The 144,179-nt window shown below is 45.2% G+C and overlaps 2 protein-coding genes across 2 annotated transcripts; one reads left to right on the top strand and one right to left on the bottom strand.

The window, feature by feature from the left end:
- The first annotated feature begins 34,342 nt into the window (after positions 1–34,342).
- On the top strand, positions 34,343–79,714 carry APCDD1L (APC down-regulated 1 like). The gene is made up of 4 exons (XM_053394354.1): positions 34,343–34,790; positions 67,712–67,886; positions 70,900–71,458; positions 76,206–79,714. Exons 1-4 carry the CDS (start codon positions 34,754–34,756, stop codon positions 76,974–76,976), a joined length of 1,542 nt encoding a protein of 513 aa, XP_053250329.1. The 5' UTR covers positions 34,343–34,753; the 3' UTR covers positions 76,977–79,714.
- Positions 79,715–84,744: 5,030 nt separating this feature from the next.
- VAPB (VAMP associated protein B and C) lies at positions 84,745–129,593 on the bottom strand. The gene is made up of 6 exons (XM_053394356.1): positions 129,049–129,593; positions 103,709–103,861; positions 91,757–91,860; positions 88,676–88,756; positions 86,888–87,064; positions 84,745–85,280 (listed from the first exon to the last, which is right to left on the bottom strand). Exons 1-6 carry the CDS (start codon positions 129,104–129,106, stop codon positions 85,122–85,124), a joined length of 732 nt encoding a protein of 243 aa, XP_053250331.1. The 5' UTR covers positions 129,107–129,593; the 3' UTR covers positions 84,745–85,121.
- Between the last annotated feature and the right edge of the window lie 14,586 nt (positions 129,594–144,179).

Below are 144,179 nucleotides of genomic sequence, written 5' to 3'. Positions count from 1 at the left end.
TCTTGCTGCTGCTGTAGCGTACATAAAAAAAGTTCTATCCTTCTTTGGCACCAATTGGCCAACTATGCCCAGGAGAAAGGCCCACTCATAACTTCTAATGGAGATAACCAGTGAAAAATGTTTATTAACTTTTATTAAGAAACCAGAAGCTTTTCTTTTAGGAATAATAGGAACGGGGTACCAAAAGAACAGAAAAAAATATTTATGTGTGCAACAACGGCCGCTTGAATGATATATGCCCAGAGATAGAAGAAAATTGGCAGCAAAAACTGTTGGAGTATGCAGAAATGGCGAAACTTACCAGAAGAATAAGAAATCAAGAAGAGAGAATTTTTAATTTAGAATGGGGAGAATTTAAGGACTATTTGAAGAACGATTGCAAACAGCTTAGAACACTAGCAGGATTGAATTAAAAATGAGCAGTGAAACAATTTAAATTGAGTATAAAGGATAAATAACAAATGGATTTAAACTGGATATGCAGTGATAAAAGATATGACATAAGCAACTGCAGAAAGGGGGTCGATATTAATATTTGATAATTCAAACTGGATGCGTAAGTTTGTACTGTTATAAGTTTACAAATGAGAAAATGAAAAATGCTTTAAAAAATAATAATAGGAAGGTGAGATACTCAAATCATATAGAAGAAAAAGAGTTTGGATTTGATATCCCGCTTTATCACTCTACCCAAAGGAGTCTCAAAGCGGCTAACAATCTCCTTTCCCTTCCTCCTCCACAACAAACACCCTGTGAGGTGAGTGAGGCTTAGAGACTTAAGAGAAGTGTGACTAGCCCAAGGTCACCCAGCAGCTGCAGGTGGAGGAGCGGGGAATCGAACCTGGTTCACCAGATTATGAGTCTACTGCTCTTAACCACTACACCACACTGGCTTTCCATCATGGGCTGCCATCCTATATTCATTTACCTATTAAAAGAAGCAGGTGCTTCTTTTTCACTTGGCTATCCTACCTAAGGCCTCCAGCCTTAGCATCCTTTTGCAAGCAGTCAGGGGAGGGAGACAACACTACAGATGGCAGGGGCACACCTATTACTGGGGATAATAGCTTCAACTGGATAGCTCAGTGAATTTATAAAAAAAGAGGCTGGGAGGATATATGGTAGTCATCTTCAAATATCTGAAGGGCTGCCACATGGAAGATGGAGCAAGCTTGTTTTCTCCTGCTCTGGAGTGGAGGACTCTATCTAATGGATTCTAGTTACAAGAAAGGAGATTCCTTTTAAACAGAGGTTGGATGGCTATCTGTCAAGGATGCTTTTTTGAGATTCCTTCATTGAATCTCCTAGGAATGACCCTTGGAGTCCCTTCCTACAATTCTATAATTCTATGAGGGAGGAAAAGTGAGTGGGTGGGTGGGTTGGAGCCATCCTTTAAATGCAGGAGACATGAAAAGACACGTAAATAATTATTTAAGCAAAGAGAGTGTGACACATCTTTTAGGGCAATACTTCACAAAATGAGTGGGATGTTTCTATCACATGGGCACAGCTTGTTTTAGCACGATTTAAGGCTTGCTTCACTTTGTTAATAACAATGGCCTGCCTTATAGGCTTGTTGAAAGGATTGCTGAGATCACGTCTGCAAAGTTCTTTTTAGCGCTCAGAAATCGCTATATAAATTACAGTGGTACCTTGGGTTAAGAACTTAATTCGTTCTGGAGGTCCGTTCTTAACCTGAAACTGAGATACCACTTTAGCTAATGGGGCCTCCTGCTGCCGCCGTGCCACCACTGCACAATTTCTGTTCACATCCTGAAGCAAAGTTCTTAACCCGAGGTACTATTTCTGGATTAGTGGAGTCTGTAACCTGAAGCGTCTGTAACCTGAAGCGTCTGTAACCCGAGGTACTACTGTATAAGAATGCTGCAACCCTAATGCCCACATTCCTGAGAGTGAACTCAGTGGGGCTTATTTTAATTTTGTAAAGGATTGTGCTGTAACTATTTTGAAAAAATAACAATAACAATGAAGTGTAAGTGGGGTCCACGAGGCAAGACCCAGCGATAACAGCAAGAACCTTTATTGAAAACTACATAACCAGGAAACAGGGGCAAAGCAACTGCTTATATACATTCCTGAAAGCCTGGGCTACTCCCACTCCCAATGTGATTGGCTGTCTCAACTTCCAAGCTGCGAATCACGACTCAGAGTTCAAGAGTCAATGGCAGTGGCCCAAATCCTGAAATGTTCTGTGATTAGACATCATGTATCGAATCAGAACACAGGAGCTCAGAATTCTTAGTCCAGACTCAAGCTCAGGCAAATACAGACCACTGAATACATAAGAGAGAATAACAACAATACAATAATATTTATAATTGAGATTTGCTGCAATTCAAGCTTTTGAAGCTGCATTCATTTTTAATCCTTGCCCTCCCCGATTTTCCACTGGATTCTCCTTGCAGACAGAATACTGGCAATTTTTCAGATTAAACAACCGAAATAAATCTGCTTGGCTCACAAGGAACCATTTTTGTGTCAAAATGTAGTGGAGGATGCTATTTTTCCACCTGTTAATGTGAACAGAGACAGTTTCGTTTTATACTTTTCCTGCTCTTGCCAAACCCATCAGCTTTTTTTAAATGATCATACCGAAGTGAGAAAGGCACAGCCAAATTATTTTGGTCATTACAGATGTCTCTGTCTTGTAAGTGCAAGCCTTCTTAGGGGGGAAAAATGCTTACACTTTCCTACAATTATCTCTCTCCTATAAATTTATACAAGATTGTCGTCACAGTATAATTTGCATGGCTGTCAACAGATGGTTCTAGCCTCGCGGACTATGACATGATGACAGTTAGGATCAGGGACTGAAGGAGGAGAGTAGGCAGAGGTAGAGGAGGGAAGACAGTTGATGACAAGATGACAACTAGGACAAGGAGATTGGACAACAACGGAAGGAAGAGAGGCAGTAGAGGTACAGGAGGAAGAGTGGATGACTGAGAAGGCAGAGGCTGAGGGGGAGGCTGAGATGAGGTAAGAATGACTTTGAGGTGGAAAGGAATAATGAGAATAGCTCCCTTCGCTGGTTTCAACTTCCAAAACTGAAGTTGGAAGAAGAAGTTGAGAGCCAGTGTGGTGTAGTGGTTAAGAGCGGTGGACTCGTAATCTGGTGAACCAGGTTCGTGTCCCTGCTCCTCCACCTGCAGCTGCTGGGTGACCTTGAGCTAGTCACACTTCTCTGAAGTCTCTCAGCCCCACTCACCTCACAGAGTGTTTGTTGTGGGGGAGGAAGGAAAAGGAGATTGTTAGCCGCTTTGAGACTCCTTAGGGTAGTGATAAAGCGGGATATCAAATCCAAACTCTTCTTCTTCTTCTTCTGTGTGGCTTGCAAAGGACTAAGTCTGGCTGCCCCTTTTCCTGTCAAGAATGGGTGAGGGTGGGAAAGCTTTGACGTCCCCCTCACAAGCTCACCATGCTGAGGTGGGATTGCAAAGCAGGGTTGACCTCCCTCCTACATTGGCTGAAAACCTTTCTTCCCCCCTATACTTTGGGGATCCTATACCTACTTACCTGGAAGTAAGAGCACTTCCACACTAGGTTTTTTAATGTGGAATTGCCACCCTTCCCCTGTGAAAAGGAAGGGACAGCAGACATAACTGAAGGTTAAGGCATAGCTGTCAACGTTTCCCTTTTTTAAGGGAAATTCCCCTATTCCGAATAGGATTCCTCGCAAAAAAAGGGGGAAAGTTGACAGCTATGGGTTAGGGGGATGCACTTGCCTAAGCATGGAAAGTCATGTTGTTTACAGTAGGAGAACAAGGAGCAGGTAGAGTTAAAACCTCCAGATCTCTTTGAACTTTGTAAGCATTGCACCTGAGTGTATAGCACTGCACTGTCTAAACCTGGTCTCTTAGTAAGGCTGCAAACCTATGCATGGTTTCCACTGAACGCAGTGGGTAAAATCTGACACTGTTTGGACTGCACTGGCTACCAATTAGTTTCCGGGTCTAATTCAAAGTGCTGGTTTGGACCTATAAAGCCTTAAACGGCTCAGGACCGCAGTACCTCAAGGACCTCCTCTTTCCATATGAACCTACCCGGACCCTGAGATAATCTTCTGAGACCCTTCTTCGTGTGCCTCCTCCTTGAGAGGTCCGGAGGGTAGCAACACGAGCACAGGGCCTTCTTTGCAGTGGCTCCCCGTCTGTGGAATGCTCTCCCCAGGGAAGTTCGCCTGGTGCCTTCATTATACACCTTTAGGCGCCAGGCAAAAACGTTCCTTTTTAACCAGGGTAGATTTGATTGACATCCTATGCCCTTTTAAAATGTGGGAGGTTTTCTTTGAGAGGGGGTTATTGGGTTGTTGTTTTTATTTTGATTATATATTTTGTGGTTTTATATTTTGATTTTGTTCTGTGAACCGCCCTGAGACCTCCGGGTATAGGGTGGGATATAAATTAAAATAATAGTAATCCATCCTTATCCTACAAATATCTCAATAATAAATTTCATTGATTGACTTCCAACTTTTCTTCCTTTTTTCTCTTTATTTTTTCTCTTTTCTCCCTTTTTTCTCTTTTGTTCTTTTTTTATATATGTGTGCTTATCTGAAATATATATGTACGTATGTATTTGTAATATTTTGCTTATATTTTGTAATAATTATGTTAAATAAATTAATAAAATATAATAATAATAATAATAATAATAATAATAATGCAAATGGACTTTTCCTCATGCAAGAGGCCTTTACCTTCCTCACCTCCCCCCTACAGCCCCCCCAAATCTGTTCCATAGGATCTCACAAACCTCCCGAGGAGGTTTTGAGAGGGCTTGGAGAGTTGCAGCGGGGCAGAGAGGAAGGTGAAGTCCTTTCATGCAAGAGGGAGTCCATTCTGTTCCCTCACAGACAGCAGTGGATACAGCCCAGTGGGATCTACTTCCAAGTCAAACATTGACTTTCAGTATTAATTTTTCAGGGCACACTAAGAGCCATGAAAACAACCAAACAGCACATATCAATAGTCAACTGTTTGTTGCAGAGTTGATGAAAGCATGCGAATATCACATGAGTAGAGTGAAAACAGATTCGTCTGATGTTTTAAAAGGGCTGGAAAATAAAAGAGGGTCTTCATTCAGTGCCAGAAAAGGGTAAGAGTAGATGCCAGGGAATTAAGAGTCAGGAGCGTCTGAGGACGTTCCCTCAATGACAGGGAACAGACAGGTAACCTCATCCCAAGCCATATCGGGATTTAACATTCAGTCCCAGCAGCGCTTTGAATTGTGCTTGGAAATGGACTGGCAGCCAGAGAAGCTGTTTCAAAGCTGGCAAGATCTGCTCCCTTGTTGGGCCAGACCCATTTAGCAGCCAAGCAGCTGTACTCCGGACTAGATGAACTTTCCAATTTGTTTTTAGAGGCAGCCTCGCATATAATGTATTGCAGCAATCTAACCTTTAGGTTAACATGGCATCGATCAGTGTGGCTAGGCTCTGAGATGTTGCAGCAGGTGCACCAGGGTTTACTGGTGGAAAGGCCTGGGAAAACTTAGTGTTTAAATAAACAAAACCCTGCTCTACAGGGCTTCCGGCACCAGGCCAGTTGGCAGACCAACTCTGCGTTACAACGATGTCTGCAAACATGACAGGAAGCCTGGCAACATCAACCTAGAACCTAGTGCCCAGAGACAGGCAGTCAGGTCATGTATTCATAGCAGTGAGCAGAAGAGGGATGATCGCTGGGTGGGAGGGCAAAGAGAAGAAACGCCATGATGCATGTTATGTACTGACTTGAATAGGATCCAAATCCAGCAGTCTGATTGGTCCTAAAACAATAGGATCCAGAATGCAGCAGTCTGATTGGTCCTAGAACAATACGATCCAGAATGCAGCAGTCTGATTGGTCCTAGAACAATAGGATCCAGAATGCAGCAGTCTGATTGGTCCACAGGAGCCACCCAATCCAGCTCCAAGTGGAAGTGAATCCGCAACCGGATTGGCCTACAGGAGAATCCCAGAATTAGCCAATCACGTGGGACCCTTGGGTAAATAATGTATATAAGGCAGACATTCTGGAGGAACTTCCATTCCTCCTCACCACTATGAGCTGAATAAAGAGCATAAAATCCACTCTCGACTCCAAGTATATTTCAGTGCATCTGCGGCAGCACAACTGGAAGTCTTCATCTGCTGCAACTGCAACAAAACATGTCTCTCCTGCATCGGTTTCTAGAGCAACAGCAGGTGCTGCAAACTTTCAGTAGCTTGGCCTCACCCCGAAAGGCACAATCTTCCATTGTCTCCCGAGACAGATGGATGCCAGCTTATGAGTGGCTTGGATGTAAAGATTTATTGCAAGATGTCTTGCATGGGTAGAAAAGCTCCCCCCCCACCCAAATTCTTCAACTTTCTCTCTTGCTGTGCACACACACACACACACACACACACACACACACACACACACACACTTTACCACCACGTCACATCCCATGCCACTTCAGAAGGACTGGAGCTCAGTGAGAAGGTTTCAGGTTCAATTCCTGCCATGTTCTGGTGGTGGCGGGCAGGACTCCTGTCTGGAACCCTGGACAGCTGCTGCCAGTCAGTGCAGACAGTGCTGAGCCATAGCTGTCAACAGTCCCTTATTTGGCGGGAAAGTCCCTTATCCCAGCGCCGTGTCCCGCTGCTGTCCCTTATTGATGATGTCCCTTAAATTTCGCCGGTTTCAAAGGAAGCAGCTCCTCTCCCTCCCTCCCTGCCGGCCAGGGAGGAGGGAGGCTCCAACTGTATTGCTTGGCTGCGTTGCTCACCCAATGAGGAGTCAAAGAACGACTGGGGGGTGGAGCTTGCATGCCTTGTGCTGATCAAATTGGCTGCGTTGCCTGGGGACTCGCCTTTGCTCAGCACTTCCCAGCGGAGAGGTGACGGTGGTTTTCCTTGCTGCATCCCCTTTGCCGGGTTGCTGTGCTGTGGGAACCACGGCTTGAGGCTTCGTTTGGCTGCTGGCGGGGTTTTCTGCCTTTGGCTCGGAGGGGCTCTGAAGTTGAACATACCTGTGTTTGGAAAATCCCTTATTTTGGCTGCTGATCCCTTATTTTTGAGGCTGCTGGTCCCTTATTTTCAAATCTGTAAGTTGACAGCTATGTGCTGAGCTAGCTGGACCAATGCTCTGATTTGGTATAAGGCAGATTCCAATGTTCTCACAAGGTTGGTCAGTGCTCAAATGTCACTTTTGGGGGCATGCAGGGACCTGTATTTGGGAAAGGAGTCAGGGAATCCCCATTACGGGAGAGGAATTCCACCCAGTCTTCCCTGGAACCCTAACCCATTGTTTCAAGAATCGCAAACAGATTCTTTATAAACAATTCAGGAATCTAGATTGTAGAATATATGCTATTTCTATATGTATTCTTCTTGTCAGAGCCAGAACTAACAGTTTCCAAAACAGCAGATTCAAATTCATTCAGTTTCTACCCTCTGATTGGGAGTGGATTAGTTTAAAACTGCAGTTAAAATATTGCTTGATGAATCTACCAATTAATTCAAAGTTTGCAGCCCTATTTCAAGCACCTTGTAGTATTCCTAGGTAGAATTTGCAATTTTAGCATGCTACATCGTCATACTTTTTTAAAACGGAGTGGATTATTAACTTTAGGGTCGTTTCATTCAAAATGACTTCTCCCCAACTTTAGCCTGAAGTGATACAGTCTACACTTAGAATTCTACCCCCTCACACACAGGCCAGGCCTAGAAGTACTGAACTTTCTGCCGCTCTTCACCGTGATGATTAATGTGCCCTCCATAATTGCATCCTTCCTGCACACCAAAAATGCTTTCCAATTTTGGATGCACTGCTCAAGTGTAAATAATCACTGGCTTCTGAAGAGCTTTCGCTGAGGGTCACATCTAAGGTTACATTTTGAATTGCAGGTCACCCAAGCGGTAGGCATGTTCTTTGGATGAAAACTGAAACACCAGACAGAACTTTCTCTTGTAGGCCATTCTGCTTTCACTATAAGAGGTGCAGGACACAGTAGCTCACATTTGGTATTTGCCATCTTAGTAATTTTAAAAAAGAGAGTAGTTCCTAAAGTATGGTTACCATATGGTTACCATACTTTATACTGGCTTCACTAATACCTATTTATTGTTGTTGTTGTTGTTTAGTCGTTTAGTCGTGTCCGACTCTACGTGACCCCATGGACCAGAGCACGCCAGGCACTCCTGTCTTCCACTGCCTCCCGCAGTTTGGTCCAACTCATGCTGGTAGCTTCAAGAACACTGTCCAATCACCTCGTCCTCTGTCGTCTCCTTCTCCTTGTGCCCTCCATCTTCCCCAACATCAGGGTCTTTTCCAGAGAGTCTTCTCTTCTCATGAGGTGGCCAAAGTCTTGGAGCCTCAGCTTCAGGATCTGTCCTTCCAGTGAGCACTCAGGGCTGATTTCCTTAAGAATGGAGAGGTTGGATCTTCTTGCAGTCCATGGGACTCTCAAGAGTCTCCTCCAGCACCATAATTCAAAAGCATCAATTCTTTGGCGATCAGCCTTCTTTATGGTCCATCTCTCACTTCCATACTAGGTGTGTGTACAAAAGGCAGTGGTCCGACAGTGGTCCATGAGCTTCATTCAGGTGGTCTGCAGTGTAGCAGTGAAATTACTCTTAAAAACCATGCAGCATTGAGCAGAGTGCATTGCAATCGCTACAACAGTCAGAAAAATTATTAACTGGCCTGCCAAGACCCTCAGATGTTTTCAAGTGATCCATAGGGATGGGAAATGCTTGGGAACCACTATCTTAACCGATTAAATCTAAATAAATATATATGTGTACAAGTCCTCAATAAAATTGCATTTTGCTGAAGCAGAAGGAGCTGTAAAAAGGGGAATGCTCAAAAGGGAAAGTTCGTCTTTCAAGATTTTCCTTTTTTTGTATAATAATTTTTATTAGTTTTTAATTACAATAATCCAATAAGAGCCACATTATACCAATACCAAATTACAAAACAATTTTAAAAACCAATTATCCAAATTCCACATTAAACAATTTTGGGTGACTTCCCCTATGCTGAATTTCAGGGTACAAAGTTCTTATTTCTTTCTGCTTCCATAAACTTAGTCCAATTACAACAGTTCTGATCCTGATCCTTTATTTAGCAGCCACTGGTTTCATGACTTTCATTCGTAACTGCATATTTAATAACTTTTGTTTCTACAAGAGGAGTTTATGTCCTGTAAATGTCTGTGTGAGATGCTTATTTTCCATTTGTTTTTTCATTGTTCCTGTTATAATCCAACATATACAGCATCTTGCTCTCACTTTTTCACTGTCCTCTTCTCTGCATTTTTCACTGTGTCACACGCCATTTTGTTTATCAGAGCCTAACTGCAGGAGGCAGTGGAAGACAGGAGTGCCTGGTGTTCTCTGGTCCATGGGGTCACGAAGAGTCAGACACGACTAAACAACTAAACAACAACAACAACAAAAGGTGTGGCGTCCCACCATAGCCCCGGGCAGTTCTCCAACTTATCTTTCTCATCCAACATTCTCAGTGTGGAAGAAAAGTGTACAAGAGCAAACAGACACACAAGCCCTGATAGGTAAAGGAACCACTAGAATATGGACCAAAATGTGTCTGAGAAATTAGTCAGTTGTTTACTCTGGATGGCACTGCACTCCCCCTGAAGGAATAATAGAATCATAGAACCATAGAGTCCAACTCAACCTTGCAATGCAGGAATCCTAACTAAGCATCCATGACAGATGGCAGATTCATGGTTTGAGGGGCTTCTGAATCCAGCTGTGTCACTGGAGGCTGAGGTAGCCTCTGTGGCTAGAAGGGTCCTTTACCAACAGTGACCGGTTCAACAGCTATGGCCATTCCTGGGTCAGAAAAGTCTTGCCACAGCAGTTCATGCATTGGTTGCTTCAAGACTGAGTTATGGCAATGAGCTCTATGTGGGGCTATACCTTGTGCTTGATCTCGAAGAAGCAGCTGGTGCAGAATGCTTCAGCACAATTGCTGACAGGAGTGAGGCCTTTTTCAGCTTATAACTTCTGTGCTCAGAGACTGGCACTGGTTGGGCAATTTGTTTCTAGGCCACGTTTAAGGTGTTACTATGAGCATATAGGGGACACGGGTGGCGCTGTGGGTTAAACCACAGAGCCTAGAGGTTGCTGATCAGAAGGTCGACGGTTTGAATCCCCGCGACGGGGTGAGCTCCCTTTGTTCAGTCCCTGCTCCTGCCAACCTAGCAGTTCAAAAGCACGTCAAAGTGCAAGTAGATAAATAGGTTCCGCTCTGGCGGGAAGGCAAATGGCATTTTTGTGCGCTGCTCTGGTTTCGCCAGAAGCGGCTTAGTCATGCTGGCCACATGACCTGGAAACTGTCTGTGGACAAATGCTGGCTCCCTCGGTCTATAGAGTGAGATGAGCGTGCAACCCCAGAGTCAGTCAGGACTGGACCTAATGGTCAGGGGTCCCTTTACCTTTACCTATGAGCATATAGGGGACACAGGTGTCACTGTGGGTTAAACCACAGAGCCTAGGGCTTGCTGATCAGAAGGTCGGCAGTTTGAATCCCCACGACGGGGTGAGCTCCCGTTGCTCGGTCCCTGCTCCTGCCAACCTAGCAGTTTGAAAGTGCAAGTAGATAAATAGGTACCACTCCAGTGGGAAGGTAAACAGTGTTTCCGTGCGCTGCTCTGGTTCACCAGAAGCGGCTTAGTCATGCTGGCCACATGACCCGGAAGCTGTACGCTGGCTCCCTCTGCCAATAAAATGAGATGAGCGCCGCAACCCCAGAGTCATCCGCGACTGGACCTAATGGTCAGGGGTCCCTTTACCTTTTTATGAGCATATAGAGAGCCCTTGACAACTTGGGACCATTTTAGCTATGAGACTGCCTTCCCCCGCATGTGCCCATTAAAAAAAATGATCAAGTGGTGTATACATTTTATGAAAACAAACAAACACAGTGGAAAAGTCCAGTTCTGTAACTTTCGTTGGGACAAGTGACAGCCAGTTTGAGGTCTTGGCGACAGGGCTGATTATCAGGAGGAGATAAAAGATCCTACCCTGGACTTTTTTCTTTCTAGAAAAAGAAGGTGCCAGTTCTGCCCCCTCAAACCACTTGGCTGTAAATTCGAACCCAGGTTGGCACTTCCTCTCCTTGCAAACAGAGGATAAAGAGAGGAGAGAGGAGGAGAAGCATGAATAGATGACTAGGAAAGGGGAGCAATATGCCACTGAGGCACTCCTATGAATAAAAATTGCTTCTGAATAAAACAAGAAGCAAGAAAGGTCCAAGATGTATTCACATAATCTCTGCTGTTCATCTAATATGCACGCTGGCTCAAATCTGCCATGTATTATCCTCTTGGTTTTGCTTAGTCTTTGCACAGGAAAGCCTCCCACAGAAATAAAAACTGAGCAAGAAACCTCAAAACTGGATGCACTATTAATTTCCCTCAGATTTTCATACAACTTGAAAGATTGTTTTGTTTCAAGCCTGCCCTCTACCCACTTCCCCAACCCAACGGGGCTTAAAAAAAATATTTTTAGCATGTGACAGCTAAGTTGAAATGCATTGATTCTTTAAAAAAAAAGAAAACCTGGGTCAATTTGCTACAATTACATTTATTTTTGTGTAATTGAGCAAATTGTGGTGTCCAAACTGCTGGTTACTGATTAAAGCCTGCAGCTGATCAGATGGCAGAGATCAGAGCAGCTAAGGAAGGATAAATGCTGGTGTTTGATCTTCTATTGCAGTGGTATTTTGAACTTTCGGGGAACCCTTTTTCACAGCTCAGAAATGAAACCCTGTGGAGGATTGTGGGAGAATGTTCCAGATGGGGACCACAGGATTGGCTCAGCCGTTTTTGTTGGTTAGAATTCAGCACCTCAGAATCCTCTTCAATATCTTTAAAAAGTCTGGGATGGACTCAATAAATCATGTAGGCAGTGAGTGTGCCCTTTCACTTTGTTCTTATAGAGAGCTTCTGCACAGGTATCTCCTAATTAACGTTTAGGGATCTTCCTGTCTGTTTCACTTCAGACTGATCACACGGGCACACACTTGTCCTCAGCAGTATCCTGAGAAGCCTCTCTCAGCAGCCATTCTCCTCACAACAGAGAGAAGGAACAGAAAGCAGTTTAAAAAACGAGAGTTACTGGAATAACAATCACAACAGAATGGAATGCCTCTCTCACGTGACTCACAGTCAGCCAATCACAGGAGAGCTACTGCCGAAGGAGAAAACCTCATGTTAAAAATACACAGCAGTTCAACATAAGCAAACATCCCCACTTCTGGAAATTAAACCATTATCCTTAACACGACGCGCTTCCATTGCTGGACTCGGTTGAAAATGGCTTCTCCATGTGAACCAGGAAGTGACCTTGCCAGGCAACAGAATTACTCTTCTTTTCTTATCAGTGCGGCTGTGATCTCCTGGGTGGCATGGACACCATTAGGCAGTTGAATGTACATGTTTACGCCATCCGTTTCCCTCCTTCCCACCCCCACTTTGCGCAGCCCCGGGCTCTGGCAACCCACACTAAGCCACTGAGTTGTAGTCCAACGACTTGTGCATACCTTAGCTGCTTCTGCCTCCAAGGGTAGCCATTAGTATCTCCCAACAGAGAAGGGGCTGATAAGCTTCTATGGAACCCTAACCTCCCACCCACCTCACCAGCCTTCCTTAAAAAGCCCCCTGTCCTTCCCACTGCCTTCCAGGAGAAGCTTCCAACAACGGTGGGTTGTACGACAAGGGAGAAGGAGAGCGGGAGGACAATAAAAAAAGCAAGACGGGCATAAATGCACACGGTAGTTGGGCCAAAATCAGACATGGACATCTGGACCACCCGGGCCCTGCTTAAGAAATGCAGCATCAGTCACGCCTCCCGAGTGGGAAAAATCAATTCCATGTTGTCGCCTGCAGATCTAACATTAACTCGCCCATCCGATGTCTTGGTAAGATAATTCACTCTTCTCCGCCGAAGGTTGCATCGAGCCTTTTCCCTGAAAATTGATATTTTCCACCTGTCAAGGCTGTATTTATGATGAGGATAAAAATAATAATGTCTTCCTGCAGGGAAATAATGAGACGTGGAGCATTCAGAAAACCTGGCAGAGAAGTGTGATTTTGGAATAGTGGCGGGCACTCCCTCATTCACTGTAATACCAGGAGTTGTAGCCCACTTTGCTGAGGTAAGCAACGGTGTTTTGTCTGAACCCAGAGGGTTCAGGCTTCTCATTGTAGAGCCAATGTTGAGTAGTGGTTCGATCTATCAGATTAAGAGCTGAGGAAACTCTACCTGAGCTCTCCATTCAGCTTCAATGCCCATGGGCTAGTTGCTATTTCTTAGCCTAAGCTGCCTCACAGGGTTGTTGTGAAGAAAGCATTGGGGAGAGAACCGTGTAATCCGCCTTGAGCTCCTCTGGGGAAAGGGGGACATATATTAATTGAGGGAACGTGACAGGAAAGTTTTAAGACAGATTCAGTTATGAGTCACACCGAAACAAACAAGTGGATCTTGAAAACAGTAAATTCCACTGAATAACCAGGGTTGGAGAGAAAGGAATGCAAGCCTACCTAATTTACTTTATGCACGAACCAAATGCAAACCAAAACGCAGCTATCTGTCTGAATTTGTGCTTCTCTAAATTTTGCAGTTTTTCTCCAACCAAAAATATGCATTTAAAAACCCCATTTTAGGGGAAAGTGTGCACAAAAATACATAAAGTGTGTGTGTGTGTGTGTGTGTGTGTGTGTGTGTGTGTGAAAATTTGCAACATGCAGTATATCAGATGAAAATGTATGTCAGGAGAAATATACACAAAAAGTACAAATTTGCATGTGGACTTTTTTAAAGGAAATTCATATACTGATGCAGTAATGGGGTGGGGTGGAGAGCTTAAAAAAAACCGAAAAAACTGAAAGAACCCAAAATTGACAGATCTGTCCACCCCTAGAAAGAAAAAGACTTGGCAGCAGCTGAGTTAGCTGACCATGGTCCTTTTATTCTAGTGGACAAACCTTGGGCTTCACAGTGAAAACAATCTCTCCCTTTCTCTTTGTCCCGTTGAGAGTTGCTCGAGGCCCCTATTAATGTGGTCCCCTACTGCTCTTGGCTCAGGCCCATCTCTGTAGGCCAATTCAGCAAAGGAAGGGGGTTGAAAAGAGATCTGGGGAGGAGAAAGCTCAGAAGGCCTGCCAGGGGGAAGGAGGAGAACAGAGGCTTCTCTTCTGCCTTCGGGGGCTGCTACCTGTGTGGGTGTTTTGTGTGTGAGCGTCTGAGTGCATTCGGATGCCAGCACATGCATCTCACTGCAGGGAGGCGATCATATGCATAATGAGAGAGGCTGGCATTGCAAACAGCCGAGTGAGAAAGAAAGGGCATCTGTGGGCACGGCCAGCGCCACTGAAGATCGGAACGCTCTCCGATATAGCAGTGGTTGCCATTTGTTGAAACAGTGAGGGGAATGGATAGGGCATCATATTACAGGACCATACAATGGATCACGAGTTCCATGTGCTGGACTTCCCACAGACTCAGACCGCTGCCGTGCCTGACATTCCGCCAACTCCACTTGTGGATGTTCCACCCACAGCAGCGGATCCAGGGGACCTGGTTTCAACGCCACCTAGGGTCGCGCCACAGCCTCGGCCTCAGCAAGAATCGGGTGCCGCCCCCCCCCCGGACCTGGGTACCGCTCCCCGGCGGTCTAGCAGAGTTTCCAAGTGCCCAACTTATTTAAAGGACTATGTTGTTGGACATGTAATACTGTCAGTCTAATGGAAGTAGGTGAAATGTAACTGATATGCTTTTGTGCCTAATTGAACCATTACGTGTAGTGCTGTATATAAGGAAACCATTACGATTGTAACTAACGCCTTATCTCGGTGGGGAGGGGTGTTATGTACTGAAGTTCTCACCCTGGGCCAGCAGGGGAATACTGTAGATAGTTTTCACTCAGGTCCACATATGCAAATAAGGGATTGAAAGTGACGTTCAGTGATTGGATAGTTACAGAAAATGGTTACTGTTGCGTTCTAGTGGAGCTCTATATAAGCAGGCTGACTGAACCCTTCAGTTCAGTTCTGTTCTGGCCTGTGAATAAACAAGAGCTGTTTGAAGAATCGCTGTGTCGTCTGATATGTTCACCCACAACTTAACACAGGCTGCAACCTTTTCATGGATAAATATGGAACTGGAGAGCAGGAAACTGGTAAACTGGCCACATTCACACCATAGCACTTTGTACAGTCATGGCTTCCACCAAAGGATTCTGGAAGCTGGGGTTTCTAGAGAGTGCTGAAAATTGTTAGGAGATCCCTATTCCCTGCACAAAGCTACAATTCCCAGAGTTCCCTGTGAAGAGGGATTGATTATTAAGCCACTCTGGGAATTGCAGCTCAGTGAGGGGAACAGGGGTCTCCTAGGCACTCACAGCAGCCTTACCAAACTACAGCTCCCAGAATTCTTTTGGGAGAAGCCATGACTGTTTAAAGTGGTATCATAGGGCTTTAAATGTATGGTGTCAATGTGGCCTTGGTCTCCTACAAAGCAATTATCCTACTTAGCAATTGCAGTCTTCTCGGCGACCGGCAAACAAAATTACAACCTTATGCACTATCACCACAAAGCAACTTACCTTTTACAGTGTTTATCGTTCAATGAGTGTACAGTCTATGTGCCTGTTTTCACAGATAGTGGCGCTGTAGAAATAAACACAAACACTTGCACATGTGTAGAGACAGCTTGTACCTGTGTTTAGTGCAACGTGTGAACGAACCTTTACTGCTGTGCTTCGATGTCTGCAGAATTCCCCCTCCCTTCTTTTTGCTGTTGTTAAAAGCTATTAGCCATGACAGTTGATAGAGCTGGCTCAGTTGGTAGAGCAAGAGACCCTTAATCTCAGGGCTGTGGGTTTGAGCCCCACATTGGGCCAAAGAGTCCTGCATTGCAGGGGGTTTTACTAGATGACCCTTGTGGTCCCTTCCAACTCTATAATACTTGTATGATACTTGTATGATATTTCCAGTTTAAATGGAACTTCCAGGCTCTGAGCAGTATACAGTGGTACCTGAGGTTACATATGCTTCAGGTTACATACGCTTCAGGTTACAGACTCCGCTAACTCAGAAATAGTACCTCAGGTTAAGAACTTTGCTTCAGGATGAGAACAGAAATAGTGTGGCGGCAGAACGGCAGCAATGGGAGGCCCCATTAGCTAAAGTGGTGCTTCAGGTTAAGAACAGTTTCAGGTTAAGAACGGACCTCCGGAACGAATTAAGTACTTAACCTGAGGCACCACTGTATGTCAATTGCAAGCGACACACAAGTTGTACTTTGTGTCCTGCTTCTGTCTGATCCACAGGGCCCTTATGTTTTTGAAACTGGAGACTGCACAATTTTGCCTTCAGGGAGAATATGGATGAACTTCATCCACAGCTATCATGTAATTGGACTAAACTCCTGAAACACAAGCAGACCATAATAATGATGAATGAGTTGGGGATATCCTATTTCAAGAGTAGAGAAGCAGATGGTATTGGACTCCAGTTCCCATCAGTCCCTGCCAGCATGGCCAATGGTCAAGGATGATGGAAGCTGTAGTCTAAAAACATCTTGGGGGGGCAGAGTTTCTCCCATTCCTGCCCTAATCGGATCTATTTCACCTGCTTTAACCTGCAATCCTCTATCCACGTACTCAAGCGTAAGCCCTACTTAATGAAATTTACTTCTGACATGTCCAGGATTCCACTGGTAGTTTACAAATGGAGAATCAGCTTTTGCTATTTGCTGCTGCGGCCTATTGTTATGTCTATCAGGAAAAGGACCTGTGTGTTCCTAAACAAGATGGGAAGAGACGTCCCTTCGTCCCAAGCGTCTGTTCAATTATAGAGATGACCTTTGAAAGCCCCGAGCAACCAAGCTGAACGGAAGAGGATGTGAAAGGTTTGGGATTCTGTTTATACAAATTATCACATTTCAGATCCCACTGGTGGCATGAACCAGGAGGAGGAGGGAAATAGATGATGCAAGAGGAGACTGAGAGGAGATGCGATAGCCACCTTCAAATGTCTGACGGGCTGCCCCATGGAAGATGGAGCAAGATGTTTTCTCCTTCTCTGGGAGGTAGGACTTGACCCAATGGCTTCAAGTTACAAGAAAGGAGATTCCGACTAAACTGAACATCCTCTTAGTTCAGTATTGCCTGCACTGACTGGTAGGGGCTGTCCAGGATTTCAGGCAGGAGAAATTCTCACCAAGCTGAAAAACAACAGCATGGCAATAGATCCAGGACCACAGAAAGATTTGGATTTTTAATATATTTGGATCTGTTTTAACAGCTGCTTTATGGTTAAACACGGCCAAGGAGCAAACACGGAGAGTTATTTTACTGTTTCATTATTGATGGCTAGATTGCCTATGAATTCCTTTCTTTAGGCAGACTGGCAATGGCAGCGCCTGGGACCACAGCTCAGCCCAGGCTCTTTCTGGCTAGCCGCACCGCTAAAAAAACCCAAACGTATTTCGCTGGAACGGTATGTCTGCATGATGCCGGCTCGAGCTGGGAAGGAGCAATGGAGTCGACTGATGGTCATCATTTGCAAAACATCCATCAAACTATTAAAAGGGAGCCAAGAAGGTTCCCTTTGTCCATGACACTGCCTTTCTTTGTCCTGTGCCATAGTCCAGAAACAAGGCTGAAGCCCTCCCTCTGAGACTTGTCACCATCTTTCGGTGATATATAATTCTCTGTGAAGCAGCAATTCTCAAGTCAACCTGCCAATGTTGTGTGCATTAAGTATAATTGTTTACTTGACACTGAAATGGGGAATGACTAAACAATCATTGTTGTTTTCTGCTAGCTAAAATGTGAATGTTTAACCTTAGATCAGGTGACAAAGGTATTTGGTTGCAAATTGCCATCTTGGAAGAGTAGTGGCTAAGTCTTTGTTCTCAGGCTCTGTGAGAATAAGATGTGATAATGGAGTTCACTCAGGAGCACGCAGCCTCAGAAAAAATGGAGGATGCAAGGACAGAGATCTTTGATTCTAGGTCTGTCTGGAATGATAGAATCATAGAATTACCTTTTATTTCTAAGAAGATGAACCTGTGCTGGACTGGCGCAAGATATTGTATGGAATTATATGGATGTATCTATCTTTGATGTTTTTGTCCCGTTTTGAAGAAAGTTCTGCAAGTAAATCTTTGAATTCAACTTAAGGGCCTTCACAGTGTTTTATTCCCAAAAGGAGTCAGTTTTTATGCTTACAGTCGCTTCAAGGTGCACAATATTAGTATCTGCAATAGTTTGGAATGAGATTTTGGAGTAGTTGGGGACAGTAGTGGTTAATTATCACCAAATCTGCACAGTTAGATCCAGCACACACAGAAAGAGGGAAATCCCAAATGGGGCAGGCTAATATTTATTATTTGAGAGTCCAGATAAGGGTGCATTTCGAGCAAAAGGATCTCTTCTTCAGGTGAATAAATAAATCCTCTACTCTTATGAATTATGGTGCTGGAGGACACTCTTGAGAGTCGCATGGACTGCAAGAAGATCAAACCTATCCATTCTGAAGGAAATCAGCCCCATCCTGGGACAACTTAATTGTGAGGGAGATCCCTTAGCTAGAGGTGCTTATTATTTATTGCATGTATACTTCCACTGGTGCTGGAGGAGACCCTTGAGAGTACCATGGACTGCAAGAAGATCAAACCTCTCCATTCTTAAAGAAATCAGCCCTGGGCGCTCACTGGAAGGACAGATCCTGAAGCTGAGGCTCCAAGACTTTGGCCACCTCATGAGAAGAGAAGACTCCCTGGAAAAGACCCTGATGCTGGGAAAGATGGAGGGCACAAGGAGAAGGGGACGACAGAGGACGAGATGGTTGGATAGTGTTCTCAAAGCTACCAGCATGAGTTTGACCAAACTGCGGGAGGCAGTGGAAGACAGGAGTGCCTGGCGTGCTCTGCTCCATGGGGTCACGAAGAGTCAGACATGACTAAACGACTAAACAACAACATACTCTTCTACAGTGAAATCTAATAAAAAGAAACATGCAGTTCTCAGTCACAGCCAGCATGGATGTTCAATGCTTTACCTACTGTATTTTCTGCCTCTTGTGCAGAAAGGCACAGCTGTTCAGCTGAAGTGAGGTGAAGTAGCATCTCTGGGTGCCATTTTTGTTTATGCAGCTAAAATATTTTTTATACCCCTTTACTTTAAAAGGTGGCTAATACCACTATCAAAACAACAACACCATTAAGAAGCCAATTACAAAGCTAACAGTGCAATCTTACGCATAGCTACTCAGAAATAAATTGAGTTCAGTGGAGCTTATTCTCAAGTAAATTTATATTAGGATTGAAATCTAAAAAGCACAAAGCAGCAAGCTAAAGCCTATTTAATAAAAATAGCAGCGGGGGGTGGGGTGGGGGAAGGCAATAACATCAATTAACACCATGTGTCAACAACCTTAAGCAATATTGACCAGTCTATCAAAGCAAGATGTAATCAGCAGTGCTGGCTGGTACCCATTGTTAGGCTGGAACACTGGGAGGCAGACAGCAGGTGGCACCACAGCCAACAATTGTTGTTGTTATTTAGTCATTTAGTCGTGTCCGACTCTTCCTGACCCCATGGACCAGACCATGCCAGGCACTCCTGTCTTCCACTGCCTCCCGTAGTTTGGTCAAACTCATGTTCGTAACTTCGAGAACACTGTCCAACCATCTCGTCCTCTGTCGTCCCCTTCTCCTTGTGCCCTCCATCTTTCCCAACATCAGGGTCTTTTCCAGGGAGTCTTCTCTTCTCATGAGGTGGCCAAAGTACTGGAGCCTCAGCTTCAGGATCTGTCCTTCCAGTGAGCACTCAGGGCTGATTTCCTTAAGAATGGATAGGTTTGATCTTCTTGCAGTCCATGGGACTCTCAAGAGTCTCCTCCAGCACCATAATTCAAAAGCATCAATTCTTCGGCGATCAGCCTTCTTTATGGTCCAGCTCTCACTAGGTGGAATCAACTCATTCTAGCTCCCCACCCCAACCTTCCTCCCTGCCGAATTCTACAAAGTGAAAAGGTGGTCACTCTAATCAACCAGCCTGCAGTGGTTCTTGACCACAGACCTTGCTGAAGATCTTCTCCTTAAATGATTTCATAAGGGAGCGAGCAAGGCGAACTACCCTCAGAGACTTTGTGTGGCTAATGAATACGTCTCCCTCCTTGATCACAGACAGATAGACCCTGGAACATCTCAAAGGGCCTCCAGTGGTGATCTTCTAGTTTTGCAGTGGTCAAGCTGCGGTGTAAGAAGCGCTAACTAAGTGATTTGTCTGAATCCACTTCCATGAACTCTAGGGCAAAATCCTTTGCTAAACTGTGGGAAAGCACTTGCGAGAGAGATGTATTACTTGGAGCTATTTTCCCTGTCCCACTCCCGCCCCCCCATGCTTGAAACAGAGGTGGTCTTGGACGTACCTCTGGAATAAACCAACTCGTGATTGTTATTCTTCTCTATGGACGGAGAGTGGGGAGCCGAAAGCAAAGACAAATGAAATTGCTGCCGACCTCAAAAATCCAGCCCAATGCATGAATTGAAATCAGAACTGCTCTTTGGAGTCTTGTAAGGAACTATGCTTTCTCAAAAAATAAAAATAAAAATCATTTCTAATTGCAGTTCTTTAAAAAGTATTTTTTTTTAAAGCACTTCAACTAAAAGCACTTTAGCTGAGTGTTCAGATGGGAACAGTGCAAAGCATTAAAAGAACCAACAGCACCCTTTCATCACTGGCCAAGAAGGGGACTGCATCACCCAGGCAGTTTCCCATTACACTTAGCATATATGTTTAGGCTAAATCCAGATGGCATCCCCTCCCACAAGCTGATTTAGCACAGCAATGCTAAACTGGAAATATGGGATGGGGGGGGGAAATATCTCATATAAGGCTTCTCTTTCTCTCTTTCCTGTATAATGTTTTTGAACAGCACACGATTCAAAAAGAGGAGGAGGGAAAAACCTCATTAGCTTTCGATGGCTGAATTGGAGCAAACAGCAATCTGGGGGAAACCCAAATTGCCATTTGTTCCGATTCAGCGGTAAAGAGCGGGTTTTCCTGGGGAAAGCGCTGGGACAAAAAAACAAACAAAAGGGAAAGAAAGGTAGTCCAATACAGGGCAAAAGGTAAGTGGGAATAAGCCTGGCGTCTGCAGGAGCCCCCACCACTGCAAAGCGCAGCAATCAGTTGGGTATTTCTTGATTTATTAAATTTGCACTTAAGGCATGCACAGCTACAGCCTTTGGCAGTTCAGTTAGAGCTTTAACACATGCAAAATAACCACAGCAAGATAACTGATGAGAACACAATCAGCGGCTACGAGTCAAACCTCTGGCATCAGGGGCAGCGTGTCTTTGAATACCAGTTGCTGCATAACAGGAGTGGGAGAGGGCTATGGCAGCTGTGTCCTGCTTGTGGGCTCCACCTAGGCATCAGGGATTGACACCGTGAGAAGAGAGGGCTGGCCTACTGTGGCAATCACACAGGGTCCCCGGACGCTTCACCGTCTATTGATCCCTGTGCCACCACTTTATTTCTCACTGCCACCACCCAGACCGTACCTGGTACAATACTGAGTCCAGTCAGGGTTAAATTGGAACATAAACTTCTGTTTATTTATTGCAGTTTAACAAGCGTGTGGTTTCATAAACGGTATCGGTCAATTACAATCATGGGGTGCCTATCCAGACCTATAACTTCCGCTACCTGCTCTCACTAAACCACCTCTCAGTTATTTCCTTGTCTTCCTAGCTCCTAACTGTTCCTGACTCAGCTTATTTCGCTACACTAACTCAACCTACCCACAGACGCTATCCCAATTCACTCCCACTCCAACCAACCACCCAACTCCCAACAAACTCCTCCCTTCGCCTCTCCCAGAGCTGGTTTTATAGTCCCTCTGACTCCACCCCCCTGGTTCTGATTGGGTAACCTGTTTAACTATTTCACCTCCAGCACTCTCATATGTTAACGTCACACCTACATGGGCCTTTTGGGCCTGATCCAGCTTAATATACTGGGGGTTGGACTAGACCCTCAGGGACAGGGACACCCACCCAACTCTCTGAGATTCTAAGCACAACTAGAGCTTGAATGTAACCCCACAGAGTGGTTTTGTCTGAACTCAAAATCTGTTGGACGTAACGCAGATTACTTCATTCAGTATGCTAATTTAGTATGGACTTAGGGTACAAAGCTCAAAGCTGAACAGGCTCGCCGAGAATAACCCATGGCAGCTTGATGTTGTCAATGTATCTGCAGCAAAAGTAACAGCCTCTCTGGGGCTTGCGCATAAACAGTGTGCTAGATCTCGCTGGCTGATGATGCGAGGCCAGCGGCATCTCCCAGAAGTTCTGAGCACCTCGCGAGATGTTTGTCCAGCGTGAGCATGGCGCTTAGCCCAAATCTGGACTGACATCTCCTCTGCCTCTCCAGCGCCTTGCTCCCAGCACCAGACCACAAATATCTTTCCCACTCTCCGTTGCAGTGGAGGACGCTTCAGTTTTCGAGCTTGGAGAGATGTGGTGAGCTAAGGGCAGGAAGGATCTGTCATTCAGAATAAAAGCAAGGCTAGAGTTTCCAAATCTATTTTAATTTCAAATTACTTTTCTTAATATTGATTGGGGGGGACAGAAGAAACCCTACTCACTCTCTCTCTCTGCTTGTTGCTTCCAAACCAGGAACGTGCAGTTGAAAATTTTCCCTTGCACAAAATGTACAATTTTAGTCCTTTCGCTAGGCTTGTTTCCTCTCACTTCCCAATAAGATGCATGGAATTAATGCCCATGCCAGGTGAAAGCAGCAGTTTTCAAACAAATCGGGCGGTTTTCATGATGCTCAGCAAAACCTGCAGCGTGTTTTTAAGCACAAAAAAGAGGCGAAGAGAAGAAGAGGAAAATTCGCTCCCTTTTACGTGCTAAGTCAATGCTGCAATTATCCCTGGAGATGCACATGAGTGATGAACTTCAACGGCTAGGAGGCCTTTTTCTTGCAATTATAAAGTGTGCCAGCTCTGGGGAGGGGAGAGCGAGCGAGCAGTTAACCTTTCCTTTGTGTGGTTTCGTTCCCCCTCATTGCATTTACATTGGCCTTGAAGAGCTGGGACATTTTGCAGATGGCTTAGGGTCTATAAATTCTTATTGAAACCAGGACAAGCCAAGTATAACAGGTAGCCATCCAGACTTGTCTAAGACTGGATAAACTCCAGCTAAGCATGTAAATAATATTTCAGGTCCTTTGAAGCATGTAAACACAGTGCGTTGAGCCAGGTCCCCTTCAAGCCCTATTCGCTTTCCCCCTATTGTTATTCTGTAACAGCCTCGCTCACAAATCACAGTAAACCGTAGTTAATGGCTTGCCGTGAAAACATTGATCTGGCCGTTTTGCTCCTCCCTGCTAGCACGAGGGAGAAATAAACCATGATCCCTGGCTTAGTGTTATGTCTGAACTGGGAATCGTGGTTTGTTTCACTCCAAACAAAGTGCAACCTGTAGCCAAAGTTTGTTCTTGGCTTACAGATCATAGTTTGAGTGAAGTACTCCCTGGTTTGGACATAAGGTTAAGCCAGGGATCATGGTTTGTTTCTCCAGTGCGCTAGCAGGGAGGAGCAACTTGGCTCAGATCAGCATGGAAAGCTATTAACTATGGCTTACTGCGATGTGGATTAATGCACAGAATCATAGAGTTGGAAGGGACCCACGGGTCATCTAGTCCAACCCCCAAACCTCCAAGGAAGGAGAGTCCATGAACTAGGGTGGGTTGCTTGAATTTGTTTTTTCCATAATCGTAACAAGACAATGAAGAGGAAGCTCTGACTTAAGAAATTAAGGGATTGATCCACTGGACATTCCCCCTCTGCAGACACTATGCATAAGAGCAGCTGCCATTCATTTCAATAGGATTAGCACGTCAGTTTCTTGATAGATTCCACAGAATAACAAATCCGAGATCAGGATTAGTTTGCTGCTCCTAAATCACAGGTTTGAGGCAAGAAACAGAGTGACTGTGGCATGTGTGTCCAACTAAGATGCAATGGAATGCTTAAATTGTTGGACTAAAGGTAAAGGGCCCTTGACCATTAGGTCCAGTCGTGGCCGACTCTGGGGTTGCGGCGCTCATCTCGCTTTACTGGCCGAGGGAGACGGCGTACAGCTTCCGGGTCATGTGGCCAGCATGACTAAGCTGCATCTGGCGAACCAGAGCAACGCACGGAAACGCCGTTTACCTTCCCGTACTTTGACGTGCTTTTGAACTGCTAGGTTGGCAGGAGCTGGGACCGAGCAACGGGAGCTCACCCCGTCGCGGGGATTCGAACCGCCAACCTTCTGATCAGCAAGTCCTAGGCTCTGTGGTTTAACCCACAGCGCCACCTGCGTCCCTGGCAAAAATTGTTGGACTAGGTCGGCTTAAATCTCTGCTCAGCCATGAAGTTGCCCATTGGGGAGTCACTGCTTCTCATAGCCCAACCTGCATCCTAAGAGTTGTTGTGACGACAGACTTCCCAGACTTCACACTGGTTCACTTAAGTGTATCTGAATACCACCCGCTGGAGAACGCAAGGAGAAGGTTGCTATTGAACTCATGTCTGGCTTCTGGACATCTCAAAGGCATCTAGTTGACCAACAGGAGAACAGAATGCTGGCCTGGGGGCGGGGGGCAGATCCACACCCTGCAACCTGGGAGACCAGGGTCTGAATACCCACTCTGCCATTGGGCTCGTTGCTTGGCCTTGGTCCTCTCAGTGTTACCTACCTCACAGGGATGTTGTAAGGGTGAAACAAGGAGGGTAGGACTCAATCCAATAGATTCAAAAAAGGAGATTCTGACTCACCAGGAACAACTTTCTGACAGGAAGAGCCGTTCGACAGTGGAACGAACTCCCTCAGGAGGTTGTGGACTCTCCTTCCTCAGAGGGTTTAAAGCAGAGGCTGGATGGTCATCTGCCATGGATGTTTTAGCTGAGATTCCTGCATTGCAGGGGGCTGGACTAGATGACCACAGGGACCCCTTCCAACTCTATGGTTCTATAACAAACTGCAGATTCTTTGGGGGAAGCCATGTGCTATAAATTGCATTTTAACTTGTATTTTAAATTGTTTTTTTTCCTTCCCTGCCCCCCCCATTGTGTTTTTACTGTAATTTTATTGGTGTCAGCCACCCTGAGCCCGGCTCTGGCCAGGGAGGGTGGGGTATAAATATTATTATTATTATTATTATTATTATTAATGTGATGTTGGGTGCGCTTTAAAAGTATGGTGTGGATCCATCCCTAAATTCAGCAGGGCTTTTCTTATGTTCCTACATTGACATAGGGGGGGAGGGAAGTGGTGTAGTCTGAAACTTTCTGTGCGTGTGATATCCATAGCTGTCAACGTTTCCCTTTTTTAAAGGGAAATTCCCTTATTCCGAATAGGATTCCTCGCAAGAAAAGGGAAAAGTTGGCAGCTATGGTGATATCTGTAGGGTCAGAAACACAATTGTCCAAATTTGGGGACTTCCACCCGCACGTACAGTAGGGAGCCAACAATTTCACAGATTTCGCGGCCTGCGCTGCTACACCTGCTTGGGTCAGGCAGGTGCCGGATGAAATCCTCCATACATCTGGAAAAGGTTGGACCAGAAGTACAGGAGAAATAGAGAAGTGCAGTCCTCTAAATTAGAGCCACTTGGAAGTAGCCTGAAAGACACACAACTTGCTGCGATTGTGGATTCGGTGGCAATCGGCAAAATGCTGGTGTCCTGGCATGTTTCCAGATGGGAAAGCTATATTCTCCTCAGTTAAATCCCTTCTCCAGTTTTAATTGGATATGGCGTTCTTCTCACCCGTTGGTCTGTTGTGTTATGGGGACAGCTGGCATCCCTCAGTCAGACATATCAGCATTAAATGGCGGGTCGGGGTTTGAGGGAGAGAGAAGGGATGTTTTCCTCCTCATAAAATTCCCATATAGCTTTCTTTTATGTTTGCAAAGTCCTCTGGGGGGATCCCATGCAATGAAAGGACCCATGCAAATTAATTACCTTTTAGGCGTGTGCGTGCTAAGTTTTTGGCTCCACGTAATACAAAGCACACAGGCTGCTTTGCATGTGACTGCAACCATTTCCAAACACCTGCGGTTTTTAAACCACTTTGATTTTTCTCTTTAAGAATAATATAAATAATGGGAAAGGGGAGGGGTGGGATGGTTGCAAGGAAATCTGACGACTGTGAGGCCCAATTAATGGAGGCTCACGGATCATATTGGAAGCATTGTATGGGAAGGATCAGACGCAGAACTTTAAAGTTAAGATTGTTGTTATTATAAAACCATTTACTCTGTAATTTTTCAAGTTGATGTGCTTATTTGCTGCTGCATGGATCCCATTAAAGCCTGGGAACACTCCAAGAGGAGAATGCTGTGCTTTCTTCTGAAAGCGACTCCATTTTCTAGTTTTACTTTGAACGGGTATTTTGAGGGGGACGGGAAAAAGCAGCTAAAAAACCCCAAATTTAGTTGCTTAGGAGAATGACTGCAGGAGCATTTCAGCACAAGGTATTTACTGTTATGCACCGGTGGCGGGACTGATAGGGTGGGAGGCAAGGAGGCAAACAGTAGGTGGCGCCAGAGATATTGGCAGGCAGAGCCAAATAATTCTACTTTTGTCCCCATCCTCCTGCCTGCTGAGGTCTACAAGGGCTTTACTGAGATGGAGGAGGAAGCTGACATGCAGATCCACCTAAAATTGAGACCTGCAATCCACTCTAGCGACTTTGCTGCTAGTGAAGGTCTGTTGAGTGTTGTTCTCAAGCCACACTTGCAAAAAAAGTTGCAAAAATGTGGGGCTTTCAGGTGTTCACTGGGGTCCTCAGTGAGAAGATTGGTGGACAATGGTGGAAAGTTTACCCTGACAGACAGCTTATCCAACGCTAGCTGCTGTCCTCCAAAATTTGCAGCCGCAGGGGCTAGGTATTCTCCAGGGCAGGGCTGGGGGAAGTTTATCTACATACCTTTAGCGATAGCCTTCCAGGGTCTTTGTGCAAGCAGAGGACAGGGCCAAAGCAAACACACACAAACCTATATAGAGGGGGCCACCCCACCCTTAAAGAAGGACACTCCCCACTTTTGCACACATTTATATGCGCAGGCACTCCCCTTCTTGCGACAAGGCAACAGGAAGAACCATCATTTTTGTTGTCGTTCAAACATCACAGGCCCATTGTGCAGTCAAGGAAAGAGTCCCGCAATTCAGATTCAAAACATTTTGCAAGCCACAGGTGGACCGTGCTCTAAATGTTCCCCAATGCTGCTCTAAGGTGCACTCATGGTTCACTCCCAGAGCAATGGTGAGGTCCAACAGACCTCTGAGCGAATGCATGGAACACTTCCCACAGTCCCTTGCAAAACCCAGGGATTCCTTGGCCAACAAGCGAGGGGTTCCTAGGCAGCGGGTGTGGAAAGGCTTCCCTGAAGCGCGGCACTTGAATTTCTTTGCCTCTTGCGCCCTTTAGCCTCATTGGAGGGGGCGAGTCTGTGGCTGGGTGGTGGACCCCATCTGCATCTTACTCCGGATGAAAACATGCTGTAGCTGTTTTCCTAGTATTTTGTAACTAACTAGGGCTGCATATGCATTACTGGCTGAAAGCGCAGTGTGGTTCTCCACACACACATGCACCCCGAAAAACCCAAAACTGCATTTCCAATCACATTTGCACCCTGCTGTACACATCAGTGCGCCTAGGTGTGCTTCCAAGTCACCTGCTGTCTGTCCACACCAGTGGATCACATTTTCAAATCAGATTGAAACTGGTTTGTGGGGGAAATGTATCAAAATACAGAATTATCAAGAAACTGTGGGGTAGATGAGGATTGTGGCTAACTGCTAGCTTTGTGGGTATAAGAGAAGTTTTTAATGTTTGATGTTTTACTGTGTTTGGTGTTTTCATTTGTTGGAAGCCTCCCAGAGTGGCTGGGGCAACGCAGTCAAATGGGAATAATAATAATAATAATAATAATAATAATAATAATAATAATAATAATAGTAGTAGTAGTAGTAGTAGTAGTAGTAGTAGTAATGTTGTGTGTACACTCCAAAACAGCAGCAGGAGTGGCCTAGATTTTGGGTACACAGTTTAAGTAATGGGTTGGAAGATGTATAGTTTATAATCAATCTGACAAACTGGTTAGCAGAATTGACTTTGTTTCAGGGAATGAAAGACCCCTCATTTTGAGGAGTGCTAAATAATTTTCGTGACAGCAGCCACGAAATTAAAAGATGCCTGCTTCTTGGGAGAAAAGCAATGACAAACCTAGACAGCATCTTAAAAAGTAGAGATATCACCTTGCCAACAAAGGTCCGTATAGTAAAAGCTATGGTTTTCCCAGTAGCGATGTATGGAAGTGAAAGCTGGACCATAAAGAAAGCTGATCACCAAAGAATTGATGCTTTTGAATTATGGTGCTGGAGGAGACTCTTGAGAGTCCCATGGACTGCAAGAAGATCAAACCGATCCATTCTGAAGGAAATCAGCCCTGAGTGCTCACTGGAAGGACAGATCGTGAAGCTGAGGCTCCAATACTTTGGCCACCTCATGAGAAGAGAAGACTCCCTGGAAAAGACCCTGATGTTGGGAAAGATGGAGGGCACAAGGAGAAGGGGACGACAGAGGATGTGATGGTTGGGCAGTGTTCTCGAAGCTACCAGCATGAGTTTGACCAAAGTGAGGGAGGCAGTGGAAGATAGGAGTGCCTGGCGTGCTCTGGTCCATGGGGTCACGAAGAGTCAGACACAACTAAATGACTAAACAACAACAACAAAATAATTTTCAGCATTCTTACCAAACTTTCTGTGGCAAAGAAGAGCGTTTGCCACATAGACAGCCCCCCTGAAATAAATATATCTACCTCACTAAGTTTCTGTGAGAGCAAAAGACCAAAAATACAGGTTTTTTCCTCTCCACACAAATTTCCAAGAAGTGCAAAATTATTTTCCACCAAGTGATCCTCAGCATGTTTACCTAGAAGTAAATCCTGCCAAGTCCCACAGGACTTACTTTCTAGTACCTTAGCTTAGGGTTGTAACCTTAAGGTGCTGAATAATTTTTTAATAGCAAATCCAGGATACCCAGTCAAGAGGCGGATAATTTTCAACAAAATGCTTCATTTTATAGCATGTCCAAATCGATTTTTCACATACAGATGTCTGCCTATTTTTCTGCTTCAAAAGCCCCATTAAACTCAGCCTGTAGCTTAGACAGCCGAATGAGTATTAAACTATCAAAGTCATTATATTTTGGCATCCGCCCCTCTTCTCTCCAGCAGAAAACGTCGGGTATGAATTATGACACTAGCTGTTTTCCTTTATTTGAACAGTGGAAAATTGCTCCACATTCACCCTTTTGTCAACATTTTGTTTCTTGCTCATTGCCAATACGAGATATAAATGAGGAAATGCATTTATTCCTCTTTCCCTAGAGATCTTTTCCATTTCTTTTTTTTATGATTAAAAAGCAGCGACACAGGGACCCCTTTAGCGCCGGGCCTCTAGTCGGTGACAGTCAATCTATCAATCAGCTATCTTTTAAACGAGGCTGTCTTGGCAGAGAGGAAAGAAAGGGAGAAAGCAAGCTCTGAATTTCTGTTCAGTTCGATTTGTCCATCAAAAGTGGCGTCAGGTGGTAACAGAGGGTTTTGGAGGCGGCCAACACATCTCCCGTTCAAGCGTCAGCCTCGATTCAGCTCAGTGATAATATGTTGGCACACGAGGTCATGCGAGAGTTGCCTAGAATTGCCTACCCAACGCCAAGGTCAAAGCAGTCCAACTGGAAGTATGAAAACATATAATGCCCAAATACCTCTGGAATGCATTAACTTTCCCCAATACTGTTCATATTTCCAGCCAGCTACCATTGTGGGGCGTACCAAGCTTCTCAGCATGTTTATTTGTTCGCCGTTGTTGCACAACAACGCCCGGTTTGAGATTTGTAAGAGGAGAAACAGAGCCTGGGCTGGATCCTGTCCCAGGTGCAGTGGGCCCAGCCGAGAACACTGTGCATATTTTGTTGAGAATATTGTGAATAAATTTAAGGAGATCTGCTGATGCTGAGTACTCTGTTCCTGCCAGAGTTACAGGGCTGCTGTGTTGCACACCAGGTCCCGACGGAACAGCCGTCACCATTTTTGGAGGTGTTTTGGACTTCAACCCCTTAAAAGGGCAGCCAAAGTGATCAAGGAGACTGAACAACTGCCCTATGAGAAAAGATTACAGCATTTGGGGTTAAGCTGGTCAGAGCTGATGTTAAGATTTTGCTTCTTTTGATGGAAAAAACACTGCCCAGTTATGCAAAAGTGTAATACATCTGTACCTTCCATGCTAGAACTCTAAGGGCTTTTTCGTATAGGCACACAAATTTGTTTGCGCTTACTGCAGATATATGATACAAACATAAAAATCACAAAACGTTGGCTAGAAATGTGCGCATGATTTCTCCTTTGTGGTCTATACCACACTACAGACATTAACCAGGAACGAAGCACAATGAGAGAGCCTAAGAAGTGAATCCTGTCATAACTTTCCTTGAGATTCCTGGATCTAGCTCGTGACAGAATTTAACTAATGCTTAGAGTGTTAAAAATGTGCTAGACCTGTGGGTATTTAAACTGTGTATTAGACACTTCTAATCATCTGGAATCAGCACGTGTCAACAGCTTATTAAGCCAGGACTAGCTTCCTGCATTAGGTGATAGCCTGGGGGTAATGAGGCATTAAGATATCAAAGAATCAAAGGAACTGGTGGTGAGATGCCGAATGAGTAGACCCCCCCCCTTCATCTACAGATAAAGAGAGCTTACAATAGAGAGGGTGGAGGCAATATAAGCAATAAAGGCTGGAAGCTTAGAGTAAGTTACACATACAGTAAAGCAGCAGGCTGAGAAATAGGAAATTGTTTTTGTAGCAGGAACCCCCCACCCCAATCATTCTGTTTGTACAAACTTCACACACACTCACACACTACATACGCCACATTTCTGTTATAAATTCATAGAAAATCAACCATACATCGGATTTGCACTGTTCCATTTTATTTTACTCCATATGACAAGAACTATCAAAGGGGGGTGGCTTGGTCCTGGTCAGCCATAATCCCTTCACCGTCTCAGCACATCCACAGGAGCCCTGCCCAGTTGCTATGCCAACCCTGATGATCCCAGACAGAAGACAATCAAGATCACAAAGAACTTGCATATGGGAGTGGATTCAGCATGGACTGAAACAAAGGACAATGATCAGATCTTCCCTCTGGGGGCAGGAAACTGCAAACTCCCCTTTGTCTCCTGGAAGTGACTCATGGGGAGGGGGGAAAGGAGGAACCAGCCAGGTGACAAGACACTCAGGTTACCACCAACTCCTCCCTCAAACCCTCCTTTCTGTAATGTATGCATGATGTTTCTGGTGGTGGGCTTGACCTAGAGGAGGGGAATTTCAAAAAGTTTTTATAAGACCTTGCACACTATTTTTCTGGGTCTTTCCTCTCACCTGCAAGTGAGGGGAGCACCCTGTCGCGACAGTCTTTCTTCAATAAAGACCAAGCCTACAGGCTGCTGATTTGCTTCAATTTACTCTGGTTGGTGTCTTTACTTTTTGTCCAAAGGAGCCCTCAGATTTTTCCGGTAACATTTTCAATATATGCACATTTGAAATTGTGATGACCATGATCCTAGATCACAGGAGGAGACCAATGTATGGTTTAAAATGCTACATAACGTGTGCTTGCTCACGGGCAGACACATAAATGTGCATAATGTTTGTTATGTACAAAAGGTTTTAGGTTTGTTCATTCCAGTGATGCTTCACTTTTTTAAAAATACAATACTTGTGGCCATAAATTTTGTGTTCTACCTTTGAAGATGCATGTTATTTTATAGAATTGCACACACCCCAACTTAAGTTGTTTTCCCCCATGAAGTTTTTGTTGTGGGTTTGATTTCCTTCATTCCTCCCTCACCCACCCAAAACTAGTAATCTACATTAACTCATCTTGACTAGTGTGCATTTAAAGGGTTGGCTAGCGATAACTACCAATACTGCCTGACAAATAAGTATGCAGCCTGTTATAGAAGCGGTCGTCATGCTACTTGGCTAATAAACAGCATATTTGCCCAAATGTCCCCCAGTCTCCTATAGCTTCAGGAAGCTGTTGCTTTCAGAAAAAAATATTTTTAAGGGGGGAGGGGAACTGGCAGATACCAGGCTCCACTTGCCCCAGTTCCCTGGAAACACAAACAAACCACAACATCTCCTCCAAAACACTAATTAATATATTAAGGAAAACTCTTGTCTAAGGCTTATGTCCCTGGCAGAAAACGCCACTTCTCGCTTATTGTCCTCAGGCCCCAGCTGGCTGCAGAAACGCTCCTTCTGGGAGATACGAAACTATTGAATAGTGGGTCTCTCAAAGCAGCCTTGGTGGGAAAGGCATGCAATGGCAGGAAAGTGAAGCAGGAGGGGAGGAGGTTTTCTTGGCAGTTGAGAGATGGCTGGCTTCCAAGCCCAAAGGGCATGCCACTTGGCTAGGGTGAGGCTCAGCTGAAAAGCCCTTCCCTTGGGCAAACTCACAGCATCGCTTGCCTCAACACTCAGGAGGGCTGATTCACACGACCTTGGAGCCTGCTTGTTTTCAGCCCAGAGGGCGCAAAAACAGTGCCAGCATCTGTATCGGCGGTGGCGGCTCTCCTGCAAATCCTTGCAATATCTGCCCCCGTTTTTAAAGCTGTGCTTGCACGGTCCCCTGGTTAGAAAGATGGTGGTATCAGGGAACACATCGATACGGATGCTGTCCCCCTCAGACCTTATCATCATGTGCAGAATTTGACTCTTATCACACAGAGTGTCTGTGGCACGCCTCCCAATGGATGCTGAAATCATACACATGCCAGGGACTTGCCCCATCAGGCAGAGGGAGGCAGCTGCTAGAGGCAATATATTTTGGGCACTTCTAAAGAGCTACAAAGAACACAAACAGTTCCTCATTATATTTTTGCTTCGGGTACGCACAGGACTGGTTTCTTTGCCTTGGGCACCAAAATACGTATTAGACTGCTTTGCACTTGGCACTGGCAAGAGACCACGAGTTTGCTATGAGGATTGTAAAGGCTTTCCTTGATGGCGAAGCCTGTTCCTTATGTTCCAACAGCCACTGAGTGAGGTCACAGTTGATACCCCTCTTGCCTCATTCAGGTAAGGCAGGTGGGATTCAATCACATACCTGCAAATGCAGGTTGCACCATCAATAGTTGACTGGGAGGTTCTTGCTCAAGAAACCTGAATCTCCAAAAGATCAGACTTTTTACTGTAAGGAAAGTGACAGGGAAATGCACTGGAACACCATCTAACTGTCCTGCAAACAAATCGGGATGAACGCTCAATAAAGAAGTGATCTGGAAGTGAGCGCAGAGGCCTGATTTTGATCTGTGCCCAAAGCTATGGCAGTGAGGAAACTGAATTTGAGTGGCAGCGCGCAAAATAGTAATAATAATGGTGCTGTGGGTTAAACCACAGAGCCTAGGACTTGCCGATCAGAAGGTCGGCGGTTCAAATCCCCGCAGTGGGGTGAGCTCCTGTTGCTCGGTCCCAGCTCCTGCCAACCTAGCAGTTCAAAAGCACGTCAAAGTGCAAGTAGATAAATGGGTACCCCTCCGGTGGGAAGGTAAACAGCGTTTCCGTGCAGTGCTCTGGTTCGCCAGAAGCGGCTTAGTCATGCTGGCCACATGACCCAGAAGCTGGACGCCGGCTCCCTCGGCCAATAAAGCGAGATGAGCGCTGCAACCCCAGAGTCGGCCATGACTGTACCTAATGGTCAGGGGTCCCTTTACCATATTTATATGGATACCATCTGAGAGCAATCGTGCAAAAAAAGGGAATTTTTGTGAAAATAAGAAATATTTAGTGGGGAGGGGCGCCAAATTTTGTCCTTGCTCAGGGCCCCATATTACCAAGCTCACTTATCTTTGAGCTCTTTGGGGGGAAAGCTGAGCTATAAATGAAATTATCAAAAATAAAATAAAACAACCGGCCGCTGACAGTGCGCAAAGCCATCGTGGCCAGCAGCCCTCGCCTTCCACGAATTTCTCCTCTAATCCCCTTTGAAAGCGATTTTGGTCTGTGAATAGTGGCGTGGGGGCAGACCGCAAATAATTTCTGCTGGGGGTGGGGAAGTCGGCGGAGGGACTCGGCCAGGGCTGGGCGTGACCGAAATGTGCGTGGAGGGACGTGGGGACACCCCTCTCCGCCCGTCCCTCCCTCGCCCCCCCCCAACCACCTCCCCTGTCTCCACCTCTTCTGGCCGGCGAACCTGGGATCTGCCGAACTGCCTTAAAACTATCGGCAGCCAGGCGCTGCGGCTCCGAAGAAGCGAACGCGCCGTGCGCTGCAAGGGGAGCAGCAGGAGGAGAGAAGAGCGCGGCGTGTTTCTCTCTCGATCTCTGAAGCAGCCGCTGCCGCTGCCGCCGCCAAACCCAGCCCGTCGGGGCCTCCTTTGCCCGTGGGCTGCCTCTCCTCGCCTGTCCGGGACTTTCGCTTCTCAGCAGCACATGGATCCCCGGGGATTCCCCGGCACAGGCGGTGCGCGCTGAGCAAAACAGCACCGGAGTTGCCTCCTCTCCGCGCGCGCTTTGGTTTTTCCCCTCCCCGGCTGTTTCCCGGGGACAGGTTGTTGCAAAGGCACCGCCGCGTGGGGCTTGGACCTGGCCATGCTCGGCTCCTGGTGGCTCGTGGGGCTCTTCGTAGGTAAGCAGTCGCGCGATGTTTTTATTTTTTAATGGGCGCGTGGGTTTGAGCTTGCATCTGCGCCTGGGGTTCCTGACTGCCGCTTTGGAGCGTGGAGACTCGCGGCTCCCTCGGTTATGCCCTGCTGATGGTCTCCAGGGAGCTGGGTTAGCCGCGGCACCGTTGCACCCGTAGAGCGTCAAGGGGTAAAGCGAATTCCCACGTGTAAAAGGAAAGCGCGGCTGCGGTCGGGAACGTCTGAACGGCTGGGGATGAGGAGTTGCGCGGGCAAGAGGATTTAGCGCGCGCAGAACACCCTTACGGAGGCGACAACGCTTAAAATGGAATCGCAATACCCTTTAATTGTTCTGCTGGCCTCGAAGTCAGAATAATTAGGATAATAATAGTAATAATAATATTAAGGAGTGCAATCCTACACGTGCCTACTCAAACGCAAGCCCCGCAAGTATGTAGCAGTCCCATGCATAAGAGCAAGTTGCATTAAAACCGGCGGAATTTGCTGAAAACCCGTAACAATTGCGCTGTAAGGGTTATTGAGTGTGAATGTCCTGTGATTAATAGGAAGCGGTGGCTACTACAGATTAATGCGGAGTTCACGGTTGTGACGTTTTATGTGTGAGTTTGTGTATTTAAGTACAGTCGGAACTGGAAGAAGTCGAACCCTCCTATGCAGCAATATCGATTCTGATTCGTATTTACACCCTATACACAAATGTGCATGATTGTACTCCGGAATAAGTTCCACCACTTACTCCAGTGTCCCCAACCGCTGACACCCATCAGTATGGATTGAAAAGTGGTTGGTTGGGGGGGGGGTTGAAGTCTTTCTGGACAGGTCAGGGTAGTGAAATTGCATTAATGGGACAGGACAGAACAACCAAGATGAAAGCTTAATCCGCCCAGAACACGAGGGATTGATATTGTGTGCGCATTTTCCAGAGCGGATCTTCTTTTGGGGATTCCCAAAATTTACACTTCCTTGCTCGGTTCTGTCCCCCAGATCCTGGTACTGTGGCTCCCTGTCTTTCAGTGCTCGAGCCTGCTTTGAAAGGATGCAAGTTTGCACCCATGTGGGGAGCCAAAGTTGCAAGTTGCGGAGGCTTTTAATAAATCTGTCTCCTGTGTAGACTCAGGCACCTGGGCTTCCTTCTGTAATGAAAGGATGGGGGAATTAATTAGGGGTTGTGTACAGGCATCCAAACCGCCCCCCCCCCCTACATAAATGTGCTGTGTGTGTAAAAAGACTTGCCCCTTGTGCCAGATGCGCAGTTACTTGAGGAACAGGCACTGCCACACACAAAGGAATCCCTTCTCTCCTTGCTTCCCATGTCCTGGGGATGGACAGCAGGTTCTCTTGCTAAGCCCCTGACTCAGTTTTAAGTCTAAATGGTTCCCCTGAGCTTGGCTGGCTCATCCGGGACAAATTCCAGAGAACTGCTTGCAGCTAACACGGCAAAAGGCTCCTGCAGCAGCTTAGAAGCCAAGCCAATATATTGCGGCCTGATTTTTATTTTATTTTATTTTTGGTAGAGAAGATGTGTGTCTCTCAGCTCACTCAGTTGAGGACGGTGAATATGTGCACATGCTCTTTTGTCAGTTTTGGTGTGGTCCCCGTCCCCACTCCCCCGGATGTCCCAAGTTGCCGATCCGTCAGCTTGCAGATATTTTGCTGCAGCGAGAAAGGGTTACACGCAGACATGTACATGTGTTTGGGATCTGCTTCTGTTTGCCATGGCAGGGAGCTTGCCTGGAGGAGCCAGCGCCAGTCTCCGACAGCTAATAAAAGATCACAGCTAATAATGAGGAAGAGACATTGCTGGCTTCAGCCAAGCACCTGAAGGTGGTGGTGCCAATCTCGATTGCAAAAGGAAGGCGGCTGGGAGGGAAGGGTTTTTCTTGGCTCTGCTAGCCTCCCCCTTGACGCCCCCACTGTCCGATATTGGTCAAGCTTAACTAGCCGGGCAGCAATCTTCAGGAACTGGAAAACTTCCATCCCGTTTGATTTGGAGATTCGTTCCACCTTCTCCCTTTGCTTGAAATGCTTTCCACAGCTATTTGCAGCGTGGTAGCTTTTTTAAAACTATATTTTCTTAATATTCATGTAGCACATATTAAATACAGAGGGAATGGCCGCGATCTGCAAACAGTGGGCCAGACCTGTAAGGCGCGCTTGTTCTCTTTTGCGTATCTTAACAGGGAAATGTGCACCTATTGAGGAATGCAAGTTTTGTGACCATCTGAAAAGCCGTTTACAGGTGACTTGTATAGTCTGGAAAATGGGGAAATGCATTTTCGAGCCCTTGCAAAATCCGTCGCCTTTCCCACCTTGAACGACAGCTGGCATTTGCCACATTTTCAGCAGTTATAGTTAATGTGTCCTATAGCGTAGGATGTTTTGGACTACAACTCCCATCAACCTCAGCTGGGATAGCCAATGATTAGGGAACAATGGGAATTGTAACCCAGAACATCTGGGGGGAACCGGGTTTGCAAACGTTGATACAGTGGTACCTCTGGTTACGTACTTAATTTGTTCTGGAGGTCCATTCTTAACCTGAAACTGTTCTTAACCTGAGGTACCACTTTAGTTAATGGGGCCTCCTGCTGCTGCCGCGCCGCCGGAGCACGATTTCTGTTCTCATCCTGAAGCAAAGTTCTTAACCCGAGGTACTATTTCTGGGTTAGCAGAGTCTGTAACTTGAAGTGTATGTAACCTGAAGCGTATGTAACCTGAAGCGTATGTAACCCGAGGTACCACTATATAGTGAGAGAAGAGATAGTTTGGCTGCGCCCCAGAGTATGGAACCCCTTTCCCCATTAAGAAAGGTTGGCTGCTCCTTCCCTGTTTCCCATTGATTAATAAAGACTGTTTTATTCCAGCAGGCTTTTGCTGCATACAAGTAACGCACGGTTCATACACATTCAACTTGTGTACATTCAAATTTATGTGCTAGGCAAAAAAAAGTTCTTTAATTAAAAGGGGGGCTGGGCATGCAGGGGGAAATAAACTTGGGGAATCCTACCTGCCATTGCACCCAGTATGTTTTGACTATACACCATTTTGGCTTTATCGCTGGAACGCAACCTCTCTGCAAGTTGAGAGTCACCTGTATGTGGCAGATAACATTTTTATGCTTGACTTTAAACTGCAGGTGCTGTCTCCTTGGTTGATAGTTTTATACTGTTGTTTTAATGAAATGGCAATGGTAAAGGTTGCAAGCTGCCCTGAGTACCGCTTTTGCCCCAGGACGGCAGGATAGAAATGACATTTGTAGCTGGAGACATGTGATAGGCGAGAAGCTGAAATTGTCCCAAATGGAAAGGGCATAGAACGGGAAAGAGGATATGGAGGCATGAGAGCAATTTTTATTGCATCGCTGTGGCCTAGTTCTCACAAATGGAAGATGAGTCAGTAAACCCGTATCTCAATTGGATCACTTAGAACAGGGTTTAGCAACCTTTTTCAGCCATGGGCCGGTCCACCGTCCCTCAGAGCATGTGGTGGGCTGGACTATATTTTTGGGGAGGAAATGAACGAATTCCTGTGCCCCATAAATAACTCAGAGATGCATGGAGTGTGGTGGAGTCTCCTTCTTTGGAGGTCTTTAAGCAGAGGCTTGACAACCATATGTCAGGAGTGCTCTGATGGTGTTTCCTGCTTGGCAGGGGGTTGGACTCGATGGCCCTTGTGGTCTCTTCCAACTCTATGATTCTATGATTTTAAATAAAAGCACACATTCTACTCATGTAAAAACACCAGGCAGGCCCCACAAATAACCCAGAGATGCATTTTAAATAAAAGGACACATTCTACTCATGTAAAAACATGCTGATTCCCGGTCCATGCACGGGCCGGATTGCGAAGGCGATTGGGCCGCATCTGGCCCATGGGCCTTAGGTTGCCTACCCCTGACTTAGAACTACATTCAGGGATTCCCATGACTCCCAGGATTATATTTTACCCCCACCCCAACCTTGCCACACATAGAAAACTGTCATGCCAGGTAGCTTAGCTAGGCTAGACCCTTCCTGCTAGCTTTCTCTCCATAGTTTTTTTTTAAGTATAGTGTTAAGTTGTGGGTGAACATATCAGACGACACAGTGATTCTTCAAACAGCTCTTATTTATTCACAGGCCAGAACAGAACTGAACTGAAGGGTTCAGCCAGCCTGCTTATATAGCGCTCCAGTACAACGCAACTGTAACAACGTTCTGTAACTATCCAGTCACTGAACGTCACTTTCAATCCCTTATTTGCATATGTGGACCTGAGTGAAAACTATCTACAGTAGCCCCCTGCTGGCCCAGGGTGAGAACTTCAGTATATAACACATAGCTTTCTGTGCTGTGTGACAGAGCTCATGCCACTTTGAGCAACCCAGATTCAGGTTCTTCATCTTATTCTCCTGCTTGTGCAAACTAGAAACGTGTTTAGGGTTCTATGAGGAAGCCATAGGAACACTGCCTTCTTTTTGAGTGGTCAGCTCAGCTTAGTATGTTCAACACTGACTGACAGCAGCTTTCCAAAGTTCAGATAGGAGTCTCTCCCAGCCTTACTTGGGCAGGTGCATTTAAGGCAGATGCTTTGCCACTGAGCTACGGTCGCCTTACTTCTGAAAATAAGTCCTGGCATTTTCTGTCGTTTTGCGTCATTCCTTTCTCTGATATGCAGATCCACCCCGGCTGCATACTGCCTCCTTCAGCCTAAAGCTTGCATTTTGGATTCCTAATTTTAAGCTCCTGGTCTTTGCAGTCTTGTTTCTTATGCACGATAACACAGCAAGTGTCTTATGGTGGGATGGGGGCTGGAGGAGTCTGCCTATAGATGGGGCACTTGCCACTTTAAGCACAATCTGTGCTGTTGGGCTAACAGAGAGCAAAGTCTGGTTGTTGGCCAGCGGTAGCGAATAGCTAAATGCTGCTGCTAAGCCTGCCCTGGTAGAATGCTACAAGATAAGAATTGCCTTTGTTCTGAAAGGGGGGGCATCATTTAGGAAATTGTGCTATTGTTATCCATATCCTTTAAAAATATTAATAGGACTCTTTGAAAAGCTGTGAGTATTCTAAAACAGAGTACCTAAGTTCTGCCTGAAGTGTAGATCTTCATAGCTGCCTTGCAAAATTTGAGAGGCTGGGAGGACTGAGACCCCTCTATGCTGATGATGCTCCAGAACACATATAGTGCAGAAACAGACTGAGTTAATGAGGATTACTGGAAGGCAGATATGAGATGAAGAGTTCTGTATAGTCTGAAAGCCTGCATACTCCGGCTTGACTATAAGTTATTGTGATGAACTATTGCCATATATACAACTGTTCAAGCTGTACGACAGTGGAACGGATTCCTTCGGGGGGTTGTGGACTCTCTTTCCTTGGCGGTTTGTAAGCAGAGGTTGGATGGCCATCTGTCATGGATGCTTTAGTTGATATTCCTGCATTGCAGAGGGTTGGGCTAGATGACCCTCAGGGTCTCTTCCAACACTACGATTCTGTGTTTCTATGTATTAACAAATCTCAGGAAACAAGGCAGAAATAGCCTTAAGGTAAGAGAGAAAATTGATTGAAAATGTAAAATAGCCCTACTAAGTTAGCAATGAAGGGACGCGGGTGGCGCTGTGGTCTAAACCACTGAGCCTCTTGGGCTTGCTGATGGGAAAGTTGGCAGTTCAAATCCCAGCGACGTGGTGAGCTCCCATTGCTCGGTCCCTGCTCCTGCCAGCCTAGCAGTTCGAAAGCACGTCAAAGTGCAAGTAGATAAATAGGTACCGCTCTGGTGGGAAGGTAAACGGCATTTCCGTGCGCTGTTCTCGTTTTGGTGTTCCATTGCGCCAGAAGCGGCTTAGTCATGCTGGCCACATGACCCGTAAAAACTGTCTGCAGACAAATGCCGGCTCCCTCGGCCTGTAAAGCGAGATGAGCGCCACAACCCCAGAGACGTCTGCAACTGGATTTAACTGTTAAGGGTCCTTTACCTTTTTAAAGTTAGCAACTGCTCTGGTTAAAAGGAAATTAAAACCTTGGGAGGGGCGGAGGGTGGGGAAAGAGATTATTACTTGCAATGCAATTCTATATGTCTACTCAGAAAGACACCCCATTGAGTTCAGTGGAACTTCCTCCTAGGTAAATGGGCATAGGAATTGACCGCTATGCAGAGATCTAAGGCAACTGAGGGGTCCAATGCATGTTGCCCTCTGGCATGTGGGGGTCAGGAGCAAAGCTCAGGCCCATGCCCCCCAATATAGAATATATCAATAATTTCATCGTGTGCATGCACATGAAAGGACATCTGAGACATCTGCCATAAAAAGTCGTAGTAGTTCAATAGGGCATATGAGAGTGTGTGTGCACATGGAACATCCTGGGTCACATATTTGGGGGATATGTATGAAGTTCTACTTCACTTTGTTAATCAGCACACTTAGGGGAGAGGGGGAGGATGAGCCCCCTCCCCCATAGCCGGCCTCATCAAGTTAGAGCCGGCCCACAAGTTAGAGGGATGCCAGACACCCTAAAGTCCTGGATCCAGTAGGTGTTAGAATTTAATCAATGCTTGAAGTGGTAAAACTGGGTGCCAGACTCGTGTATATTAAGCAAGGCCTGTGTGTATTAAGATGTGTGCTAGACAATGCTAATCCCCTGGAATCAGCAAGCGTTAAAAGCTCATTAAGCAAGGCTCACTTTCTTGTGGGGTGATAGCTCGCAGGTTGAGCCATGAAGAAAACAAAAGGTTCAAGGGGCTCTGTCTGAGCCGGCAAATGGATGGGGCCCCTCCCTCCATCTACAGGTAAAGCCAGAGCTTAGAGGTGAGAGATTGAAGTTAGAGTTGCTGTGATGTGAACTAAAGGAAAAGCAAAACAGCAGGCAGAACATGATAACTGATCCAGGGCTGTGCCTGTGGAAGAAGCAAGACTGTCTTGGAGCGTTAATGCTATGAGCCCCTTCATTGTAGGCTCCGGTTATATATATGTGTAAATAAACCATATATCATAAAGACACCACTGTGCCTCATTGCCGAAAGGAAGCACAGATGCTGGGTAAATGCTCTTGGAACCCCTGTACCACTAGGAGATTGGGATGTGCAATAATATATTTAAATACAAAACAAATTGCAAACAATAAATTTAGGTAACACAATTAAGTAATAAGTGGCCTTGGGAAGAGACATTCAGTTGGTGCTGCAGGGGTTAAGTAGCCTCTCCCTTTTGTCCCTGTCATTTCCAGGTCTGGACCTTCTTTTCTGGGCTTGATGCCACAACAGGACTGAGCTCATTTAAGAGATGCTGTGATTGCGTCAGTCGACATTCTTAGTTTGATGTCACATGTGGATTTTTACATCAATAAAAACCGATTTCACTCTTAAGGGCTTTTTGGGGTTTTTTAAATGCAATTAGTGTAACCAGTTTGGCACAAGTTTGGGGGCAACCCAGAAAGAATGATAAAACTTGCGGAATGCGTATGCTTCAGGTTTCCTGTGTGTCCCAGCTTCTCAGTGGGATTTATAAAGGTTGCAGAAGGTTATATACCCAAAGAGAAACGTGTGTGGACACAAGATCAAAGACTGCGCTGCACTCAGCCAAATGCATCGCTTGGACAGTATTGCTGGGGCTGAACCTCATCCCTTCGCACCTCATTTTGAGCTTTAGATTCCTATCGGATTTTAAGGCAAACATTTTTTGTGTGAATAGCAGCTTATTGCCCTTCTTCTCTGCCTGCACATATGCTATACCCAGAAAAAACAAAACCTTGGTTCCCAGGACCTCCATCTTCCTGCTAAGCCTGCTTGGAGGGGCTTCGATTTGTGCGGCTTGAAACTTAACATTTTCCATCTTGGCTGAAGGCTCTTACAGTCTTCTCCGAGTCTGGCAAAGGAGTTGTTGGGACACCATGACCTGTTTTCAGTTATTTTGCAGACTCAACTCCACACACACCCCGGCCACCCCAGCTTTACAGATCGTTGTCTGTGACAGAGTGAGTAGATGGCAGGTCTGTAAACCAGGTTCTAGGACGACGATGAATGGGTTGTGGAAAGCTCTTTGGTCCATTGGAAGGAGAGATGTAGTGGTCCGGGTTGCGTGAGGTTGAAGACCCATTACAATTTCCGTGACAGGGTTTCCGTCTCCAGTGTCCCAGAGCCAGCCACTCAGCATGGAAAGGGGTCTCTTTAGCCACTGAGAAATAGTCTCAAACTTTGTGCTTATTGGAGCTAATAAAAGGGAAAAGGAGGGGAGTCAGTGTGGCGATCACACCGGGTCCGTGGACGTTTCACCGTCTATTGATCCCTGTGCCACTTTATTTCTCGCTGCCACCACCCAGGCCTTACCTGGTACAATACTGAGTCCAGTCAGGTTTAAATTGGAACATAAACTTCTGTTTATTTATTGCAGTTTAACAAGTGTGTGGTTTCATAAACGGTATTGGTCAATTACAATCATGGGGTGCCTATCCAGACCTATAACATCCGCCACCTGCTCTCACTCACTAACCTGCCTCTCAGATATTTACTTGTCTTCCTAGCCCCTAACTGTTCCTGACTCAGCTTATTTCACTACACTAACTCAACCTACCCACAAACTCTATCCCAATTCACTCCCACTCCAACCAACCACCCAACTCCCAACAAACTCCTCCCAGAGCTGGTTTTATAGTCCGTCTGACTCCACCCCCTGGGTCCTGATTGGGTAGCCTGTTTAACTATTTCACCTCTAGCACTCTCATATGTTAACGTCGCAGTCAGCCATTGTGGCCATGTTCCATGGTCACTCTGGAGCAACACTGGGAAGTTGGTGCTTCAGTTCCAAGAACAGTGTGCTCAGAATATAGTAGATCTAGCTAAAGGCTTGGAAAGCGTGAAACATAAGCTTGAAAGCTTATGTTCGCAAAACTTGGAGAGATGAAAGGAATTAAATGAAAAAATGTTCTGTGTAGCCAAGGAGGATGGGATTATTCCTTGAATAGCTTCTTGCCCATCTCCAGACCCAGTAGGAGCTAAGTCAGAAGTTCCCCTGATTTGCATTAACTAATTTGGGTTACAGAATTAAGCTTTCCTTGGTGGAAGATTTGGAATATCCTGTTGCAGAATGTGGGGTGTTTTTAAATAAAATAAAATAAAATACTTTTTTTCAACACCGATAATACGCAATTCTAGCCTCTTGATTAAGACGCAAATTGCAGATGATTTAAGAACTGGCTGGAGCTGGTGGGAGAGTGGTTTAAAACATCTGGAGGGCACCGGGCTGGGGAAGGCTGCGTAAGAATCCTCCCAGCTGTTTTTCTGATCCCAGGCATGTGCATTTCATTTTCAAGTGCTGGCAACACCACCAGCTTCAAAGAAGCAGATTATAGAACAGATACACTTTATTGGCTGTGAATCTCTCGGTTTCATTGAAACGCTAGTACGTTTTATTAGAATTTGGAGACTGGAGATGTTGGTTGTCGTCAGCATCCTTCCTTCGCAAGAGAGCAGGCAAAATTTAGGAGGTGCATCATTTGGGACCCCTCTCAGCCTGGAATTAATTAGTGCAGCAGTTGTCTTATCTCTGGGCAATCACAGTCCAATTTATTGGTTTACTAATCAATTAAACTGTTGCAGAAGTCCTGCTTTGTTTTGTGTATTAATTATATTTCATTGGATTTTCCAAAAATGAACACATACACTCCAATACATCATGAATTTTTATTTTGTTTTGTCGACTTTCCACCCCATTTCCCACTGTGTTTTTTAATTTCTCCCCTTTGCTGCACCCTAAACATCTGTCTCTTAATACCATAACAACAATTCAGTGATCTCTAATTCCTTTCGTTGCTCATAGTTCAAATCCTGATCACCAGTTCATCATACTTACAGTGTTTCTTTTAAGTTGTCAAAAAAGGCTTCCATTCTAGAAGTCCTGTTTCGTGTGGTCTGATTTTGCTCAGGTCGTCTGGAAAATGATTTTCTTGCTTTAGCACAGGGGTGGAGAACCTGGGGGACCAGATGTGGCCCTCCAGGAATTTCTGTGTGGCCCTTGGCACTCTCCTCCAGACCACACCCTCCTTGGGCCTTTCAGCTAGGCTGGACCATATCCTTGAACTCTGATAAAACTGCTTGCTTCCCTGGATGGAGGATAAAGAGGGATGTGTTCCATCCTATTTGTTCTATTCTCTTTTCCCTCTGGTTCTGCCATCCAGTCTACTCCAGAAGCTTGCCCTGAAAAGAATTCTGCCCTTTAGCTGAAAAAGTTCCCCTACGAACTGCTGCAAAGATATCCCAGGGCTTGAGGATCAAAAATTGCACAGTGGAAGTTGCCTTGTACAGAATCAGACCATTGGTCCATCTTGCTCAGTGTTCTCTACACTGCAGCATCTCTCCCAGGTTTCAGGTAGGGAATCTTGCCCAGTTCTACCTGGAGATGTTTGGCATGGAGCCTGGGACCTTCTGCATACAAAGAAGATGCTCGGTCACTAAGCTATTGCCCTTCCAGTGTGGTGTAGTGGTTAAGAGCAGTGGACTCGTAATCTGGTGAACCGGGTTTGATTCCCTGCTCCTCCACATGCAGCTGCTGGGTGACCTTGGGCCAGTCACACTTCTCTGAAGTCTCTCAGCGCCACTCACCCCACAGAGTGTTTGTTGTGGGGGAGGAAGGGAAAGCCGCTTTGAGACTCCCTAGGGTAGTGATAAAGCGGGATATCAAATCCAAACTCTTCTTCTTCTTCTTCCCTGTTGGAGTGGGGAGAAGCCTGTCTCCACTTGAGTTGTGACCTGGCCTTCGAAGGCACATCTCTAGGTGCTCGCGAACCAATCAGAAGTTCTGGTCAGGAGTCTCACAAGTAGACAAACTGCGTTTTTTGCCACTGCTAGGACCCATGTTTGATTTTGTCAGCTGCGTGTATCTGAAAGCACAGCTGCTCACAGGAGGAGGAGTGCAACAGTCTGATTCCAATTAAATGGCACTTAGGTGGAAATAGGAACGGCACATTCAGCAAAACTTGAGGCTGATCACATTCAGCAAAAATGAAAATTAAATGGTAGAATCCCCCTAGGACTATACCATTTCAGGCTGCCGATGGGAGAATTGCATTTTCAAATGCTAGCTACCCATTTTGTTGAATCTTCCCTGCATGTAGAAAACTGACACATAAGGGGAAATAATTCCCGTCTAACCCTTTCCTTTGATATGCTAGTTTTCCACAAGCAAGGAGATTTTTCTTTGTAGGGGTGGTGCTCCAAACAGAAAATTCCCACTTGCGTTCTGAGATGCTATAGTCTCGAAAAGGCATTTGTGTATGTGCATATACATGCGCACCTTTGATGTACTGTACATGATCAGCCAACTCAATACAGATTTTATTGGAGCTTCTGCAACACTATTCGTTGTATATAAATGAATATTTGCCTGCAGCAAAATGTTACAGGTGAGGTTTATCAGCGTACTAGCCAGCCACACCCTGTTCCAAGACACTCCATTCCGTTCCATTTCCTTTCCCACTCCCCATTCATAGTCTGCATTTTGTGACTACTGAGCATGCTAATTTCTCACAGGGAGGTTTGTTTTCTCCCCATTTTCTAAAACAGAAAAATGCTTTTGTACACCTTGAAGTTTTTTCCTGAGCTTGCCAACATTTTCTTCTTCAGTGTTGATGGTGTTGTTTTGGTTATATAAGCAACGGTGCTCACTGTCAAGCTGTACTGTTGGGGTGGGCGGGGAGGAGATTTAGAAAATCGCTGCAAGCCAAACCTGTTTCCAAACTTTGTTCTGCCAGACGCAGCCTCCTATAGAATAGGGTCCCAGCGCTGTTTTTCTTCCTAGCAATTTCTGGCTTTTGAAAATCTCCTTACTCATCAATCTGCGCTTGTGGAGAAAATATAGAAACCACAATATATTTCATTTCACTTGCATCTCCCTCCGCCTATTTTATCTGAATCCTGTTTTTATCTGGATCCATGTACTTTGTACTATCCAAAAGCTATCATTAGAGTAAAGAACAAACGGCTTCAGATCACAGGATCCAAAAAATACATTAATCATTGGTATTTTTCTCCACTGTACAGAATATATGAATAAAATAAAAAAAGATTTCGTCCAAATTAAACATGACCGGCAGCTGGAAAGTATGCATTTTGCTTATTAAGTGTGATGTGTTTGCTCAGCATTGTTTTATTAAACTCTTCCCCACATGAAATAATTATGCGCAACTGTTAATCTTAAGTCGAGTTTGACCCAAATTGTTTTCAGACATAAAACTTTTAAGCGTCGTCAAGCAACCAGTATGGATCCTTTGATGTTAAAACAGTCTGGATTGCATCAAAAAACCTTGGTGCAGTCCATTGGAATTTCAATACTTTAATGAAAGGGTAGGTAAGATTTTTGACCATGTCGCGGATGACATTTCCAAGAAATAGTAGTTAGTTGGTGAGTGAGGGACCCCAAATCGGTGGCGGTAGCTTGGTGTTCAGAGAAATGAGAGCTGTTATTACTATTATATAGAATGTGCGTGCATGTAGTTTTTCCATCCATCATCAGAGAAATCCAGTACAACTCTGTCATTCTTTACCACATTCCCTCGTGAGGCTTAAAATTTGTCAATGATAAATGGGTATTTGGATTTCCAGGAGACATAGCACAGATACGTGTTCGACTTAAACAGAAGTTAATGACTCGAGATTAGCGGTGCTTTATTTCAAAATGAGAGGTCCTTTTTTGCGGGTCTGGTACCCCCACTTGCAGGACCAGGGCAGACAAAGGGGTGGGTGGTGTAAGTCCTCGCATGGTCCTTCATCCTTTGGAGGATAGACAGGATGAGAAAGCCAGTGTGGTGTAGTGGTTAAGAGCGGTAGTCTCGTAATCTGGGGAACCAGGTTCGCGTCTCCACTCCTCCACATGCAGCTGCTGGGTGACCTTGGGCCAGTCACACTTCTTTGAAGTCTCTCAGCCCCACTCACCTCACAGAGTGTTTGTAGTGGGGGAGGAAGGGAAAGGAGATTGTTAGCCGCTTTGAGACTCCTGAAGGGGAGTGAAAGGCGGGATATCAAATCCAAACTCTTCTTCTTCTTCTTCAGGAATACCTGTGCAGGCATCCCCGGGCAAAATACGGTCAATATTGGGGAGCTCTTGCTCCTCCAGATGTTGTTGGACTCCAATTCCCATCAGCACCAGCCTGCTTGGCAAATGTTCAGGGATCACAAGAGCTGTAGGCCAGCAACACCTGCAGGTTCCATATTCCTGGACTACAGCATCTTCTTGAGATGTTAAACGGGTTTGGGATTGAGCAGACAAGCGGAAAACTGTTCCCTGAGAACAATTGTTGTAGGCTGGTGGGTGGAGGGAGAGCTCTAGGAGCACCAGGAAGCAAGACTGGAGCAGCCAGGCATCGTTTCTTTATTACTTCATAGTATCACCGAGTTAGGGACGCGGGTGGCGTTGTGGGTTAAACCACAGAGCCTAGGACTTGCCAATCAGAAGGTCGGCGGTTTGAATCCCCGCGACGGGGTGAGCTCCCGTTGCTCAGTCCCTGCTCCTGCCAACCTAGCAGTTCGAAAGCACGTCAAAGTGCAAGTAGATAAATAGGTACCGCTCTGGCGGGAAGGTAAACGGCGTTTCCGTGCACTGCTCTGGTTCGCCAGAAGCGGCTTAGTCATGCTGGCCACATGACCTGGAATCTGTACGCCGGCTCCCTCGGCCAATAAAGCGAGATGAGCGTCGCAACCCCAGAGTCGGTCACTACTGGACCTAATGGTCAGGGGCCCCTTTACCTTTATCTTTATCACTGAGTTGGGTGGGGCCATGGGTGGGGCCATCTAGTCCAACCCCCTGCAATGCAGGAATCTTTTGCCCATGGTGGGGAATCGAACCCAAGACCCTGAGACCCTGACTGAGCTGAGGGATATACTGGAAAAGATGTTCTAGCTCAGCTCTTACCCTGTTTTGCAGGGAGTTGTTGGTTGCCTGTTTATGATCTTCTACTTGAAAGATGGAGTCAGCTGGATTCCACTTAGTTTCTGAGTGCGATTCAGGTGCAGTTGTCATTTTCAAAGCCCTAAATAGCTTGCGGCCAAGCTACTTGAAGCACCATCGCCTCCTGTGTGACTCAGCCCATCCTTTCAGAACAGCCATTGCGGCCCACTGGCCTGCGCCATTCCATGTTCAACGCATGGTTGATAGCAGTGCATGAGGAGCCTTTCTGTGGTAGTCATCTGTTGTGGATCTCCCTGCTCCAAAGGTAAGTTCAGTGTGTCCCCAAACTCCCCACACATATGAACCACTTGAAAATCTCTGAGGGTTTTGTTGTAGCAATTGCAACGCACTGTGCTAGATGCTGTATGGCCTTTTTCAAATTGCATTTTTACAGACACAGCACAGACCGCCTGAATGAAGCATGTGGCCACTGGTGGTCTGTGGTCTGCAGTTTGGGTAGCCCTGAGTTAGGTTAATCTTCCTTCCCATTTTTTTTCCACCAAGAATTTCTTTTCCCCCTTCAAATCCCCTTCAAATGAGATTTTGATTCCGTTTGCAACTTAATTTAATGTATAATTTTGTAAAAAAAATAAAATGAGTATTTACTTGTTTATTAAGACTTATAAGCTGCTTGCCACCTAAGAGACCTCCATCCAGCTTACACTGAAGAACATATACAAAACTATAAAAGAAAACGGAAAAGAAAAAGAGTCTTACAAAACGTTAACATTCCATACAGCATGTAAATAAAACACAGGTAGCAGCTTCTGCCCAGTAGCAAGAACAGCAACATGGGCAGCGAAGTAGCAATCAATGAATCAATCAATCAATCAATCAATCGATGATTCTTCAATCGATGATTCTTCTACCCACTAACCAGCAGATAAAAGTAAAAGCTCACAAACACTGACACACACACCCAGCCCAGAAGTCAGCCACATTAACATAGTGTTTTCTCTGTGTCTGTTCTAATCTCCCCACTCCACCCAGAAGTCCAGGCAATTTGTGGTATGTGTGTGTGTGTGCGTGTGATCCACCAGGGATAAACTTGTGGCTCACCTCTCTTGCAAAATGCAGAGCAGGAAGAGGAAGTTTCACCTGCTCTGCAGTTGTTCTGGCTGCAGATTCTCTCCTGGGGGGTGCGTTGGGGGTCCCAGTTTCAAGCTTTTGTGTTCTTGCTCTGTAGACCCAGCACTATTAGAAGCCTTGTTCCGTTCAGCATTACCCAGTGCACCGTCGTGACTGAATAAATATTATTTTGTGTGTTTATCCTGCTGGAGATGGGCGTGCCCGATCCAGTTCTTTCAGTGTGGAGGGTGCTGTGCTGGCATAGACAGATGATATCATCAGCCTGCGTAAGCTGCTATGAGTGTCTCCTCTGGCTACGTCAGAGGCATCTCTCTCTTGCTGCTGCACATGCCACCCCATGAGTTGTTGTCGTTAATTTGTGGCGGCGACGTTTCCAGGCAAATGGCATCCCATTAAATCTGGACATCTCGGCTGGTTGAAAGCATTCCACTGGCATGAAGTCCACGCACAGTGTATTGACATTGACATCTCTAACTTGCCATTCAAACCACACCCTAAACACTCGGCTGAAGTCATGTTTGGTGGATGCCAGTTGAGATCATGGCTCAGCTGCCTGGGATTCATCCGCCATGATAAAGCTTTAAACTGAATGTTGGTGGGTATGACGTCAGGTGGAGGGTGGTCAGGGACATATGCTGGAATCTCCAACCTGAGTCTTTCAGATTGTTTTGCACCATAGCTGTCAACTTACAGATTTGAAAATAAGGGACTAGCAGCCTCAAAAATAAGGGATCAGCAGCCAAAATAAGGGATTTTCCAAGCATAGGTGTGTTCAGCTTCTGAGCCCCTCCAAGCCAAAGACAGAAAGCCCAGCCAGCAGCCAAACAAAGCCTCAAGTGGTGGTTCCCACAGAGCAGCAACCCGGCAAAGGGGATGCAGCAAGGAAAACCACCGTCCCCTCTCCGCTGGGAAGCGCTGAGCAAAGGCGAGTCCCCAGGCAACGTGGCCAATTTGATCGGCACAAGGCATGCAAGCTCCACCCCCCAGTCATTCTTAGACTCCTTATTGGGTGAGCAATGCAGCCAAGCAACACAGTTTGAGCCTCCCTCCTCCCTGGCCGGCAGGGAGGGAGGGAGAGGCTGCTTCCTTTGAAACCCGGGAAATTTAAGGGACATCATCAATAAGGGACAGCAGCGGGACACAGCGCTGGGATAAGGGACCTTCCCGCCAAATAAGGGACGGTTGACAGCTATGTTTTGCACCTTCAAGAGCTTTTCTGCACTGGTTCTCTAGAGCCTGGGTGAGAGAAGAAAACAAGGCAAGTTTAACGAGGAGTGTTGCATTCGTGTTAACGGCTGAGCTTCCCTGGGAACGTCGCGGATATTGCCATTTCCAAAATGTGGAGGTTCAGGTAGTCCCTACTTGGTTGTGGTGCTCACTCCCAGCAGGGTAATGATCGGATGGGAGGAATTGCTGTGAAAAAGCCCTGCCCATGCGATTCTGGTAACCATGGAGAGGAACCAGATCCCACATCAAAGGATGCAAGAGTGAAGCAGGGGCGGGCTGGTACCTCTCACCTGAGAAACGGATGGATTGGCTAAGCCAGGCAAACCCACATAAACCCCAGGAAAAGAGGTTAATAAAACAGTTCCCTGTAGAGTCAGGAATTGAGAGTAGTTTATCTACCTTCCTATTCTTGTACTATAAACACTGTGCACACTGATGGTCACAGTGTTTACAATACAATACAATACAATACAATACAATACAATACAATAGTATAGATACACCAGTAACAACACCCTTATAATGAAGGGCAGTACAGTTGTACCTTGGTTCTCAAACGTAATCCGTTCTGGAAGTCTATTCGACTTCCAAAACGTTTGAAAACCAAGGCGTGGCTTCCGATCGGCTGCAGGTGATTCCTGGACCCAAGCAGAAGCTGTGTCGAATGTTCGGCTTCCGAAAAACATTAAAAAACCAGAACACTTACCAGGTATGTTATGTACTGAAGTTCTCACCCTGGGCCAGCAGGGGGATACTGTAGATAGTTTTCACTATGGTCCACATATGCAAATAAGGGATTGAAAGTGACATTCAGTGATTGGCTAGTTACAGAAAATGGTTACTGTTGCGTTCTAGTGAGCTCTATATAAGCAGGCTGGCTGAACCCTTCAGTTCAGTTCTGTTCTGGCCTGTGAATAAACAAGAGCTGTTTGAAGAATTGCTGTGTCGTCTGATATGTTCACCCACAGCTTAACAACTTACTTCCAGTTTCGGTGTTTGGGAGCCAAAACGTACGAGTACCAAGGCATTCGAGAACCAAGGTACGACTGTATATAAACCTAATAAAAATAAAATAAATAAATAACAACAATTTGCCTTCTGTTACCATTCTCAAGATTAGAATACATGGTATTTGTGAATGGCAAAGGAGGAATGTGCAGTTTCTGGTGCAATGGCAGAGCTCGCTGGAATAAAGTGCATTTTGGGTGATAAAAAAACCCTCTACTTTTATTATAAGAAACAAGTAATATTCCAAAGTAACTTGCACAGCATAAGCGCATCTAAACGGTATAACCATGTTTAACAGTGCATGGTAACATCAGATCCCCAGGTGCTGGCAGAGAGAAGGATTTCTGTATTGTGTTTGTGCATTTCCTCAAGATGACGTAAAAATAGCATATCCCAACTCTGGACAAAAGCTCCCAGGTTCAGTCCCTAGAAGCTTCAGGTAGGTCTCATGTCCTCCTTTGGGCTTCCTAGAAGCGTTTAGATGGCCGCTGTGGGAACAAAGTGCAGGATGTTGATGGAATTTGTATCCTGCTCTTCCTCCCGACAGAGCCCAGGGCAGCAAATATCAAAATGTTAAAACAGTACAAATTAAAATACCGTATTTTTCGCCCTATAAGATGCACTTTTCCCCCTCCAAAAATGGAGGGGAAATGTGTGTGCGCCCTATGGGGCGAATGCAGGCTTTTGCTGAAGCTTGGAGAGTGAGAGGGGTCGGTGCGCACCGACCCCCCTCTCTCTCCAGGCTTCAGGAAGCTATCCATAAGCCTGGGGAGCCTGCGGGAGTTCCCGCAGGGCTCCCTAGGCTGTGGATAGCAGCCTGCTTGCCGGAGCGCGGGATGCCCTGAAGCAGAGCGCCCTGCGCTTCCGGAAGCTATCCGCAGCCTGGGGAGCACTGCGGGAGTTCCCGCGGCCGGGGGGGGGGAATAATTTTTTTTCTTTATTCCCCCCCCCCCAAAAAAACTTGGTGCGTCCTATGGGCCGGTGCGTCCTATAGGGCGAAAAATACGGTAAATGAAAAGTGTCATGGGTCAACACCAACGGGCCAGCAGTTGGAGGCAGTGGCGGACCTCATTTTTGGGCCCTGAAGCTTGAAGCGTTATGGGCACCCCTTCACAACCAGCAACAAGTTCTGGGTAACCACTTCTTCAACGGAGTTGTTCCATAACAGATCACCACAATGTTTTTACAAAAAATTAACTGCTACATCTCAGATTTTGAATAAAATTGCTGTACTGTACTGGATTATCTCACACGTCAAAGGCACTGGCGTGAATAAAAATTTCCTATGCTGTATATTTTTGTGAGTTATGGGAGGGAGGATGAAAATTAGGGAAATGTTATATACATGCATTATACATCATAGAATGATTTGAGTTGTGTGACTCAAATTGGGTCTGCTAGACCCAAAATTATTAAGCGTGATGGACTTAAAGTCCCTTCTGGCACCCCTCTGAGATTAGTGGCCCTGGAGCTTAAATTTCATTAGTTTCATAGTAGATCTGCCCCTGGTCAGAGGTAGGGAGGGGAATTATTGGTTTGTTTTGCTTTTGTTTTCTTAGGTGTTTTACATTTAAATTCTGCGGGTGGCGCTGTGGGTTAAACCACAGAGCCTAAGACTTGCCGATCTGAAGGTCGGCGGTTCGAATCCCCGCAACAGGGTGAGCTCCTGTTGCTCGGTCCCTGCTCCTGCCAACCTAGCAGTTCGAAAGCACGTCAAAGTGCAAGTAGATAAATAGGTACCACTCTGGCGGGAAGGTAAACGGTGTTTCCGTGCGCTGCTCTGGTTCGCCAGAAGCGGCTTAGTCATGCTGACCACGTGACCTGGAAGCTGTACACTGGCTCCCTCGGCCAATAAAGCGAGATGAGTGCCGCAACCCCAGAGTCAGTCACGACTGGACCTAATGGTCAGGGGTCCCTTTACCTTTACTTATTTTTATGTTGGGAACCGCCCTGTGAACGCCCTTCAGAAGAACGGCGGTATGCAGATTTATTAAAGAACAACAATAGAGTTTTTGTTGATTAAGCGGAATATAAATCTTACTAGGCAAATAGATAAATAAAGTCGGGTGCTGAGGGGTGGAGAAGAGAGAAGCTTGGTTATTTCTTCTGACAACAGAACCCCATGGTGGCCGCACCAAAAAGGGGCTTCCAGGATCTGGAGCCAATACATTGCAATGATTTACCGAAGTTCTTTCTTCTGTAGATACGAAATTTTGGTATGAAGACCTGGGAAGCGTATTCTGGGTGTTCATTTTCAGCGCCATTTCCCCTTAACGCGAAACGGGGCCTTCTATTCTTCATGTTACAAAAAATCAAGCTTGCCCTCCCCACTCCCCAAATTAGGCCACCTGGATACGTCAAATGAAAAATCTAAATGACAGCCTGCATTTGTGGTGAGGAAGTCCTAAACTTTGTTATAATTTGAAGGAGCACAAGCTCTGTTATTAGATTATGCAGAGGGCAGCTTGAACGTCAGCTTCAATTTGAGCGTCTGTCGGCCGCGTTCAAGGGAGCTGGAATGCATCAAACACTGGCCCATGTTGGCAGGCAAAACAGTAGGCTGAAATTTCAGACTATCTAGAAACCACACCCTAAGAGATTGCCCCCCCCCCCGAAACAGTCTGCCTATTGAAACAATGCCAATTCTATGCTTTGACTGGACAAGCATTTTTTCTCGCTCTAGCCACTTGCAAAGTTAAACATGTTGCCTTTATCCTTTATTTTGGTTTGTGTCATTGGTGCTGTGTGGCATGCATCACTTTAATAGCCTTCCAAGCTTGTGTTTTTTCCTTTTGAGGTGCCTTCTGCCATGACAGCATCTAATGCACTTTGACTGTGCAAAGTGCACTTTCTGGATGGGGGAAAAAATCTCTCTTTCCATATTCCCTTGCCATTCGAGCCGTACTCCTGGGACACTCTTGGGGCACATTAATGCAATTTGCAAGCTGCTTGGGGAATCTTTCAAATTATCTCCAGCAACATAAAAGCAAGCGCCATGCCCTTGGAGGGTTTTTTTTGGGGGGGGGGGCAGGGTTCATGAAGCATGGAAACGTAATCGTAGAAGGGCTGGGAGCCACTGAGTTCACAGCTGAAACACATTTCCTTAACCATCTGCAGTACATTCAATTAGTCAATAAGGCTGCTGTCTTGTGACCCCCTCAGAATGTGTCCCTGGGGCCGTATGATAACATCAGACCTCCTCCTCTGTGATCTAACCTCAAGTGGGGGATCCAATGAGAAGAGATCCTTTTCCCTGCTGTTTTGGCAACGTCTACCATACCCACCCTGTATGTGCTGATGTTGGAGCTCCTATATGGGTAGTGGGCTATTTGAAAGGATGCAGACATAACAGCGCTCTTCACACTTGTGATTCCTAGCAACTGGTATTCAGAGGTATACTGTCTCTGACAGTGGGTAGTGCAACATAGTAATATGCATCTGTCCCACACAAGGATCAAACCTGCGACTTTGGCATTATCAGCACCATGCTCTTAAGCATCCGGGTTCTGAGACTTGAATAAGAAACCACGTGGCATAAAGCAAGGGTGGGTGACCTCTGGCCTTCCTGTTGGATTTGGTGTGTTTTACAATGCCCTGGTATTTTATGGGAAATGAAAAGTGGTATTAAAAATCCCTTTCAGTGAATACAAATTCGAATAATGTTTTTAAGGTCCCATGGATCATAGTGGCTGTGCGGGAAAATGAGAAGCTGCTCACGGTCACTTTACCTGTTGAAATAGTACTATTCCCTGAACGCTTTATGTGGCTGTGCGTTCCTCTCTGAATTGTACCACAGGGGACCAAATACTCTTGAGACCTTTCCCTGCAGTCTCTGGCAGAGCTGAAGTGTCAAATATTTTTCCCTTGCTTTCCCAACAATGTATTGCCTTTTGCAGTTCTACCCTGGACTGGTCACTTTCTCTTTACGATTAAAAAAATCCCCAATCTTGCATGTCTCTACCCTTTGAATATTTATCTGTTTCTATCATTTCCATACCATTCGCATGTCAGCCAGCCAGCCTGTATGTTACTAAGCTCCTTTTATCATACCTCATAACAAAAACCTCTAATAATTCCTTAGGCTGGACCTTCAAGTCTTGCCAGCACCCCTGTTTTGTGTTGCTTGGGATGAAGCCCCTATTTATTTTACTATTATGTGGTAGGTAGTCCTTTTGCTTCCAGGCCTGAGATCACTATTAATTACTTAGACCCTGGAAATACTTCTGGCAACCTGATTAATAGTTGCGCTCTTCAGAAAGCGCCATAGGAGATGAAGAATGAGGGAGGGCAAGTCCTTATGTATCAACGTAGAAGAGACCACAGTGGCCATTAATATGGCGCTTCCATGCTTGGGTATGCAAGGATAACATACGTCTTCTATTGGCTTGAAAGGAATTTAACTTCAAAAACAGTCTGTCTTGCTTCCTGTTATAGCTCCATTTCTTTTAAACTTAGAAACATGGAAACCTGCCTTATGCAGAGTCTTACCCATCTAGTTCTGTATCGTCCACGCTTAAGAACAGCTTAAACCTTGAAATCTGTGCAGTTCAGCCACTGACTGTTGCAATAAATCTGTTGCTGCCATATCCCCGACAACTGGCCAGTCAGTTGCTGCTTAGAAGCCTCTCTGGAGTCTTAACAGGATCTTAGCCTAAGTGAGTTAAATATTGGTTAAGCTGGGGTTGGAAGCCTGTTCCACTTGTTCATGCATTGGCAACCTCACCGCAATGCACTCTATGTCATCATCATCAGACCTTTTATTGGCATCACATACAAACATCCAAAACAAATCAATACAGAATTACCACTTCCCCAGTGGCACAAAACATTTGCTAATAGAAAGGAGGCAGAGCAGTCTATCGTCACATCTGTAAGTCTCCAGGGAGATCAGACGTCTGCAATGTATTTCTCAGCCTTCCTTGTGCCACACACTTCTCCCACGTATTGTTATGGTGCCCTGGTCCCCCTGCTCCCCACAAAAAAAAGAAAAAAAAGATTAAAAATGGGGCTCTGAACATTTTCCTTGCCCCAAGGGTTGCCCACAGTTGCCCACTGTGGAACAGCCGTCCAATTCCCAGCCACCCTATGGAGTGTTGAGTGCCAAAATAACAATATTTTTAGTTAAATAAATATACATTGTCGCAGCCACTAGCTGGAGTAGTACATAACAACTGGATGTGTTTCCTGGTGGTTCTGTGGGTTATCTAAGGGTTTAATTTCTGCGCCAATTTTTAAATGCCCGCTGAAAACTTTTCTATTCCTCCAGGCCTATGCAGGCAGTTAAGAGTACATCCCCCATATTGGACTATTGATAATTGTTTTTACCTTTTTAAAAAGCTTTTTTATGATTTTATTGTTTGGTTTTAGGTTTATTATACTGTTTTAAACTGCTGTGATATGTTTTTTAATGATACAGCGGTATATAAATATTTTAAATAAATAAAATAAACTGCATGCTTCGCACTTGCGTGTGACAAGCCTGCTAGCTGATTTTCCACATAGAGAAAAGCAACTTTGGAAAGGGTCAGGTTGGAGTAGGGAGGCTACAGTTTAATGATTTCCCCGCTTTTCCACTCAAAATGGCAATCTAAACACCCACAATGCTGTCTTTTCCCCCTGTGGGGATTCAAAATGCATGTTTGTGGTGGGGTATGTCCGTGATGTGTAATTATTCCCTCAGACTTTGTATTTGTTAGTGTTTGTTTGTGTGCTTAGCACTGAAAGACCTGGTCTCAAGTTTGTGCCTGCACAGTTTTTAACAGCAATTTAAAAGAGTCAATAGGTACAAGTGGGGCCCTGCAACAAAATGTTGCAGCAGGGAGTGCTTTTGTTCAGGATTTCAGATAATCCATTCCATTCAATCTCCAAGAACAACAACAACAAAAATAGGTGGAACATTGACCCGATTCGGTATAATCACCACTCAAAGTTCTTTATGATCACCTTCATTCAGATAACTCCTTTTCCTTTATATTCATTTTTGGCGTGCTAAAAGTCATGCTCATCGTGACCTTTGGCCATCACAGTTGCCTGGGGAGCATTTCTCCTTAAACTGCCCCCTTGTGGTGAAGTCTGGAAGTCCAACATAGATTTCTACTATCACTTCAGTAGTTTGTATCAGAGAGCTTTATGCTTAAAACTCCTCTATCCTACCAAAAGGGACTTTTTCCTTTTAGTACTCTCAGGATTCTTTCCGGCTTTCCCCAGGAATTCTCCAAACCCGCACTGCCAACATTTCCCAGACTTAATCTGGTTAAGGGACAGTGTTAGTTAAAGGTGTCTAAACCTCTCTCTACATTGCCAGCTCACTGAAATGAAAGCATTCAAACATGCTTGAACCCTCTAGATCTAGGAACCATTGTTTTTATAAAATTATTCCTTCTGGAAAACTAGTCTTGGGCTCAAAAGTCATTACTGACTGCAGAAAAACAGACAATGGCCCTTAGCTTAAATTTGAGGTGTTCTTCTTTCATTCCTCCTAGCTAATGAGAAGGGAGGGTTGGTTTGGGTTTTTTTTAAGCCCCCAGCGTTCATGTTGTGGGGAAGGGAAGGGTCACAAATTCCATCGACAGCACCTCTAGGAAGGGCTGTCTAAAACTGCTGCTCTTCAGTCCTGATCTAGATGGACCAATGGTCTGATCTGGTATAAGGCAGCTTCCAGATCTTGACTTTAGCTTCAGGTGCTGTTATTTCTCCCCCAGTAGAAGGAGGAAAATTGGAAGGCAAGAAGGCTGGAGTTGAACCATTAGGAGCCGAGGTTGGACTTGGGTCTTAATGGCTTGGTGATTTCTGAAATTGGAGGAGTTCGTTTCCAACTCTCCCATTTCCAAAATTCTTCTCCATCCCTATCTCTTCCATATATGTGAAACGGGGCTCCTTAACCCCACCTTCCATTGTTTCTTGGAACACGTTGCCTTTGTTAAGATGGCCAGGTCAGTTGATGGGGGAGTTGTGCGCCCAGTTACATCAGCTCTGCTAGGGCCCATACTTACTGCACTGTGATGGCCTGGGACTTGGGCTCAGACTTGGAACCAGAGGAGTCTCAGTCTGAACCAGATCCTTAGCCTCAAGCGGCATCTGAACCAAGTCTCCGGCCTGATTCTGAAGAGCCCCAGTCTGCACAGGTTCCCCTGCAACAAGCACCAGCTGGGCTGAGTCAGGGGCCTGAGCCTGCCCTGGCTCCAGATGCGGGGATTACCTCGTCGCCTTCAGCCGGGCAATCACTTACAGCTGCTCCGCTACCGGTTGGGTCAGGAGAGGCTGAGGCGGCCTCTGGGTCTAGTAACCCACCGACATCTCCCGAGCTGCAGAGACGAAAGTCTGAGAGAAGGAGAGAACTGAGTACTCACAGGAGGAGTGCTTGCCTTCGGGCGAGACAGGGAGGTGGGTCACCAGGGGATCAGGACCGGTCGTTACCCCGTCAGAGATAAAAGGCTGTCGGACCCCGCCCCAGGTTGTGAGAGCAATGTTGCTGTTTGCCAGAACCTGCCTGAGACCCTTTGCCTGACCTTGCCTGGTTTTCTGCCTCATGTCCTGCCTTGGCCCTGTCAGACTGACTCCTCACGGATAGCCTTGTTCTCTCAGTCTATTGCCTGCTCTGTTCCCTTCCTGCAGCCACCTTGCCTCTGGACTCCTTGCCTCTCCTGTCCCTTTAGCTTGCCTGAGGATTCAGTCCCAGCCAAACTGACAATCCCTCCCCCCTGAAAGAATTTGGACTGCAGATATTCTCTGAGCTTTGTTCTTTGACCAGCTGGAATTTTTATGAGCATTCTCACTTCAGCCAGTCGGTTTTAGAAGCTTCACTGCCACAAGCACAATGCAATACAGATTCTCCCAGAAGTAAAAACATCTTAGCCGGTTGCGCTTTCACTTTTTTCCCATTGCCAAGTCTTATCTTCTATTAGGAAAGAAAGAAAACACAACCTTTTCCCTTTTCCAATGTGTCGGAGCCCTGTGATTATCTTGCCAAAGTGTCTGTGATGCAAAACAATGCCGGCTTGGTGCTTCTGCCAAGGAGACATAATAAGGATTCAATCAAAGAGCAGCGCCACACATTGGCTCAGAAATGTTAGCATGCTCAAACATTTCGGCGCTAAGCCATCACTGGTAAACATCTGGAATAACTACACTGATTCAAGTGTGTATACACTGATGTAAACAGTAAGTGATTCTGGTCCATTAGCGCTGCACATTGAGATTTTTTTTATTACTGTTTGTAGCGGGGATGTATTTTTACTCATTTAAGTAAAATAAAGTATTTGTTTGGGTTCACAACCTGTGGCAGGATTTAGCATCTTGGGACAGGCTGCTGGGCCTCCAAAACCCCAAGAGGGCGCACTGTGGTTCCTGCCCCCCACTTGTTCCCTATATAGGTTGCCGGCCACTGTGAGCCCCACCAGTTTAATTTCCCACAATGTTCCAACGCGGTGTTCCTCCAGGGAGCTCAAGGCAGCATGCATGGTTCTCCCCTTATTTAATTAGAGTTAGAGACTTTAGTTAGAGACTAGGGCACTATCTCTCTTCCGCTAGTAGAAGCCCCACCGACTTCAGTTGTGTATTTCCCCCCCAAAACTATCAAGTTAAAGACTTGGTTTGGCTGCCTATTCTCCCATTGCCTAAGCCAGTAACATCCGCTGCTACAGGAAATTAGGTAAGTGACAAGATTACTGTCCTTGTAAAAGGGCAACAGGAAAGGCTTTATGTTCCTGTGTTGCAATTCAGCTGTTGCCCATCAGCAGTAAATTTGGCAAGGGAGAGGAGGCAGGGTTGGGAGGAGGGGGGAGTGTCTAGAGATTGGGCAGGCTAGAAACCTATTAAATTAAAATGGGATTGTTTATTGGACACGTTTCAAAGTGGTGCTGTTTGTACGCGCGCTGAGCTTTTAATAGTTCCACTCTGGCCGCTGCGGAGCTTTGTGTAACTCGGATCTTGATTTGGTTAGCACATCAAAATAGTCAGCCTTTTAAAATGTCTTGCTGCATCCAATGGCTGACGGAGCCATGTGTTCCCAGAAACTTGGGGGTCTCACTAGACCTCGCTTTGGGAAGTGAACAAATGAAGAAACAGACATTAACCGTAAGAACATAAGAAGAGCTGGGCTGGATCACACCAGAGTCCCACCTGGTCCAAGCATCCTGCTCCCACAGTGGCTAACCCACTGCTTACGGGAAACCCACAAGCCTGATTGCAACATTCCTCTCCTTCTCACGAGCCCCAGCAACAGATCCCCAGAGACACACCAGAAAGGCTTTCTAACAGTATTTTAAAGGTATTATCAAATCGCTTCTTCACTGTTTTGTATGGTATTGTTACATGCCAACCCCAATCTCCAGGTGGAAGATTCCAGGGGTTGCAGGTGTGTTTACCAGAGTCTGGGTTCCCTTCTGGGACAATGAGGCACAACAGAGAGACGGTGACCTATTGCTTATTTACACTTCCAGTGGTACTTCAGAAGTCGAACACAATCCGTTCCAGAAGTCCATTCGACTTCCAGAATGTTCGGAAAACCAATCGGAAGCTGCAGAAGCCGTAGCAGACGTTTGGGTTCCAAAGAACGTTTGCAAACCGGAACACTCATTTCCGGGTTTGTGGTGTCCGGGAGCCAAAACGCTCAACTCGCAAGGTGTTTGGGATCCAAGGTACAACTGTATCTACAACCTGAACCCACATGATGGGACTGCAGAGTATTCCACATCCCCGGTGCATTCTGGGAACAGCAGAAAGCCATCTTGCATCTCTGTGTGGCAGCTTTCCCCCTCCAGCCCACATTGTGTTCTGCCTGCAAAACTGGCAATTTTTCATAAATAGAAATTTCTATTTAAGGATGAACAAGGAAGAATTTTGGCAATTGAAATTCAAACCCAAGGAGTAAAAATATTGATTTTAGGAATTTATGCTCCAAATGACGGGAAATCGGAATTTTTCAAGAAGCTGCATGAGACGTTGCTGGATTATCTGGATTATGCTAACATCATAATGATGGGAGATATGAATGGAGTGGTGTCTACACACATGGATAAGTCTTACAACCAAAACTTAACATTAGACGGCAGACTGCCCAAAACTTTTTTCGAATTGACTGACAATCTGGATTTGATCGACATATGGAGGACAAAGAATCCCTTAGGTAAAGAAGGAACTTTTTTCTCTGAGGCCCACCTGTCTTGGTCAAGGATCGACCAAATCTGGACCTCCAGGGGGCTGGCACCCAAGATTAAAAGGGTGGAAATCTGCCCAAAAACATGCTCCGACCATAATGCCTTGAAAATAGAACTTAGATTAACTCAACCTGGTTCCTTCAGATGGAGAATGAATGACACACTACTAAGAGATCAAGAGATTGTGAAAAAGGCCCAAAAAACATTAAAGGACTATTTTGAGATAAATCTGAATACTACAGTTGAAAAAAGAACGATCTGGGACGCAAGCAAAGCTGTTATGAGAGGGTTTCTGATACAACAGAATACAATCAAGAAAAAACTCTGGAATGGAAAGAAGGACAAAATATTGGAGAAAATATACCAAGGAGAGAAAAAACTGAGAACCAAACCAAAGTCCAAGGAGGTGCTGAGAGAAATTAAATTCCACCAAGCAGAATATTCAAAATTGATCAATCAGGAGATTGAATGGAAAATAAAACAGATGAAGCAAAGATCCTTTGAATCAGCAAATAAATGTGGAAAGCTATTAGCTTGGCAGCTGAAAAAAAGACAAAAGCTAAATACGATAACAAACCTAGAGATTGATGGAAGGATGGTACAGAAACCAGAAGAAATTAGGAAGTGCTTCCACAGATACTTCAAAGAACTGTATGCACAGGGGCCCCAGAAAGAATCAGAGATAGATCAATTTTTAAAGACAAATGGACTATCAAAAATAACTCAAGATAAAAGATCAATCTTGAACTCTACAATAACCTCACAGGAAATTGAAGGTGCCATTCAGAATATGCAACTAGGCAAATCTCCAGGCCCGGATGGACTTACCTCCAAATATTATAAGGTTCTGAAGGACTATTTGATACAACCTTTGTTGGAGGTATGTAACCAGATCATGGATGGGAAGAGGGCACCAGAAACGTGGAAAGAAGCCTTCATCACATTGATACCTAAGTCAGAATCTGAAAAGACTCAGCTTAAAAACTACCGTCCCATCTCACTCCTAAATGTGGATTACAAAATATTTGCAGACATTTTGGCAAATAGACTTAAAAAAGTTTTAAATGAAGTAATTCATAAAGACCAAGCAGGCTTTCTCCCTGGTAGACATTTATATGAGAACACTAGAAACATCATTGACATTTTAGAACTTTTGCAGACTAATAGGAACACAAGGGCGGTGTTAATTTTTATTGATGCGGAGAAAGCATTTGACAACATATCTTGGATGTTTATGAAGAAGAACTTGGAAGGGATGGGAGTGGGACGGGGGTTTGAGAATGGATTACATGCAATCTATTCAGAACAAAAAGCTAAACTAATAGTGAACAATGTGGTGACGGAGGAATTTAAAATTGAAAAAGGGACACGACAAGGGTGCCCTCTATCCCCTCTGTTATTTATTTCAGTCCTGGAGGTGCTATTGAATATGATCAGAGAGGACCGGTTGGTACAAGGGATAGAGGTCGGAGTGAAACAATATAAACTGAAAGCTTTTGCAGATGACCTAGTTTTGACACTGCAGGAGCCAGAATCCAGTACAAAAAGAGTTCTCGAACTTATATCGGAATTTGGTCGGGTGGCGGGATTTAGGTTGAATAAACAAAAAACTAAGGTTCTGACCAAAAATTTAACAAACACAGAAACAGAGGGGTTTCAGAGAGAAACAGAACTGAATGTGGTTAAAAAAGTGAAATACCTTGGGATTTATTTGTCCTCCAAGAATTTGAATTTATTTAAGGATAATTATGAGAAATGTTGGTTGGAAGTTAAAAAGGATTTAGAAATTTGGTCAAGATTGAAACTTTCCTTGTTGGGAAGAATCGCAGCGATAAAAATGAATGTGTTGCCGAAAATGTTATTTTTGTTTCAAACCTTACAGATCGTGGACAGAGTGGACTGCTTTGGAAAATGGCAGAAGGATATATCTAGATTTATCTGGCAGGGCAAAAAGCCCCGAATAAAGTTTAAAATATTAACAGATTCAAAAGAAAGAGGGGGGTTTGCCCTGCCGGACCTGAGGTTGTATTATGAAGCTGCAGCCTTCTGCTGGCTGAAAGATTGGTTCTTGTTGGAAAACACTGATGTCCTAGATCTGGAAGGTTTTAATAATGCTTTTGGATGGCACGCATACCTATGGTACGACAAGGTTAAAGTACATAAATTGTTTAAAAGTCACATTGTCAGAAAAGCAATTTTTGCAGTCTGGATGAAATATAAAGACTTACTAGAGAGTAAAACTCCGAGGTGGCTATCACCAGTGGAGGCCAAGGCCCGAAAAAGACCCAATATGGAGGCCTATTGGCCGAAATATTGGGAACTGACTGAAAAAATTGGAGACAATTGGAAGTTGCAGAGCCAGGACAAACTAAAAAATAAGGTGCGAGATTGGTTACATTATGCTCAAATTCAAGAGGTTTTCAAAATGGATAAAAAAGTTGGTTTCCAGGTGGAAAAGTCGAAACTAGAGACAGAATTGTTAGAACCAAAGACAAAGCTGTTATCTAGAATGTATAACTTGCTGCTTATGTGGAACTTACAGGAGGAGACAGTTAAATCTGCTATGATTAAATGGGCACAGGATGTTGGACACAACATTATGTTTGAAGACTGGGAAAGGTTATGGAACACCGGAATGAAATTCACGGCAAGTACGGCCTTGAAGGAAAACATTATGAAAATGATATACCGGTGGTACATGACCCCAGTCAAGTTAGCTAAGATACACCACCTGTCTGACAATAAATGTTGGAAGTGTAAGGAAGCAGAGGGGACTTTCTTTCACCTCTGGTGGACATGCCCAAGGGTTAAGGCTTTCTGGGAAATGATTTATAATGAGTTGAAAAAGATATTTAGGTATACTTTTCCCAAGAAACCAGAGGCCTTCCTGTTGGGCATGGTAGACCAGAAAGTGTTAAAGAAGGACAGAACTTTGTTTATGTATGCTAGTACAGCAGCAAGAATACTTATCGCAAAGAACTGGAAGACACAAGATTTACCCACGCTGGAGGAATGGCAGACGCAGTTGATGGACTACATGGAGATAGCTGAACTGACCGGCAGAATCCGAGATTTGGATGTAGAAACAACTGAGGCGGACTGGAAAAAGTTTAAAGACTACTTGCAAAAGTATTATAAACTGTATGAATCTTAAGATTGTGCATGATTTCGAAATGATACGCTTTAGCAATTATGATTAAGTAAATAGTAAACTAAGTGATAAAAGAGAAAAGGAGATAATATGAACTGAACATGTTACGTTTATTTTAAAGGTATAAAAACTGTGACACAATATATTGAATTTAGATACATAACATGTAAAAGTTACAATAAGGTATGACATAAGGTAACAAATTGCTGACATTGTTAATATAAAGAACGCAGAATCGGAAGGGGTGGGGAAGTCCAAATTGGGATTTTTGTTAAAAAAAAAAAAATGGTTTCTTGTAAATTCCTTAATTGCTTGCAATGTATAAAAGTTGGAAAGAAACGTAATAAAAAATATTATAAAAAAAAAAAAAAACTGGCAATTTTTCTACTCGCTTAGTTCAGCCACACCGAAATCCTACAACCCTTTGGTCTCTTCCCAGCAACACACAGCTGGAAGGAGGGCTCTCCCCTCCTGGTCTGGCAGGGTCCACTCTCTCTTGATGGTTTCCTTGATGGGCCATTGCTGGTCTTTGTGCTTTATTGACTTTCCTTACATTCATCTGGCCCTGCTTAGCTAGCCTGGCTCATTAGCATAAGCTAAACCCAGAATTTTCTGTGTTTGGCACAGTTTAATCAAACCTTGATTAATTCTAACTTTTACTAATTCTAAGAATTGGGTGAGACTTGCACCCACAAACCCCCGCGCCCATGACCTGTAACAATATCTAGTAATATCTATTATATGCATTATCACGTCTTTTTAAATCATTTCTATGATGTTCCGTATACAATTACATATTTAGATTATTGCATGTTATTAAAAATGCATTTTTAAAAAATGAAGTATTTTATGCATGTCTCAAAAAGTAATTATATTGTTCTCTTGCCAACAGCGCAGTGTTAGAAACTGTTTCATGACCTGCTGGGTGCTACTCAGATTTGGGGATTGTGGCCTTTTCACGTTTCTCTGCTACTGTTTCTGTTGCCACCTGTTGGCCTTCCTTGAGACCCGGGCCATGGGGTCTCCCTTTCTGGAAGCAAATGCTTTTTTTTTTTCAACTGTCTACATAGTTGCTTTATATTTAGCCAGAGGATAGCAAATAGATCTGTGATCCTGGTGCTTAAATTAGAGCTAAGCCAGCACCCCACTGAAATGGGCAGGATCTTCCTTGCTGAGTACTAGAAAGTTATGTATCCTGTAAATTAGAACCAGACTGTTGGAAACAGAGGCAAAGAAATCTTATCTAGAGCCACCTGGCTAGACATCCAAGGAGAGAGAGAGAGCCTTGTTGTTGTGCCACAGATTAGACGGATGGGTTTATTTAATCTCTTTCATATAAAATACTTATATCTCACCTTTCCACTTGATAAACTTTCAGAGAGAGAAAGGGTATCCCAAAAACGCAAACCATGAAAACCTATAATGGGGCTGCTGCCTAGTTGAAGAAACCTGAAACCAATCAGTTTATTAAATTAAATTTGTGCACACAAATATACATATGCATTAAAACAGTGTGCACACACAAAAAATGTTTGTGGGAGAAGTTTTGCAAATAGAATTATTAAACTAGAGGCAAGTCTGGTGTTTGGCTTTCACAGATGACTTCCTCATCTTCTCCACTCAGACAGTCCTGGGAAAAATAGTTTGTTAAGGGTCCTGGGGGTTGTTAGGAGACACACACCCCCATTCCCCTCTCAGAGCTATACTTCCCAGAGTTCTCTGTGATGAGGGATTGATTGCTCAGCCACGCTGGGAATTGTAGCTCTGGGAGGAGAATAGGGTATCCTAACAACTCCCAGAGTCCTTCACAAACTACAGCTCCCATAGTTCTTTGGGAGAAGCCATGAGTGCTTAAAGTAGAATCATGATGCTTTAAACGTACAGTGCGAACATGGCCGCTTGTTGTGCACAAGGAGGGGAGGGGGGAGTCCATTTGTGCAAGTGAAACTCTGTTCGTGCAGTGCTAATTAGAACTCACATTTTTTAGTAGTATTTTAAAAATGATTAAAAGTTGCAGTCCTAACATCTGCTGCAAGCAAGTCTCTCTTTTTCCTCTCGTTCATTCTCTCTCAGGCTGGGCTTCCCATTTGTAAAATGGGCACAACAGTGACATAATCTTAGGAGTTTGTCTTCACTGCAGCCAAGACAGAGAGCGCAGTGTATTTTGCAGCTAAATTTTGCATCTATAAATTACCAGAGAGGCAAAGGATGCCTGTAGGCAGATGCTGTGATGAGGGGGCTTTTTATTAGGTGAAATGCTGTGCTGGAGAGCACCTGTATGTGTGTCTTTTTAAAAAAATCTGATCTCTCTCTCTCTCTCAATCTGATTTCTCTCTCTCTCTCTTTCTCTCTCTCTAGCTTACACATCTGGGAAGAAGCTGTGGGATGTCCCTCCATCTCACACAGACCAGCTTGGTCCAGGAAAACTGCGGTGGGAGCCGCAGTGCCAGCATCAATTGCGCCACCTCCAGGATGGTGCTAGAATTTCGGCTGTCCTGCCTCCCAGGCTGGAAGGACACTGGATTTCAACAGGGTAAGGAGTTTGTAGCAGTGTAAAGGGTTAATGTGCAGCTGTTGAATACACTGTCAGTCTGCGACCAGAAGGAGGAGGAGTATCAGGAAGAATGGACAAAATTTAATGATTATTTAGTTAAATATGTAAAATTAAATTAATTGGAAATAGCTTGCAGATACTTAACTGGCTTAGGATTTCATATAAGTTAAGTGATAAATCAATATGTTTAATTTTAAAATTAAAAGATATAACGATGTTAATGTTTTAGTTAAATTTTATAAGAACTTTGATTTGGAAAACCGTTAAAAGGAAGTGCGTGGAAATTCAACCAAGGGGAAGCGAGGAAGTCACTTAACAATGTTAATAAGTGTAATTTTAATAAGGTTATGATCGATGTTTGTTTGTTTATTTTGTTTATAATTTTGTGAAAATTAACAAAAAAATTATATATATAAAAAGCTGTTGAATACACTATCTTGTGTATTTAATTGCAGGTGGGGAATTTTGACTAATAGAAAACATGTCTTTCTTTTGTTGCTTATTCCAGTTTGAAAGACAGTGAACGTCTGAGCTCCAAATTGCTTTGCCTTCTTTGGCAATTGCACGGAGTCCCAAATCTAGCAGTGCCACTCAGACACTAAAGCAGAGTTCTGTGTTAGAGGATGGTCTATTAGGAAATATTTCCAGTGTGTACTTTGTTCATCACTTCTCTTCGAGGGGCCTGTGCATGACTCCTTGCGGCTAGGGGACTTTATTTTCTGTTTCTCTTTATAGAAAAAGTAATCCTTAACTTGCAAACAGAGAATTTGGAAATCTTAAATCAGGAGTGGGAGTTCTGTGGCTCTCCATTTGTTGCTTTTTTCATTTTTTTAATTGATCAAAAGATGTACAAAAGTTCATACCCAATACAAAGTATATTTTTATAATACACCAGAATAAAAGAAATACCATGATTTTTGCTCTATAAGACTCACCTTTTCCCTCCTAAAAAGTAAGGGGAAATGTGTGTGCTTCTTATGGAGCGAATGCAGGCTGCGCAGCTATCACAGAAGCCAGAACAGAAAGAGGGATCGCTGCGCAGCAATCCCTCTTGCTGTTCTGGCTTCTGAGATTCAGAATATTTTTTTTCTTGTTTTCCTCCTCCAAAAACTAGGTGCGTCTTATGGTCTGGTGCATCTCATAAAGCGAAAAAATACGGTACTTTAAAAATCTAATCTAAAAAGAAAGGGGCAAAGAGAAGGAAAAATAATAAGGAAAAAAGAAAAGGAAAAAAGAAAAGAAAGAGTGGGGAAATGGATTTTTTTTTAAAACACACACACAACTTCCAATTCTCTGTCTGTCAGCTAATTATAGTAACTTATGCAATGTATTCACTCAATTTGACACCCAACTATTCCATTTTCTATAAGCCAATATTTTTTCAATCTTCAAATCCAGATATTACAAGTTCATTCATAAAGGGTTTCCAATTCTTAATAAATGTCAATAATGATTTTTCACTGATTAAACACATTAACTTTGCCATCTCAGCTAAGCCCAATAATTTTATCAACCCTTCCTCCAGCCAGATGGGCGGAGCATAAATAATAAAATTAGTAGTAGTTGTAGTAGGTAGGACAGTATCTGTCCATATTTATGCATGTATCAATCTCGCCCTGGAACGGCACACAAGTTGTGTGAAAAGGGCAGATTGTTCCGTGAGGCAAGGAGAAATGCTGATGGAGCCATCTGTTTAGCACTATGTTGACTTCCTCTCTATCCTCTGGAGGGGGCCAATCTCTATAAGGCCTGCCCAAAGTGAAGCACCAGAACTTAATAAAACTCAGGCCCTGCCAAACTTGTAACTATCTGCTACTCACTAGCCATATGGGATTGCCCACTGGAGATTTGATAAACCTATTTGCTGCTGATATTGCCTACCTGGGGCTGTAAAAAAAAAACAGGCACAGGGGATCCAAGCACCTGGTATGGTAAGCCAAAATACGTGGTCATTAGGCTGCATTCAGTTTGGGGTGGGGGGCAGTTTACATGGGTGGTATCCAGTTAAACCGCTCCACTTGCGCAAGGAGTTTTAGCTTCGCAGTGGAACTTCCCAGCCCTGCATGCCTTGTAAAATCTGCTCTGGGGGGTTGAGGGGAGCTCCATAACAGATTTAGGGGTTGCCGCTTTAAAAAAGAAGAAGTTTGTGTACTTGAAATAAATATTGCATCCTTCCTCCAAGAAGCATAGGGTAACACCCATGGGGTTAGTCTAGGCAGTGGTCCACATTGGCTCTACTTTATGACCAAGGAGATTTAATTCAGATAATTAAATGTTGTTGGTTGAATTATATCAAATTAGATATGGTACATCAATTTGCCTTGCCTTGTTTGTTCAATCATAGAATATGAATGTTCCGTTTGAAAGACATTCTTGAGATGCCCTGAATTCAAAATGCTAATGATAACTTTGCATATCATCAAGGAAAAATGCATAAAACATTTGTTAATTAATGGACCTTCGTAGCCGGCCCTTCACCACACAGTCTAAGGGTAGGTTACATACAGGTCAGTTCAAATACACCATGTAACATTAAATTATGATCCCATCTTCCACCACCAGAGGTCTCTGCAAAAAGGTCTCTGATGTTGAACTGTATACATACAGTGTCAAAGCCAGACGCATCTCAGAAGGGAGGCCACCACAGAAAAGACCCTCTCACACACCCATTCTGTTTCCCCATCCCAGTTCTTAAAACCTCCTAAGCTAAGATAGTAAGATGACCATATTTCATTCCAGTATGCCGCATATTTCAACCATTTGTTGGCATAACGTGATTCTTGAGCCATAGCAGCCCATGCCTATTGTGACAATCTGTCAGTGTTTTTCCAACTGGAATTCCCTTTGAGCTCCAAGTTATGCAACAACCAGAAAGCAAGTAATGAAGTTTCTGTTTTTCAAGCACATTCATAATATAGTATTGGCAAGGGGATTAGGGGAGATATATTTGCAAGGGCTGTAATTTAACCAAAATGTCCCTCTTCATTCTCAGGTGTGAGGTACGTCCAGGACCTGAATTTCTCACCCGCTCCTATATGTTCTACACAAACCGCCTCTTCAAAGCCTATCAGTTCTACTACCGGGACCCTTCCTGCCGGGACCCCTCTTACTCCCTGGTCATCAAAGGGAAAGTCAGGCTCCGCCAAGCCTCCTGGATCACCAGGGGAGCCACGGAAGCAGATTACCACCTCCACAAAGTTGGCATTGTCTTCCACAGCCAGAGGGCCATGCGGGAAACAGTGGCGCGCATCAACCAGACTTCGGGAGAGCACTGTAGTGGGTTCTCGCCGGCTGGGCGGACTTGGGCTCCCGGTGCCCTCTATGAGCTCCTGAGTGCCAAAGCAGAGTGGGATTGCACCGCGGGCCTTGGCTTTGCCATGCACGAACTCAGCCTTGTACGAGTGGAGAAGTACCACCAGCCCTTGTTCCTTCAGCAGAGCCAGGGAAGCAGGGAGGTGGAGGAGCTGTATCTGGGGGACATCCACACCGAGTGGTCGGAGAGGCTCCATTATCGGCCAACAGGATACCAGCGCCCCCTGCAGAATGCGATGGTAAGGGGTACATCTCACGTGGGATTGTGGCCAGATGGGATCTCCCAGGCTAAAACATACCCAACTCCCTCAACCGTTCCTCATAAGGCTTGGTTCCCAAAACCTTGAGCAGACCTGGCCGTTACAAAATTGCCCAGGAAGGACTGTGCCCCTCAGATTTAGGTTTCCGAACACAATTCAAAGTGTTGGTGCTGACCTTTAAAGCCCTAAACAGCCTCGGCCCAGTATACCTGAAGGAGCGTCTCTGCCGCCATCGTTCTACCCAGACACTGAGGTCCAGCACCGAGGGCCTTCTGGCGGTTCCCTCACTGCGAGAAGTGAGGTTACAGGGAACCAGGCAGAGGGCCTTCTCGGTAGTGGCGCCCGCCTTGTGGAACACCCTCCCATCATGTGTCAAGGAAATAAGCAACTATCTGACTTGTAGAAAACATCTGAAGGCAGCCCTGTTTAGGGAAGTTTTTAATGTTTGATGTTTTATCGTGTTTTTAATATTCTGTTGGGAGCTGCCCAGAGTGGCTGGAACAATCCAGCCAAATGGGCGTGGTGTAAATAATAATAATAATAATAATAATAATAATAATAATAATAATAATAATAATGGTCCCCTAAACCCTGGTCTGGAGGGGATAGCAGGCTCAGTGGACACTGATGTTACTTTATGGGTTCTCTATTCTGACTGGTCCTCCTCTAGTTCATATGAAAAAAAGAGGAGCAGAAAAAGGGTGGGGGGCAGAGAAACATTATCCAATAAACCATTATCCCTCGGCAGAGAATGCCATTACCAGAGGAAATAGCCCTGAATGTAATTACGGGCGGCAGGCCTGGGATATACAGAAACGCAACTTCCAGTGCAGCTGAAACAAGCCGGCCTTGATTTCTTTCTCTCTCCACCCCACCCCCACCCCCCAATTTTTTGTCAGGAGCTTGGTTTCATGCCCAGAGCGTATTTTTTAATCAAAATCATAACTAATCAATTGAGAAATGCGATTGAACTGCAAGATAGGACAAGGAGCAGTGAGCGGAAAAGGGCTCATGACCGTTGCCAGATGGGACCAAAGTCAGGGCTGAGGTGAAGAGAGGGGAGGAAAAGCAGTCCGTCCCCCCACCTACACAATATTTCAGCCACTGGGATTCTTGAAGGACGAGGCGAAGGACGAAAAACAACCACCTTTCCGAGGTACATGCTCCATGCTCAGATTGGCATTAAAGCCAAGTTATCTTGGGCCAAAACCATATACGTATGAGCTAAACCAGATGGTAAACATGAAGTGCTTTCTTAAAAAAAAAAATTAATTTAAAACCCAAGCTGAGGTGCGCTGAAATACAGTGACTTCACTGCAGTGCTGCAGTTAATCAGCTCACAGTTCTACGCGGCTTGTTGCTGGCGGATGATGTCACTGCCTGGGGAGAGTTAGACAGTGTCACTTGCCTCCTTCGAAAGAGTTTCACGTAAGTGGAAGTGAGAAAGGTTTTTTGGCAAGGAAGAGGAGTCTGCAGATTTCTGGCTTGCCTTCATGGCCACCCTTTATTTATTTATTTGCTACCAATCTTTGGGGAAGGACAGTAGCTCCAGGTGTGTGTGTGTGTGTGTGTGTGTGTGTGTGTGTGTGTGTGTGTTACTCTCTCTAGCACGCAAAGGGGTCCTGGGTTCATTTCCCGGTGGCTCGCAAGGAAGGGCAAGGAGAGGTAGGAAAGCTGCTGTCCGCGTCAGTGCAGACTACTCTGAGCTACATAGACTACATGGTCCAACAGCGTTGTATGTTCCCTCCTTGTATTTACTTGCATGTGCAGATAACTCAAAGGACGAGCACGGCAGTTTATGGCAAGCTTTGGAGAAGGGTCAGAAAGAGCATAAATTCTTTGAGGCTAGAACAAGATTGGAGAACAGCCAGTCTGTGTGCCAGTCTTGGCCTGCCAAGGAGGTTCCAGTTTCCATGAGGCAATTTTCCTCAGTGACATCAGCTGATGAGTAGGAGGGGGTTTAGCCGATCAGGGAACAGGATTTCATCTCCACTCATCAGCTGCTGAGCCTGTGTTTAATAAAGCCCTTTGCAAAAGCACTCTTTGAAGCAGCTCCACGCTTCTCCTTTTATTTAGTGAGTGGTTGTGGGTAGTGGATCAGGATAAGAATCTCCAGAGGCTGGAATGGGAGCATGGGGGCTGCCTTAAAACCCTTTGCAAACAGCAAAAGGGCTTTGAAGCCACTGCAGCTTCCTAAGTATCCAACAGAGAGCTAACTGTTGCGCACTTGGAAACCCTACACAAGTGAGACCACTCACGTGGTCAGTCATATGATGTCATGATGCCATGTGATCGACAGGTGGGAGGCTTCACCCCCCTGCCAAATTTGGCACACGATAAGGATCTGGCCCATGAAGCCAAAAACGTTTCCACGGATCCTGCCTCTTTTAAAAAGAAAGAAGTCTATTGTTCAAGGTAGAAGATAACTTTCTTTTGTACGCCTCAACTTCATTCCCAGGCATTTTGAGTTTAAAAAGAATATTGGGTAGCAGGACTGGGAAAGACTGTAAGTTGAGATTGGCCTTTCCAACCTGGTAAAAGGTAAAGGGACCCCTGACCATTAGGTCCAGTTGTGACCGACTCTGGGGTTGCGGCGCTCATCTCGCTTTATTGGCCAAGGGAGCCGGCGTACAGCTTCCGGGTCATGTGGCCAGCATGACTAAGCCACTTCTGGTGAACCAGAGTAGTGCACAGAAATGCCGTTTACCTTCCCGCCAGAGCGGTACCTATTTATCTACTTGCACTTCATGCTTTCGAACTGCTAGGTTGGCAGGAGCAGGGACTGAGCAACGGGAGCTCACCCCGTCGCGGGGATTCGAACCGTCGACCTTCTGATCGGCAAGTCCTAGGCTCTGTGGTTTAACCCATAGCACCACCCGTGTCCCACCTGGTACATTCCAGATATTGGACTGCAGCCGCCATCAGCCTCAGCCATTGTGGCCTAAAGGGTGATGGGAACTGGAGTCTAAATAATCTGGGTTTCATAGCCCGGCCAGTGTAAGGCAGCATAATGCCTCTCTGCATTTTTCTTGCACTCCCATAGAAGTTCAGCTCGCTTACTGACCTCGAGATCAGCCACCAAGTCAGCTGAATCGCGGCTGGTGGGTCAGAACCAATCACAAACAGCAGAGGTTTCTTCCAAGCCCCCTGCTCTGCACAGAGGAGCGTCTTTGATTTCCTCTTAAATATGTTTTAAAGAAAAACCACTCTTGGGAAATTATCTCCCAGTATTAAAGTATTTCCTGCTTTAAAAATAAAAAGGCTGGGAATATTTAGCTGCAATGCCCTGTGTACCGTCAACGCTCCTCAAGAGTGACAGTTGTGGTAAGGCGAGTTGAAAATGGCTTGGTTATTGCAAACTTCAGTCAGCGCACATGCAAATTGCCTGCTAAGTGCAGAGTTACTGAAATCTCATTCCCATGCAAACACGGCTGGCGTCTTTCAGAAATCAACCGTATGCAGCAACCCAGGCTTATGAAAGCAGATACGGTTCACTGTAAATTGTTATGTTGCCCATTTCTATAATTAGTACAGGAACACGTTTTTAATGCTGACTTAGAAACATTTCGGGTTATATTCCCCCAGTGTACGTCAGATGAAAATGTGTACATTACTTCCACATTAAACAAGGCTAGCTCCTCATAGTGGGGTAGAGAGGAAATTGCTTTTATACCATTAAATAAACTACCAGATACCACTCTGAAAAGTTAAACCTTTTCCCTGCCCTGTAGAATTCCGACACAGGCTTCTGACGTTTTGATATCAAAAATGTGTATTTGCCACCCCACCCTTCCCCTTGATGGCACCTATCTGGCGTTCAGATACTAAAACCTGCAGGATTTCACAATTTAGCCTAGACCAGTAAAAGTAGCTGCATCTTCTATTTTGCCAGATAATTTAAATAAGCCATTATGAGCCTCCTGCAAAGCGTAGAGCTGGTGAGACCCAAATCACCACCTAAATTTGCTGAGAGATCTAAAATTGCTGAGAGATCTAAATGTACATTTGTACATTTGGTCTCTGCCTCCCACTGCAGTCTTTTAAGCACCTTCCCACACCCCTGGTCTTTTGTATCCTTAAAATCTAAACCTATATGTTTGATTTTAATTTTTTTGGTCGGAGATGAAGAATAAAACAGCAAACATGTTTTACTAATAGTAGAGCAAAGAGGCTGGTAAAGGTAAAGGGACCCCTGACCATTAGGTCCAGTCGTGGCCGACTCTGGGGTTGCGGCGCTCATCTCGCTTTATTGGCTGAGGGAGCCGGTGTACAGCTTCTGGGTCATGACTAAGCCGCTTCTGGCGAACCAGAGCAGCGCACGGAAATGCCGTTTACCTTCCCGCCAGAGCGGTACCTATTTATCTACTTGCACTTTGATGTGCTTTTGAACTGCTAGGTTGGCAGGAGCAGGGACCGAGCAACAGGAGCTCACCCCGTCGCAGGGATTCGAACCGCCAACCTTCTGATCGGCAAGTCCTAGGCTCTGTGGTTTAACCCACAGCGCCACCCGCGTCCTTAAGAGGCACAACCAGGGAAAAGGACAGTTTTGCCTTGCTCCCTCCCTCGCATTCTAGTCTTTCATGCCCTAACAGAAGTTAACGTTTTCTGCAGAATCTCTTCCTTCCCCTTTGCGGAATGCAGCTTCCCTTGGTGAAGAACATGCCTGTTTTTAAACAAGCAATGAAAAGCCTTGCTGAGAACTTGTCTTTTCCTTCCCTTCCCGCAGCATCACATCCAGCCGTGCCCTGCCTGTGGGATTATATACCGAGCTGACGAACACCACCCGCCTATATTACCCCTCAAGCCGGACCTCCCCATGCTGCTCAGCGGCCGCTGGGTCAGCACTCGCTGCGAGGTCCGCCCGGCCGTGCTTTTCCTCACGAGGTACTTCATCTTCCACGCCAACAACCGCAGCTGGGAAGGCTACTACCGCCACTACTCCGACCCTCTCTGCAAGCAGCCGACGTTCACCGTCTACGCTCTCGGCCACTATACCCAGGGAGCGGCGTCCCTCATTGTGCGAGGGGGTACCGAGCTCGTCTTCAAGGTGACCCACGCCCGGGTGACGCCGATGGATCCCGTAACCGTGGCGATGCTGAACTCCTCCAGCTTCGGGAGCTGCGGAGGAGCCGGTGCCTGGCGCATCGGGCAAGAGCTGGACGTGACTCACACGAATGGATGCGCCGCACTGGGGATCCGACTGCCGCACACAGAGTACGAACTCTTCCGAGTCGAGCAGGATGCCAAGGACCACAGCTTGCTCTTCATCGGGGAGAGGCCGACTGATGGGTCAAGCCCCAGCACACCCAGCAAGCGGCCCACATCCTACCAGGCCCCTCTCGTCCAGTGTGGGGGCCCCTCAGGAGCCCTAGCGAGACACGTCAAGCCAAGTTACCTGGGAAGAATAGGCGAGGGCAACAGCAGTGGGGCACTGAAGACACTGCCTTGGGCAACCCTGCTAGCATCTCTAGCTGTGCATCTGGTCAGGTGGGACTAGAAGCCCAGATGTTTTGGTCACTGAGCTGCTGCATGGAATCCAGACAGCCTTAGCGTTCAGACTTACGTGTATGCACAACAAAATGAGCACACTGGGGAAACTGTTTCGTTTTCTACCTTGCCAATATGCACTCTTGTTTTTTCTTAATGAAGCCTGTTGGATGTGCTTTCCCCTTTCATACCTGCCTAAGTATGGAGACGGGCATCTGAATTGGGCTGCTTGGTCTCTGATGTAGAGGGCATCCTTCGGCTTCTGATCAGGTGGCTTAAATTGTACCTAACGCACCAGAACGGCCCGTTTCAATAGGTGTACCTGCATCCCCTTCTCCTCACCCACCCAAGCAAAACAAAAATTCTCATGTATCAAGAAGCAATTCTGTTTTCATGGGACAATTTCAGTTTGGTTGCTCTGGATTAGCGTCAGAGACATATCATTTACTATTTTGTTCACAATGTATACCAACTGTTAATAGTACAAAAGTTGGAATTAAGGAGCCTTCTATCCAGCTTCCATATAATGTACCATGTGTGAGGAAATGTATCTGCATATTCGACTGCTTATCTTAAACAGGGGCGGTGAGGGTGTAGATTTGGTCAGCACAGAACAACCCCAGAGGCTGGGTTTGCACATAAAGCTATACCATAGCACAGTGTTATAGGCACAAGCAGGCAGATTGTTGGAGATTAGTTTTACTTCACGCTAATATTTCCTTGTTCTCTCATGCAAACCAGGGACCATAGTTGTTGGTTTGTTTTGTTTTTCAATCTGGTCATTTTTAAGACAGGCCAACTTCAAAACATTTCGTTTCAAATATTTTTAGACTGCCTTTTAATTCAAAAGTAAATTCCAATGCTGTATACAATTATCAATTATCCAAATACAATAGGCAGGGAAATAGCTACAACTGCAGACCAATAGCCTGAAAATGCATGGGTGAATAAATAGAGTTTTAACACAGTTTCAAACCGTCATTACTAGCAGCATGTGCCTTATCTCAGAGCAGAGACTTCTACAATGCAGAAGCCACCAAGGAAATGCCCTTGCCTTTTGATGCTGCAAGATGGATTAATATAGGTCATGGCATTGGCAGAAGGACCTCCTCCAAAGATCTTAGTGAATAGGAAGCTTTAAATGGGATAAGGAGTCTTTTCCAGGTAGCCAAGTCTCAAGTTCCTTAGGGATTTAGGTCAAAAGAAGAAATTACGAAGCTGGCTTGCTTAACGGACCAGTTTCTTTTGAACGACCATTTCTCTTTTGTATGGCGTGACAGGCCAGGATTATTGGAAGCCGAAACTAAACACTAGCAAAAGCATTTTTTGCTGGTTATGTGGTAGGAGAGAGGAGATCCCTGCCAAACCTGGTGCCTTGCCTGGGCTTCTTCCTGCTCGTGCAGTGTTAAAACAATGGTTTTGCATTACGTGCGAACCTGGCCACAGTGTCTGCTTTGTAGGTGTCGTGGATTTGTTTATATGAGGCCCTTGGTTATTCTGAAAAAGAGCGTGAATCTAGTCCTTAGGAATAAAGATCATAAAATGCTAAAGACAGTCACAGTTTAAAAGCCAGACCAGGTACAAGGTGCAATTCATTTAGCCATGTATGTGGAACTCAACCGAGGTGCTGGGATTGGAAGAAACCAGTTCACATAAGGTCAATGAATTGTGCAAGCCAGATTTAAGCATAGGAAGCTGCCTTAGACAAAGTCAAACTATTGGTCCGCCTTTCTTAGTAGTGTCTACCTGGCAGGTGTTGCAAGTTCTAGATGGGGCATTCCCAGCCCCACTTGGGTATGCTAGGGATTGTGCCTGGGACCTTCTGCGTTCAAAGTGCATGCTCTACCACTGAGCTGCGGCCTTCCTTTTGTGAAGACTGACTTTTCCCACCCGGCCCCACATACCTGATTATCCTACTACACCTGCAAAGAAAGATAACAACTATTGGTAAACAGAAAAATGCTCAAAAGGGCATTTGTTTACAGCCTCAGCTGTTCTACTCCACTGTGAAAAATAACCCAGTATGAGTTTTCTGGCATCCTTCATCTCTCTTAATCAGTCAACAAAGCAACATCCAATTGAGTTAACTCTGAAATACACAGCTGCTGGCAACAGGCAAAAACTCGTGATTTCTCGTCTGATCAAAACTTGCTTGGCAGCTATTCCTTGGAGCTGTAGAGTTCCAGCCGTTGCATTCTATGAAGCAATTTTTATTTTCTGGCAATAAGGAGCTATGCGTTAAAAACATCCTTAAGGGAGAAAGAACGACCATGACAATCTTCAGTAACTCAGGCTAATGTGCATGGCATTGTATTGTCTAAAAACCACTGACTCCTTTCTAGCTATAGAGTAGATTCCTAAAATAATCAGATCTCCTTGGAACTGTGTGTCTTCTCCAAATCACCGAACTACCCTGCCCCCCACCAAAAAGAGAGAGAAAACCCTCCAGCTATGCAACTACAATTTACATGGTATATTTACAACATTTTTGGCTAATATGTAGATTAATGATGGGTTTTTATACAAGTACCAGTGGGGAATTGTGCATTAACTGATTCAGATGTAATGCTTATCATCTTAATGTACAATTTTTTAAAGCACAAAATGTATTACAGCATGTTAACTTTTTTTTCTACACAGGGAACTTTTTTTTTTTTAAGTCATGTATATAAAACAGCTGCCCAACTTCTAAAAATGGCTACGTTTTGTTATAGGCACTGACATAATTACATAAAGTACTTCCACTTTTCCCTTTTGCTGGCCCATTTCTCTGCAATTCAAGATCTCTGTTAGAATGTGGGTACCTTTTCTGACTAGAGGGCCAGATCCTCATTTCCCCACCTGTGACAGTCACCTGATGTCACTATGAATCTATACTTTCATTTCTAAGCCCCAATTGCTAGGAATTCAAAATGCTGCTTAGGGCTATTTAAAAGCCCTTTTGCAAAGAGCCCTACACAGCTATTTAAACCTATGAAAACCAGAGTCTCAAGGAACAATGCAAAAGGACTTTCAAACAGCCCGACACTGCATTTTGAAGCAGAACCCAGGATTAGACAGTTAAATTCTGCTGTTTTGGCTGCCCAGGAACTGCCTGTTCCCAGTAGGGGAATCGATGTATGCAATCAGCACAGAATTTAACCCCACCCAACTCGTCAGCTGACAGCACTGGTTGACTGGACTAACACCAGCTGATTGGCAGGTGGGTAAGACTGGGATGCGGGCTGGTGGTTTCCTAGAGGATCTGGTCACCTCCCATCAGCACAGTCAGCATGACCAATGGAGTCCAACATAATATGGAAGGACGCAGATTTTCAATTCTTGGGTTAGTGTGGTGTCTTAACACAGTTAGTGTCTGGTGCTTGGGATCCATGTTTCTGTGTGCCCTGGTAAATGTGAAAATCTATTTCAAGTAAATGGAACCAGAAATAGGGGGAGAAGTCATTACTCAGTGGTGGGAACACATATTTTACTTATGAAAAGCCCAGGTTTTTAATTCTGGCCACCATCTATTGAGTTCAGGAGTGCAGAGGGTCTCTACCAGAAACTTTGCAGTCACCATCCAGGGAAGATGAAACACTTGATTGGATTGGACCATGTATATTCATGGAAATGTAACTTTATAGTGGGGGGCGAGAGAACCTGCAGCCCAATTCCGTGTGGGTCAGGAACGTTCAGGACGACAGGTGGGGAAGAGCCAAAATGCATGAAGCAATGCGTGACAGGATAAGAAAAAAGGCCCTCTTGCAGGCGATCAGATTTTTGAGCAAAAAGCCATTTGTTTTCCTCTCTTCCGGCAGTGCACTGAGGGGAAGCAAAAACAAGACAGACTACCAGCCATGTAGAATGCAGCCCTCAACAGCGTCCTCACTGACTGATTTACATGATCAAAGACTTCAGAGTTGCATTTCTTCAGCCAACGTTCATTCGCTGGTCTCTGTGGTTGACAATGCCAAATAGTGGTTAAGAGGTTCCTCAAGCCACATAACTCAGTAGATACTAAATGTGGTTTGTTTGTTGTGTTTATTGAATGCATATCCCACCACTCATTTTTAGTGACCTTGGGATGAGTCTCAACAAGAGAAGACACAGTTAAAAATCCTAGTTGCTAATCCTTCTTTATAGTCCCACTTTGCTAACTTTTTGCCTGCTAGTTGTTTGGGGCTATAAAGCCCAGCAACCCCAGCCAGCACAACCAGTTAAGTCTACGTGTCATCAAAAGCTTGCCAGGCCAAGGAGCAAGACATCAGAACCTGTTATTAGTGCTAGGAAGGGTCTGTTTTCCTTCTTACGGGGCTGACGCCTAGGCTTTAGCAGTGTAATCAATTTCCACGTGACCAAATCCTCAGTTCTCTAAAATTTAGACAAACTGTTTAGACAGACCAATTAATGCCAAAGGTCTCGGTTCAATGTCCAAATGGATTGAAAAAAACCACCCCACAACCAAACCCTAAAAACAGATTTGGTACTACAAATCTGAATATGTGTGTGTTCAGTCTGCGAAACAGACACCAGATGTGTGTAATTAGCTCTTGCTACTTATTCCATCCAAAATAAAGGCACACATCCTTTGCAGTTTCTTCCATTTTCATTTCAGAAACAGTAGTAGGTCATAAATGCGTAACAGTTTTGATTGAAGCATGAAGCGGTGCTTGGAATCGGTTTACGTTGAATAATAAAACCCACAGAATACTCATTGAACAGAAAATGCTGCGAGCGAACTCTATGAATCATGGGCTCATAGAAGTGTAGAGTTGGAAGGGATTTCCAAGGATCATCTAGTCCAACCCTACAATGCAGGAATCTCAGTTAAAGGACCCAAGGCAGATGGCCATCCAACCTGCTTTAAAAGGTCCAAGGATGGAGAGTCCACAACCTCCTGTCCCACTGTCAAATACCTCTTAGAAAGCTCTTCCTGATGTTGAGTCAGACCCCTAGATCCTTTTCACATGTACTACTGACAAGGCAGATGCTCCCTATCTAATATTGGGGCAGCTAGTTTCCACATGACCAAATCCTCCGTTCGTCTAGTCCAACCCTCCTGCAATGCAGGAATCTCAACTAAAGCACCCTTGATTTCTGTGGGTTAATCTCATGGCCTAGTTCTATATGGCTGTGGGCCTTTACTTGTGTGGTGGCATGAACCCATAGAAAACTGCACTTCCTGCAGCAGTACTGCAATGGTTAAAAGCACCACAGGTAAGGACAGCAGTGTCAACTCCCGGAAGATGAAGGCTGTAAAAGCTGCAGGCTAAATCTGTGATCCAAACAGCAGAAGCAATCTTAGGTGGCAGACTTGTATAGTGGTGATCACTTCTAAGCAACTCAATGCTGTTCATCCATAACTTCCGTAGATAACTTTTTTTCTATTTGTGCATGACACGTCCTCTTCAAAAAAAGGTAAGTCACATTCTTACTTAAGTTGCTACTTGTTATGTGTTTGGAAACAAAATTAAGTTAGGAAAAAGTGGTCATCATCAAAACTAGGCAACTTAACGTCTCGTTACGGACAATTCACTTTCGCAGCATTGAAGCACAAAATGAAGCCATCAAAAGAGGGACGGAACTCCATTCGTTTGGGGGTAGATTTATTTGATTTTTTTTTAAAGATGCTACATAGTCAAACAGGATTGGTCTTTTTGTTTTTAACAGCATAGAACTAATTCCTACTAATTTTTTTCCCCTACATAGACTTATTTTTATATACAAAAACAGTTTTCCTGACCGCTGTTTCCCCCAATGTTTAGATGGTCGAAAGTGAGAATTATGTCGTGCCCAAAGCATCAGGAGGAGGAAGAGTCCATCGTTACTACAGCAACAAAAGGAAAATTTAGTTCTATTCACCAACTTTGAACAGGTGCCTTTTCTTCTCTCTTTTTTAACCATTTATAACAGTAGTCAAACTTCTGTGACGGTAAAGGAAACATGAGATGAAATACAGTCAACTTGCAACCTAACGTGCATTTAAACTTAAAAACAAAAAAATAAAAATAAAGAGGGGGGCACCAGCAATCCCACCTGCCACTGCAGTGAGCTTGGGAGAGCATTTGGAGGTGCAAGGGACTATGTGTTTTGACTATATGAGATTTTGGCTTCATGAGCTATCCCTGGAACGTAAGTTGAGAGTTGACTGTGTATTAAATAAGTTAAATATGCATTAAACATTTGGATATAAAGGACTTTAACTCAGCTACGTGAACCAACAGCAAACAGTAGCTTGGTCCCCTTTTAGAACGAGGCATTGACCCTCCTCGCCCCATGCAACCTGCCACACAGGTGACTGTCCAGTGGCATTTTCCACATTGTTCAATGGGGCTGCATTCAGCTCCTTTCAGCTTTCCATTGACTGGTATGTTAATACCAGTGGTGCTAAACCAAACGTACCCAACCTGGTGCCCTGCGGGTGTTGCTGTTCTCCCAACTCCCCATCAGCCTCAACCATCATGGCCATTGGTCAGGGATGAGGAGAGCTGTAATCTAGCAACAGCTGGAGAGTGGTCGAAAGGAAGGCTGGTCTAGACCTATCGTCCCACAAACGAGACAACCAGGTTGCTTAAGATTCATGACCTTTGCCCCCAAGTTCTTCCATGCACATGTCCCCTTTTCAGCCAGTTATAGTCCAAGAGACTCTTCTTCCTTGGGTGCAGCACCATTCAAGAAAGTCAGCTGATGGGCAAAGGAGGAGCATGTTATTTCTCTCTCGAACTGAGCTGTTGAGAAACGGAGAATGCCCCAGAGACTGAACTAAGCTGTGCTACTGATGGGCACAGAACAGCAAGTCCCATTCCTTCTCAGGTCCAGATGACCAAATCCCTGACAGCCTTTCTTCTAGGTTCAGGACAGAAACCTGATCTCCAAAAGCTTCACAAGAAGGTAAACGGCAAAAGGCTGAAATAAGGTCATGTAAGTGGAAAGACCCCCCCCCCCCAATGTGCAATGCATTATGTGGCTAAGCTTGTGAGAGTCTGCCGAGGGTGCAAGCAGAGGAGGAAAGGTTTGCTGATGGATGCGACAAGCGGAGGATGCCAAAAGGACGCGACGGATGAGGCAAGAGGTGCATGGTCCCCATTAAACATGATGCCATCTTGACTGGAAACACAGATGGACAGGAAGAAACTATTTTAGCAAGACGGGAGGGTTCAGATACAAAATGCGATGGCTCATTGCAACGCTCCTCTTTCCTACAAAGCCTGGCTAAGAAAATCACACCCGCAGTTCAAATCGGAGCACATCTGGTGCAACACGTTGAGTTGACCACAGCTGGAAAGTAGGCTCCTCGTGTTTCCAAACCACCACTGGCAATTAGGTTTCCTCACTGCTAGACTGACATGAGCAAAAAAGCATGTGGGTGACCCTCTCGCCTTCCACTCCTGCTACGGCCTCCAAAAACTTTTGGTCGCCCCTTTTCTATACATAAGACTGGCCAGGGTCAAATTTCAGAAACCCGGTGCTGCTGGCACCCTTCTGGATCATGAACCTGCTCCAAGTCCTCTCTCCTCATCTTCCAAGCTGCCCAGTTAGTGGTTCACAGCTCCTGCGATTGATGCAGGACATAGAGAGGCAGGCTCACACTTAAAGAGAGTTCAGGGTGAATAAACAGCTGCTTGGGGAGTTACACTGCTGAGACTCACTTGACAGAACTGTTAAAATTTAAGAGGAGGAGGAATGGTGGGTTAGCCTATTTTACAGTAACGCCATCAACCTCACCTGCCTGAAAGCCAACCTCTAAATAACCAGAAGGATCTACTCTTTTTTAACGGAGGAACTTTTTCTCCCCCCCCCCCTCCGAAGAAGAGAAGTCCAGTAATTGGGATAAAGGTCCAAGAACTCTTTGAAGTTTAACTTTAAAAAAACAAACAGAAAAACCCACACACACACAAAATGCACCTTTATAGTGTTAAAATACATGATTTTGTCCTCACTGCTCGCAATCAAGATGTAACTCGCCTCTCTTCTCCTGCTCAACTCCTTGTACGTTTTATGCTTTCTAGAAGATTATGTTATGTTAATGTTATATTTGTGCAGGGGTAAAAATTTAAAAGGCAAGACCTGTGAGATGTCATACATTTTTTTTTAAACATTTGTTATGAATAAATTTAATACCAATGATATGGCAGATCCATCAATCCAATTTACATTCCTCAGCATGCGGCCTCTACAAGGCGATTTTCCCTATAATGACGCCAATGATGAAGAACAGTACCACCAGGGCAAGTAGTCTAGTGCTGAGCCCCTCTTCCTTCACAACAGGTGCTGAAGCAAAGCCCGGGTGGTTTGTCTGGGGCGCCTTCCTCATCCGCAGTCCATCTTCTTCCTGCAGCAAGGATAATTTATGGAGATTAAAAAAATAAATAAATGCACTCAGCAGAAGTGTGCATTAGAAGCTCAGCCTCAATTCTGTGCTGAGACGTAAACAATCTGGGGTGAGATAATGTGCTCCCTTTTCCAAGCAGAAAACTCTCCTCTGCAAGACCTAAAATGTAACCAGGTTTCCTGCTAAACCTGGGATCCGAAAACAGCCCCCCCCCAAGCTGGATTGATCAGGAACTGCAGTCAGCTCTAACCTCTGTTAATGCAAGTGCCAATGCTATAAGAAACCATGGGCAGCCAGGAGAAATTTGGACCAGAATTGAAGTGATGGGAAAAGACAGCACACAATCCTACAATCTGTAACTAACAGATTAACCATGGTTTAAAAAACCCCCACATCTTCTAGTTAAGCTTGCTAGTTACTCATTTTGCCATCATTCACTACTGCGGTAGATTATATCCATTAACCAAATTCACAGATTCACTCAAATAATTTCTGCCCTGTTCTCTGGCCAAAAGGCACCTAGAGTGGCCAACAACTGTCTAATACACAACAATAGATCAGGATAAAGGTAAAGGGACCCCTGACCATTAGGTCCAGTTGTGACCGACTCAGGGGTTGCAGCGCTCATCTCACTTTATTGGCTGAGGGAGCCGGCGTACAGCTTCCGGGTCATGTGGCCTACATGACTAAGCCGCTTCTGGCGAACCAGAGCAGCGCACGGAAATGCCGTTTACCTTCCCGCTGGAGCGGTACCTATTTATCTACTTGCACTTTGACGTGCTTTTGAACTGCTAGGTTGGCTCACCCCGTCGCGGGGATTCGATCTGCCGACCCTCTGATTGGCAAGTCCTAGACTCTGTGGTTTAACCCACAACGCCCCCCGCATCCCTTAATAGATCAGGGTAAGGCCAGGTTAAAACAACAAAAAGCTATTGTTTGTTTTAAACCATGGCTTAACTGTGAATGTTCCTGCTGCTCACCTTCTCCCAATAAGCCATACCCCAGAACAAGCGTGGTATGGCTTATCGTGTGAACCTGGATTGTGGTTTATTTCAAACAAACCATGATCAGTAAACCAGAAGTAAGCCAAGGACAACAAACCTCGGCTTATTTCTGGCCTACCGCTTGTGGTTTGTTGGAAACAAACAAGCTATAGTATCCGAAGGCACAAACCATGCCGTGTCTTGTTTGTACTGGGAGACACAGCACGGCAGCACCCAACATAATGAATGACTTAAAGCAAACTATGGGTTGTATTCTATGTAGGCTGCACCAGTGCAAGGATTTTCCTTGCGAGAGGGAAGCTTCTGCCTCTCTCCCCCCCCCCCCCCCCGCACGCCCTAAATCTCTTCTTGGAGTTTCCCCAGCCCTGGCAGGGAAGGAGAGGGCAGAATTCCTGTTGCACAAGCAGGAATCCTTGTACTGGCCTCCACCAGCACAATAGTTTAGCTGAATGCACCTCTGTTACTTAGGAGTAATGTGTGAACCAGCATGAAACAAATCCCCAGCTGTTATTGAACGCCCAACAAAAACACAAGTATGCCAGGCAGTTTGCAATACACGCCAATACTTTAACTTTGTCCTAAGTGTCAGTTGGTTGACCTTACCTTAAATTGTTTATTCTCCTCTCGTAACCTCTGAACTTCTAACTGAAGCCTCTTACATTCTTCCATTACTTTCTTAACTTCGCTGTCATCCAAAGAAGAACTTAATGATTTAGACATTACAGAAGATTCTGTCTTTGTTGCAGCTGTGGATATAATTTTATTTATTTCTACATCATGCTGTTGAGACAAAAACAACAACAACAGAAAGTTTGTTTTCATTTAGGGCACTTCAAATCCTATCATTCCTCTCTTTACAAAGCACTTAGGACAGCCAACAATCTCAGTCAGCCTTCCCCAACCTAGCACATTCCAGATGTTTTGGACTACAACTCCCATCAGCCCCAGGGAGTCGGAACGCTTTGCATACTGTATCTATGACTATTTTGAAATCCCATTGCCCCAACTACTGTTCCCTCATCTCTGGGTTGCTAGTTGGAGAGTTGTGCTTGTGTGTGAGACAGAGATGCCAAGAGCCTCCTACAGATACCTATTCTACTTGAAGTCTTAATGTTAGTGCTCTAGTAAAAGGAGTATTAAGTTTCTAGGGATATTTGTAATCACTGCCCATTACAACTGCCCAGACTCCTTAATTATTCTCTCAATAGTTCCCAGCCTTCATTATTTTTCACATAGTACACAAAGACCCAAGTTCTAAACATGGGTTTCTCATTGCACCCCTTTTGCAATGGGTGACAACTGCAAATACAAACAGGGCCCAAATATCTGAGCGACCAGCCAGGCACAAGGGTATTTATGTGTTCAAAAAGCAAAGCCAGAAGTGTCCAGGAACGCCTCTCAGATTGTTGGAAGTGTCCTGCACGCACCCTGTGTCAAGTTGGTGAGGTAGCCCATCTAGAAGGAAAACTATGATCCTAGACCTCCACTGCGTTGTGCGACATCTTCAGGAGAAGAAAAAGCTAAGGAATAAACCCTACACAAATCCAGAGTGCAGTCCCTAAGGCGGTTGGATGGCGTCTTGTATGCCTGTTTCCGGCAACTCCTGCAGCCAAGCTGGTGCTAAATGTATTGCTCTGCTTTCCTTTGGACCACATCAGCGACTTGTTCTCTGGACAGCCCAGGACCTCCATACACACTGCCCAGGCTTGAGGTCACTTCGGTGCTGCAAGCGCAGCAAAACAGTGCAGGAGGCAGCAGTTATCTAAACACACCCTTCCTTGGCAACTTGTGGAACGTTCTATTTCTTATCTGACGCTGAAATTGCATCACAATCTGGAATATTAAGAGCAATGGCTAAAGCTACTATTTGCTGCCTAGTCTCCTGCCATTACAACTTTTACAGATTAAAAGGGGAAAAGCAGAAACCTAGAATCCATTGGCTACTCTATTGCAATATGCTGTAATTCCACCTTTTACACTGGACTATGCGCCAGAAAAACAACCACCATATATCTAAAGGCATGGCTGTGACTGCAGAATTGCAATGCACAATCCTATGTAAAGCACAGGTGCAGCTTTAGTAATGATGTGCCCATGACATGATTCTGTGTGAGAGAAGAAAAAGCAGGGAACATACTGAAGAAAATCAGCTTCACCCACAGTAAATCGATCAATTGTATTATAATCTACGAAACTATTTTAAATTGACTATAAAAGTGCCTCTTTGCTGGGAAGATTTGTTTTGAACATTTAATATAGTTTCTGAATAAACCACACTTATGTTTGGGCCTTGAAATATATAGCTGGTTTGAGAGTCTAGATATTTCAGTCACTACCTTTTACTTATAAGCAGCAGCCGTGGAAAGTACAGAAAGCAACAATTGCACTCACGGGTTTATCGTTTTCTGCTGGCAGCTCAAACACACATCTAAGTTTTGAATCCATGAGTTCCTCTGGTTTTGCTTCTTTCCACTAAAACACACAGAACGGAAGAAAAAGTTAATTTTAAAAGAGTAAGTCTTCTTCAGTACTATGCAGTTTGTTTCCCCGATGTCTCTCCGATGTCCAAGATACCTTCCAGAAGCAAAGTGAAACCCCCCTATTTCATGGATCATTTGTAAAAAATAAATAAATATGGAAATGTCTATCTAGCATTCTGAAACACTTCTGAGAAAGTTTCAGAAGGGCCAATAACAGGCTTTAATGAATCTCCCAGCCATGACAAGCATGGTGTCATCTTCTGCTGAATGTGATGAACAGCCGGCGTTTCCCTCCGACTGCGATGCTGCAGAGAGGGGCGAAGATAGCTGGGAAGTCGTGCAGTGACGCCTGCTATCTTTCCACTTGAAGAGACTTGACTGTCAAGTGCCAAAGTGCCCCCCCCAATCTCCCTAGGCCTTCTATGCTTTGAAACAGGAATGGTGGGGTGGTGTTGAATTGGAGCTGGCTGGCGCATGCCGATTGCTCCATTCAATTCTTCGCTGGCAGATTTGGGCAGGGAGAACCATGGAACTGAAAAGTTGGAAGGATCATCTAGTCCAGGGGTCAGCAAGGTTTATCTTGCCTGGGCCGGATGGGTCCCACGGAAATCCCTCCGTGGGCTGGATCAATCGCGTGCACCCCACAATTTTCGGTGTCTGCACCTGCGCAGACACGATTTTCAATGCCGTGGAAGCGAGTCGCCGCGCCGGTTTAGCGCAGCGCGCACCTTGGTTCGGGGGCAGCTTGTGGGCTGGTCAAACGACCTCCACGGGCTACTTCTGGCCCATGGGCCTTAGGTTGCTGACCCCCTGATCTACTCCAACCCACTGCAATGCAGGAATACACAGCTGTCCCATACGGGGATTGAACCTGCAACCTTGCCCTTATCAGCACCATGTGCTAATGAGTTGAGCTATCCACTTGGATAAGAGGGATTTGCCTGGGGAGAAAGGGGTGAGGCTTGCTCCTACAGATTTTGGCTTGGCTTATTGGCAAACAGTGAGCATTCGGATGGAACATTCACGCAGTGTGATCCCAGATGGCACAGGGTGAACTGCACAGGCTAGTTCTACTTGCATAACTTTTTGTTTCCCACGAGGAGCACATGCCATTGAGCAAAAATGCAGTGGGACTGCTATTAGCTAGGCCAACTGGTTCCACCTATTGTGCTTGGCTGTGGGTTGCATGCAATGTGCCCCAGAAGCAATCTGAACATCGCAAACTGCTGTTTGCTTCTGGTAAAGGGCAAAATCGTTCACAAATGCAAGCCACTGGGATTAACCACAGCCTCCCACAGAGGTGACACCCCCTAGATAGCAAGTTTGCAAATTAAAGAACATGTAATGCTGACATTTTCAATTTGTGTGTGTGAGAGAGGGTTATTAGGACACTGGCAACTGCCTTCCAGATTATTTCAAATGACTTCTGCTCAATTCAAGGGGTATTTTGGTCTGTTGACCAGTTCTCATAAGCAATGTTCATTCAAAGTTCATGGTCAGGACCATACTTTAAGAGTTAAATATATTTTAATGCTACAAGCTGGGGTCAAAAGGACATGCTATTTATACAACTGATCCACATATTCTTGTTTTGGTTCCAAAAAACATTTTAGCCTTTTCAATGTAATTGGCATTCTTTTTACAATCTTAGGCTTTGCTGCTTGTTTTTTTTTGTATTTATACTGCTCTCCTGCTGCTATTAGAATATTTTGCAGCTGCTTTCATGCTTTACAGATTGAGGATTTATTGTTGGCAATTACATTATGAGTGAACATTACTGGTTGTATGCAATGAAGCTGCCCCGTTATCACGAGGGGTTCCACTTGTGTAATGGAACTTCCCCTCCCTCTGATCTCCCCATGGCCTGCAACCTGCTTGGGAGAATTGGGGGAACCCACAGAACAGATCTGGGGGGGCGGGGGCGGCAACATGAGAAGAGGAAGAGAAAGTCCTGTTGCACAAGCAAGATATTCTTGCACTAACAGAATGACTTCGTTGGATATAATCCTATGCTAATACGCCGTGAGCCACTTTTGGAGAGTTAATCCCTGAAAGGCCGTCTGTAAATATTGAAATAAATAAACGTGCATAAATAAATTGTAGACTTGCCGCTGGGCAAGATTCATCTGTACTTTTCACAGCAATACCATCCAACTCTAGCAACAGATGCAAAATCCGTAGGTATTAACCACAACCTAATATGGATAAGGGTACCCTGAATTTTCCGAAGTGGCTCAGCCAGCACTGCCTTCCTCTGTGGAGAATACGAAGCCACACCATTCCTACATTATGCTGTAAGAGTATGCTAGATGTGGGGGTGACATTAGTGCACTTGCGGTGTTCAAGCATGCCACAGGGCCAACATTATTTACAAATCCCTCTTGATGGTTTGGTTCATGCTAGAAATGTCAAATGTCCAGAAATGTTGGAAGCCGTGGGGGAGGGAGGGGGGAATTTGTTTTGCTTCTTCATCTTTTAAGGAAGAATAAACCTGGGATCTGTTTCTGCAAAATTTTTAAAAAGCACATCCCACCCCCAGAACAGATTTAGGGTACACATGCGGGGACGAGAGGGGATGAAGATCCATTGCACCTTGGAAAATCCTTGCACCAAGATAACGTGTTAGCAGGATATAGCCCAAATATGCTTGCACAGTCCAGTTGCCTAACTTGTTTTCCTGAAGTGAATAAGTGAGCAAATAGAGGTCCTCAACAGACCTCTATGAATCTTGAGGCATCTGCACTCGAAGCAAGGCTGCCAATTCAATCAAAGGTATCCAGATTGTCTATTTCAATTTTCATTTCTTGAAGGTTGTCTGACTTCCAGTCCAAGCCCCCACCCCCTTTTATACCGCTAGGTGCTCCATCTTATCTCGCTATTACACTGTGCACTTTAAACAACTCGTCGGCTCTTGTTAAAAGGCTTTCTGCCATGTTATTCACACAGAAGAAAAACAACACAGCACCTTGATTAGCCATTTCTCAATACTCACTACTGCTTCCATGTCTGAAGTATCGGGAGGTGCGAACATCGACTGAACCATGAACTTGTGTTTACTTTTTTCATTAGGGTCGTAATCAAAAGGCTGTAGCATCACTGAAAAGAGAAATCATTGCCATTAGAACCACGGCATTTATTGCCACGAGTGCATCTTTGCTCATTCCCAGAAGCAATTCCTGGAAGCGTTGATAGATGCAAGGAAGCTGGGAGCACCACAACATTAGTTTCAGAAGCTTAACCCCAGTTGCACAATGAAAACGCTTGAGCTTTTTTTATACAGTGGTACCTCGCAAGACGAAATTAATTCGTTCCGCGAGTTTTTTCTTCTTGCGAGTTATTTGTCTTGCGAAGCACGGCTTCCCATAGGAATGCATTGAAAATCAATTAATGCGTTCCTATGGAAACCGCTTGCCGGGCTGGCGGTGCGGAGAAGGGCTTTTCTCCCCACCGCAAGCCTTCAGAACAGGTCTGGGAACAGAGGAGAAGGCGCGCAGCGCTTCTCCTCTGTTCCCAGGGCTTGCGGTGGGAGGAGGGTTTTTCCTCCTCACCGCCAACATTCAGAACAGCATTCTGAATGTTGGCAGTGGGGAGGAAAACCCTCCTCCCACCGCAAGTCTTCAGGACAGGTCCGGGAACAGAGGGGAAGGTGCGCTGCGCTTCTCCTCTGTCCCCGGACCTGTTCTGAAGGCTGGCGGTCCAGCCTTCCGAAGGCTGGCGCGGGGAGGAGGTCTCTCCGCCCCACCGCCAGCCTTCGGAACAGCCTTCCGAAGGCTGGCGCGGGGAGGAGGTCTCTCCGCCCCGCCGCCAGCCTTCAGAAGAGGTCCGGGGACAGTGGGGAAGACGCGCTGCGCTTCCCCGCTGTCCCCGGAGATTTCCCTATGGGCTTTCATCTTGCGAAGCAAGCCCATAGGGAAATTCGTCTGGCGAAGCACCTCGAAAAACTCTTTCTTCTTGCGAGTTTTCCGTCTTGCGAGGCATTCGTCTTGCGAGGTACCACTGTACTTGTAAGCTACAGAATTATGAAGACTTGTGCAGCGCAAGGGCATTTGCCGTGACTGCTGAATGGGAAAAGGGAATGCGGTTAGAAATACATCCACTTTGTGTAGGAATGTTATTTCTTGGGTGGCATTTACTCAAATTACCCCAATAAGCTATTGTTTGCAGAGACCAGGTTCTCACCTCTGAAAAATGGAAAGCTGTTACTTCTTTTTACAAACCGTTAAGACAGATGCTTCATGCCTGCTCCCCTCATGCGTGGAGGGAAGAGCGCACAAATGCTTTGCTGTAAGGATAATCAAACAAATGCCCTCTCCTCTTCAATGAGCGCATGAGGGAATAGCAGGGACTCTCCTGTTGACTGCACCCCTCCCATAGTGACACACTTACAGGAGAGTCCTCCCTAGCAGCCAAAAGCAGTGCTTCTGTGTCCACATCAAGGAAAACTTGGTGATTGTATGCCCCTTGAGTTTATACACAAAATGTCCTTATCTACCTGCAATTTCCAGGGTGACTACGTTGCATCCCTAAAGATGCTGCTAAACTATAACTCCCACGAGCCCCACCCAACATGGCCATTGTAGTTTATAGAGTTGTAGTTTAGTGACCTAGACAGTCGCATGTCAGCCACCCCTAAAGAAAAGCAACTTCTTCAATTTCACATTTTTCACTATTATCATCTGGTTTATATCTGGTTTTCTCCCTTATAAATCCTGGTCTAATCCTCATTTCCAGTTACAAGCATCCATGGATGATTACATCTGAAGGCATAATAGCTTTTCTGTTTGAGGTCTCCTGTAAAATTGTCTGCCCCCTGCCAAAAAATCGGGAGGTCTTTGGAGTCGAACGTAAGCCTGGCTACAGGTCTGTGTGTTGTTTCTGCTACAGTCAGGGCCAATGTCGGCATAAGCCATTCCTTTGCTGCCTGTTCCACCAGTTGTCACAACCCCAGGCATCTGGCACAAACCACGGCTAAGGGAATTCTACAAAACATCCAGAATGGAAAATTTAGGAACTTGTCTGTACAGCGTGGTATGCTGAACTATGGCAAAGTGTGCTGTCTGAACCCAGGCTCCTGGTTCATCTCTTCCCTCGCTAACCACAAGCTGTAGCCCAGAACCTGCATGGTCAAGTCATGCTAGCAAGTCACAGCAAGGCTTAACATGTCCAGCAACCCATGATTTTCTACAGCAGCTTAGGGTTTTGTTATGTAAAGAACGTGCAGTAATGCAGCAAGGGAAAGCCAAAGCTAGGAAAGAGAACAAGGCCAAGGCTACTATGTGAGGGGTGTACACATACTAAGTTGTTGCTAATAGCAACAGACTACGTTTTGTTTAAAGAAAAAAACAAAAACATGTTTTAAGAGTACAGAACATTCAGCTTTCCCAAAGCTGAATCTAGGCTTGCAACAGGCATGTCGCAATGAGACGTTTGGCCAAGCCCTGCCTGAAAATCTATGCAATGCTCTATAGTCAAGGACACATTCCAGTTCAACGTGCCTTCTCCACTTCCTGCAGATCAGATATGCCAGCTCAACTTATTAGACCTTGCACACCAGTCTCCACACAGCAAGCGGTATATAAAGAGATGTGAGCCCATCGCCCAACTCCTGCTGCAAATCACCAGGCCCTAATCCACTTCTGCTCCGATGCACCTATGACAGGGGGAAACCTCTACTGCATTTCCTCTTGTATTGGAAGCATTCGAGAGATTTCCACGCCAACAGGAAGTGAGAAGAGATGTGTGGCTGCCGGGAGTCTATGCAGGGAAGAAGGACCGGGTAGAGGAAAGGAGCTATGCAGGGACACAGTGTGGGGCAGCCCCGGCTTTAATAATAGAATCATAGAGTTGGAAGAGACCACAAGGGCCATCGAGTCCAACCCCCTGCCAAGCAGGAAACACCATCAGAGCACTCCTGACATATGGTTGTCAAGCCTCTGCTTAAAGACCTCCAAAGAAGGAGACTCCACCACACTCCTGGGCAGCAAATTCCACTGTCGAACAGCTCTTACTGTCAGGAAGTTCTTCCTAATGTTTAGGTGGAATCTTCTTTCTTGTAGTTTGGATCCATTGCTCCGTGTCCGCTTCTCTGGAGCAGCAGAAAACAACCTTTCTCCCTCCTCTGTGTGACATCCTTTTATATATTTGAACATGGCTATCATATCACCCCTTAACCTCTTCTCCAGGCTAAGCAGCAGGGCAGTCATTTGCACCTATCCAAAGACGTCTTTTGAAAGCATAAGCTGGTTCCTCACGTTCTGCAATTTCACAGGGGGATCCCAAGATATGCAAGTCAGTAAGCTTTTGAGTTCTGAAGAATTCTTCAGCAGGCAAAATCATAGGATTGTAGAGTTGGAAGGGACCCCCCCAGAGAACCATCCAGTCCAACTCCCTGCAATGCAGGGAGATCGAACCTGAAACTATGGTGATGCGGTGATCGAACCTGCAACCATGGTGTTATCATCATCACGTTCCAACCAAGTGAGCTTGCATGCTACTTTAAGCACGAGGTGGTTGGGGCTGCAGCACACACACACAGTGCTCTACTCTAGCATCCTTGGCAATGCCGTGGTTCAGGCTGGGGTGCCCTTTAAGGACTTTGGCACCATAGCCTTGCATGGCTTATCAGGACTGAAAGTGGCTTTCCTTGGATTTCCCCTAGTCAAGAGGAGATCAAAGCAGAGGACCACAAACAGACTGAAAGGGACTGTCGAATTTCGCCAGTTGTAGCAACATCCTAAGTAGTTTTTAAAAAGCAGGTATTTAAACATTTATCTACCCCCCCTTCCAGTTTAACCAAAGCAGCAGAACCAGTAAAATCCATAACTGTTAGCGAAACCTGGAAACTGAAGGGCCAGGGCAAATAAACAGGTTGGGGGGGGGGAGACGTTTGGTGCCAGGTGAGCCTCTGGGGTGTCCCAGCCTGAAAAGGCTCTTCTATTAAAGGAGACCTGTCTGCAATCATCCTTGTCAGCACTCAAGGAATCCAATGAGGACTGAGTGTAAGGGTGCGAGAAACAGAAAAAACAGGAAGTGGGGAGGGAGCTTCCTGGAGTGTCCTGAATGGTTGGCTGGCACCCTGGCCAGAAGGACTCCACAATGAATTATTATTTTTTTACTGCAGGTTCCACTTGCATTCTTTCATTCTGGAATCCAAAGGCTCCCAGAGTCTTCTGAAGACCCCACCCTTCCTTGCATCAGGGGAACTTGAGAAGAGACAATTATAGCAAGAGCAGTGCAGCGAAAGACTCTGAAAGGGAAAAAGGGCTGAGTTAAGCAATTCCATGACAAATCACAAGAACGTGCACAACGGATGTGCTGACAGTGCTGTTAATACACCAGCCATTTCCTAAGAAACTGAAGTGCAGGCATGCAATGGACTCCAGAGTCCCAACAGATAGGGAATCTCTCCCGGGCAATTTGCATTCCAGTTAAGGATAGCTTTAAGGGAGTGAAGAAGAGCAAGCTGCATTTCTAAGCTGTATCGTCTAAAATTTATTGCATGATTAATGCTGCTAACCATCGTGATGCTAAGGAACCCTAGTGCGTGTCAGCTGACACCGAGGACAGAAACGAGAAGATCACATGTGAGCCCCGTGATGACTCAGTTAGGGGGACTCAGACCTTAGGGCAGCATCCAAGTAACACGTCCTGTCCATGCAAGGTTTTATGTTTGTGTAATTATTATTATTATTATTATTATTATTATTATTATTTATACCCCGCCCATCTGGCTGGGTTTCTCCAGCCACTCTGGGTGGCTTCCAACAGAATATTAAAATACAATAACCTATTAAACCTTAAAAGCTTCCCTAAACAGGGCTGCCTTCAGATGTCTTCTAAAAGTCTGGTACTGTAGTTGTTTTTCTCTTTGACATCTGGTGGGTGGGTGTTCCACAAGGCGGGTGCCACTACCGAGAAGGCCCTCTGCCTGGTTCCCTGTAACTTGGCTTCTCGCAGTGAGGGAACCACCAGAAGGCCCTCAGTGTCCCAGCAGAATGATGGGGGTGGAGACGCTCCTTCAGGTATACTGGACCAAGGCTGTGCAACAGAACACCAGCCCCAGCGGGTCCTGAGCCCTCCTCAAATCTGCTCCAAAGGGCTGAGGGAACCTCTAGAACAGATTTAGGGAATGCACAGGTGGGAAGGATGGGGAGAAATTCCATTGCACCAGCATAAATCCTGACGTTAGTTGGATGCCACCCTTACTTCTCCTATTCGTGGCTAACATTTATTCTATTTCTTAATCTTTAACCCAGTGTTCTCCAACCTTGGGTCTTCAGTTGTTTTTGGACTACAATTCTCATCATCCCGGACCACTGGTCTTGCTAGCCAGGGATGGTGGGAGTTGTAGTCCAAAAAAACAGTTGGAGACCCACGGTTGGGAAACACTGCTTTAACCAAAAAGGAGCCCAGCACAATAAAAGATAAAACAAGAGTAAATCAAATAAATGCTTATAAATCACCATAGGTAAAGGTAAAGGGACCCCTGATCATTAAGTCCAGTCGTGACCGACTCTGGGGTTGTTGTGCTCATCTCGCTTTATTAGCCGAGGGAGCCGGTGTACAGCTTCCGGGTCATGTGGCCAGCATGAATAAGCCACTTCTGGCGAACCAGAGCAGCGCATGGAAACACCGTTTACCTTCCCACCCGAGTGGTACCTATTTATCTACTTGCACTTTGACGTGCTTTCGAAATGCTAGGTTGGCAGGAGCTGGGACCGAGCAACAGGACCTCACCCTATCGCAGGGATTCGAACCGCCGACCTTCTGATCGGCAAGTCCTAGGCTCTGTGGTTTAACCCACAGCGCCACCCGCATCCCTATAAATCACCATAAACATCTATAAAATATCAGGACCTTCAAAATACAGAAATAACAGCTGCTGCTTGGAAAACCTGTCAGTAGAGCATGAGACTCCTAATCTCTGAGTCATGGGTTCGAGCCCCACATTGGGGAACAAATTCCTACATTGCAGGGAGTTGGACTAGATGGCCCCCTAGATGGACTCGACGGTCCCTTCCAGCTCTATGACTCCATGATCAAAACAGTGAAACCCCAAGCAGTAACGGCCTGCGTACAATATTTGGCTTGCCAGTTGTATGGCAAGCTGACATCTGATCAACCTGACATTAAGATGGATTCTGGTTTCAGCCACTCCAGATGCACACAGTTCCTTGCATGCTAAATGCTTAACTGAGCTCCTGCCATGGGGTAACACTCCCCTTCCTCTGTTATTTAGGAACAGATATTTCCATGCTAGACCTAACCGTTAAGCCATTACATGAGCACTCATATGCTAACTTACGGTGAGGACCGACCATAGTTTGCCCTTTAATCCTGGGTCTGAAGCCATTACCTTTCGTCATGTCCTGTTCCCTTACTGTGTTTATCCTCGATTAAGCAACTGCGAGCGGTATCTTGCTGCAGTTTTGTGCAGACAAGAGTCTCGCTATACAGTGGTACCTCAGGTTAAGAACTTAATTTGTTCTGGAGGGCCGTTCTTAACCTGAGGTACCACTTTAGCTAATGGGGCCTCCCGCTGCCCCTGCACCGTCACTGCGCAATTTCTGTTCCCATCCTGAAGCAAAGTTCTTAACCCGAGGTACTATTTCTGGGTTAGCGGAGTCTGTAACCTGAAGTGTCTGTAACCTGAGGTACCACTGTACATGCAAGCTCCAGACAGATCTCTAGAGGTTGTCCCTTAATAAAAACAAGCACTCTCCTTGGAATCTGCTTTTACCACTATCTGTAAGGAGATATGCAACGGATAACACCCTGTCGTGTTGTGACATAATCTCCAACCCTGCTGACAGCACTGAGGTTTGCCCCATTCCTGTCTGCTGATCTGCACAGAGGCATTCTCAATAGCTGCTCCAGTTATGGAATTCCCTTCCCTTGGAATCTCACCAGAGCCTAGGCAACTTCATGCAGCGCTGTTAAAAAATAATAATAATAAAGTCTTCTTCTGGGCTGGCTCTTGGTGGCTCTGGTCCAGCTGGGAGAAGGGTGGAGGCAGTAGCTGGAATCCGGTATTCGGAAGAGCTTTCAATTAGATGCTTTGTCATCCCAAGTTTATTTTATGGTCTTAGCTACGAGCCCTCGGGGGCTGCGCAGGACAAACAGTAAACAGGTATTAGTTAAAGCATGCTTTGCAGAAGGCCCGTGCGCGAAATTAAGACCACATGCTCCCAAGGACGCTAGAAATAAGCTGCTTAAAGGTGCAGCACAGGTGGGAGATATGGGGAGCTACGAAGCAGAATTAAACCAGCAAACACCAGGAGGAGATGGAAATGGCCGTGCTAGCTTTGAGGGGTATAGTAGCTTGGTTGAAAGTGTATTGATTATCCTTGCATCCTGCAGCTTCAGTCCTGGAAATGGACTCTTTTAAGTGCATTACTGATTCAGCCAGCTAACAATTAAATGCCACGTCATTCTGTGAAAGACAAAGCATGTGAATCCTCACCCCCCACCCCCTTCACTTGTGGCAGAACCGAGAACTCCCATGTGAAAAACCTGACAAGGCGGCTGAAACTCTGGTTTCTCAGGCCTTCTTCCATTAACACATGTGCAATTGAAGGAGGAAGGTTCAGAACAGGGGTGGGGACATATTTTTTTTCTGCCAGAGGGCCATAATTATTTTTCAGGGGAGTGGGTCACATGGCCAGTGGGGAGCAGAAAAAAAGGAAGTGGAAAATGGACAGCGCAATGGATATGAATTTTACCTTTGTGCAATAAGCTAGTTTACAACCCCCCACAAACCACCCCTTTATCCTCTACCCGAGCAAGCTATTAGTATATAAATATGAGTCCCATCCTGTCCTGTCCCCTTTATAAAGACCTGAGAAATAAGATCATTGCCCCACTTCTACTCACCATCCCAGGCTGCCCATCTGCGGCCACATTGTTCTTTCTGTTATCAGATCAAAATGATCAGATAACAGCAAAGGTTGCTAGGTTTATCGAGGGTGCAATGAGATTAAGGGCCACTATCTGAACGATAGTCCTTTATATCCATTGTTGTCTTTTTAATTGCATATATTGCTTGTTTTATGTTGCTATGGCCATTGGCTAATGCAAATAAAGTTAGGGGGGGAAATATGAGCCCCAAGTTCCAAAACTGCCACTGAGAATATATACCCAAATGATAGTGGAAATGAGGTGAGTACTGTCTCTTCCAAGCATGCTTTTTTGAGGGGTGGGGGGTCCTAAATTGAGTGACAACTGGATGACAAAGAACACAAATAATGGCCTATCCAATGTCATCAGGTGCTGATGGTAGTCTAGAACACACTGAGGATCGCCTGCCGAATCAAGTTGTCTTAAGACACTACTTTTAATTTATATAATATGGCTCCTATTTTTAATTTCTGTGTAAACTTGCAGTCATATATAATGGAGATGGAAATGCTCAAACTACAGTACATGAGAGCTCTGGGTTACCTGCCTGGTGGAGGCCCAGAGGCATTTACCCACAATAAATTTTCCACTGCTCTATTTTGCTGGGATTTTTTTTTTAAAAAATGGGTGCCAATCACAAATTTGGCATTAGGCAAACTTGGCAGCTTTACATTTTTAGTTTTGTTTACTAAATGCAAGTAAAACTGGCACGATAAATTAGATCAGAAAGTTTTCTGAGGCAAATTATGATATGGAAATTATCCTAACTTGCACAGGAAATTTTCCGGAAAATTTTCTGATTCAAAATTTTCTGGAAAGCCCACATCACTGCCTGTAGGGAACAGATTATAAATGCTCAAGTCTGCTGAAGTTTTAACGAGTTTCCACTAAGTAGAGAAACAGTCTGCCACAGGCATTTGGGAACTGGTGGTAGGAACAGAGCGGGGATAAGAAACCTGTGGCCCTCCAGATGTTGTTGGCCTCCATATTCCTGCATTTCAGAGGGCTGGACTAGATGACCCTTGGGGTCACTTCCAACTCTACAATTCTATGATTCCATCTCCCTATCAGCCTAAAATGGCCAATTGTCTGGGGTGAAGGGAGCTGCAGTTCATCATCATCATCATCATCATCAAAAGAGTCACAGATTCTCTATTTCCGAAGTAGACAAAAGGACTGGAAATGTTCAGGGAGAGGGGGATTTCTTTGTTTCCTTCCTCCCAGGCTCCCCCCATTTTTACAATGGAAAAGGGGAGAAAATCTGAGGGAACATCGAAGAACATCCTATGGAAAGGTCTTCTCCTTTGGAATGAGTGAAATGCCTTTGCTAGACAAGGTCTTACTCTTCCAAAATGTTCAGTATGAAAATTGTTGCGCAAGACAATCTACTGTATTAGAGGATAATTTCTGTGTAAACTTGCAGTCATATATGATGTTCCAAACCGTGTGTTTGTGTGTAATTTGCATTTAGAGAAGGTTGGCATCTTTATGACAGGAGCACAAGCTGTTGTGAATTGCTGCTTTCCTTGTTCTGGTGACCTCTGATCTAGGCCCCATCTAAAGCATACATTTAAAACAGTATCATACCACTTTTAACAGTTATGGGTTCCCTCAAAGAATCCTAGGAAATCTAGTTTAAGGGGAATAGCCACCTCCTTTCAACTCCCAGCCCTACAAAACTCCCACAGTTCCATGGCAAGAGGAACAGTTAAACCACTCTGGAAGTGGTTGGAGGTGTAAGAAAAATCTGCTATCCTTCTGACCAGATACCTCCCTCCCCTGGGGGTCAATCTTGTCACCTCTCTTCCCCACATACCTTTCTAGAAGGCATTTATACTTTTGAGGTTGCAATCCTACCTGGGAGTTAAGTCCACAAAACACAACACACATTATTTCAGCATAAGACTGCTCAGTAAATTCCATAAATACAGTAGAATTCTATAGATGCCATCTAAGTCTCCTTCGGCCAAAAACAGTTGTATTTGTTAGTGATATTCACAATGCAGCTATCAGCCAGGTTTAAACAAGCATTCAGGTGAAGCCTTCCCTTTCAATAGAGAAACAGCCAACATGGCTTTTTAAGACATCGGCCTGGAATTCACCCTTTAAAACTGGCCTGGAAAATGGGCTTTACCAGTTGGATTTCTGCCTGAAAATTGGCTTTCCCGGTGAGATTTCCGCCTGAATTCATGGGGATTTAGATCTCATGGTGAAGCTCTACCTGTGTGACATCGGCCTGGAGTTCACGGTGGCCATCACAGTCTGACAGACAATGCTTGCTGAAAGGTACATTACCCAGGAGACAAACAGACCTAGTTTAAAACTCAGGTTTAAAAGCTGCCTATTTTATGCACTGGGTAGTAAGGAGTTTTACAATTTCAAAGAAAAAATAAATAACCTTTTTTTGCAGCCAATCAGAGTAATACCCACAGCTGAAGAGAAAGACTCTGCATGCATTTGTTTGTAAGAACAGTACAAAATAAGGTTCTAGCTGCAATCAGATCGTTGAGCACCAAGGAACTAGCGGCAATTCTCATGCATATAAAAGTGTAGCTGAAGAGCACATTTTCAATAGAGCTGATGGTTTAATTAATGCAGACATTAACCAAATTGATTTAGTATTTCCATCTGTCCTATTGAGCATCTGAAGTCTACAGACTTAGCATGCTTAAAAGGTCATATATATCTATACTAGTTTTATTCCAGAAGTTAAATTCCTCTTAAAATCAACTGATAACGGTTAAGAGATGAACAGGCCTGTATTAAGCTAACAGCACAAACCTGCCAAAAACCAGGCATTAAAATCCCCCTGAAATCAAGGAGATTAATTTAAGCATGTGTTTAATCTTCCACTCAAGTCCCTACTAAGTTCACCTACTCCCAACTATTTATTGCGCAGCAGCAAACTATTGTTTTAATATAGCTACCATCTGAAGCCATGGTTTGTTGTTGACTTACAAACCATGGCCCTTTAAAAATACGGCCTTGCATCGCTTGAGAACCTGGCACCCTTTCTTAAACAGTTTGGACACTCTGTCCTGTCCCAGGAAGGTTAACATGCTACAAGCGAATGAGACAAGAACAGCTGGAAAACAAAACAAACTTTACATGCTGAAGGTTCCAGGTTCAATCTGTTATCTCCTGTTAACAGGATCACATAGGAAGTGATACAAAAAACCTCTTCCTGAGACCCTGTAGAGCTGCTACAGTATGAGCAGATAGAAGCTCGACGGTCAGATAGCTTTATGTACCATATTTTCCGGCGTTTAAAATGACTGGGTGTATAAGACGACCCCCCAACTTTTCCAGTTAAAATAGTTTGGGATATACTCGCCGTATAAGACAACCCCTCTTCCAACACACACCAAATAAAAATTTAAAAAACCAGTCTCCAGTCCGGCTCGGAAATCTGCTCCACTTCCCAGTAGCCAAGGGCTTCTGGGGCCAATTTTCAAGTGTATTTCTGCTTCATCTAGAGAGCTTGGTGTCTTCTGATTTAATTTGCTGTCATTTTATCCTTTGGTGGGGAGTTGCTGCAGGAGCTGCTGCTGTAGCCGGCGTATAAGACGACCCCCTGACTTTTGAGAAGAATTCCCTGGGTTAAAAAGTAGTCTTATACGCCAGAAAATACAGTATTCACCATTTGCTACTGAGTCCTCCTCATTTGCTAACTGAACCATTATTTTTCTATAATAATGATCTTTTTGTACCTCACTGTTTTCATTTAAGTTTTTATTCCTTATTGGTTTTGCATAGTATTTGTAGTTCAGCAGATTTGCTCTAAATCGTTTTAAAATTAATGATCGAAAATGGATTGCCTGCTTTGTAAAGTTCATTTTTCATTATTCCTTAATGAATCGCTTCATAAATGAAACAACATAATTAATAAAAAACAGAGCTTTTACTTAACATCTCTCTCTTTCTCTGTTTGACGTCCTACTATACTGGGAGGCAAAGCAAACACACCTGGGGAAATGGATGGGCTTCTTAAAATAAGAGATCGCCGTGCTCATCGCAATGTTGGGGCTGTTATGTCAGAATAACTTACCAGACACATTAATTGACGTTCCTGCATCTATAATCCCACTGTTGGGTCTTACGCAGTATCTGCGTGGTGCTGTGGTCTTCACCTTGAAGCACACATTTCTGTCTGTAGGGTTGCCAAGTTTCAGGTTCGTGGTGACGACGTCTGTGAATGGGCCTGCGGGATGAAACAAAGGACACGTCAAAACGTTTTCCGAACAGTTCAGAAAGTACCTTGGCTTTTCTATTCCTACAGATGTGTGCACCTACCAGGACACAAAGAGAAGCTTCAGCTCAGAGTTCGAAATTAGCCAGGCGCCAAGAACATTTTGCACCTGGCTATCGCCTACCTGTGACCAAGTGAAGGTGCCCAGACTCCAGGATGGCGCCTGACATCTCCACATCTGGAGGTCTATGGATCTTGACCATTTTCACACACTAGCAACACTTCCCTGTAGAATTCTATTTGCTATGTTTTACCAGCAGTGATTTTACTTTTTTGGGCTCCATGATCACTGCAGATGGTGACAGCAGTCACAAAATTAAAAGATGCCTGCTTCTTGGGAGAAAAGCAATGACAAACCTAGACAGCATCCTAAAAAGCAGAGACATCACCTTGCCAACAAAGGTACGTATAGTTAAAGCTATGGTTCTCCCAGTAGTGATGTATGGAAGTGAGAACTGGACCATAAAGAAGGCCGATCGCTGAAGAATTGATGCTTTTGAATTATGGTGCTGGCGGAGACTCTTGAGAGTCCCATGGACTGCAAGAAGATCAAACCTATCCATTCTTAAGGAAATCAGCCCTGAGTGCTCACTGGAAGGACAGATCCTGAAGCTGAGGGTCCAATACTTTGGCCACCTCATGAGAAGAGAAGACTCCCTGGAAAAGACCCTGATGTTGGGAAAGATGGAGGACACAAGGAGAAGGGGACGACAGAGGACGAGATGGTTGGACAGTGTTCTCGAAGCTACCAGCATGAGTTTGACCAAACTGCGGGAGGCAGTGGAAGACAGGAGTGCCTGGCGTGCTCTGGTCCATGGGGTCACGAAGAGTCGGACACGACTAAACGACAACAACCAGCACAATCAGAATGAATTTCAGGAAACAAACAACAACAACAAAGACTTTCAAGCCGCCTGGCCCAAAAATGGCAACTAGGCATTCCGTTTTGGAGGCTGCAACCCTGGTTTAAGGACCCATATGGCGCCCAGCTTATAAATCTGAACTTCTAACACTGCCTCCTGTGTGCTGGGACCCCATGACAGACACACAAGAGATAGGCCAAGTTATCATTCTATTTTTGTGGTTCAGACTGTGTGTGGCACTACTTATGTTGCCAAAAGTAGCACAAAGCTCTGCACGATCCAACATTTGCAGAGCTATTTTTTAAAAAGAAAGAAAAAACCCTATGGCAGGGGAGGAGGGCCAAAAAGACTAGAAAGGACTGATCATGCAAGATGTGGTATAGAATAATGGTTGGAGGAAACCAGGGATGTGGTGGGGAGAGGGTGGAACTGAGTGACTTGAACCTGTACCAAAACACTGCAACACAGCATTTTGTTGCAGGCACCCAGTTGCTGACCCCTCCCGAACTGTAAAATGGGGATGAGGCCAGGGCACAGGCGCATGTCTAGCTGCCACCCCAGCGAATTAATAGCTAAGCTGACCTCTGGCCCCATAACTTCCTGGCTCACAACCCTTGCTCTTTACTGTGCAACACCAGCACTTGATTCCATTTGTGTATTGCTCCGGCAAATGTTTTCTAGAGCGGTGTTTAGACATATGAGGTTCCCAACTTTAAATAGCAGGGTATGCAAAGCCTTGTTAGCACCAGTTATAAATAGCCCCCTAGTAAACTATATTATAACTCAGCTTGCAGATTCTCCAAGTTTCTAAATGGGATGTTGCTATTATGGGCAGATATGAAAGGTCAGGAGTTAATTACTTCTCTGGTCAATAGCTGAAGGAAGCTGCCAGAGGATAAAATTTCAGGTATGACTTCTGACTGCAGTTTAGATTTTTATGAGTTCCCTTCTAGCCTAGAACTGTTTTGGTTTATTTTATTTTATTTTTGTGCTTCTTTATGAGAAGATGCACAAAATTTGCACCAGACCACTGCAAGTTCATCTTACCTATTGTATAAAAACACAACTCATTATTTTCCCTACCATTGCAGAATTTTGATCAAGATTGGCCATGAAAAGGTATATTAAGAAGGAGCAGCATACTCGCAGATAGATATGCTTTCTGCATGTGGTTAATAGATTCCCTAGGAAGAAAACAAAATGGAGCGTTCTTCCTTTCCTTTTAAAAAGCTCCAAGGAGGCACATGGCAGAGGTTTATAAAATTATGAGCAGCATGGAAACAGCTGGTATTCTCTCCCCCTTTCCCCGGTAATACTTGAAGTTAGGGGAGCCACCCTATGAAAGCTATTTGCTTAAGAATCGGGTCAATTGACTTATGGAACTCATTACCACAATATGTGGAAACAGTCACTAGTTTCATATGGTTTAAGGCTAGATGCTGGGATTAGATGAGAGCTCTTGCCTTCTTGACTTGTTTGTGCGGTTCCCAAAAACATATGACCAAGTGGATTTATTTTTAGTCTCACCCAGCAAGACCAAGTCTTGTGTTCTTTAATCTGCAGCACTGAGGGAAAGCTAGGCGAGACAGGTTAGTCTTAACAACAACCAAGTAGTGTATATGAAAGAAAGCCTTGGCAGGGCCCACCACTACCAATCCTATTTTCTTTGCAGTAATTTATTGTATTAATAAAAAATTATCTGGACTTCACCATAAGGTGGGTTTCAATAAAACACAATTATAAACAAAATTAGAACTGTTCCACCCAGAAGAGAATGGTATAAATAATGGCTGTAAGTGTATATTTGACGTAAATCATAATCCTCTGGACTTTTAATCGGATGTTACTGGACACAGTGGAACAATCTGTGTGTCACGCTAAACTGTGGTCAATAAGTGGAAGCCAGTTTTTAGTCTGCAGTGTGGATGCCATCAATTCTTACCTAGCGATGAAGATCACACTGCACAGTGCAGCCTTCCTCCCAAACAGGAATAGGTAAAAGCACAACCACACACAAATCCAAGTCTAAACAAAAATATGTTATGTTTCTCCAGCAGAAAATAATGTGGCTCTATGCATCCTTTATCTGAAGGCCCAGACTCATTCTAGAAAACATGTTTAGCAGGAGGGATTTAAACAGCCATGGCTCGCCCACTGCAAAGAATCCTGGGAACTGTAGCTTGATAAAAAGGGTGCTGAGAGTTGTTCTCAGATTCCTCTCTCAGACCTACAATTCCCAGAGTTCCTTGGGAAGACAGACTGGTTGTCAAACCTCCCTGAAAATGGTGAGAGGGAACAAGGGTCTCGTAACAACCGTCAGCAACTTTAACAAACTGCAAGGGAAACTACAACGAACACAATGCACTAAAAGTTAATAATGAGAAGATCAGAATGGTATTTTAGGGTGGGGGGTGGGGACCTGGCTCTCAGCTACGCTTTGGTCAAGAGAGCAAAAGGACGTATTCACAAATTCACACCCTATTATATTGTTCTGAGAAATTTTAGACTACAACAATAGTTAGCAGCCCAGAAGCCGGCGAACAATTCCTCCAAAAAGAACAAAGAATACTGCATAATTTCCAAGTTTGCCACAGTTCATTTTGTGCTTAATATACCAGCGGCGCATCAATCTAAACCAACCACTTTGTGCAGTGGCATTACAGAACTGCATATATTTTCAAGTAAAGCATGTGCTAAAGGAACTATGGCAAAAGAACATTATGTCTATTCTAAAAGTTCAGAGTCAGTCACACAGCCCAAACAGTTGAGACCTTTGCACACTCTTACAAGGGGGCTTGGGAAAGGGCTATAAGGGGGCTTTGTGGCAGACGAGTCAATGTCCGCCAAGCTTGAAAGCCGCTACTCTGGACTACCTCTACTGACAACAGCACTAAAGCAATTTTTTAAAAAATCACCACCAATGACAGGAGGTCGGCACAGAATCCGTAGCTAAATGCTTTCGTATTTTAAGTGAGGCACTTTCTGTATTTAAAAAAAAAAGGAGCAAGCTAACACATCAATATAGACAGACAGTACTTAATGCATCATGCATTAAAAATAAGAAGCCGCGTTATATACCTCTGCTGTAATTCTAGCCAATGGGTGGTATTCAAGTACCGTGTCCCAACTGTATGAGGATTTCCGCTTGCACAACAGGCCTCCCCCTTCATCACAGCTGGCACCCTACCCAAGTCTTTTCCAGGGGGTATGGGGTATCCCATGCAGGGGGAAGGGAGAGGTGGAGACTAGTAGCACAAGTAGGTATCGTCGTGCTGGTTAAATGTTCACTTAGTGCTATTTTGGATTCCACCCAACCTGCCTTACTGTTGGGTTGTCTTGCTAAAGATCTGCCTTTCACAAACTGATGCCCCCTTGGTGTGCTGGTTGAGGCTCATGGAAGTTGTAGTCCAAAATCACTGGGCTGGGAAAGGCTGGAACAGACTGTAAGAAGGCATCCCAGGAATACATACAGGAGTTTGTTGGTTTTTTACACCTGCAACAGAGCCGTTGGCCCTTCCTTGTAAGAGGCACCCTTTTGCTCTCATTTCTACCAGTTAATATGTCAGTTTCCATACAGTCATCCATCTAGCCAGCATAGGCTTTGCATCCATGGTTTTTAAACTAGAGAAAATGAGCAGGGATTGTGGGGAGGGGTAATGCAATTCACGTTTATGCATGATTCTGTGGTACAATGGGTTAGTGCGCCTGGCTGTTAACAGGAAGCTTGGTGGTTCGAGCCCATCTGGGGGCAGGATTCCTGTATTGCAGGGGGTTGGACTAGATGACCCTTGGGGTCTCTTCCAATTCTGATTCTATGCACACACACACACACACACCATCATTTAGCATCTCTAAAGCTATGTGTGACAACTTTTCGCCTTCGCCTTGCATCTCTGGAGACGCATGTAATTAAGCCGGCGTCAGCATAATCTTATCCTAAGATTGTTGTGAAATGGGAAGCCAGGAGGATATGCAAAATAACAATTTCTGCAAGTCCCTTGTTGGGAAACGTTCATTCGAAATATGGAAAGCTTAAAATCGCAAAGAGAGAATGGTAGTCTGCCTCTGCCTTTGTCGTCTGCCGCCAGATGATAAAGATGATAAAATTTCATACATTCTAGTTGCCAGGCGTATTTCAGAGCAACATGCAGATTCTACACCCACCTAAGTCTATGTGGATCAGATCATGGCTCACCACACAGCTCTTGAGCACAAAAGCTGCATAGTGAGAAGGCATGGGGTCTGCCATCCCAGATAGTACATGAACCAGGTTTTGTCTGAACATATGGCCTATCATCCACTCTACAAGCCATGCAGCTACACCAGTCTTCACCAACATTCATGCTGACTGAGGCTGATGGGAATTGTAATCCAAAACAACTGAAGGGAATCAGGCTGGAGAAGGTTGAGCTACACCAGAGGAGTACATGGGGAAATGCTGAACCACTTTCACTTAGAACACAGGAATTGTATTGCAAAGGCTATTTGCAAAAGGGGAAAAAAGAGAAAGGACAGTGATTCATCGAAGAGAGTTCTTTCCAGTTAAACAAAAGGAAACACTGCATAGGACAGAACCGTAATTAAAAACTTAAGCCACAATTTCTGCATTCAAACCGGAAAGGGAAAACATTTAAAAAAAAAACTGAACATGATTAAAATGCCAAACTTGAAACGCTGTGCATTGTTCTGCAGTTTATTTACTCTGGATTGATTAATCCGGTTCCACTTAAGTCCGCTACATGCACAGCCTCTGCTTGGTAGCAAAGCTTCCCCCCCAGCCCTGCCCTCTCCCCCAGTTAAGACTTTCCTTTGGAAGAACACAATGGAAACTCCAATGGACTTTTCCTACATACCGAGAGAACAAACAAAACAAGTTTTGTAAGTTCAAAATTCCTTGGAGCAGGAGTGGGCAGACTTCAAAGAGAATCTATGTTGTTTGGATTAAAACTCATAGGTCCACCAACCAAGGTAAAGGACCCCTGACAGTTAACCCCAGTCACAGATGACTCTGGGGTTGCAGCGCCCATCTCACTTTACAGGCTGAGAGAGCCGGCGTTTGTCCGCAGACAGTTTTTCCGGGTCATGTGGCCAGCATGACTAAGCCGCTTCTGGCACAACGGAACACCAAAACCAGAGCAGTGCACTGGAAATGCCGTTTACCTTCCTGCCAGAGCGGTACCTATTTATCTACTTGCACTTTTTGGCATGCTTTTGAACTGCTAGGTTGACAGGAGCTGGGACAGAGCAACAGGAGCTCACCCCGTCGCGGGGATTCGAACTGCCGACCTTCTGGTTGGCAAGCCCAAGAGGCTCAGTGGTTTAGACCACAGAGCCACCCGTGTCCCTACCCACCAACCAAAGGCAGATGCAAAAAATAGGGGAGACACAGAAGTAAGGAACATATCCTGCCTTAGCACAGCCTCAAAAGTTGGTTTTAGTACCAGAACTGGGCTCACCGTCTTTTCACCCAAACTTCCACTCCCAATCACTCCATCCTGCCCCTACTTCAGATTTCGGTAACATTATTTAGAAGCATTTCATAACTATTTCCATTTCTGAGAAATAAAAATATGAGGATCAAAAACGCCTGGGAATTTACTGCAAAGCATTCAGAAATTTACCAGTAGATCCTGGTGTGTCTTCTTGCCCATCTCTGCCTTAGGGGGCTGCTGGTTATTTGGCAACAGCATCACCTGTCAGCGAGGCGGAAGCAAACACACCTAGGAAACCGTTGTGTGCAACTCAAAATGGCAATCTCCCAATATAATTTATCCAGTACGTTATTGTTTGGTGCATTTTGGACCAGCAGCACAGCTGATTGGGACTCTAACAACACTGCAACACAAACAAAAATAGCCACCCACACAGCTAGTATGCACAAGTTTAAAAAGTCTTCCTTGCTTAGGTTTTGGTTTCAAACAAACATCTGTTTTGGGTTTTGTTTTGTTTTTAAAAAAGGATTAACGTTTTGGATTCCATAACTGGGCTGTCCTATTTGTTCACAGGATATGAACTGTATGTATGTGTAAGAGTTGGAGCAGAACTGTGGAGTCTCTCAGTGTTTAAGGTGTAAGAGAGACCTCAAGGCCCAGATAAACAGGCTGGGACACCCACCCCTCTATGTAACACAGACTTGCGAAAAAAAGCGGAGCAGCTTTTCTCACCTTGGTACCCATCAGATGTTTTGGACTACAACTCCCATTCGTTCCAGCCTGTGCAGTCTTGCTGCCAGGTACTGATGGGAGTTGTAGTCCCAACACCCAGAGGGCAAAGGTAAAGGTAAAAGGTAAGGTAAAGGACCCCTGGACGGTTAAGTCCAGTCAAAGGCGACCATGGCGTTGCGGCGCTCATTTCGCTTTCAGGCCGAGGGAGCCGGCGTTTGTCCACAGACAGCTTTTCCGGGTCATTTGGCCAGCATGACTGCCGCATGGAGGACCGTGACGAGTGCCAGAGTGCATGGAAACACTGTTTACCTTTCCGCTGCAGTGGTACCTATTTATCTACTTCCACTGGCATGCTTTCGAACTGCTAGGTTGGCAGGAGCTGGGACAGAGCAATGGGAGCTCACTCCATCATGGGGATTTGAACCACCGACCTTCCGATCAGCAAGCCCAAGAGCTCAGTGGTTTAGACCACAGTGCCACCCGTGTCCCTACCCAGAGGGCACCAGGTTGAGGAAGAAATGGTCGTGAACCCGCCAAATCCCTGCCCTCTGCAATATTATTTATTAAGCATTAATCACAAGTCAATGTACAATATAAGGTAGCCACATTTCAAATGCAAAACACTCAGGATTCAAATGTAACTTGCAGTAAGGCATTCAGCTCTGGCGAACACACACACATACACGCACAAAAATGTGCCACAGTTCATATGCAACACCTACCCACGCCCTACAAGCACCACAAAGTTAATCTTTAAAACTAACTTCACACAAAGAAGCAGCCAATATAAGAGGTCTGGTGATACAAAACAGTTTTTGCCTGGCACTGAAATCATTATATAAGAGTTGGTGCAAGGTAGACTTCCCTAGGGAGAGCATTGCAAACATTGGGGAGGGGGCAACAGCTGAAAAGGGCTTCTCCCTTGGCAGCACCTTTAAACCTTTTTGGAGAGCGAAGGAATATATTGTTTAGAAAAGATTCCCTCAGCCGTCACCAGATTCCTACTCAATTGCAGCAACCAGGCAAATTCATACTTACAAGTCTGATGTGGTAAAAACTTTCAAACACATCAAGTGCACTGGACCACTTAAGTGCTGGCTTTACTAAAACAGCTCCTCATTCATAAAAAGAGAGAGGCATTCAAGCATGCAATCTCATGGAAGCTCTTTGCACTCATCACTGTGGCAGCTGCCTCACCTGTCACCAATTCCTGTGTGTACAATGTTGTACAATTGGCTTTTAACCTGGCCAGTGTTTCCCCAACTTCGGTCTCCAACTGTTGTTGGACTACAACTCCCATCATCCCTAGCTAGCAAGACAAGTGGGTCATGGATGATGGAAACTGTAGTCCAAAAGCAGCTGGAGACCCAAGTTTGGGAAACACTGGCCTAGAACAGAGCTTTCCAAACTTTTCATGTTGGTGACACACTTTTGGAGACATGCATCATTTCGTGACGCAGTAATTCAGTTCTGCATCGTTTTGTGACACAGTAATTCAGTTTTACTAGCAGACCGGAAGTTAAACTAACCCCTTTCCAGCCCTGGGAGGAGCATGGGGAACATTCGTGCAACACACCAACACGCTAACTTGTTGTGACGCAGTTTGGAAAGCTCTGGCCTAGAGGAAGTTCCAAGCCTTTCCCCACGTTCTGCTAAAGAAGGAGTGTCAACCTTTTTACACCAGGGACCTACATTTAACAAAAACGACGGAAGCCATCATTGGAGTATGTCATGTGCTGAAGAACATGGCAAAACAAGACAGCCATCTGCACCATTTGGACTGATCTAAACCCATTGCACAGTTGTAGTTATTTTATTTTGAGGATTTTTATTTTATTTATTTCACAACCCTTTCACCCAAACTTGTCTGCTTCTCTGTTCATTGCATTTTATTTATTGATTTATTTATTTGCAGGCGGGGGAAGAATGATGGGTGTCTATCACCATTCAGGGAGGACTCAACCCACCCAGAATTCTCCTGCATGCACAGACAGCATATGGGGTGTGGTCACAAAAGGCTTTGGAGACACTCAGTCTGCATGCACACCATACATTTAAAATACAATGGTACATTGGGTTAAGTACTTAATTAGTTCCGGAGGTCCGTTCTTAACCTGAAACTGTTCTTAACCTGAAGCACCACTTTAGCTAATGGGGCCTCCCACTGCCGCCATGCCGCTGGAGCACGATTTCTGTTCTCATCCTGAAGCAAAGTTCTTAACCCAAGGTAATATTTCTGGGTTAGCGGAGTCTGTAACCTGAAGCATATGCAACCCGAGGTACCACTGTAGATGACTTTCCCCAAAGAACCCTGGGAACTGTAGTTTAAGCGTGCCAAAAATGGAGGACTGACAAAGCCCATTCCCCAAATTTTTCCCACGCAACAGAGCAAACTAGCAAGGCCTGCCCCCCTGGCTATAAAGCAGTACAGTGGTACCTCGGGTTACATACGCTTCAAGTTACACACGCTTCAGGTTACAGACTCCGCTAACCCAGAAATATTACCTTGGGTTAAGAACTTTGCTTCAGGATGAGAACAGAAATCGTGCTCTGGCGGCGCGGCAGCAGCGGGAGGCCCCATTAGCTAAAGTGGTGCTTCAGGTTAAGAACAGTTTCAGGTTAAGTACGGACCTCCAGAACGAATTAAGTTCTTAACCCGAGGTACCACTGTACTTTAAATGATTTGATGTTCCTTGTTTTCATGGGAACCAACAAAGGCTTTTCCTCTTAAGTTTGCAAGATTTACACTTGAACCTGTGACAACCCAACACGAGTGGAGAACATAGGAAACAACTTCGAGGCTCAGGGTAAGAGAATAAGCAGAGAACAGAAGGATAAGTTACAGGCATATATTGTGCTATTCTCTCCGAACAAGGGGACGGACGGACGTATTGTTCAGTACAATGATTTTAACAGTTCTGGTTGTGCTTACAACTTTTATCTGGCACGAGCACTCAAAGGACAGCCCTGTGCAGAAGCAGGAAAAGCAGAAGAAAGGAGGTTTCTGTTTGCTGGATTCTCTGACTGCTCATTGACCATTCCCAGTACAAAGCTGAGATAGCAAACAGGACAGTACCATCTTGGGCAGAAACTAGGAAAGGCTGTTTTCATCCATGCAGGGATCTTTTGCCCAACGTGGGGTTCAAACCCATGACCCCCAAGATTAAGAGTATTATACTGTACAGCCATCCCAGCTAGGACTTCAATGTGATCTACGAACATTATCTACACAGGAGCCAACTGCAGACGGGCATCCGGGTAATTTTATTAAGCCCCTATGAGCTGCACTTTCAGAGTGCAAAAGAAGACTTTGCACTGCTACTTGGGCTTAAGGATTCTTAACACTTTACTGCTCTTGCAGGAGCGTTTGTTTGTTAGATGGTTCCCTGCGCTAAGGTATGGACAGCCAGCTTGAGGCATGGGAGGCACAAACAGCCCAGATCACGGCACCCCGAGACACGAGAACTTGCAGTGAACATAGCACAACCAGATATGCAGCCCAGAAAATGGCTGCCCAGCAGTGGACTAAGCAATATTGTCACCGAGATTTTCTGCTAGTTGTAGCACCATTAGAAGCTTTAACCGAATGAGGTTACAAGTTCCAATCGTTCCCCCTTAAGTGCATACTACCACCTCTGCATGAATGTTAAGTATTCAGGCAAGCTGCAATTCGTATTAGTGAAATCTACAGTGGTGGCTTGCATTAAGATACTTCCTCCCCTTTGGAACGAGGGGCTTCATTAGCCAAGCATGCAAGGCAAGGTGGGCAGATGGCAGAGAAGGGCCCACAATCTAGTTTTGTGTTGGACAATCCAGGTCAGCGTTTCCCAAACTTGGGTCTCCAGCTCTTTTTGGACTGCAACTCCCATCATCCCTAGCTAGCAGGACCAAAGGTCAGGGATGGTGGGAATTGTAGTCCAAAAGCAGCTGGAGGTTTAGGAAACCCTCACCTAGGCTATAGTTGCTTACTGCGGGGAGCCTTGCAAAGTTGGAACTCTGTCTAATATCCAGGATGTCACTTCTTAAGAGTGCATGAGGCTTGCTTTTCATATATTACTATTAACGTATATACCTTCCTGCCCCAACACTGGAACCCCAAGTTGGCCAACAACCAAATTAAAATCCAGCTTTTAAACTCCTGCTGAAAACTTTTCCATTATGTCAGGTTTATGCAGGCAATTAAGAACATGTCTTTCCACAAAAGTTAACAGACGTATTTTTTAATTTTTTATATAGTTTCAAAATTTTACGGTTCTATGTGCTGTTGTTGTAAACTTCTTTGTTATCTTTTATGAATATTTTTAATAAAATAAATAAAACAGAGTTATGTCTTCACGATTAAGAAACTGTGCACTCTTTGAAAGTTTGACACACTTTTGCAAACAGGGTGTCGGTGTGTACATTCCAACATGATACTTATGGAAGGCAGATTTGAGTTGTGCATAAAATATAATTGAGACTGCACATGCAATCAGAGATGGCTGAACTCTCTTAAAAGGAAAGAAACAAGCCCTATACAGTGGTACCTTGGTTTACACCCTTAATTCGTTCCGGAGGTCTGTTTGTAAACCAAAACAGGTTGTAACCCAAGGTGCGTTTTCGCCAATGGGGCCTCCGAAAAAAAAACTGTTCATAATCCAAAAAAGAAGAAGAAGAGGGGGGTGGGTTGTAATCCAAAACGTATGCAAACCAGACTGTTTGTAAACCAAGGTACCACTGTACTGTTAAGAGCCTGATTCTGCAACTTTCTGCATCTTCATACATTCAGCTGAAGCAGAATTTATGTATTCACCAGGCCAATGAGATTTTATAAATGGGGCACTCAAGGCCTTACTCCAATAACTAGAAATGTTATTTCATCCCACTGCATGCTTCTAAGCTGCCACACTACCTGTTGCCCCGAACACTTTCAAGCCTATCCACAAGTAATCACAAGAATTAGGCGCTAGCTTCTTCCTTTCACAAAGCTGGAGAACTACCCAGAAGTACATTGTTGTTTCTACCATAAACACCTCTTTGAAAAGCATTTTAAGATGTTGCTATAAACATCCTCTGAGCTCAGAAAGCTGGCCTACTTAAGGCTTTCAAGCCCTGCAGAAACTGGAAATTATGAAGAGTGTTTTTATGGTATTCAAATTTCAGTTTTCCCGCCTTCCCCATAATAAAACGAAACTGCAACCAGGAACATGCTGTTAAGTGTGTAATTGTTTCCAAGAAGTTTAAAACGAAGTCTAATTTATGGCAGGGGCACTAGAGTCCTCCAGCAAATTCTTGTTGCACAAACCGCATGTGTTCAAGGGAAAAAACAGGGGGCTCAAAGTGATAGCACAAAAGAAATACTTGATGTGACGATCAGATAGTGCATCACATACGCAATAAGGATTCTGTCAACTGAGCAGAACTTATCAGCCATATGACATACCTGTTGTCTGAATCCAATCTTAAGATTCTGCTACACAATCTAATTTCTGAAGGATGACACAGCTGCAATTCCCCAACGCAGACAATTGTGCCTTTTAAAAAACGTTAAGCTAATGGACAAAAAATGTCTTCAACATTTTGTCGTTTCTGTGACAATCCCATTATCTCACAATATATATTTGATTTTGAATATTCATGGTAAGCAACAGAAGGGTTCTTGTCAATCCCAGGTAGGAAGAAGCAGTTGGTGAGAGAACAAACTGCAACTTTTTCTGTATTGCCTCATTAGAAGACAAGCTTCTGGCATTGCATTTGGCACTCAAAGACTGTTCTAGCACGTTCTACGCAAAACCTTTGTATTAGACCCGGCCAAATTAAATGAGAAGCGAGTGATGTTGCAGTATTCAGAACTGTTTGTTTTGGAACACAACCACTGAAGTCGACAGAATGATTCCAGGGGAAATGAACTGCACTCACTGGGTATTTAGACATTTTACCCAAAGATGTGGATCCAGGGAGGGAAAAAGAAGTGTTAGAAACTCAGATATCTAACGTAGGCACCAAATGGCTCCTAAAACCAAGGTTGCAGTCACCAAAACAGAATGTCTTGCTGCCATTTTGGGGCAAGAAGGCTCTAAAGTCTTATTTTTCAATGATGGACTGACTGTGATTGATTCTCTGTTAAACATCTGGCTAGCTCAGATGACAACTTTGAGCTAGGTTAAGAACTTTGAGAACTTAAAGAAGAAAAGTCACCTGATCCAGGGACAGTCCACTTACGTATTGGCCTATTTTGACCTCTTTTCCTTAACAGTGACTGCTCCTGCGCTCAGGCTGCATAAAAAAAGCAATTTTGTTCCAAAAATTCATTCTGGTTGTGCAGATAAAATATAACTGATAGAATTCTACAGGATGTGGTACAGTGGTACCTCTGGTAATGAACTTAATTCAGTCCGGAGGTCCGTTCTTAACCTGAAACCGTTCTTAACCTGAGGTACCATTTTAGCTAATGGGGCCTCCCGCCGCCACGCAATTTCTGTTCTCATCCTGAGGTAAAGTTCTTAACCTGAGGTACAACTTCCAGGTTAGCAGAGTCTGTAACCCAAAATGTTTGTAACCCGAGGTACCACTGTATTAGCATGTGAAAACAGTTCAGATCCAATGATCTCCAGATGGTGGAGATGTCAGGCAACGTCCTAGCGCCCAAAGATCTTCACTTGGCCACAAGTAGTTGAAAGCCGGGTGCAAAATGCGCCTGGCTAATTTTGAACACTGGGCAAAAGGTAGATGGAGCTGTACTGACAGACTGCTGGATGGTTTGCAGGAGACAAACATCAGGTTTCTAATTCCCAACTGTTTACCAACAGCAACAAAAACATGACCCCCTCTGCACCGAACTAAGCTGGGCTGTTAAAATCCCAAATCTTTAATAATTCTAAAGTCCTCACTCCAGTGCATGGTTCATGGAGCACAGCTAGTTACGGATTCCAGCCCATCTCCCACCAGTTTGCATGTTGGCCTACCCCCAGAGCCATTATTTGGGTTGCACAAATCTGGTGTCTGCCCCACACCCAACAAACAGCCTGCCCGCAGCCACAGACAGAATCAATTCAAACAGCATTACTCACCCCAAAACTGACAAAAACCAATTACTGGTTTTCCTTTGCCAAAGAATCCCACACACAGACTCTATAGACATTCACACTCCATGGGTGGGGTGACTTCACAGTCCTTTCCTGCTTTAATTAATTAAAATGGTCAAGTAAGCAGATCACAACCCAAAGAGAGGGACAAGGAAAATGCTGAACACTCCCCACCCCCAGAGCATTGCAGCTTTAACATTAGACCATTGTTTGATGTTGCCAAGCCATGTTCGACGTGTCTGTGAACACACTCTGCTTCTTCAATTATGTTATATCTATCCAACCAACCAACCACCCATCCAAACAGTACTCTCTGGGTCTGGCAGATTTGGGGGTGGCCCCAACCACAGTCATATGCAGGCAAAATCTGAAGCACGCAAACAGAAAATTGGGGGTAAACACCCATAAAATGCTTGCATGCTATCATCAGAAAGACCCTAGCTTGGGAAGAAGCTGCAGAGTATAATGTAAAGTTTGTACTGCACGGATTTCCTGCTGGTGACCATCTAACACACGGGTGTCAAACACAAGGTCCGCGGGCCGAATCCGGCCCGCCAGACCTCGTCATGTGGCCCGTGTAGCCGCCGCCGGCCGCCAGCCTTCACCTTTTATTCTCGCTTTTTTTTTGACACAAGAAAGCCGCCTCTTCAGCGCATGCGCGGCAGCCTACAAGCCAGAGAACGTCTGCCCTCTAGCGGCGCCGGCCGTTCTACATAGGAAACCTCCACTTTACATGCATTCAGGAAACCTCCACTTGTTTTTATATTGAGCGCATGCCATCCTGTGATGTGACAGATCCAACGTCTGCCTGAACCCTTCTCTCCTGTACTGTAAGTCCTACAGATACAACCGGCCCTTTGAGGGTGACCAAACTGCTGATGCGGCCCCCGATGAATTTGAGTTTGACACCCCTGATCTAACACACCAGGGAACAAAAGATGTGAACCCTAAGTGACAAACGAGCCTGGGTAGATTAAACCTGCCCAAATTTAGATCAATAGATGCAAAGCTGAAGGTGACATGATAAAAAATATATGAGATGGGGGTTATATAAATATTTTATAAACAAATAAAATACAAATAAATGGACCATGCAATTTTATGTTAGAAGCCAACCAAATCTTAACAAGTCCCCGGTCTCATGAATCTAAATTATCTACAAAGGAGGCTGTAAAACTTTCACTTGACCGTATTTCTTTGTGGTCAAAATCAAAGGCACCTCAAAAGGTTCGATTCTGCAGTCATGCCATAGGTCAAACCAGAAACTGCACCCCGGCTGCTGCCCCAAGCACACCTAAAATAGGGTTGTGTATTAGATTCTGATAAACCCCATTCTCCCAAGAAATAGTTATGGACGCTTACTTAAAAAATAATAAACCCAGACTTTCACAAAAGCCTTTTTGGCATACTGATGTAAATGATTAATCAAATCATTTTAAGAGAACAGTAGATCTAACCTAAAGGGAATTTCTCCCAGCACCTCTGAAACCCAGATACTAATGCTAAGAATTTCATTATTTATACCCTGCCCATCTGGCTGGGTTGCCCCAGCCACAAATACTACATATTTGTTTACAATTTTATATGATAAATCAGAGCTAGCTGCTTCAGTTGTATTTTCTGCAAGTTTTACTCCACTAGACTTTTAAAAAATCTTTTTTGCAATAATGCACTCTCTACCATATTTACCAAAATGCAATCACATCAAGAAGATCTCCTAAAAATTAAGTTTATCAAAGAGAATGGCCTCTTCGGAACACTGCAATTTTCTGAATTCTGCAACTTTAACACCCTACCTGCAACCTAAGTGCTCTGGTCTACAATGCCCATGAGCCTCCGCCAACTCCAGAATCACATGGCCATGCTGAACGGATGTTGTTGTTAAAGCAGCAAGTATAGATGAAATAATAATGTACTAGTCTCCTTTTACCTCGGCTGCAATTCTGTCCCCTTTCTGTTATCTTCCTTATGTCAATTTCTAGATCAGAGGCGGCCATGGTGGGGCAAAGCAGAGGATGTTGGACTATGACTTTCATTAGTCCTAGCCAGCAAGGCCATAGTCCAAGAACACCAGCACGGCACCACCTTCCTCTAATCTAGATTGCTAGCCCCTTGGGGCAGGAACCAGAGCTCTCATTCTTTGTAAAGCACCATGCCCATGTTCCATGAGCAGAGTTACAACTTTCCTTAAAGGCTGCTGATGAATTCTGTGTTTTAAGAGGTCCAGTCGTGACTGACTCTGGGGTTGCGGCGCTCATCTCACTTTATTGGCCAAGGGAGCCGGCGTACAGCTTCCAGGTCATGTGGCCAGCATGACTAAGCCGCTTCTGGCGAACCAGAGCAGCGCATGTAAACACGGTTTACCTTCCCGCCGGAGTGGTACCTATTTATCTACTTGCACTCTGACGTGCTTTCGAACTGCTAGGTTGGCAGGAGCAGGGTCCGAGCAACAGGAGCTCACCCTGTTGTGGGGATTCGAACCGCCGACCTTCTGATCGGCAAGTCCTAGGTTCTGTGGGTTAACCCACAGCGCCACCCGCGTCCCCTAAGAGTAAAGTAGAGCCCATTAAATCAATTGACTCAAGAGAGCTCCAACTAACTTCACTGAGCTCAATGGGCCTACTCAATCTGACTTAGTCAGAAACTTCCCTTAATCTTTAACTAATTGCTGGGTGTAGCCAAATACTACCCTTAATCTATAGTTAAATTGCTACATATCCTGATACCCAGCAGACTGAGGGCCATTTTATACATTCTGGAGAATCAAATGGTATAGCTTTTCTGGGGCTGTAATACTTTGAGCTATGGGTGAGGGAGGAATTTCGAATGCTCTGCCCTCCCCATCGGAAAACTCCCTAAACACAGGTATGTCAGGGAGAAGGATAGGATGACCCAGTCTTACAACATTCACAGGAGGAGTGTTCCAATATGCAATCTCTGGCCTGAAGTGTTATGAAGGAGGATAAGCTTTACTACTTGATATTCCTCAAGGTATAAAGTGGAAGGAATAGTACACCCATTTATCTTTTGTGCAGGATTCCCCCCCCAAAAAAAAACTCATCATCAATGGTTGGTTTACCTTTAACATCAGGGGGAAGGATTTAAAAACCTTTTAATTGATTAGATGACCCTGCTAAAAATGCAACACTCAAGTCTCTGGCTTTATTTTCGTTCACCCAGGGAAAGTTTAGTCGAGGGTTTCCTAAACTTGGGTCTCCAACTGTTTTTTGGACTAAAACTCCCATCATCCTTAGCTAGCAGAACCAGTGGTCAGGGATGATGGGAATTGTAGTCCAAAAGCAACTGGAGACCCAAGTTTGGGAAACCCTAGTGTAGACATTTTTGCTTTGTGAAACTGATGGGAGGTGGAAAGAGCCATGCTCACCTTCCCTGCTAAGCAGAAAATTTTAGAACTGGTTTCAGTTCTCCACTCAGTGACAAGCGATAGCTTGGAAGGAGCACTGCTAAGCCTCAAGCTATTTCTTTCTTTTTTTAAAGATATTTATTAAGATTTTCAAAGTTAATACAATAAAGAAAAAAGAATCAAAAAGAAAATAGAAAAAAAATACCAAAAAGGAGAAAAAATACAAAAAAGTTAAAAACACATAAAGTTCACAATAGTTATTTTTCATTGACATATTTCCCCGACCTCCTCGTACCTCCCTTTTTTGTATTCCATTTCAAATTATTAGTTCAGCAAATCCTTGTCAGTAATTCTTAACCTAATTCCACATCTTTTTTTCCCTATCCCTCAAAACATTACAGCTGAAAACCACTTAAATTCTATCCGACATCATTCTAACATTCATTAATTTTACAATATTTCTGTAAATAGTCCTTAAATTTCTTCCAATCTTCTTCCGCTGACTCTTCTCCCTGGTCACGGATTCTGCCAGTCATTTCTGCCAATCCCATATAGTCAATCAACTTCAACTGCCATTCTTCCAGAGTGGGTAAATCCTGTGTCTTCCAGTACTTTGCAATAAGTATTCTTGCTGCTGTTGTAGCATACATAAAGAAAGTTCTATCCTTCTTTGACACCGATTGGCCGACTATGCCCAGAAGAAAGGCCTCTGGTTTCTTCAGGAAGGTATATTTAAATACCTTTTTCAATTCATTATAAATCATTTCCAAGAAAGCCTTAATCCATGGGCACGTCCACCAAAGGTGAAAGAATGTACCTTTATTTTCTTTACATTTCCAGCATTTATTGTCGGGCAAGTGATAAATTTTTGCCAGCTTGACTGGGGTCATGTACCACCTGTATATCATTTTCATAATATTCTCTCTTAAGGCATTACATGCCGTAAATTTCATACCTGTGGTCCACAACTGTTCCCAGTCAGCAAACATAATGTTATGTCCTACATCTTGTGCCCATTTAATCATAGCAGATTTGACTGTCTCATCCTGAGTATTCCATTTCAGCAGCAAGTTATACATCTTTGACAAAATCTTAGTTTTAGGTTCTAACAGTTCTGTTTCCAATTTTGATTTTTCCACCTGGAAGCCGATTTTCTTAAAGCCTCAAGCTATTTCTGAAACACCATGCTTGATCTGGGAAAGAAAAGGCTGTTGGCAAGATATATATATAAAATCCCAGGTTAAATGTTTAAAGTCCTTTTCCTCCCTTTTTGAAGGCAATGAGCTAAATCTCCAGACAGTGGAAATTCCACTCAAAACAGGTATTTGTGTTCCACAAGTATTGACACCGCCAACTGTAGAACCCCAAGAAATTTAAATCTTCTATAGCCACAACCCACCAGAATGTCTCTCTTAAGCAAGCTACAGAAGTAAACATGCTCTCAGTAGAAAAAGATTGTGCCATTAAATGAAAAGCAAAAAGCAAATCTGACCTAAAGCTGCACAAGGGATGCATTTCAAAGGAAGTAGTGATGGCAAGTAATGGAAAATTCATGTTCAGCATGCAGAAAACCTCAGGTACCATCCACAGCAGTTCCAGGTACACCTGAGACAGCCCTCATTCTGAAACCGTGGAAAGATCCTGCCCAAACAGTGCAACAAGGCTGAGCTAAATGGACCAATGATCTAACTCTATGGGCCACACTCTCAGAATAAAGATTTGCTCCAGCCACGCCAAATGTTTTTATTGATAAGATTGGAAAACAAAAATAAACAACTCCCAGCAGTGCTTGGTTTCGAAAAGGTAGCCATCCATATCCAAATAAAAAAAATATTTTGATACTATACTATACCACACTGGAATGTTTAAATGTTTATTGAATCTTCCTGCTATACTTCCCATCATCTCCTGTCACAACCCATGAGAACCACTGTCCTAACCTGTTTATGAACAGGAAAGAAAATTGGTTAAAATAGCTTCACCACAGATTTTTGATTACTGCCTATCTAATTCCATTTGAGGTATGTTTCATCTACAAGAACAGGAAGAGGATCTTGTGCTGTTCTGATAGTCGCACATCAGAATTAGCAGAAAGAAGCTCCAATCCCTGCTGAATCATCTCCCGGGTTTTTTTCTAGTTAACATTCTTCCATCTCCACTGCGTGAATGGAATAAACTTTAGTTCTTGGTATCCGACAGCTTAATGCTTGCTCTTGATTAAGCAAAAAGACATTTAGCCAGTGATTTCAACGGAAGGGAGCAAAGAGAAATAGCAGCCATATGATAAACTGTCCTAATAAAAATAGCAAACCATTGCATAATCCAAGCTTTTTCCAATTCTAGTAAAAACCCACTTGGGAAAACCCACTTGGAGGAAAGATGAAGAGGATATGCCAAAAGATCAAAGGCTGTGCCAATTTTCTCCTCTCTCTCCTCCCATCATGCAGGTTTCAGTCAGTCATGTGCAACTGAAATAAGGTAGTGTGCTCCCACTGAACTTAGGGAACTTTCAGCAAACTAGCTCATCATACCATGGTAGAACAGGACCATTTTCAATGAAGAGCACATGTCTCAGGAGAGCCTGCCTCCTCCGTTTTTCAGGATGAATGAGAGCCTAGTAAACCTGGAACTGCTACCTGGTGCGTTATTCTTTGATGAGGAACACTGCATATTAAGCAAATGTAACACAAGAAGTTTGGGGATGTACAACTAAGGATGAGGCTCCGTGCCACACCTGGAATACAATGTCTCTTACAACGCAGGAAAAGAAGAGGCAGGAATCTTCAGTCATACAACCGGAACGCAGGTGTTCTCAAAGTAATAACCACTCCAGTCTGCCTAAACAGGAAAATCACAGCCTCACCACCACCTCTGGAAATACCAGCCTGCAATCATTTCCAATAAGAGCTAACAGCCGTTCTACAACCTGCTGACAATGGTTGCGTACCAGTTGCCTATCAACAGGGTGGAAGAAAATTATCTTCCAATTTACAAAATATTCTGTGACATTATCATCCAGCAGCAATTGTTCATTGCCAAAGGTTGGCATGCAAACAGCTATGTGCAAGCCTATGCTGCCTTGTCAAGGATAGGAGATGTGGTCCAACTGCATCTGGAAGGCCACACATCACTCAGCCTCGAACTAGACGCAGCTGTTCACTTTACCTCCATGTCAGGAAGACCTTTCCCCTGTTTCAACTTCTGCATGTGAGCTTCTAAAAAGCAGAGCAGCAGGACAAGCAGAAGGAACAACTTAGCAACCCTATTCACAGGTCTCTGTACTTATCCAAGGAACTAGCAACTTGAACCATCAGAGAGAATCACCCTGCTTGTTAACGTAACTGCTAGTCTGGAGAGCAAGATTTGTTTTCTCTTCTGGCTCACTTCTAATGTATATTAACCAGAACCTCAAGCGTGTTCAAGGGCTTCCAATGGTACTTGCTGTGCTTTTCTCTCTGCATGCAACACAGGCATAAGCAGACAGGTTTGCAGCAGGTTGTTTGGTGAAAGCACAGGACCATATTCTCTGTGGTGCCACCTAGACTTTGGAATGCCCTCTTGTGTGGGTCAAGAAGTGAACAGAGTCAGTAGCCAGATTTAAATGCTTCTTAAAGACACTTAAGTTTATCCCACATTTTCCTGGCTTCTGATTCCTAACTCATAGAACTTTTTCTTTTTCTTTTGGTGCACTGTTCACTTTTTGTCTATGGCCTACAGTTTTTTAAAAAAAGTTTTACAGTAGTACCTCGGGTTAAGTACTTAATTCGTTCCGGAGGTCCGTACTTAACCTGAAACTGTTCTTAACCTGAAGCACCACTTTAGCTAATGGGGTCTCCTGCTCCTGCTGCACCGCCAGAGCACGATTTCTGTTCTCATCCTGAAGCAAAGTTCTTAACCTGAGGTACTATTTCTGGGTTAGCGGAGTCTGTAACCTGAAGCGTATGTAACCTGAGGTACCACTGTATTTGATTATTGTAATTATATGAATTTTAATTATATTTTATGCCAATCACTGAAGAGGGTTTTTATATGTGTGTATTAAGCAGTTTATAAATTAAACTTTATGGAGTCCATCAATAACTGCACTGCCATTCTGAGAACATTTTGCAATGCAGGACCACTGCAGTGCCTCCCCAAGCTTCTTCTGACCTTACAGCTGCCAAGAGGAAAACAGGGGCTGTCTACAAACCTGTAGGAGAAGGAACAGAAGAGGCTTCCTTATACTGAATCAGACCACCGGTCCATCCAGTTTAGTACTATCTACAATGACTGGGAGATCCCCAGGGATTTAGGCAGGAGTTTCTCCCTGAAGATGACAAATATTGAACATGCATGCAAAATGTAATATGCTCTAGCAAACTCTCCTCCCTGTAAGAAGCTTCTTCACAGCTCCCAGAGCACCCTAATTCTGTCTTCTGCATTCTTAATTCCTGCCCGAGCAAGACTTGAGTAAAGACTTGTTGGCCACCCAAGCACCTATATATTTAGCGATGCCACCTAGGAAACCTGAATCACTTTTCCAGCTCTCATTCCCTTGGAGTCTCAAGCCCTTTTTCTCCTCTTATTATTTATTTACTGCACTGTTTTGCAATTAGGACAGAAGTACCTGCTGAAGCACTGGTGACATCTGCCTCAAAGATATGCAGCAATCCTAAGCATTCTTACTTAGAGAAGCCAGATTAAATCCATCCTTTTAAAATTGAACGTGTGGGTGCAAATCTAAACAAATATGCATGGCATAATAATGTTCACTTCGTCTTCTATGTTACACAGTTGAGGGCTTTGGCTTGCAATAACAACATGTTTTTGCTTACTCTTTTTTACCCCCAGTAAACAGCAGTTTATTTCCAGCAGAGAACACAGCTTACATATTATGGAAGTGTATGAGGTCTCACCTATTTAATTTTCATACCACCCAAAGTTAAAAACAAGGCCTTAAACTAAATTAGAAAAAATGTACTGTCAATACATGAGAAGGCACTATGACTGTACACAGTGTCAGCGAAGTATGAATTCCTCTCTACAGCATATCTGCACAGATACAAGTGACAGTCCATTACTTGATTAACAGCAGAGTAATGGGATTACTTTAGAGTAAGCGGGCTGAGAACTTAGGGAAAGCCTATATCTATATATAAGAAGCAATTTGAGTATAGGGGCTGGTGTACTTTATTTCTGCTGCATCGCTCCTCAGCACTAATACATGGCAGGTGCTATCAACTGCCCATCTATAAGTTACATAGGACAAACAGGGCAAATATCTACAGAAGAAAATAAATGTGCCAGAAACAACAACGCAAAAAACCCAGTTTTTCAATATCCCAGGAAATTTTATTTCTGTTGCCAAGGTCAAAGTAAAAATAAAAAGGGTGGATACAGCATGGGATTGGAGCTCATTTGCCAGTTTCACTCAACTCAAACAGGCCTTAATCTTCATTTAGGGTGGTTGTCTTACTAGAGACGGTCATGAGATCACAAACAAATTAAGCTCTAACCCAGAATTATTGGGTATGCTAGCACCGATCTATGGCCTTCCGGGTCTGAACCTTATTTACTTCAATTGAGTGCCTAATGAGTCATAGAAAGATGGCATCTCCAAGTTCAGTGTGTGTCTATTTTTAATCTCACCTTACACCAACAGTTCCATCACATATTCATTAGATCTGTACGCACACAAGTGTGCCTATATGGACATGCCATGTTTAATGAAGCAGGATTGAGTCTGGACTTGCCTCCACAATTAAACCAGCGTTTTCATATTCCTCAGATACATATTATAATGGCTGCTGTCTCACATGCATGTATGTACCGCTGATGTTTCATCCACATGTTTATAACTGAACTGCAGCTTGCAGTAAAGTGACAACTCTTTTCCTGCAAGGAGACCAAGTATGTGCATGAGGCAATTAGACAAAACAATTCGCCCTATTTCCAAATACATGTCTAACTGCAACATCATGGATGTACGTTTACTCAGAAGTAAACCGAATTCAGTTGGACTTAGTCCCAAATAAGCATGCATGCACTTATTTACGACTTACTCCTAAGTAAAGGTGGAGTCTGGGAACAGGAGCAACACCACTGCAAGAAGAAACGTTTCTGATCCACTTTATAAATAAGTCTGCTGGTTGCTGCTGTGTAATCTCACCGTATTGTATTACCAGCAGCCCTGTCCATGAAAACATCAGCGTTTGATTTCTAAAGTATAAACCCGGTATAACACCCTGAATCAGAGGCACGTATTAAAAGGCCTCTCTTTAGTTAGGATTCCAAAAACAGCAGATGTTTTTATCTTAACATGCAAAAGGGGGAAAAGGAGGAGTCAGCCGTTTACTGTTACACACTGGGCCAAAGGTCTGAGAATTTATTGCCACACAAAGTGAAACCCGTTCCACACTTTCAGGCAGCTGTAAGGTTGCCGCAGGCAGTTAAAAGCAATGTGACTCAACCCCAGCAAGATAAAAATTCCAATTGTCATTCAGCTACCATCAATTGACAACAGATGCCCACGCAGACTCACCTGGGACTCACTGGCCACAGTGGGGCTTCTGAGTAAGCATGCACAGGATTGCGCCCTAAACCCTTAATCTGTTGCAAATGTTAGGCATGCTTGCTTGACTCCTACTGAACTCAATGGGACTTATTTCCGAGTGAACGTAATTGGGATCAGGCCGATCAACGCACCCAGCGCTAGCCAGCTACCTTACAAGTGTGACACGTCATGAAGCGCTATTTGTTGCTGCTGTGCTGCTTCTTCACATCCACAGCACACGCTTCCCTGGGGAGCCGACCTCACTGTCCTGACCCCCACCAGCGCGCGATTGTGCAACACCCGTAATTGCATTTACAAGTTTGCAAATGTTTGTTTTTCGTAAGAATCGGGGAGCCTGTCAAGTTTCCCGAGACGCATCTTCTGTGCCTTTCTGCAAACGCAGATCAGCCCCGTCATTGCCGCCGTCAACGAGGGATCCGTAGGCCCCCGCCCAAACCAAGGATCGAGAGATGCTCCCCCATTGCACCGCGGAGCATCTACAGCCTTAAAACTGGGCAAAGAGATCCCATTCTGATCCCTCTTGGCTGCTCCCGCTTCTGAAAGGCTGCTGCGCCTGGCAAGGTTTTTCTTCCCCGGGCACCCAGGGATCGAAGCGGAGGAGAGGCCAGGGCCCGAGCAGGCCCGAGCACAGGGGGAAAGCGCAAATGCAACAAGAAAAACACCCCTCTCTCCGCCTTCCTTTGCACCCGAAGGAGAGAGACGCTTCGAGGGCTCCCTTCGCATCCCCAGCGCCCCGAGCGAGGGAGGATTGCGCAGCAGCAGCAGCCGGGCGATGCCGGCGCCCTGGGGACCCCGGGGAGGCGAAGGCGCGCCCGCCGCGCGCGGGTCCCTTCCTCGACCACGAAGGACATTTCAGCAAGCCCTGCGAGCCGAGCGCGGCCGCCGCTGCTGCTTCTGCCCAACCCCGGCGGCCCCCGGAAAATGGCTGCCGCTGGAGCTGAGCCCTTTCTGGCAAAGCGGCTGCAGCAGAGCGCGCCGCCGGAGGAGCCACCTTGCCTTTCCGTTTCAGAAAATGAATAATAATAGTAATAAAATGGGGGGAAAGAAACCGGCGGGGGGAGGAAGGGGAAGGCGAGGAAGCGTCGCGTGGCTGCTGCATGGGCGGCCGCCCCCTCCCCGCGCCCTCCTTACCTTTGAATTTCAGCTCGTGCTGCGGTTCCAGACTCAGGACCTGCTCGGTTTTCGCCATGTTGTTGCCGCTGCTGCTGCTGCTGCCGCTCCTCCTCCTCGGCGGTGGAGGCACCAAGCAGGGTTGGAGAGGGAACAGCAATATATATATATATTATATATGAGATATATATATATATATTTATATAAGGTTGCGATTTGGAGGCGGAGGGAAGGCGAAGAATGCACACACGCCAGGGACGCACCCGCGGCTGGTTGGGTAAGAGCTCCTTGCTTAGAGGAGCCTGGGAAGGGAAGGGAAATAAGCGCGGAGGAGGGAGGTGGCGGCGGCTCCGGTTCTAGGGCGGAGGGAGGTGGGGGCGAGAGGCGGCAGCACCCACCGGAGGCTGTTGCACACAGCGAGGGGAATAAGCCGCCGCGCGCGCCCCCAACGCGCACACTCGCTCGCTCGCCGACGCTGCTGCTGCTGCTGCTTCCCTCCCTGGCAAGGAGGCGGGGAGGACGATGCAGCAATGGCAAAGGGGGAGGGCGGAGAGGGAAGCTGCAAGCTGACGTCTCCAGCCGGCACGGGCGGAGTGGCGGGGGGGGGGGGGGGAGGCGGCAGCAAGAGGCAAACCCAGCGCTCGGGGAGGTGAAAGGAACGGCGCGCGTCATGCTGGGCGGGGCTTAAAAGGGAGCCGGGAGGAGGCGAGGGCGCACGCGCCGCGGAGGAAGCGCGCAAGGAGCCGCGCGGGGGGCGGGGGAACAGGGGCAGAGGGTTTACTCGGGAGAAAGCAGTAGGGGGCCCAGCTGGCATTCGAGTAAATGAGCATAAGCATTGCACACTTTGGGTTTTGTTACATACTCTGGACAATAGGGAGGCGTCCTATGCCATTATTATTATTATTAGTGAAGGGAGAGGTGTAGGGGTTGCACTTTGTGCCTAAGAAGGGTTGCTATCAGTAATCCCTGCACCTTGTACCTGAAGTAAATTCCTGAAGTAAATTCAGTGAATCCTCTCTTAAATCTTGCTTTGCAGTTGCTAGCAAACAGCAGCAAGGCCATTTCCTGTGCTTGCCAGCTAAGCAGAAACCGCATCTATTTACCGTATGTGGTCAGACAGGGCAAGGGGGCCACTTCCTGCACACGCTTCCTGTTGCAGTAACTCAAGAGAAGAACACACGAACAAGGGAAGGAGGGGGGGGGTTAGCTAGCCAAACACCTATATGCCATATAAGGAAATAAGCTTAACCTTGCTAGCTGATTGGAGAATTTGAAGAGGTGGGAAGAGATGGGCAGACTCTCAGGTATAAAGATGCTTGTTTATTTGTATCTATGGGCCAGTCTTTTGGGAACGATCCCACTGGCCACCTCTGTGCACAGATTTCAATAAAACTTTTTTCTCCAAAGAAGAATCTTTCCTGGTGCTTTTTGCTCTCTCTCTTCGGCCCTGGGGACGCAGGCAAACGATTCCCTGGCAAGGATAAGGCTTCAGCCTTCATTTTGGTGCGTTGGCCGGGAAATTGCCCCACCCCAGGGGGCCGGGGAGGGCCAGGCCCGACCTCGGTGAACAGCCCCGGACCGGCGTTCGCGGCTCCAAGTGCGCACCCCTGCCTGTTCGTGGGGGGAGCCGGCCACACCGCTCCGGAGTGGAGACACCTGGTCGAGGGAGAAAAGAGGACGGCCGAAGGAGAGGTCCGCAGCGGAACAGGTAAGCCCTAAGGGAGAGGGCAAGGGACGAAGCCCGATCAGCTTCGCCTGGCAGTGAGCAGTAGAGTGCCGCCAGGAAAGGGTCTGGCTGTGAGCAGTAGAGTGCCGCCAGAAAAGGAACAAAGGAACTGGCCGTGGCAATAAGGTGCCGCCCCGCCAGACAGGGACGGGAAAAGGGAAAAGGGGAAACAGAGGTGGCAGTAGAGTGCCGCCAGTAAGGTTGGGGAAAGGGGAAACAGAGGGAAAATTATATTGGGGTGTGTTTTGTGTGTTGTGTGCCAGATACTCCAGTGGTTGAATTGTCAAGTGTGGGCCGGGGCTTAGCGTCCCCTTGGCCGAGCGATTGCAGGATTGTGCATTCCTTGGCAGCGTGAGCTCGTCCAAGTCACAATCTGTAGTGTGTGGAGTGTGGAAGGATTTTAAGCCCGGTTAGGAGCGGAGTATCTGGAAAATGGGGTCTGGGGGCAGCAAATGTACCCCTTTGCAGTGTTTCTTGAGCAATTGGAAAGCAGCCACGAAGAATGACGATTGGGGCTTTAAGTTGAAAAGGGAGCGCCTTAGAACACTCTGTGAAGTAGATTGGCCCACCCAAGGAACTAATTGGCCCTCGGAGGGCAGATTTAATTTGCAACTAATCAACCCACTATATCAAAATATCTTGAACGTCCACCCAGACCAGATCCCTTATATTTCTACCTGGAAAATCAATGTAGAAAAGAATCCACCGTGGCTGAAAGCCTGCCGAGGCGACGCCCCACAAAATACAATTTGTGCAGTCTGACCGGCAGGGAAGTCAGAAAGGCCCCCCCCCCCCCCCGGTGATATCAGAGCCGGAAGGAGAAGAAGGAGAAGAGGGGGAAGTCATTAAACCGCCGCCACCCTATGCTCCACCAACTGCCCCTCTAGCGAATCCCCCAGGCCCAGGGCCCCAGGACCAGGGAGGAGCCGGCCCTCAGCCTGAACCCTCCAAGGTTGATGAATTAGAGAGCGAAGAGGAAGAGGATGATGAGGAGTTTATGAAGGGACTAATTGAGTTAGCAAAGAAAGGAAAAATGTGGACACAGTATCAGACATTGAGATTGCAACAGTATGTACAACCCTATGCGAAAGAAGTGGATGTTAGTTCCCATTTGTTGGCACAGAAGGAATGGATAGAAGCAGAAACCAGGGCGTCCCTCCATAAGTCCCATAAGGCACAGAAAAAGGGTGGGACTGCAATGATGCCTCTACGCAGAGTGTATGACCCACCAGCCCCCCAGGACAGGGTGGGGAAGCACCACCTTGCACTTATACAGTCCAACATGTGCCTTTTTCAAGTGCTGATGTGTGCAATTGGAGAAATTAGAACCCTACCTTTGAGGAGAACCCAGATGATATTGCCATAAAGGCTGCCTTTGTAGCTCAGGCAGCGTCTGATATTCGCCAAAAGAAAAAATCCAGAAGCCTGAGGGGTTCATCGGCCATGGGCTGGAATAGATGTTGGAAATAGCTCAAACCACTTGCAATCAGAGAGATGAGGAAGCCCAGAGAAAAAAGGAGAAGTATCAAACAAGGAAGTTGATGGCATTACAGGCAGCCACCCCCACCCCTCAGGAAAGAGGAAGTGCCCGGGGAGGAGGGCGAAGCCGTCTGGGGAGGAATCAGTGCGCCATCTGCCGACAGGAAGGGCACTGGAAGAGAGAATGCCCTATTCTATTATTAGGAAGAGATTTGTTGGTAAAGTTGCAAGCCCAAATTACCTTTAAGCCATCGGGAGAAGCCACATTGTCCACTATGTCACTTGGGGAACTGGTTGTGGAGGCACCCCTGAGGGAGTACTGGCGCCTCATGATGGTAAAAGAAGAGGAGGGACCCATCCCCGCCAGTATTCTGGAACAAGTGAACCCCACGGTATGGGCTGAAGGCAACCCCCCAGGAATGGCAAAGAATGTCCCACCAATAATCGTGAAGCCCAAGCCATTTGTCAATCCTGTTGCAGTAAATAAGTATCCCATCCCACGAAGGGCGGCTGAAGGAGTGTGGGTGCATCTAGAGCGACTGCTCCAACATAGAATCTTGAGGCAATGCCAATCACAGTGGAACACCCCTTTGTTACCAGTGAAGAAAGGAAGCAGGCTATTATCCTGATACCAGAGCCAAAGAACTGCAGAGAACTCCGTGGCTTTCTGGGGTCTGCAGGATTTTGTAGGATATGGATATTTAATTACAGCATCATTGCCAAGCCTCTACATGAGTCAACCAGAGGAACTGAGAGAGACCCCTTTGTTTGGGGCACAGAACAACAGCAAGCCTTCGTGGATTTGAAGAGGGCACTACAGCAAGCCCCAGCGCTTGGCATCCCAAACCCTGAGAAACCCTTTACTCTATTCGTGGATGAGGACCAAGGGACGGCGAAAGGGGTTTTGTGCCAAAATTGGGAAGCTGGCAACAGCCAGTGGCATACCTATCTGAGCGCCTGACGCCTACAGAACAAGGCTTACCGCCATGCATGAGAGCAGTTGTGGCAGTAGCCACCCTACTGAACAAAGCAGACAAATTTACTTTTGGCCAAGACACTGTTTGTGTGACCCCGCATGCAGTCCCAGCTCTGCTTGACATGAAGGGTACCTATTTTCTCTCCCAAGTGAAGATGAGAAAGTGCCAGATGTTACTGCTGCATCCGCGTTTGAAGTTCCAGGTTACCACCGCCCTCAACCCAGCTACCCTGTCCCCGGTAGGAGAAGGTGAGGAGCAGATGCACGATTGCATTGAAGTAATGGATGAAGAATATTTTAGCAGGCCTGACCTTAAAGATGAAGCAAACCCCCACTGGCCTTCATGGTTTGTGGATGGAAGCAGCTTTGTTAAGGCTGGACAGCGAAAAGCAGGCTATGCAGTGGTAGCCTTGGAAGACCAAGTGATCGAAGTGCAGCCACTCCCGCCTGGAACATCGGCCCGGCTGGCATAAATAACAGCGCTCACCAGAGCCCTGACCCTAGCAAAGGGACGGAAGATAAACATTTATACTCTAAGTATGCCTTTCTGACTTTACATGCCCATGGAGCCTTGTGGAAGGAAAGAGGTTTGCTTACCTCCAGAGGAAATCAGGTGGCCCACCCACAAGCCTTATTGAACTTCCTGGATGCAGTATGGGAACCTGAGGCAGTAGCAGTGGCACACTGTTATGGACACACAAGACTGGACCAGGAGAAGTGGTCAGAGGAAATCGACTGGCAGACAGAGTGGCCAAGGAAGCAGCCCGGGAACCAGCCCCCAGCGTCAGTTATTGGAGCACTGGTCCCTGGAAGGATCTTGAACACCGCTGATAAGCCAATATATACTAAAAAGGAAAGGGACACTGCAGATGCTCAGGAGCTGACATTGTCCGAAGAAGGATGGTACCTTACTCATGATGACAGAATATGGATTCCAGAGTCCCTTTCTCGGCAGATTGCTCAGAGATACCATGAGTCCACCCACATGGGACCAGATGCCACAACCAGACAGCTGAAGCAGTGCTTCTACATAGCCCACCTTTATCAACTGGCAGCCCAGATTTCCAGGAAGTGCCCGCTATGTCAAAAGAATAATCCCAGAACCGGACCCTTGGCTCCCCCGGGGATTCAGCATAGTGGAACTGCACCCATGGAAGACCTTGTTGTGGACTTCACTGAATTGCCCCGCTATGGACTACCTAGGTCAATAGGATCTGACAATGGACCAGCCTTTGTCCACTCAGTTTTGCAATAACCCCCCATGCTAGTCAAAATGTGCAGTTTGATAATTATGTGCAGTAATTCTCCCGAGATTTTTTCTCTTTCTAACAGGTGGACCCAGGCCCACTGCTGTTAAAGTTGCTGACCTCACCCCTTGGGTCCACCACACTTAAGTGAAGAAGGCTATTTTAGATTGGACACTTACGCCAAATCCTGCTAATCCACTGAAGCTAACCATCTCCAGAAGAGCGCTAGACGACCGCCCTGCTAGGGTCACTCCGGACGCTGACCCTTCTACGCACGGCTGAAGAAGGTGGATGGGAGGGGCGCCCGCAGGCAGCGCTCCCACCGTAGTTACCCGACAACCAGACAATCCAGGCGCAGCTCCCCCTGGACTGATTTTATTAAGCCCAGACAACTTTACCCCTCTTGATGTGCTGACCCCTTCTGAACGTCCCTTGAACGCTTGGGTTTATTCTTGTGGTTGCCATTATATCTACGATTCTTATAGGCGACCGTGGGGTTACGCAATTTGCGTTCATGATGGTTGGGTAGCAGGAAAGTTGCTTCAAGTAATAGGGGAGGAGGAGATACTTTGGCGACCCACCCCTACGGGTGAGGCGTTTATAGAAGCACAGTTTCAGTTGGCCTTACAGGGTTAAGAGATGGAGTGGTGGGAGGAGCCATGGACAGATTGGGGTTGGTGGGTAGGAATAATATCTACTGCCCTGCTTATTTGGATGCTCCTGTATTTTTGCTGGCATGAGCGTCACAGGCTCTGCGGAAGGCAAAGGCCTAGTCCTTCCATCCCTTTGATGATCCTCTTAGTCACTCTCATATTATCAGTAGTAGAAGGAAATGCAATGGCCGACAAGCGAAGACATCAAGGGGAGAGGATTATCATAAGATGTGGTGTTGGCCTCAAAGGGTGGGGTTTGTGCTCTGATTCATTCTCATTGCTGCATGTTTATTCCAGATAATAATGTCAGCATTTCTGCAACCATAGACCACATGGAACAAATGATAGCTCGAAAACCTTTGAAACCCTCTGATGCTGGGGATCCGTGGAGTTGGTTGTACTCCTGGTTGCCTGACAGCAGTTGGTTTCGTCATGTTATCGTTTTAATTGCTGGACCTGTTATAATCTTACTGCTTTTCTGCTTCTGTATGCCCTGCTTGATGCAATGTATGCAAAATATGATGGGGAAGATGATGTCCCGCAGGATGGGGCCCCGTGTCATGACCCTCATTGCTCTCCTCCAGGGATACTATGAACCCGAGCGACCAGAACGAACCTAAGTATTAGGTTGTTCATAAGAAGAGGAGGGAGTGAAGGGAGAGGTGTAGGGGTTGCACTTTGTGCCTAAGAAGGGTTGCTATCAGTAATCCCTGCACCTTGTACCTGAAGTAAATTCCTGAAGTAAATTCAGTGAATCCTCTCTTAAATCTTGCTTTGCAGTTGCTAGCAAACAGCAGCAAGGCCATTTCCTGTGCTTGCCAGCTAAGCAGAAACCGCATCTATTTACCGTATGTGGTCAGACAGGGCAAGGGGGCCGCTTCCTGCACACGCTTCCTGTTGCAGTAACTCAAGAGAAGAACACACGAACAAGGGAAGGAGGGGGGGGGTTAGCTAGCCAAACACCTATATGCCATATAAGGAAATAAGCTTAACCTTGCTAGCTGATTGGAGAATTTGAAGAGGTGGGAAGAGATGGGCAGACTCTCAGGTATAAAGATGCTTGTTTATTTGTATCTATGGGCCAGTCTTTTGGGAACGATCCCACTGGCCACCTCTGTGCACAGATTTCAATAAAACTTTTTTCTCCAAAGAAGAATCTTTCCTGGTGCTTTTTGCTCTCTCTCTTCGGCCCTGGGGACGCAGGCAAACGATTCCCTGGCAAGGATAAGGCTTCAGCCTTCATTATTATTATTATTATTATTATTGTTGTTGTTGTTGTTGTTATTATTATTGTTATTATTATTGTTATTATTATTATTATTATTATTTAAAACTGCTCCTATCCAAGAGCCTGTATAGAGTCTTTAAGTGGATGGTTTTCCCAGTAGTGATGTATGGAAGTGAGAGCTGGACCATAAAGAAGGCTGATCGCCGAAGAATTGATGCTTTTGAATTATGGTGCTGGAGGAGACTCTTGAGAGTCCCATGGACTGCAAGAAGATCAAACACATCCATTCTGAAGGAAATCAGTCCTGAGTGCTCACTGGAAGGACAGATAGTGAAGCTGAGGCTCCAATACTTTGGCCACCTCATGAGAAGAGAAGACTCCCTGGAAAAGACCCTGATGTTGGGAAAGATGGAGGGCACAGAGGACAAGATGGTTGGACAGTGTTCTTGAAGCTACCAGCATGAGTCTGACCAAACTGCGAGAGGCAGTGGAAGATAGGAGTGCCTAGAGTGCTTTGGTCCATGGGGTCACGAAGAGTCGGACACAACTAAATGACTAAACAACAACAACAACAACCTATTGGTAGGAGAAAATAACAGGCCAACCAGAGAATATTAAGAAGCAAAGCGACTAGTAAGCCAGATCTTTATTAAACTGTTGCAAAAGGGTACCCACTTATCACATGCAGGAGGAAGAAGGGACCCAGAACAATGCTGTGTAAGCCCTTACATAGACTTCTGCAGTGCTTTTTATATGCACGGCCACACACACACATGTTTGGGATACTCTCATTTTCCTACTCATAAACTGCTTCTGGTGCAACAGGACACCGTGGCGGAAACCAGAGCACATGGAAATGCTGTTTACCTTCCCTCTGGAGCGGTACCTATTTATCTACCTGTACTGGTGTGCTTTCGAACTGCTAGGTTGGCAGGAGCTGGGACAGAGAAACGGGAGCTCACCCTGTTGCTGGGATTCAAACCACTGATCTTCCAATTGGCAAGCCCAAGAAGCGCTGTGGTCTAACCAGCATTTCGAATTGTGCCTGGAAATGGGTCCGTAGCTAGTGAAGCTGTTTCAACAAGGGAGTGACATGCTCTCTGTAATTGGCCCCAGTCTCCATTCTGGCTGCAGGATTCTGGATCAGCTGAAGCTTCCAAACACATCACATAGACGTAGCGAAGGCATGTGACACCATGGCCAGATCCTGCATCCCAAGGAGCTGGTGCAGTAAAGCACTGTGCAAACTGGTGGAATAGTGATGATGATAATATCACAGAAGCAACTTTGCCTTAAAAAAAATTCCTCACCCCCCCAAAAAACCTTTGAAGTTTCAGGCCTTAACTAGGAGATGAACTGGAGCCTTCAATCATAGTATATTAAATGAAATAGAAAATACCATTTACAACAAGGCGCCATGCTCCTTATTCTATTCAGAAGAAAAGCAATAAATTTTATTCCTTCCATCTCGTGGCAGCTTTATCACACCCATTTATTTTCCTGCCTAGTTTTGCAGAGGAGAGGTTGCAAAACCAGATTCTTAGAATGATTTGGGTTTTCCTTGTTTCCTAAATGATTGGCCATTGCTGGTGAAGTTAATTACAATGTCCCGTCGCCATTTCCTGTAGGAACAAACTCGGAAGTTGGCCTATCAAGTTGGAGGCGAAACCGGGCCAGTGGTTTCTGTATTCTCAGAGGAACAATTTGGGGGGAGCCCCCTGAACCCTAGAATTTAATAAATGGTAGGGTTTTCATTATTTGGGATGCGAAGGGAGAAATACAAGCTGGACGGGTATTCCTTGGCTAGCCTATGCAAAGCGACCTGGCCAAGCTAGGGCCATTAAGAAACAACAGAGGGCTGTTGAGAGCTTGCCAGGGCAACTGGTTCTGAGGTGACAGGAAAAGAGAGTTTTTAGCAAGGGTTGCTGGGAAGAAGAAAGACTGGAATCTAGGGATATTCTGGGATCAAATCAGAAGCCGGGATGGCTTTCGTAATTCAGGCACTGTTTCTGGAAAATCAGAAGCCTTGGAGGATATGCTACAGACTGCCTGAAGCCCTGAACCAAAGCACAATACAGTGGTACCTCGGGTTAAGTACTTAATTCATTCTGGAGGTCCGTACTTAACCTGAAACTGTTCTTAACCTGAAGCACCACTTTAGCTAATGGAGCCTCCTGCTGCTGCCGGAGCACAATTTCTGTTCTCATTCCTGAAGCAAAGTTCTTAACCTGAAGCAATATTTTTGCGTTAGCGGAGTCTGTAACCTGAAACATATGTAACCTGAAGCGTATGTAACCCGAGGTACCACTATACTGTGGAGACGCGCTGCAAGCTTATGTTTCAGAGCCCACGTCATAAATAAACCTCAGCTTTTAACCAAGGTCTAGAAGACTATTTCATTTTCTAGTGCAATGTGATGTATAAAAATAGCTACTGGTCTTAAAAATATTTGAATGCAATTGGGCTCATTTAGTATGGGAGCCATGTTTTTCCAGAACTGGCTGCAAACAGAATTAAAGCAGTGATTTCATATGGCACATAATGTAAGTGCGATGTTACTCATCCGTGCCCAGCCCCATGGCTCAGAAACATCCTGTTACAGGTCTTCCTTCCCCTCCTCCAGAGAGATTTATTATTGTTATTATGCTGGCCTTTGGAATTACAAACACACTTGTGTGACGCTGTGACCTGGCAAGTGCTCCCTCCCTATGTACAGGATGTTAGCGTGACACAAAAAATCACTGTGGGAAGGGCAAACAATTTCCCTGATAAAATTGAACAGTTCATAGTTGTCACAGGAAAAGCTTGAAGCACACCATCTGATGGGGGATGTCCCATTCCACAATATTTCAGTATTTATACGCCAGACATCTTACCATAGCTGTCAACTTATAGATTTGAAAATAAGGGACCAGCAGCCTCAAAAATAAGGGATCAGCAGCCAAAATAAGGGATTTTTTGGGCACAGGTATGTTCAACTTCTGAGCCCCACCGAGCCAAAGGCAGAAAGCCCAGCCAGCAGCCAAACAAAGCCTCAAGTGGTGGTTCCCACAGTGCAGCAACCCGGCAAAGGGGATGCAGCAAGGGAAACCACCGTCACCTCTCCGCTGGGAAGCGCTGAGCAAAGGCGAGTCCCCAGGCAACGCGGCCGATTTGATCGGCACAAGGCATGCAAGCTCCACCCCCCAGTCGTTCTTAGACTCCTTATTGGGTGAGCAACGCAGCTAAGCAACACAGTTGGAGCCTCCCTCCTCCCTGGCCTGCAGGGAGGGAGGGAGAGGAGCTGCTTCCTTTGAAACCCGGGAAATTTAAGGAACATCATCAATAAAGGACAGCAGCGGGACACGGCGCTGGGATAAGGGACTTTCCCACCAAATAAGGGACGGTTGACAGCTATGCATCTTACTGGGTTGCCCCAGCCATTCTGGGCAGCTTCAACATATATAGAAACACAATAAAACATTTTTAAAAACCCTTCCCTATACAGGATTGCCTTCAGACAGCTGGGGGTGTGTGTTTGTGGGTGAGATAACTCCATACCCTCCAACATTTCTTGAATGGAAATAGGGAGGTCCTAAGGTAAAGTGGGATGTTCCAGGTTGAAATCAGAAACAGGGACTGCTTCTCTAAATCAGGGACATCCCTGGAAAATAGGGACACTTGGAGGGTCTGTTCTTCCCGCCCAGGATGCCCTCTGCCTGCCCCATATCTGGTGCACCACGCAGGGCCGGGCCTCAGCTGTGTTAGCTTCTCCAGCAGCTTCTCTGGGCTGCCCAAGGGAGGTGACCGGCACCAGCCTCCTAACCATAGATGCTCATTTGCCATGGGCTTTAGGAAACATTAACATCTTTTGTGTGCTAAATATCAGACTCTGATCAGGCATCACTTTAAGGCAGGGGTGCCCAAACTTTTTTCAAAGAGGGCCAGATGCAGTGAACATGTGTGAGGGCCGACCAAAGTTGTTAGGATTCTGTTGAGCTTTTTTTTATGCCAAAGTTGTTGAGTTTTTTCTAGGATTTTACCCCAGGACATGTACTGCCACGGGGGCTGGATTAAATCGACCGGCAGGCCGGATTAGGCCCCCAAAACGGACTTTGGACATGCCTGCTTTAAGGCAAAGCCTAGGTGATAGTCTGTTAATAACAATCAGATAGTAAACCCACAACACTATTTTAAAAATCTAGCTTTGAAAAAAAATTATCGGTTCAACATTCTCTGCTATCCAAGAACCCCCCTTGCTTTAATTTGTCTTGTGATTATATTTCCTGGGACCTCTTTCCAGCATGAAAATAAAACATACCTGATTTTATCTACCACACGACAGCAGTCTTTCCACTGCTGAATGTCTTCCATTTGTTTCAGTAGTTCAAAGGTCCCTCATGATCAAGGAAATGAATGGTGGTTGCACAGCTGTTTTGATCAATAAATCCTGCCCCCACCCCCACAACACACCATGACAAAATTGGACTTTTCATTGCTCTTCAAGCCAAAAAGCTGCCGTTCTACAACACTGGATATTTATTGCTTTGTAATGCAAGTAGAGAACTTGTTCTGGAAAGCAACGAGATATTAACAGGACAGTTGTTTCTACGATGAAGCAGTTTGGAAGAATGTTTGATGGCTCCTTGCACAGCAAATACCGACTTAATGAAATTGTCAACGGGACACATTTCTACTGGATACCCTTTGGTTTAGTTGTCATCCCTCAAGGCATTCGGCTTTATTGGTGTGGGAGCTGTTCACTTCTAATAATATTTTATAGCCAGGTCCTAAGATCTGCTGGGCCAGCAATCTGTGCCTGAGATGGGGGTGTAGTGTGCTGAAATATTTCAAGCAACATAATAGTTTGTAAACAAATATTTTAAGCCTATCACCATAGTTGAAAATAAAAATATTATGGTTTACTAATAACTTTCTGCGGTGCATGCTGTAAATAAAGTTATCTATCTAATCTAGTCGTCTATATCCTATACCATTACATGCTAGTGGCCAAGAAACCAAAGCTTGGGCTCTGAAGAGGATACACAATCTACTCTTTTCACACAAGACACCGAGGGCACCAAGGGCTAGTGTCAGGGACTGGATGAGGAGTGGTGGGAGATTTCAGATGGAGAACCCGCGCGCCCCCATGGAAGTCCCAGAGGAGGAAGGCTCAGAGCCAGGTGGGACACTGCGGACAGGTCAGAGGATGAATTGGGGGCAGAATAGTTGGATGCTGCAGAAGCAACAGGCTTGAGTGAGAGAGAAGAGCCAGAGGCAGGAATCGGTTCAGACTTGGACATGAAGCTGGGAAGGAAGGGCCAGAGGCTTCAGAAGCATCCACAGAGCTTGCCTTTCTGACTGTAGTAAGTTCCCCTCCCCACATGTCTCCAAGGACATGAAGAACCTTGCGTGTAGCAGAACAAAGGGCTCGGTTCCTCCCAGGTGTAGCTTAAGGCTGCTGGGGAAACATCCGGCTGGAGGGGAGACTTAGCAGGAAGTCGGAGGCACAGATATCGTCCGTCCTGGCAACTGTGTTATTGGGGGCCAGCCTTGCATTGACACTTCTCTGCTTGTATGCTGTTTTCTTGAAGAAAGAATCCAGGAAGAACTTTCTGACAGCAAGAGTTGTTTGATAGTGGAAAGGTCTCCCTTGGGAGGTTGTGGACTCTCCTTCCTTGGGAGCTTTTAAAGCAGAGGTTGGATGGCCATCTGTCATGGATGCTTTAGCTGAGATTCCTGCATTGCAGGGGGTTGGACTAGATGACCCTTAGGTCCCTTCCAACTCAACAATTCTATGGTTTTTCATATGGAAATTCCAGAGAAGCAGACATGTTAGCTAAATGCTCAGCTGAGTGACAAGACAAGTATTATTACTGCTTGTTATCAACCACCTCCACTAGCCTGACTATTACCTCTGATTTCATCAAGAGATGGCAACTATATGGTTGTGGCAAACACAGATCCACACTCCTGAAAGAATGGTGGCTGATTAATGCCTTGAGGTCACTTATATGGATATCTCTGTCCATGTATCACTCTTATCAGTGACTGCCTGTGATATCAAGACTATAGACTCTCAGGTATTTGGATTCAAGGCAGGATAATCAATCATTGACCACTGGGGAAGTTTATACACTTTGGCGTCTGAACTGAAGCCTTTTAGAGGGTCTCTAAATCAAATCTGAAACATTCAGCAGGAATAGAGACAATCACCAAGCCCCTGGTTGTTTGTGGCTGTTGTCAAGGGAACTAATTCAACTTGCATCTTTGGTTTAAAGAATTAACATATTATGATGATCTGCAATCTAATGCAGCTCTCCCACCCCAGGGAAGAAGTTTGCAGAAACAAAATCAAGCTATTTCCGGAGGGGGGATGGAGTTATACACAACTAACTGGGTAGTAACAATAAATTTGTAGCCCACCCATCTGACTGGATTGCCCCAGCCACTCTAAGCACTCAAAGGACTTGGATGACTATTTGTAAAATTATATAAGGGTTGTGTGCATTTTGTGTGTGCGTGTGTTTTATAGTACTTCTCTTCCTATTGTGAATTTTTGGGGTCACAGCTTTAACCCTATATAAGGTGGGCTTAAAGAAACAAGTTAGGGACACTGCATTGTGATTTCTTTCCAATTCCATACAGAAAGTTGTCTAATTTCTTCTTTTTATTAAGTAAACAACACAGGCTCCAATTGCACAAGCAGCAGACAAAATCAAACCTCCTGTCTATCTTGCATACCCACCAACATTTCTTTGATGAAAATAGGGGTGTCCTGTTCCATTATTATTATTATTATTATCTTACCCATCTGACTGGGTTGCCCCAGCCACTCTGGGCAGCTTCCAACATATATAAAAACATAATTAAACATAAAAAAAATCTTCCCCGTACAGGGCTGCCTTCAGATGCCTTCTAAAGGTTGTATATTTACTTACATCCTTGGCTTTGGGGGTCACATAACCTCATACACTCCAACATTTCTCCGATAAAATAGGGATGTCCTAAGGAAAAGTGGAACATTCCAGGATCAAATCAGAAACCGGGATGGCTTCTGTAAATCTAGGACTGCCCCTGGAAAATAGGGACATGTGGAGAGTCTGATCTTGGCAAATTCCAAAAGCAACAGCTGAATTTCAGGAGGGTTGGAAGGTAGCAGAATAACCCCAGATTAAGCAAAACAAGGTTCAAAAAGGAGCAGACACTTACCTAGCTAGGGTCCTCTCCAGTGAGAGGAGTTGCTCAAATGGAATACCATGACCTGGAGCCTTTATAAGGTCCGATGGAGCCAGATTGGTGTTTTGGGCCAGCTGACTTGGGATGCAAGCTTTGTGTCCATCTCAGGGTGGGGGTGGATTGGATGGAAGTGACCCTCTACCTTGCTCTGCTGGCTTGGGCTCATTGACACAGAGATCCTCATTCCACCTGCCGAGTGTCTGGGCATGGGGAGTATCGCTAGTAGTAGCCCATTGAAATCCCCAAAATGTGGTGTTCCAAGGGAGCGCGATTGAGGCAGCTGGATCCTCACTCTCTTAATAAGCAAGGTTAGAATCAAACAACTGTGCCATAGAATAGAATCATGGAGTTGGAAGTTCCTCCCCTCTATCATCTCCAGGCCAGAACTGTGTTGCTAAAAAGCTGTTTATTCTGTACTTTCTAAAACTGCTCAGATAGTTGTATTTTCCCCAGTAAGCATCTCAGATGTGAAATTTTGGTGTACTCAGCATATACTGCTGGGGACTATATATGTTGCTATGTCAGTGTAGAAGGAAATGGAGTAGGTCACAGACCTTTAAAAGCAAGTAAATCACAGCGTGAACCCAGCATTCTGAAATGCTTGGCTGTAAAGTATACTGCTGCT

This window comes from Podarcis raffonei, chromosome 6, assembly GCF_027172205.1.
Source record: "Podarcis raffonei isolate rPodRaf1 chromosome 6, rPodRaf1.pri, whole genome shotgun sequence".
In the NCBI taxonomy this organism is placed as follows: domain Eukaryota; kingdom Metazoa; phylum Chordata; class Lepidosauria; order Squamata; family Lacertidae; genus Podarcis; species Podarcis raffonei.
The sequence above is the reverse complement of the archived record's forward strand: the minus strand, read 5'-3'. Positions and strand labels throughout refer to the sequence as shown.

Excerpts from the sequence above, each read along its gene's own strand:
- VAPB (XM_053394356.1), bottom strand. The coding sequence starts at position 129,106 with ATGGCGAAAACCGAGCAGGTCCTGAGTCTGGAACCGCAGCACGAGCTG. Across the intron at positions 91,861-103,708 it reads AACGTCAATTAATGTGTCTG|TGATGCTACAGCCTTTTGAT; the intron begins GTAAGTTATTCT and ends TTCTCTTTTCAG. Across the intron at positions 88,757-91,756 it reads CTTCAGACATGGAAGCAGTA|TGGAAAGAAGCAAAACCAGA; the intron begins GTGAGTATTGAG and ends TGTGTGTTTTAG.
- APCDD1L (XM_053394354.1), top strand. The coding sequence starts at position 34,754 with ATGCTCGGCTCCTGGTGGCTCGTGGGGCTCTTCGTAG. Across the intron at positions 67,887-70,899 it reads GGACACTGGATTTCAACAGG|GTGTGAGGTACGTCCAGGAC; the intron begins GTAAGGAGTTTG and ends CTTCATTCTCAG. Across the intron at positions 71,459-76,205 it reads GCCCCCTGCAGAATGCGATG|CATCACATCCAGCCGTGCCC; the intron begins GTAAGGGGTACA and ends CCCTTCCCGCAG.